Raw genomic sequence first — 116,981 nt, forward strand, 5'->3', positions numbered from 1 at the left:
TCCAATGTATCAATATACCACATTTTGTTTATCCATTTGTCCCTTGAGGACATTTGGATTGTTTCTACCTTTTGGCTATTGTAAAAAGTGCTCTTATGAACACTGATGTACAAGCATTTGTTTGAATGCCAGTCTTCAATTCTTTTGAGTGTATATATAAAGAGTGTGGATCAAACCGTTTTCCAACAGCTCGATAAAGTTTTTCTGAGGGAAAAAGAAACGATAGGTGGGAGCCTGGGAGGCATGGATGAGGGCTTTTTCTATCCTCCCCAAGAAGCACTGGACTTTGCCATTTATAAACTGTGTGATCTGGATCAAATGCCTTAAATTCTCTGGGCTGATTCCTAATCTTTAAAATAGGAGGAAAGAACACCCCCCACCCCCCCATACTAATTGCTTCCCGTAAGTCCTTCCTTTTTCGCATTCACTTCAAGCTACTACCTGGCTCCGGAAAGTCCACTCGCCTGAATGCTCTGAGAGGTCGCAAACTACACGTCCCAGCAAGCCCTTCTCCCGGCCACCCCTCCCAGCCTGGTGCGCATGCTTTGGCAGACGTGGCACCGGGAACTGGGAGGCGGGGAGTGGTTGGGAAGTGGCGGTGGCTCTTGGCTCTTGGCGGCGGCGGAGCTAGCGGGCGGGCGTGGAAGCCAGAGTGGAGACAGGAGGCGGCGGCAGGTAGCGGCGGGGATGGCACGGGCCAGGCCGGCGTGGGGGCTGCTGCTGGCGATCTGGGTAAGGCTGCGGGGCGAGGGTGCGAGCGGGGGGCCGGGCCGACACGTGCGCCGGGCTAGCCGGGCTTGCCAGTCCGTGTTCTCAGCTCCCGGCCCTTCCCGGGGCGCGCGGGAGCTGCCTCCGGGCACCCGGGTCGGGGCGTGCGTGGCAGGCAGGCGGGCACCCAGTGGCCGCGCCGGAGAGAGCGAGTTGTCCGGGTTCCGTCCCCTCCGAGCGCTCGCTGGCACCGGGGCCAGCGGCAGCCCTGGAGCGCTAGGCTGTAGCGAGGTGCCTGCTACACGGCATAACTTTGCTAGGGCGCAGGTCAGGGGTCGCCCCCAGCTAGGGCGGGACTCTGGTGGGCCGGGGGATGCCCCTCGCCCCAGACTCCGGCTCTGCACCTGTGTGAGTGCAGCGTGGGTTGAGGGTGCTTTCCACTTGCACACAGGAAACCTTGTTTTAGAGCCACCCTTGTTCTTGGTTTCGACCCCAAAGGGCTAGGAAACTGCGGCTAGCCACCAGGTTCTGCCCCACCGGTCTGGGTGGAGTCGCCACCCGCGGGGAGTTCTCCGACATCTCTCCGATGTTGGCTCCAGCAGTACTTTCTAGCTGTAGCGTGGAGTGGCAGGTCACTTAAAGTATCTTAGTTTCTAACCCATGAGACGGGGACAGTCAAGACACCGCCCCCCCCCGCCCCCGCACATATATATACAAGGTTGTTGGGAGGGTGGGATGAGAAATCAGAGAAGGAAACTGCAAAAATCACACAGGAATAGAGGATGGGTGGGTCAGGGTGCTGGGAAGGGCGAGAGGAATCTGCTCTAATAAGGGGTCCTCTGGGCGTCCCTGGGAGAGGTTGGAATGGGTGTGCCGGGCCAGCTGAGGACCTGGGTTTGGCTCTTGGTGTTGCTGTGGGTGTGTGATGGGATGAGTGGCCTTCCACAACTTTTCCAGAACTTCTTATCTCTCTCATGTTAGTACCATCCTGGCTCCCTTTTGTCCTGAAGTTCCAGGGAATCTCCAGCTCCTGGAACCCAGATTTTGCAGTTTTTTTTTTTCTTTTTGGGTGTGGCAAGGATAGTGGGAAATGGGAGAAGAAAAACTGTTGGCTTAAACATTTCCATCTTCCAATAACTTGTCTGTCTGGGATCACCAGTGACGAGTGGTCCAGCATTTTCTGATTGTCCGAAGACGGTGGGGAAGAAAACTCTGCTGTGAGGTCTCCATTCTCCTTTCAGAATAGAACCAGGCTGGAGTGAGGCTCTTCACTGTCTCTTCACTGCATCTGGGTGTGTTGCATATCTCTGCCATCAGTTCCCTGGAGGTCTCCAAGCCAGGCAGGACTGAGCAGAGGATGGGGCCATCTCCTCCCTGACATCCATCAGGTCTTTGCCCTAAGATTCTTTCAGGGGGTTCTGCCATCTTCCCTTTTTCTCTTCTTGTGAAAATGGAGAGCTTGGGAATCCGAAGTTTCATTCAGCAAACATTTATTTTTATTTGTCAACCACATTGCTTGGCATAGGGTTGGATTTTGGGTAGGGAACAAAATATACATGGTGCCTGCCCTCTGGTGTTGTCCTAGGCTGGGCTGGGTGTTAGTCCTGTGAGTAAAAAAGAGAAGAGCAGGTACTAATACCCTAACTAACTGCTGGCTACCATTGAATGGGAGGCATATATTAATTTAGAGGGAGGTCAGTCTGTCATGATGGTGGGCTAAGCAGCATCTGTAGGGAGTGGGTGCTGTAGTTAGCTAGACAGTGGAGGCCTGCGATGTCCTCCTCTGGGCCATGTGGAAGAGTAGGAAGGTTTGTGAGAGCACTAGAAGCTGGGAGTCCTGAGCAAACAATGTATATCTTTTCTTTTCCCTAAAACAAGAGTTGGCTTAGCAGGTACAAGTTGGAGGGAATCTATAGGGACAGTGGTGAGTGACTACTGGACACTGGGCTGGGCCTCTGTAAATTTGAATGCTAGTGGATCAGATAAGGGTTTCCTGAGTCCCTGGGAGCAGATTGGGTTTCTTTGTTCATTCGGTATTTGCTGAGGACTGATATGTGCACAACACTGGGCTGAGACCCAAGGAATATAAAGAAGAACAGTGGTCTCCTCCCATCCTTGGATTCACTTCCTGCAGTTTCAGTTACCTGCAGTCAACAAGAAGGGAGAGTACAGTACATTATTTTGAGTGAGAGACTAGATTCACATAACTTTTATCACAGTATAGTTGTAAATGTTATATTATAATTAGTTAATGCTGTTACTCTCTTACTGTGCTTAATTTGTAAATTAAATTTTATTATAGGTATGTGCTCAAAGGAAAAACAGAATAGGTAAGTAAGGTTTGGTACTATCTGTGGTTTCAGACATCCATGGGGGTCATGGGACTATCCCCCTTGGACAAGGGGGACTACTGTATAAAGGAGTCTGCAGGGATTTGTGTTCAGGGATGTACACCCACCATATTATAGCAAAAATATGGAAGTGACTTAAATGCTCAACAACAGCTAGTACAGGTATGTACTTCTGACCCTGTTCATACTATGGAAAGTGGCATTTGTCTTTGTCATTTTGGGCCACCATAACAAATATACCATAGCCTGAGTGGTTTATAAATAGTAGAAATCTATTTCTCACGATTCTAGAGGCTGGGAGTCTGAGACCAGGGTGCCAGCATGGTTGGGTTCAGGGTTAGGGGTGGTCTTCCTGGCTGCAGACTGCTGACTTTTGTTTGCATCTTTACGCGACACAAAGAAGACTGGTGAGCTCTCTTGGGTCCCTTTTCCAAGAGCACTGATCTCCCTGATGAGGGCTCTACCCTCACAGCCTAATCACCTTCCCAAGGCCCCACCTCCTAATACTGTCACAGTAGGGGTCAGGATTTCAGTGTGAATTTTGAGGGGCTACAAACATTCAGCCCATTGCAGTGCTTATAAATAAATGTATTGATTATTGTTAAAATGTGTTAAGCTGTTGATGAAGAGTATCTAAACTTGTGGAAAAGTGCCCAAGTGTAATTACCAGAAAAGCAGGATATAAAACCGGATCCCAAGGTGGCTGATGTTCCGTGTGTGAAGAATTAGCTGTGCTCCAAATGTTAGCAGTTATTATTCTGGAAGGTGGAGTGGTGGATGACTTTCACTTACTTCTTTGCTTCTACTTTTCATATATTTTCCCTGTGAATATGTATTAGTTTATAATCAGATAAGTTAAAGATTTTATAAAAAGCTCTCCTTGGAGATCTTCCTTTAACCTCCCAGAAACATACTGGAGTTGAGAGTGGCACTGTCAACACCTGAGACAAGTTAGCCCCAGAGCTCCCAGGTCATGTATCTCTGCCCTTGGGAGCTCCTGTGGTGGAGGCTGTGCTGTCCCATGGAGCCCTGTGAGTGACATCAGCCCTGTTCCTCCCTGCAGTGCTCCCTTTCCTGGAAGCGTGCCTGTGGATTGCAGTCCAGTCTCTGTCCAGTCCACAGGATGGAGAGGTGTCCTGTCAGGGCTGGAGCACCCTCCGTAATTCAGTGGTTCTCGGACATCAAGCCAATGACAGCAGCTGTGCTATGATCAAGTTTTCACTGATCCACAGACAAATTGGACAAATAACTAGAGTGAATGTTCTTGCTGGTATTTTTTTTTCTCCGAATCCAAATATTTTAAGTTAAAAAACTTGTCTGCTATTTTTTTCTGACTTGATGTCCCTATTTTGGTGGGGTGTTTCTAGTGTTGTTTTTTTTTTTTTTTTTTTTGAAAAATGAAACTGCTGATAGCATATTGTGATTTCCTTTTAAAAAGTCCTTAGTAACATTTATTTTCAGGTGTGTATGATGCATATTTTAATTTAAAAATATATTTTAAGCTAGGCTTGGTGATGCATACCTGTAATCCCAGTTACTTAGAAGGCTGAAACAGGAGGATTGCAAGTTTGAGGCCAGTCTTAGCAACCTACTGAGACTTTGTCTCAAAACTAAACAGCTGGGGATGTGGTACCCCTGCGTTCTATCCCTAGTACTGAGGATATGTATATATATATATATATATATATATATATATATATATATATATATATATATATATATATATATGTATATATATATATATAGCCTGAGATTCAAAAGTCTGAGAACTGCTCTCATTCAACCCTTTTATTTTATTTTGTTTTATTTTCCAGTGCTGGGGATGGAAACCAGGGCCTTGCCAATGCTGGGCAAGTGCTCCACCACTGAGCTATACCCACCCCAGCCCTCATATTTTATGAGGGAATGATGAGGCTCCCAGAGGGATGAGATTCACAGCCACCCACTTAGCAAGGGCAGAGCTGGAGTAGAGCCAGACCTGCTACATTGTAAATTGGCTTCTTCCCACTCCTGTCCTCTCAGTTCCCCATCTTCCGCCTGCTCCCCTGCTTTGCCCCTGATGGTGACTCGAAGCTCAGACCCTAGGGGACAGTGGGTGGAGGTAGGGGAGACAGATGTTTGCCCCGTTCTCTCCTGCAGAGCTTTTAAGGTACACTCACTCAGGTTCTGTACTTCTCTGGGACCATTATATATTTAATAGGCTTTTGTGGGCTGGCCTGGGGACCTTATTGCCATTTATAATGCTGTTTCGAACCTGGAGTGCACTTTTCCCACAGAAATAAACACATTAAGGAGGAAGTCTTAAAACAGAGCCTGTGCATCAGGTGGAGCTGTGGCTGAGTGCCATCCGCGTGACAAGTACCGACTGCTGGGGATTTGGTACAGGGCCAGGCAGTGGGCACTGAGTGACCAGAGAAGGCTGCATGAAATAATGAGTTGGGAGCTGGCCTCATGAGAAAGGCAGACTCCCAGCCCTGTGACCAGAGTGTGGATCCTCCTGTCTGGCTGACATGTTCCTAGCACCTAGCCTAGCCCTGGTGCGCAGGGGTGTGTGTGTGTGTGTGTGTGTGTGAGTGAAAGAATGAATGAGGCAGGCAGGGAAGGAAGCCTCCAAGACTGAGACCCAAGGAGGGAGAGGCCAGGCTTTGAATCTGGCGATGGGTCATAAAGAAGCTTAAATGCCCGGCAAAGCCCGGGGGACTGGATTCTGTAGGTGATGAAGAGATGTGATCAAAGCCGCCCTTTTAATAACAACATCAATCAGGCCTCGTGCTGGGTTGGGTTGGGTTGGAGGGGAGAGGCTGGGTTACTTTTCCAGAATACACTTTCATCCTCTTGCTTTTCTCCCTGTTATCCACAAGATAGAGTCAAGTGTGACGTGGTGGAAAGAACGGGCTTTTAGCCAGCTAGACCTAGCTCGGGAGCTCTGTGGCCTTGGGCCCTGCCTCACTTTTCTTGTTGGTAAGTGGTGATAATAATATCCATCTTGCAGAGTTGAAAGGATCAGAAATAACACAGGTTCGCAGCACAGTGCTTGGTGTGGGAAATTGCCTGGCCAGTGGAGCCTCAGCAGCCATTGCAGGCTGTTAAATACAAAGTGATGGAAAGTCAGTGAAGAGGGGTTGGTGGGCAATGGCAGGCCAGGGTGGGGGTGTGACATTGATGCCATATAGGGGGTCCTGTGGTGCTGGGTTGCTCTACTGAGGCCCTTGGGCCTGCTCTTGACTTGCCTTGCTCCCTCTCCCCTGGCCCCTGTAGAGACACTTGGTGTCATATGCAGAGGGGCTAAGGATTTAAGTGCACTGTGTTTTTTCTCTGCTTCCTCCTGAAAGTGGATGCTCTCTTGAGAACAGAGATGCTAACCTCCTCAGTCCCTGGAGGGTTTCACCCTGGCTTTGTGGTCTGCTCTGTGGGCTTTCTTGTCTTGCTTAGTGCTTGTGGTAGGTTTTGAAGCTAAGTGACAACAGGCCGGAAACAGACGCATTACGTATAATGAAGGCTTAAGTTCTTTCACACTGTCTGAGTCTCCCCACTTGATGTGCTACCCACCCTCCCTGCATCTCAGGCCCCAGTGAGAGAGGGAAGGAGCAGCAGCGCTCACCGCTGGTGGGCCGATCCATTCTGCAGCATGTGCTGGAGCCTCTGGCTGCCTGTTTGCTGTGCTGTCCAGAATTTTGTAAAACCTGTTACATTTGTAGAGGGCCTTACCTTAGAGTTTACAAGGCATTTCTACATATTTCTCGTCAATGTAGTGTTGTGTCCTCTGTTAACTTGGTGCGGTGAGCTGGTTAAGTCCTCTGACCCCAGAGAGGGTTGAACAGAGGTCGGAAGTAAGACATCATTTGACAAGATTGGAGGTGTGTGTGGCCTTGAAGGTGAAGGCGTAGAGGAATAGGCTGGGACACACAGTGGCTCACTTGAATGTTTAAGTAGCCTTGCTGGCAGCTGTTTTCCTGGAGTGTCCCTGCAATTTGTTGGTTAGCTCCTGACGGCTGCAGTGCAGGAGGGGCAGCCAGATAGACATGGACTGGCTTCATCCTCCCCAGTAGCTCTAGTTGCTGTCCCCTCTGACCTCCCTATGCTACATACCAGTCTGTGAGCGCTTCTCACTGTTAGCTTTGCAATCATGCAGTGGGGGGTTAATGACACTCAGATGGCATGATGTTAGAATAGCCTTTTTGTGTCTTTTTATTCCTCAAAGTCACACTGAGGTCCCAGTTGTATGTGCAGTTTCTAACTCATTATAGCTTGCCAGGGCAGTGGGGGGAGTATCCATTCCCACCAAAGAATCCTGCAATTCCTCCAGCTCCTTGGTGTCATGAATGAGTGAGCAGATCCTTTAGTCCCTGTTGGAAGGTGCTATGGAAGATCCAGATGGAGAGTTACAAGTGGGGTTCAAGCACCCAGGTGACCCAGCATCTGAGCCCATTTGTGGGCGGGGCTAGAGCCAAGTAGGTGAGAGTGCCCAGGGGCCAGTGGGTTTGCTGTTGTCAGGGGCCTCATTTTGCTATATTCTGGCCAGAGTATTATGTGTGCCCCACATCAGAGTCCTGTGGACCAGCCTTGACATCCAGTGTGTGTCTCAGGTGTGCCCATTCAACAGATACTTCTTTTCCAAATGCATGTTTCCTGTGAATCTGTGAGCCAGTCCCCACACTAAGGTATTGGGGAAATAATGATAAATAAGATCGATACTGTTCCTCTTCCCAGTGGCTTAGTGGGAGAGCCACTGATTAATGATTTCATTCACACAGTAGGTGCTGGAAAGAAAGTGTAAGGTAGTAAGAAAATGTGTATCAGGGATCCCTTGCCTGATGCAGGGCTTCAGGACAGCCTTCTCTGAGAACTTATGGGCCCTCTCTTAGAATAGCTTTTAAATGTATAAATCAGAACATATAGACTTACAAAGGAAACAGTTCTGTTGAAATAGAATACATATTGAATAATATGATAGCAACTTTGTGATCAAATAATACTTGCTTTTTGGGGGGAGACCAGTACCAGCAATTGAACTCAGGGGCACTTAACCACTGAGCCACATCCCCAGCCCTATTTTGTATTTTATTTAGAGACAGGGTCTCACTGAGTCGCTTAGAAACTCGCTTTTTGCTGAGGCTGGCTGGCTTTGAACTCGCCATCCTCCTGCCTCTGACTCCTAGGTCACTGGGATTACTGGTATGCACCACTGTGCCTGGCAATATTTGCTTTTTTTAATTGATGAATCAGACAAGAGATCTAATTTCAGTGTAGGTATCTTCTGTAATTTTAAGCACCGATGTACATGAACAGTATTTCAGGATATCTGCACCAATTGGGACGTGATTAGAAAAGGTGATTTCTGTTGGTGGCAAAGTCAGACACTGCTGGTAATTGCCACTGTAATGTGCCACCTACTTCAAACATGCAGAAAGCATTCAAACATTCATAAATACATTCATAATAAAAGCTGGATTTTAGTCAGAGGTTGGTGAAAATTAAGATGTAACTTCTTTCCACCCAACTTCATAGACTCCACTGCAAAGAAAAAGGATTAAAACTTGAAAATAAGAGATGACTTTGTAACCTTTTAATGCAATACTGGGGCAGTATGTAAGAAGCCCACCTGAGGCCCATCTGGTGCCCTGGGTGATGTTTGTTTTTCTTTTGAACCCACACACTGTAGGGTTAAGTAGGATATGAATGGTTCCTGTTTGATAGAGAAGAGAAACCCAACAGTTATTGCCCTGAAGGACAGAGCCAGTTTGGTTTCTATATTAACTCAGTATTCTTTCCCGCCTCCCCTCATTGGCTATATGTGTATTACTTCCTTATATCCTCTTTTTAAAAGTATTTTTAAATACTTTTTTTTTCCCCTTATATCTTCTTTTGACCAAGCTTTGTCATTTTAGTGGGTCTTTTTTTGTTTGTTTTTGTACCAGGGATTGAACCTTGGGGCACTTAACCTCTGAGTCACATCCCCAGCCATATATATATATAATCAACTTAGTGAGACTCTGTCATTCATATATATATATATGAAATAAATAAACAGCAATTTTGTGATAAAATAATATTTGCTTTTTAAAAAATATATTTCTAATTGTAGATGGACACAATACCTTTATTTTATTTTTTTGTGGTGCTAGGGATTGAGCCCATGGCCTTGTGCATGCAAGGCAGGCGCTTTACCAACTGAGCTAAATCCCCAGCCATATTTTCTTTTTTTTACTATACATATGAGACAGGGTCTCACTAAGTTGATTAGGGCCTTGCTAAGTTGCTGAGGCTGGCTTTGAACTCGCAATCCTGCCACTGGGATTACACCCATGCCCACGCCTGGCATTGGGTCCCTTATTAATGAGTTAAATATTAACTTTGATATGTGCTCAGTGTCTGTTTTTTATGGGAATTAGAGTGTAGGGCAGGAAGAGGAGGTGGCTGAGGGAGGGCGGAGGAATAGCAGCATGCAAAGGGCTAAGGGAGAGGAGGGTGTGTGAAGAAAACAGAAAGGATGACCAGAGAGGTAGAGAGAGACCAAGAATGTCTTGCCTGGTCTAAGAGGTCAAGCACAAGAGCTGATCTGGTGTGGTGAGAGGATGCAGGTTTCAGAGGGATGAGCAATGGATGCAGGTGAGGTGGTAGAAAATTCTGCCTGTGAATGGAGTGGGGAGTGATGTGGGGTCCAGAGAGGTTATTAAAGGGCGGATAAGTGATAGAATTTCTCCAGCCTGGCGTGGATAAAAACCACTTTAAGAATATGTATGACCCTCCAGACATGTGGGTTGATATTCTCAAGAAGGTGGCCTAGGAATCTGTATTACCAAAAGGCCTATATCTAGAGCTGCGCTTTGGCTACAGAAATTTATAATGTCATGTTTTAGTCAGGTTTCCATGGCTATAACAAAATACCTGTGATAGTCAACTTAAAAGGAGGAAAGGTTTGTTTTGGCTCTCAGTTTCATGGGTTTCGGTCCATGCTTGCTTTGCCCCATTGCTTCGGTCCTGTGGTGGCCCAGGACGTCATGGCAGGAGCATGTGGTGGAGGAAACCTGTTCACCTCAGGGCAATCAGGTAGCTAAGTCAGATAAGAGGGGGCTGGGGTTGCAATATCCCCTTCAAGGGCATGCCCCAGGGATCTAACTTCCTTCCAGTAGATCCTGCCTCCTGAAGGTTCCACCCCCTGCCCAAAGCACCACCGGCTGGCGACCATGCCTATAACACACGAGTCTCTGGGGTACTTCCAGATCCAAGCTGTAGCCGGTAACAACATTAGCTTTGCATGGTGGAGAATGTTTAGCCGGGCACGGTGCTGCTCTGCCCCAAGTGGTGTGCCACATGTTCCCCTTCACAACACCTGCTCTGGTGTCATGTGGCCTGAGCACACGCTGTTTTTGCTGAAGGGACTTGGGGGACTGCAGGTAGCAGAGGAAGGAGGATCAGGTCATCCCCATGGCTCTTTGCCATTGGTCACACTCAGTCACGGGTTGGAAGGGAAAGCAGACTTGGCCTCTCGGCTTTGTCCTGGATGGAGCCCTAGGGGAGGGAGAGAGCTTGAGCAATATCTGTGACTCTTCACGTGGGGGTGCATAGAGAAGAGCATCGCATCTGTGCTCTCAGGCGTCTGTCGGGGCCCTGGCCATACGGCCTTGGCTTGACCCGTGGCGAGTCTCTTAACTGCCTTGAGCCTCAGTTTTCACATATCTACAGTGGGAGTAGTACCACCTCCCACGCTGGTTGTTTATAGCAGTTTTGCAAACATTTTTACTGTGACTCCTGCAAGAACAGTTGTACATTTTAAAATATAGTCCAGTATATATAAATAAATACAACAGATATAAAGCTTCCCCTAAATGCTTAGTCTTGCTACCTATGCTACACACTGTGATTGCTGTTTAATGTCATTTTAGAAAGATGCTGGTGTCACCCAATGGATTGGTTTCATGACTGCTCTTGGGTTGTGACCTGAAGGGTGAAATCATGGTAAACCCTCTCCTTTAGAGGACCGATGGTGATAATGTGTGTCAAAGCGCGGCTGTGCACTGTGGGTCATGAGGGGGAGGGAGTTGTTATTTTCTTATCAATTAGCAGAGATTTGAGGCACAGTTGGATTTCCGGAGTGGGAATTCACCTGCTCTTCCTCCTCCCAGCTGCCTAATTCAATGTTCCCTCTACCAGTTCTTCCTCGTTAACAGGCCTGGCACACCGGGTTGGCAGCCACCCAAAGCCCTCTTGGCTCTAAAAGAGGTTTTCCAAAACATTAAAAGCTTCAGGGACTTAAGTCTTGGTTAAATGCACTGCAGTTGCAATTTCAGGATAAGAACCCTGTTTTTATAAGCTCTCAGATCAATTGTACTGCCCCTGACTTGTCCCTGTTGACAGCCACATTTGTGCTGTGGGGGACATGGGGGGAGAGGGAGATTGCACTGTGGAGCCCTAAATATAAAGTGTGCTTTCTTCTTGTTGTTCTTATCTTTTAGTACTGGGGATTAAACCCCGGGCACTCTACCTCTCAGCTTCATCTCCAGCTCTTTTTATTTATTTTTTTTTTATTTTGAGACAGAGTCTTGATAAATTGCCCCGCCTAACCTCTAACTTGCTATCTTCCTGCCTCGGCCTCCCCAATAGCTGGGATTACAGGCACATACCATCGCATCCAGCTAAGTGTTATTTATTTTTTTTTAATTTATTTTTTTAGGTGTAGATGGATACAACACAATGCCTTTATTTTTATGTGGTGCTGAGGATCGAACCCGGATCCCCTGTGCTAGGCGAGCGCTCTACCGCTGAGCCACAATCCCAGCCCCTAAGGTGTTATTTTTTTAAAGAAAGCAAAATGTAGGTTGCTATTCCTAATCCAAAATGCTTGCAACTGGAAGTGTTGGATTTCAGATTTTTTTGAATTTTGGAATATTTGCATAGACACATAATGTGATATCCTGGTGATGGGACCTAAGTCTAAACATAGAATCCATTTATCTTTTGTAAACCTTTCATTACACGTGGCCTGAAGGTAACTTCATACCTTATTTTTGGCATACTTGCATTTTGACTCTGATGTGGAATTTTCCACTTGAGCTCATGTCAACACTCAAAAAGTTTTGGATTTTGGAGCTTTTAGGATTTTGGATTTTTAGATTAGGGATACTTCACGTGTGTAAGAAACGCAGTCAGCCTTATTTATGGGAACAAATAGTGAGGTGTGTGTGGCTATAGGAATCTATCTTCTTTATGCTTCAGCTTGGGCACTGGGGTCTGTCCGATTTGGTTCTGAATCACAGCTCACTTACTCCCTCTGTGACCTTGACCAAGGGCTGTAGTTTTGACCTTGGGTGGAAGATTTGGTTGCCACCTTGTGGCACTCTTGGCAGGGGGTGAACCCTTTAGGAGCTCGGCTCTAGTGGAAGGAAGTAGGTCACTGGGGCCCTGCCCATGAGAGGGCTCTTGTGTGGCTCCTCCTTCATTCTCTTTTGATTCCTGTCCATAAAATCTGCCATCCACTTCCTTCTCTGGTCATCAGGCTCCCTTACCCGAGGTGGTGGGTCTACCTGATCATAGACTAGAACCTTCAAAAAACCGTGAGCTAAAAGAAACCTTTTCTCTTGGAGTTAATTATCTCAAGTATTTTGTAATATTGACAAAAAGCTTAATAATACAGCAAAATCCTTAACTCAGTCTCTTTATAAAATGGGTATAATAAAGTACTTCTTATGCTTGTTAAGGTAATTAAATTAGAAAATCATGTGAACTGCTTAGCTCATTGTGGGTCACACTGTTGTTCTGGTCATAATGGGCTAATGCATAGGCCCTGAATTTTGGAATGAAAGAATCTTCTCTTGGATTCTTCTATTCCAATGCTTTCCCCCCTGCACGTTCCCCTTTCTGGGGGTGGTGCTGAGGATTGAACCCAAGGGCTGCTTTTACCACTGAGCTACATCCCAGACCTTTTGATTTTTTTATTTTGAGATGACATCTTACTAAGTTGCTGAAGCTGGCCTTGACTTTGTGCTCCCTCTGCTTTATCTTCCCGAGTTACTGAGATTACAGGCATGCGCCACCACGCCTAGCCATTTCCCCCTTTAATAAGCATAGTTAACTTTCCCAAGTGCAGCTAGCCAGGAGTCCACCACCCCCCCCCACACACACACGGAGTGTCACAATTTGGGGACTCGTGGTGCTCGTGGTTATTTTGAAGGCTGCCAGGTAGACACTTGAGCATTTGGAAGTGTGGTTGATGAAGTCCCCAATCTTGACTTGCTCTGAGGCCTTCACTTCTGGTGAAGAGAGGTGCTTAACCGTGAAGTTGATGACTTGCTTAAAATTTGACTTTTAAGGAGCATAATTTACTCATATTTTAAAATTAATGTTCTTTTGTGGATCTTTATTGTCAAAGCCATTCTACAAGTATTTGCGGGGTGTATGTTGCATATAAAGCATTTTGCAGATTCTATGTAATAGTTTCTGTAAAAAAGCTCTAAGCTCATGTGGGAAAGTGCCACTGAGCACTTATTGGACAGAGACATATCAGAAGGCTTAGGAATAGGCAGGGACAGCGTTGGGTTCTGAGCATCTCTTTTTTTCTTACTTTTGTTGGACAAGTTTTTTGTTTTCATCTGCTGCAGTCTGTCTGGGCACAAAATAACCGAGCCGCCACAAAACCTTGTAGGTTCAAACAGCAACTCTTTATTCCCCAACTCTCACCGGCACTCTACACACACTTCCTGGGAATACACTCCCTCCACCGGCTCCAAGCGCCAATTCTCCCCACTAGAAGTGCACGGGAACTCCAAAGTCCCGGGCGCCCGAGGCAGCAGAATCCGCCCTAATTGGCCCCCAAATTTGGTCTTGGTACCAGTGGTGGGGTGAGGTTCTTTGCCTCACCTCTGTCCCAGCAGGATCCGCCCTAATCCTGGAGCCGCCCTAATCCCAGAGCAGGGTCACCTTTCAACCATTCCCTCTAGCAAAATGCCAGGCGTCATTCTCACTAAATTGTGGCTCTCAACATTCATCCCCTCTTGTTTGGAAATAGTGCCAGACTTATAGAAGAGGTGCAAGAAAAATACAAAGGATTCTCAAATCTCCTTTGTTTGGTTTCCATGAATATTAGTATTTTATCACATCTGTTTGATTGTGTTCTTCCTCTACATATGTAAAGTTTACATATAATATCCTTTGCCCCATGAATACTTCAGTACAGTCTTGTGCACATGTTTTGTTCAGTGATGGTTTGCACTTCCTAGAACTGATTCCTGTAGGTTAAATGATGCATGACTGTATTTCCTAAAGTGCAGGGACATGCTTTCATAACCACACTGTAGCGGTTAAAATCAGGAAGATAGGACAATGGCCCCTCGGTATCTTTGGGGGATTGGTTCCAGGAACTGCTACAGATAACAAAATTCATGGATGCCCAGGTTCCTTAAATAAGATGGTGTAGTACTTGCCTAAAAGCTACACATACACTTTATGACATCATCATCTCTAGCTCACTGGTAATGCTTGGTTCAGTTGAAAATGCTTTGAAAATAGTTGTTAACTTATACTGTTTAGGAATCATAAAAAGAAAAATAAGTATTCCTGTTCAATATAGATGAAAATCAAAATTTGTTTTTCCATCCAAAGTTGGTTGAATATATAGATGAGGAATCCACAGATACAGAGGGACTCACAGATTCATTACTCAGTTCAAATCACACATTGCATTTAGTTGTTGTTCTTTAGTTGCGTTTAACTTGGAACAGTGCTTAGTCTTTTGTGGCCATGACATTTTTGAAGAATTTTTCTCAGTTTGGTTTTTGATGTTTTTTTCCATTCGGTGCATTATAGCAGGAGTCACGTGATGTCAATTTGACCCATCACTGGTGGTGGTAACGTTGGCCCTTTAGTAGAGGGGGTTTCTGCCCTGTTTATCCACTGTAAAGTTGTATTTTCTGTGGGGAGATACTTTGAGACTGTTATTTCCATAACAGTAGCCAAGTGGCTACTGTTTATATATTTAAATTGGATACTTATTATGGCAAGTTGGAAGATTAGAGAAAGGGAAAGACTATATAGTATCCAGGGACAAAACCTTGCATTTTTTTCCCTTACCAGTTTTTTTCCAAGTGTAATTTTGTTTGCTTATGGTTGTGGTCATACCATGTGTATTTTGAATTCTGCTTTTCAAAAATTTAACATTAAGGCAAATATCTTTTGCATTGCACCATCTTTGAAAGCATGTCTGTATTATTTTCCACTTTGTATAACCATTCCTCTGCTGATGGACATTTGAGTTGTTTACAGGTCTTGGATCTTCCAAATAGGGTTGTATGAGTCATTTCTGTGTCAGAACTTCTGCTAATTTCCTCAAGGCAGATTCCCAGAAGTGGAATTATAAAATCAAAGAGTACAAATATTTTCAAGATACCTGATGCATTATGTCAATTAGCTTTCCAAAAGAATTGTGTAGTTTATGTGTTTGTCACAGTATATGGCAGTTGGACCCAATATTTTAAGAGATAAACTAATGGTGCTTCTTAATCTTTTTTTTTTTTTTTTTAAATTTTGAAACTGTAGCCCACCAGTGAAGATATGTGTTGAGATTAATTTCCTGGATTTTGAATTATGAGAGCATTGGTATTTATTTCCAAAGATAAATTATAGTACAATGTAGCCCATTACTCTTTTCAAGTGGTAACGTTGTTCCCCAGCAGTGGAATGAGCTCTGATGACTTGGAGATGGCAGTATCTAGGGAAGATCCTTCAGGCTGGAGAGGGATTTGAGATCTCATGTGTGAGGGCTTGGGGTATTTCACCTGGAGGGTCCTACAAGGGGATGTATTTGCCATCTTTAGAGTGTGATTGCCTGATAGTTGGTGTGGGAAGTGGAGGAATTTAAACATTTTAGTGATTGGAGCTGTCCAAGATGAAATGGGTAGGACAGAGGATGTGGATTTATAAGTATTAACATATCAAGATCCCACAGCCTTCTGGGTCCAACTGAGTCTAGCCATCTCAGGTGATTTTGAGTCCTTGGCTCATCTGAAGATGACATGTGAGAGGATTTCTATATAGGGAAACCAATCAGCCCAACTCAAAAGCATTCACTTGCAAGAGACATCCTGGCCTGAGTCTCCTGGAGGGTCCCTTTAATAGAAAAAGGCTGAGGTAAGGAGACTGGAGAGTTAATTGTCTTGACATTTGTGGGTAGCTGTTATGAGATGGCCAAGATACCTGATAATAATAGGGTCAGGGAAAACTTGGAGACTTGGGAGGAACACAGGGCAGATCAATCCCTTGTCAGTCTCTCTGTCTCCTTCCTTATAAACAATTTATCTAAAGTATAATGCAAGATTTGATGCCTTAGGCACTTTAAAGTATCCCCACTGAAACAGATGTTAATATTTCTTTCTAGTTAAGGCTTTTGTTTGAGTAGGTATTCTAATCTATCTGTATATGGGCCAGAAGATCCAGAATAATAGTGCCTTAAAAAGACTATTTATTTTACTCCTATAGAAGGGATGTTGCTGGGCCAGTGTGTCCCTGTGTGGTGTTGGGGAGACAGTCTTTCTCTGTTGTTAACTCCACATCTTTAGTAAGTCCTTCTCATGGTCTCAAGGTGGCTTCTTGAGTTTTGGCTGTCTTGTCTAAATTCCAGCAGGAGGAAGAAGGAAGGGACTAAGAAGACTCATATCAGATGTCTTTTAGGGAGAGTTCCTAAAAGTGACCATGAACACCTGGGCCTACATTCCAGGGACTGGAATTTTGCCATATGGCCACACTTGCTCCAAGGGAGACTGAGAAGTGAGGCTTTTATTGTGGGTAGCCACATGCCCAGGGAATCAGTAGCTTCTTCACAAGATGCGATCACCTCTGGTAGCCTTCAAGTCAAGTGTCCCAGAAGTCACAGTAGGAAAGAAACTTTGGAAGTCACTTTGAGCACCCCCATTTTCCAGAGGAGGAAACCAAGATTTCAAGGAGAGATGACTGGTCCAAAGTTGGAGCCAGTAACTATCAAGGTCAGAATTAAACTTGGGTTTGACTCCAAGTACATTGCTCTGTCTCCAAATCCTGAGCTCTAAGTTCTCATCTAGCTCAAGTCCTCTGACTTCGGGTTCAGACCTCATCTGTTTTTAACCTTTTCCTTGAGTCCCTTCACCACTAGCTTCTTCAGCTTCTAGACTTTTAGAGTCTGACATTTCAAAGCTATTTTGAGCAAAATGTGGGTTAAACTAAATTAAACCAGTTTCTTCACAGCTCCCAGCATGAGAAGGGTATCTTTTTTTCAGGTGACAGAGCACTAAAAAGGTCGAGTTGCTGCCCACCTCCACCCCTTCTCCTAAATGTTAAATTTCTGTCCCTAAATCTTCCTTTGTTAGCAAGCCACTTTTACGTATTTAACTGTCTCTGGCTTCAGGATCTGCAGCAGAAAGTAAATCTATAATGACAGACGGCTTTGCTGGTTACAGCGAATATGAGGGCGCTGGCACACGCCCCGGAGACTGAGCTTTTTAAAGCGGAGGGTGTAACGTGCATGGGCTGTTCTCCCTGATTATTCTCCACAATTGTACGACTCTTTAAGTCTGGTGGTGATGGTGGGTGGGTAGCCGGCTCATTCGGCTGATGGAAGAGTGTGTGCTGAGTGCACAATTTGGGAGTGGGCATGAGGCCAGGGCGAGGTGGAAAGGAAAGAGTGCCCATTCCTGGACGTGGTCTCTGGGTTCAGATCTGGAGAAATTTCCACATGTAGGATCTTAATGCTTTGTCCCTGAGGCCCCTGGCAGACCCCAGGATCCTCTGGGCTTGCCCCAAAAAGGTTTAGTATAAATTCCCCTGGGGACCTCCTTGCCATGGTTGTGGGAGATCTGGGCTTCTCCTGGTTATGAGGACAGGACCTACCTAGGCAGGAGCTGGTGGTCTCTTCTGCTCGCCTACTGTGAGACCCTGGTACTGTAACCTCAGAGCCTCTGTCTCCTTATCTGTAGAGAGGTGAGCACCCACTCCCTGGGCTATGATGAGGGGTCAAAGAGCCAATGCACGTGATTCCTGGAAAGCACACTCCAAATGTGCTGGGCGACCTCTCCATCTGGGTCGCTGTGCAGTTGGCTGACGCCACCAGGCTCTTTGGTGCTAAATGTGCGTACGTGTGTGCTCCTTCCTGCCTGGACTTGCTGTTTTGCCTGATTGCAGGCAGGGCCCTAGAGAGGAAGAGGTGGTCCTGCTTTTCTGTTGTCCTTGCTTATTAATAGTACTCATAAAGGTATTTAATTATTATGTTCTTCCATGTGCTGAGCATTATGTTAGGGTCGTCGTATCCTTTTCCCTCCTCATTGTAGGCATTGGTGGTATCCTCTCTATCCTCCGGCCATAGATGACACTCAGAGGTCTATCACAAGCCTGAGGTCATCATACTATAAATGGTGACACCTAAGTTCACCCAGGTCTGTCCAACTTCAAAGTCAGTGCACTTTCCACAGTGTCTGGGAGCCAGCAAAGGGAGAGGAGGAAGGCAGAGCTTAGAGACATGCGAGCTGGGTGGCTGGAGACGGACAGATACCTGGTACAGGAGGAAGGAATGCTACCATTGGACCAGCATGTAGGCATGCGGGGTGCTTCCTGGGCTCTGAAGAGAGCCTTGTACTTTGATGGAGGCAGGAAGATGGTGGAAGGGGCCTAGTGTGGGGGAGGGTAGGGTGCTAGTGCTGTGCTGTGACAGATTGGGGATCTGATACTGTAACTGGGTAGAGGGCTGGTTTTCTGATACAAGCAGGATCTGGCCTGCGGGCCTCTGTTCCCCTGGCAGCTGAAAAGGGGGACAGGGTCCTTTGCAGTGTTTGACCTGCACTGTGGAGATGTTGTATGAGTGTCAGCTCAGCCCCAAGGTAAATTGGAGGGCTGATAAGCAGGAAGCAGGCAGTGACTGGTGTAGTCAGACAAGTTTGCATGGTGAACAAAGGGGAGCCTTTTTCTCCACCTCTAGAGCCTCTGACTTCGAATGTGAAGAGCCTGCCAAACACAGGCAAGCAGGCTGGCTGGGAGCACCTGTCTAATACCACTCTTTCCCCAGAGGGTGCGACAAAAGAACAGTCTTTGCATCATTAATGTCGTTATTGTAGCTCTAGTTATTGTTGTTACTGAGGTTTGTGGGTTGTGACTTATGGAGTCTGCAGGAAGGCCCTGGGCTGGCCATCCAGGCTCACTGGAGCTGCATCTCCTGGAAAGGAAGGAGCGTGCACACTGAAAGGTTAAGCAGGCAGGAGTGGAGAACCTGGAATGTTAAGTGGCCTGAGGAAGTCCCCTTGGGCTTATAGGGAGGGAGGAAGTGCCTCCCTCTTGCCCACCTCTGAGGTTGCTGGCTAGGGTGAGGTCTGTCTGAGGGGACAGAGGGCCTGTCATCCCTCCCTACCTCAGAACCTGAGGCCTCACATCTGAGCTCTTTGGACCACGTCTTCCTGGATTCTGTCTGGATCTTGCTATCCCCATTGTTTTCCCCTCTCCCTTTCAGACCTTCAAATCCTGCTTCTCTAGGCAAATCCTCCTTCTTTTGTGCCCAGGAATGCCTGCGGGCTCAGTCTTGGAGGAGACAGCCCCTCCTCCTGACCCTGCTGGGCCTTCTCACCCCTCCTTTGTCACTAGCTCTTGCACTGGATGTGACTGCTCAGCAGCCTGCTACCAAACCCTCCCCATCTGAAATTCTCCCGATGTCCTGGGGACCTTGCTAAGCCTTGGGCCCCTTCCCAGCCCCTCACCACTCAGCCTGGCCTGCCTTTCCTGTGTCTCTTGTCAGGTGGGGTCTGAGAGCTGCCTTCCCACCTCCCTCTTGGTTGTCTGCTCCTCTGGCCCACCCACAGAGACTTCAGACATTCTGTGGCTCACCCTCTTTGGGTGCCTTCTTGCTCACACGTCTCCACCTTGAGCCTTACCCCAAGAGAAAAGCCTCCTCAGCTACTGTTCCCACTCTCCCACCTTTAGCTATGGGTTCCGGTCTCCTAGCCCAGATTCCTCAGAGACATTTGGGCTTTTCATCTTTCTTCCTCGCTTACCTGTGAGCAGTCATTGAATCTGTAGTTTGTCCCTCCATGGCATTTGGATTGACCCTTTTTTCTCCACTGGGGTAGCTGCCCAGCTGGTCTTTATACCACCAGCCCAGTGGCTTGATGAGTCTATACAGTCCCACACTCATTCCTGCACCCCTTTGTTAACTGGCCAGCCATCCTCCCACCTGCTTCCTGCCCAGACCATGGACTCCCAGGCCAGCCCCCTGCTCTTTCACTGGCTCCAACCCCGACCCTCACTGTGTGTTGGTCTTTCCAGGTTCTGTGGTCCCTTCCAGGGCTCCTGAGACCTGCCATGTACTAGCCTTCTTCCTGACCTACTCTTGGTAGGAGACCTCTGCAGGTCAGTGTGTTAATGGATGTGATTTGTCATGTTTATTAAGCTGGACAAACATTTCCTGAGGGCTTTCCGTGGACCCTGCCCTCTAGAGTTCTTAATCATGGCGGTGGAGGTGAGGGTGGGGAGACAGACCCTTCATGGAGACCAGCAGGCAGACTGCAGGGAGTGCTCCCTGTTAGCCCAGCTTCATGACTGGTAATAGGTTTCAGGCAAAGTCAATTTGCTCAGTGTATTTCCTGTGGAGCTTAAATTCTCTACTGTGTCATGGTAAACATTGGGTTAGAGGCTTTGGTGGCTGGCTGGAAAGTGGCTTGTTTAATCTCAGGTGGCCTTTGGTCAGATGACCTGAGGGATTGACTGGTTTTATAGGAAGGAAGCTAAGCTGTGCCGGAGACAGGCTCCTGTGGTTTCTTGTGTGGACATGGTTGTCCCTGAGGCCCAGCTGCATGCCTCTGCCTGGGCAGCTCTTCCCTTTTCCTTCTCCAAGGTTCCAAAAGTAGGTGCCTGCCAGGCTCAGGAAGGGCTGGCCTAGAGGTCAGAGTCCTGGGCCAGGGCAGTTGTTTTTCTTGACTGGTCAGATTATCTGAGGATTAAAAACAGCAGCAAGGCAATCTGTTTTTTAAACAGATTTTTTTTTTTTTCCTTCTCTCTCATCACCATGTGCATTGAGCTATGGACATTTTAGACTGAAGTTCATTAGCTCCCTGGGAGCAGTTGGATAACACATACTAATCAAGTTGGAGGAGCTTTTTGGTACACTTTTAAGGTTGCACAAGGGCAGTGGGTCCTCAAGCATTGCGTCCAGGTTGGGCAGGATGGGCAGGGCAGACTGAAGGAGAAATAATTCCTCGACTTTTTTTTTTTAATATCCTTTTAGTTGTCAATAGACGTTTATTTAATTAATTTTTTTATATGCAGTGCTGAGAATTGAACTTAGTGCCTTACTAGGCAAGCCACAACCCAGCCCAATTCCTTGTCTTCCTCTTGGAAGGTTGTACTCTGGGGAGAAGGACCTCTGGATCCCAATGGTAGATGGTTTAGAAGCACTGGAGTATGGTCATGTTTTCTGTCTTCCACTCTGCTGAGATGGAAATTTGTGTTATATATTATGGTAACTGATATTGACAGCTTATATGAATTATAAAGCATGTTCACTAAGTCCTCCCATCTCATCCACACAGCAGTCTCACGAAGGAGGTATTATCCCCAGGTCAGATGTGAGTCATGAGGCCCCTGGAAGTTGAGTGATGTTGCCTGGAATCTTGGTTGTAGAGTGGTAGAGCCCAGACTCAACTCTAGACCTCTGTCTACCAAGAAGCCGTAGACTGAGAGGCATGGGGGCGAGCAGAGAGACTGGGATTCAGATGTCCTGGCTGGCCTTATTAGCTGTGTCATTTTGATCAGATTCTTTGTTTTTAAAATTTTCTGACAGAAATCAAAACTCTTCTCAGTATTGTGGAATACATCAAATAGTCTCGAGTTGCCCCTTTTTACTGATCACATCCCTCTATGATTTCTGACCTTGTTCTAGTCCAGACTGGTCGCTCTGTAGCCTCTGTTGTCCCAGGACATCTCTTCACCATCATTATGGTAATTCTTCTTGTCTCTGATCTGCTAGATCCTAGGTTCCATGTTGGTTTCATTTTTCCTTTCTTATTTTGCCACAGCATGAATCCCAGTGGCTTCCTGAGAAAGAGTGTGTTGGTGGTAAATTTTGCAAATCTGATATCTTTGGTCTGCATGAGTAAATCTATGCTCACGACAGTTTGGCTGGTTATAGAATTCCATTTGGTTATCATGCTCCTTTAGAATTGTGAAGGCATCATTTCATTGTCTTTTGGGGTGCATTTTCCCTTTTGAAGCTTATATGATATCCTCTTTGTCCACAGTACTGTACCTTGGTGAGGGTCTTTTTTTGTTCATGATGCTGGGCTCTCTCAGCTGAAGACACACCCTTCCTATTACAACATTTTCTTTTTCTTTTTTTTTTTGGATACTTTCTTTTCCTTAGTTTTCTCCCTTTGTGTGTATGTGTGTTTTTTTTTTAATTTGGCTCTTGTACCTAATGGATTCATTCACTTATTTTTCTTATTGTGTGTCCTTTTTAATTTTTTTTTTCCCTAGGAATATTTTTCAGTGCTGAGATCTGTTAGCTGAGTGATAAAAACTAACACCTTTCGTCCATTCCCATCCCAAACACAAAGGGGAGATCTTGATTCTCTGTGGTTTTCTGCTTAGTGCTTCTAAGTGGATGGAGTTTTCATATGGCACCAGTGTGTGGCGTTTGGGAAATGTATACAGTTACAGACATTGACCTCCCAGGAGCTTTCTATTGGGGTGATAACATTGTATGCCTGTGTACCCACACCATCCATCTAGCCTCATAAAGTGTGTGGAGCGGGAGGGCAAGGTGGAGACTGGGAGTGGGCTGGGAGGTGCCTCTGGAGGTGAAGAGGCGGGTGTGGTGGTGCCCTGAGAAGGTTTGGTAACCTCATTCCTTAGAAGGAAAATGTGCTCTTGGTGCCACGTACCTAGGCACTGATTCTCCCCTGAGCCAGGCTGGGAACTGGGACTCATGGTCCATGGCTTCTTGATCCACAGGTAGTCCTTCCTACGTGGCTATCCTCCACAAAGGTCTCCTCGCTCATTGAGAGGATCTCTGACCCCAAGGACTTGAAAAAAATTCTCAGGACCCGGAATAACGTACTGGTGCTTTACTCCAAATCTGGTGAGTGTCTCTCCTGATCTTGTCATCATCCATAAACTGTAAACTGGTTGCCATCAGATAGAGTGCACAAGAGCAATCTGTTGCTCTGTAAGATGGGTGGGGGTACAGGTGGTAAGGGAGACCTTAGGATTAAGGCCACTGAGGGAGGGTCCTGGGATGTTAGAGTGTCAGTGAAGATTGAGGCAGAGTTACATACAGGCATTTATTCAGCTGTTTTTGCATCCCGAGGGTCATTTCAATTCTTGATTATGAATACTCCTTGGGAAAGTGCTCTGGAGCCCCTCACTACCTTGGGAGGACAGTAAACCACAGTGGTATGGACACTGGCTTCCTGCACGGGCAGCGCTGAGCCTCACCCGGGTATGTTTTGCTGGAGCTATTGATGAGCTGCCTGAGTTTGCCTGTTGCCAGCTGAATCAGTCCCAAGTGTGGAGGCACTCACCCGGGCCAGCAGCCCTGGCCCTGCCTGGTCCCCATCTGTCTCCCTCTGGGGTCAGACACAAGACATGCAAGACTGGCTTTGGAGTGGGCCCTAAGCTCGGCATGGCAGCTTCACTGGGGCAGGAGCAACAGCCTGCCTGTCTTCTGACCTTGAGGCTGGCAAGGGCACTGTGGACACAGAGAGAGGTTGGCCTGGCTCTTGGCAGCAACTTTGGGAAGGGCAAATGGCTGACGGTTGATCTTGTTCCAGCAGAGTGAAGGGTTTTTTTGCAGCTCCCGAGGATGTCAAGTTTTCTGTGCTCCCGGAGAAGCAGCAGCCAATAGCTGGCCAGCTCTGGGCACAGCTCTCCCTGGCAGTTCATCCTCGACATCATTGGCACTTGCGGCTGATGGATGTTTTGGACGCGTGACCCTCCTGAATCCTGTGCTCCCCAAGTGTCCGTGGCACATGGCCATTCTTGTGGCCACTTGCTGCTCCTTCCTTTTACAAGGGCCTGGCACACACACTCCCTGAGTTTGCTTTTGGAAGCCTAGAATGTGAGGAGCCTTCCTCTGCTATCAGGAATAGCAGGGAAACTGAGGCAAGGGGGAAACTGAGGCAGGGAGGAAGCAGTGTTTCTCTGGAGGTCCAGGTACGGGCCTCTGAATAAACCTGGCTCCCTCCCTTAGACATTCCTGGAGCTGGGTTGGTTGTCAGTGAAGAAGGATGCTCGGCTCCTTCTCAGGATACAAGGTGCTTTTATGACACACACAGTACTTTTATGAGACAATTTCATTCGCTTCCTTGCCACAGGGGAGGTTGTGCACTCTGTCTGATAGCAACCAGTTTACAGTTGAGGTCCTTGGAGCTAACAGGGAGTAACTGACTTGCCTGAGGTCTCCTTTCTAGGGGTGGCAGAGCTGGACCCTTAAGTTGCCTCTGCTTCTGGTGTCCTCTGATGGAGGATAGGAAGAAATTGGTTAATGCTGCAGTGACAGAGGACTTTGAGATCAGTGTAAGGCACAGACAGGGCCTTTTACAGCAAGCGTGAGAGTGGGGTATGTCGGGCCTGAGCTCTCGTCTCTGCCCCTGGCCTAGCCTTGCCTCAGTTTCCTGACGGTAGAGCTCCCAGTGCTGCTGACTTTCCAGTCTCCTTCCTGCTTTGGAGTGCTGGGGGTGAAGCCTGGGCAGTTATCTCAGCCCCCTGCCCCCTTGCCCACACCTGTCACACAAGTCTTGTGACCCCAGTGGGTTTTCTGAGCATCAGAGAAGCTGAATTTTTTCTTCCCTCCCTTTCTGTGACTGAAAGGCAGGGTTGGGACAGGTGGTGGGGTACTTCTGTATTGCTGTCCTTTATTGCCTCACCCCTGCCTGCACTTTAGGAGTGGCTTGCCCTCCTCCTGCCTGGCCATGGCTTCCTGGGAGGGCCTCCTCTGAAGGCTCAGGAGTATTTCTTGCATGATGCTTTTTATTGGTGTCTGAAAGGATCAGCTTTTTTTTTTTTTGTATCTACAAACAGCTACCATTATCCACACTGGAAGAGAAGATCCGCGGAGGCTTATAATTCAGACATCATTTCTGCTTGGCTTTGGGACATATCGGTTGGGTTTTGGTGTAAGAGGCAACAGATTGCTCTCCCTGCCTGCATCTGCCTGGCGGGCCTTTTGAGTGAGCTTGCTGACTAGGGATACACGTGGGAAGGTGATCAGAAGTCTGTAGGGTGTCGGTATCAAACACTGGCCACAGAGGCTGGTCCCCAAGACCCTGCATCCTGTAATAGTAGCCAGGTGCTTTGCCCAGATCCACAGGGACTGTCACTGGACCAATGAGAGGCCTTTCCCTTCTGCTGTTCTTCCAGAACCCCTAGATACAAATGTTTAATGTTTTGTTTTTTTACAGAGGCAGCAGCTGAAAATCATCTCAGGTTATTGTCCACTGTGGCCCAGGCAGTGAAAGGACAAGGCACCATCTGCTGGGTGGACTGTGGGTACGTCCTGGAAGCAGAGGGCACAATGACTGGGGGGGCATGTGGGAGCGTGAGAGCTTTGGTGGTTGGGACAGAATTGTCCTTTGGTTAATACTCTGGGAGAGAAGATGGCAGGTTCTATGGAGATTAACCCTGCCCTGGAGAGGGGAGGTCTGGCGGTCCTTCCCTTTCTTCCCAGTCCCCTCCTTTCCTTCTCATTTCCCAGAGCTTTCACTTTCTATTACGTTTTCTTTTTCTTTTTTTTTTTTTTTAAATTATTCTTATTTTTTATTGGTTCTTTCTAGTTATATATGACAGTAGAATCTATTTTGGAACACAATTACAAAAACACGGAATATATTTTGTTCTAATTCAGTCCCCAGTTCTTCCCCTTCCCTTCCTCTGCCCCCGGCCCCTTTCTTCTACTCTACTGATCTTTCTACATTTACCTATAGTTATTTTTTTAAATTAATTTCTGGAGGATGTACATGATGGTAAGATTCACTATGGTATATTTATTTATGTACATAGGAATATTATATCTGATTTGTTCCATTAATTTTCTTTATTCCATTCCCCCATTCCTTCCCTTTATTCCCCTTTGTCTACCCCACCTATCTTCTATTTGTTTTTTTATTCCTCCCCGCCTTATTGTGGATTAGCTTCTGCATAGCAGAGAAGATGTTCACCCTTAGATTTTTCAGGACTGGCTTATTTCTTTTAGCATGATAGTCTCTAGTTCCATCCCTTTACTGGCAAATATAATAAAGTTATTATTCTTTTGGGGTAATAATTTATATATATATATATATATATATATATATATATATATCTCAAATTCTCTTTATCCATTCATTCTTCTGTTGCTTTATTTTGTATTCCTAGAGGGAGATGGGTGCAGAGGGGTCCTTGTTTTATAGAGGGGGCTGCAGAGAGGCTTTTTTAAGCAAGAACCACACACTTTACCTCCAGCCCAGGCCTTCCCACTAAACGTCTCTGCTGCCCACAGCAAAGGTGGTGAGGTGGGCTGCTCTATATAACTGGGCCTGGGCTTGGACTCCTGCAATGGGTCTGGCCTGGAAAGGTTTTTTTTAGCCCTTAATATAGCCATTCTTGCCTGAGAAACAAGCCTGCCACTACCCTGCAGTTTAAGTGAGCTTTTATGGGACCCACTTCAGTATAATCCTTTTCTGATTTCGATCTGAGTTCTAAATGACTGTTTTGCAAGTGAAGTTTTATAAGTTGATGGCCTCGGGCTTATTCCACCCACAATTAGAGAGAATTGAAGGATATTCATATTTTAACAAAGCACTGAACAAGCCCAGGAGAATACATCTTAGCCAAGTAGTGTGTGAGTGTGAGTTTGAGTACGTGTGCATGCACCTGACCTCACAACCCCACATTTGATCCCACACTAGCTGAACAGAACAGACTGCTCTCTATGTGGCTGGTGAGATCTTAGCTGCTAGTCGATTCTAGTTCATAGCTGGTCTGAAAGTGGTACTGTCTTCCAGGTGTCTGTCTCCCACATTTTACCAGCAGTGTTCTGCATGACTGGCAAAGTAACAAAGCCTATTGAAGGGGCAAGCCACTTTAGAATTTCCCTATCATCTGAAGATGACAATAGTTCTGCTAAGCTGACAGAGCTCTATTGTGCAGAGTTCCTAAGAGGCTTATCAGTGGCAGGAATGGGCAGAAGAGCTTTGATTTTGCCGCTCTTTTCACCTGGACCTGTTTGTAAGCTGTTACTGAGCACCTACTATGTGCTTTGAGAATGCACAGATGAGCAGCAGCGCCCTCGGGGAGCCTGCTGTGCAGGGAGGAGGCTGATACACTGCCAGGTGGAGGACCTGTAAACAGAGGCTCTATATGCAGAGGGGTGGTCACTTAATGCTTCCTGGGAAGGCCAAGGAAAGCTGCCCAGAAGAGATGAAGTTCCAATGGGGGCTGAAGCCCTTATGGCTTTCAGGCACTCCCTTTGGGGCAAAAGGCCTGCTGTGGTCCCTAAATGGGCTGAAGAACATCCAACTAAATGATGGGGTCAGGGCCAGAACGTGAAGATGATGTGGAGGATCAGAGCTCAGGACTAAAGTTTGGAGTCCTGATGTCTAGGGCCAGTAAAAATGCCAGTGAGAAAATCCTGCGAATCTGATGTGAGAGCTTAAAAGAGGCACCGTATAGAAAAGGATAGAATGTTCCACATAGTTGCTTCTCAGTTTATTCAATTTGTCTCCATGAGAGGAAGTACACACCGAAATGTTAAATAGCATTAAACTAGTGTAGATAAGTAGGTGGATTATGGCACTTACATGGATCATGTTGGGAGCCGGAATATCTGGATCTGACTTTGAAATTAGAGTCAAAGTACACCTGAATATACCCAAGCAACTCAAGGGACAGCTCTGGTTCCTGCGGGTCACTTTGGGTGGCAGGTCTCAGGGACTGTTGTGAGACAAGGAGATCCCAAAGGCCTGAGTTGGCTTCTGCCCTTCTGTTTAGCCACTCCTGCTCCAGACTTCTAAACTTGCCCTATAAATCCTCAGGGGAGCCTCCCATGTTAACTTGGCGGGGCTCTAGGTTGCCAGTTACCACTGTGGTCCCACGTGCATTCCGTCTGTGTCTGTGAGTGTGTGAATGAGACGTTCCCAGGATGGGCAGACGTGGTGTTGGGAGTGCTTTCTGCTGCTGTCTGCAGAGGAGGGAGGGATGGCGCAGAGCCAGCGCTGCTCTCTTTAGCCCGTTTCCTTTAAGCAACAGATGGTCAGCCAGAGTGCGCCTCCTCTCCAGTGGGCCCTGCTGAGGTTCCCATGTCATCCTCTCCAACTCTGCCACCTCCTGCCCTGCCAGCAAAGGCTTGGTAGCTAGATTGGGGATGCCAGGGCTTGGGATAGGGGTGACCAGGAATATCAGGAATGAGCAGGTGAAGGGCAGGTGAGAGGATCAGGGAACCTCTGGGTAAAAGAAGAGGCTGCTGTGGTGTTGAGGTGTCTTTGCAGGTGTATGGGATAAAAGGCACAGCCTTCGAATAGGAGGAAGCCTGGTTGCGGGGCCAGCCCCTCTTCTTACTAGTCTTGTGACTTTGAGTGAGTCAGTTAACCCGAGTCTGTCCTCGGATGTGACAATGCTACATATCTGTCTTCTTTCCAGGTCTGTGGTAAGGAACAGGTAAGTAAATGTTCTAGACTAGGAAGCAGTTTAAATGGGAAATGCCATTCTGCTATTGTTAGTTTTCATCCGGGCAAAATCGATCAGAAAGAAGCTGGATGGGACAGCACATTTTATTTGTTGAGCAACTTCTTGTTGAGTGAAGTTGCTTGGTTCTGTGGAGTGTGCCCAAGAAGGTATTGGGCATGGGAGTCAGCCACAGCCTGTGGGGTGTTTGCTGTGCCGCTTATGAAGTATGGGGTATAGCAGAATTTGTAGGACAGGAATCCTGGCTCTAAGTCTAGGTTGTTCACAAATAGCTGCAGGACCTTTGGCAAATCACCACCTTTCTCTGGGCTTCAGCTTAATCTTCCGTGAAATGTGGAGTAGATTCTTCCAAGTTGCTCTCCTCCCTAAATTAGCCTGGTTCAGGAAATGCCAGAAGCTGCCAGGCTTGATGTGCATGTGCAAGTATGCAGGGGCATGTGCTTCCAGTGTCTGCCTGGGGGTCTTTTTTTGTGTCTCTCCCTGTTGTGCGTGACCCCTCTCCTTCTCCCTGAGGTGCTATCTTCTGTCCCCACCCCTGTTTTCCTCTCCTCTTACTAAGTTTCTGATGTTTCTTCCCAGAGAGGGGCTGGGTCCCTACTTCTCCCATTCTTTTGGCCTCTTTTCTCCTCAGTGGGGAGCTCTCTTTTCCCCCTTTTTCTGGTTCTTCTGGCTCTTTCCTTGCTCTTCCGCTTATGCACCTGCAGTCACACGCGTGCCCTTCTGTTTGGTTTCTCCCTGATCCCAGGCGTTGTCACTTGTGCTGTGAGATGTCAGCAGAGAGCATGGCTTCTGTCCAAGGGTGTGACAGCTCTCCTTCCCCCTCCCTCTACCTCCCAGCCCTGACCTCCGCAGCCAGGCTTGGTTGGACTGGTGGTAGTTGTGCAGCTACGTGGGTTGTGCGTGAGGGAGTTGGTCATCCCTTGTGCCTTGCCAGCCTGGGGCTGGGCCTTGGTGTGTGGTGCTGCTCTCAGGAAGTTGAGCTGAAGCCAGCTGCTGTCGCTGAGCCTGGTGCGCTGGTTCCTGAGGCTGCCCTGCTGGGTGAGACTGTCCCGTCGGGTGCATGCCGCTTTCTTTCCCTAGGAGTTTAAGATCATAGCCTAACCACATTTTCGTTCTACCTTGCTCTCCTCCCATCTGCTTGGTTTCCCTGAAAGAGTGTTGACTCCCCCGATGCAAGATGAGAGGCCTGCCAAGGCAGGTGTAACATTATTTTGAAGTCTTACATTTTCTTCTGAAAATTATTTGTGTTTAGCCTTTGTCCCTTTATATACAAGCATGACAAACATCATTTACCCTGGGAAAAAACCATAAAATAGACTCCCAGAAGTGCCAGATTGTGACTTCAAATTCCTTCTGGCACTTGGACATGCACTTAGGGTGACATGTCCCTTCTAAGAAGCAGAGCGTCAGAATCACTGGCCTGAGCAGGCAGGTGGGGAGGGGCGTCTGTGGAGTTGAAGCCTCGCCCTTCTCTTTCCTCGCCATCACTTACTGACTGCAGGGCCTCCCTCATGCTGTATTACCTACCTGGCCGAGGTAGGTACCAAGGAGAACAGCCAGTCGGAGAGGGTTGCTGTTATTGAGCCCCTTCAAAGAGTGCTGTGTGGCACTGCAGTCTGTCCAAGTTCAAGGTCCAGCTGTTCCAGGACTGTTCTCTCACTGTCCCTGCCTCCTACTCCCCAGCCACATTCCTTCCTATTGTCCTGGCTGCTTGGCTCCAAGCAGTCACTCTCAGTATCTGCTGCTCTCTGCTTTAACCCTGTGCCCTTCCTGTCTCTGAAGTGAGGTGCTACCCACATTTTATCTTCTCCTCATCTCAAGGGGATCACAGGTCCATCTGCTTGGAATCCTGCCATGGCAGATGGAAGGAAAAGATTTACCCTTCTTTGACTGATGGGGAAATGGAACTCAGGGAAGCCGAGGTAGCTAAAAGCAGAGTTCATGCCAGACAACTGCAGGCCTTGCCCACTGGTTTTCAACCTTGCTTTTCTTTTCTTTTTTTTTTAATTCTAGTTCTTTTTTTTAGAGGAGAAGAGAGAGAGAGAGAGAGACAGACAGACAGACAGACAGACAGACATTACCGCTTGAGCCACATCCCCAGCCCTTCAACCTTGCTTTTCTATCCCATCAGGAGACTGAACGTGGTATGCTATGCTGTGGACGTAAAAATGCAGACCACAGTGGAGGGAGGATCCAGTGGGGCGAGGAGAGAGATAACAGGAGTTCTGATTTTTTTTTTTTTTTTTTTTTTTTGAGTCTCTATATTCTGTCCTGGGTCCTGGCTCCTCGTTCATGTGTCAGAATGTAAGGCAGCTTGTCTTGATCCTGTAGTGTTAGTTGACCTGGTAGAGGGATCAGAAGCTCCATTCAGCTCACATGGACAATGCCTGGGTTTTGCAATTCAAGAAATCAAGAGCCTCCTCCAAGGTGACAGAGTCAGATCTAGAAGCCACCATTACAGCTGGCTTCCCTTCAGGGAAGTTTTTGGGACTTAGGCTGCAACTCAGAGGAGACCTAATACCTCCTCTTCTTAGCCTCCAGCACCTTGTTCTCTTTCTTCTTCCTCTCACCCCCACCTGTCATCTCCGGGTCTGACTCCTAGAAGTGTATGTCACCAGGCTCTTGGATAATTATCATCACACGTGAAGATCAAATCAGCACAGCATCACACACCTGCAGCAGCCACCCAGACTATCAGCCAGCCACCTGCAGCAGCTCCATATGACAATGCTGTGCTAATGTACCGAGCGGGAGAGGTGTGGACAGAGCTCTCATCTTTCCTTCCTCATTTTCCTCAGAGAAGATCCAAGTGAGTGGGGGAGGGATGGGTTATAGCAGATCAGTGACCTTGATGTCTTGCTCCCTGGAACAGTAGGTGAGTGAGTGGGCAGACTGATGGCTGGTTCCTGCAGGACAGGGGCCAAGGACCAGGGTCACTCCATGACTCGGGCAAAGCAGCTCATTTCCCTGCTGTCTGCCTTTGTCTCCTTTTCCCCCTAGAGTCTCAGCCACAGGCTGGCGGAGGCAGGGAAGAAGGGAGGCAGTAGATCAATTAATTGTACTTAATCTATCAACCCAGATCCTTTTAAGTCCCGGAGCTTGGGTAATTTTCTCCCCTTCTTGAACTCTTACGAATTTTATTGTCTGTGCTGCACAATTAGTACATGTTCACGTGCACACTTAGACACTCTAAGAGACAGGATTAGGCGGAGGGGAGCAGGGCTGAGAGTACCCCATTAGGAATTGTCACCTGGCAGGATTCCTGGGGCCCAGCACACAGCCCAGAAAGCCTGATGTGCAGGACCTCAGCCCAGCAGCTCCAAGACATCATTGATTCTGCTCCACCACCCCTTCCCCCACAGTGAGCTTATTTATAGTGCCTATTGTGTGCCAGGTGCCAGAGTGACCTTGGGGAAGGAGGTGTGAACAAAACCCATCCTTTGCCTTCAGGGAGCTAACGTGTGGAATGGGGACAGTCAGTGGACAGGCAATCAGATGTTGAAAATGCAGTGCAGGGGAAGGGAAGGTGGGCATGCTGGATCCAGTGGGTGGCTGAAGCTCTCAGGTCTGTGTCAGATGTGTACTGTCAGGACAGGAGGCCACCTCCTTACCTACCCCTCTGACAGAAGGAGTGTGTGTTCAGAGGGTAGAGAAGGGGAGAGAATTCTTGGGAGTGTCACATAGCCTAAGGAAGAGGGTGTATAGAGTCTGCCACAAGGAATCCTGGGGCACAGATGGGTGATTAACTTAACTGTAATGAAGGCCTGTTGCTGCAGTCTGGGCCAGACCTCGGGCCATACTGACCAGGGTGCCTCTGTGCCCCCAGCTCCACCAGCCACATGGTTAATTTGGAGCCTTGTTCTTAAGCATGTTCTGGGCCTGCAGGGGATCTGAGGTTGCAGCATCAGGACTTTTCCGTGGTACAGGTTTTGGCAGATGGGCAGAGATTTGGGGTAGGAATGACCTGAGCCCTGTCATCCTTCCCTCTGCCTTGTGAGGGTCACAGGCCCCTGCTGTGCTCCTGCTGGCTGCCAGGCTGGGGCTGGGGCTGGGGCTTGGTTCTTGCCCCAGGTGCTGTCTGTTGTTGCAACTGAGTGTATGGTTGGTGGTCACAGGAACAGTTGAGCACAGGACAACAAAGCCTGAGAAGGAGGGTGCAGGCCAGTGGTTATGAGTATCCCAAATAGAGTTAACTCAGGCAGGGGAAGGGCACCAGATTTGCTTTGGGTTGCTCTCAAACAAACCTGCCACTTATTAGCGTAGCTTTACAACAGAGTCTGGAGCCCTGGAGGACAGACAAACCCAAACCAAAATAGCTCGTGTTGGAAGAGGCATGTGTGGAGTCCTCATAGGGCTTTAGGATGAGAAAGTATTCATCGACCTGATGCTGGGGCCTTCCTTCTACTGTGTACCATCCCCACCCCATCCCCCACTCTCCTCCTCACCTGCAGCTTATCTCTTCTTGCTGACTCTCATAAGATCTTCGCTACATTAGGGAGGAGCCATTGCGATGTCATTACCCTTTCTTCCCTTCAATGCATTATGCATTTCTTGAGTTCCCACTGTTTGCATGTCCGCAGCTGGAAGCCATCATGGCCGCAGAGGTGGCTAGACAGCTGGGCTAGTGGGGAGGGAAGCCCGGGCCCTGGGTGGGTAGGGGCACATCTCCCCTGACCCACACGTTCTGTCTATGGAGATACTCTTCTTGACTTGCAAATTACATCTTTACACTTACATTGATGTCCTGCAATTTTGCTTGTCCATCGATGAGTGTTGCTGTTACAATTGAGCTGAGTGATTTAATGAGTCCATCTGTTCTGAGGCTCGTGCACAGCTGCGCGAAGCTGATGGCTATAGAGGGAGAAAGGTATGTAAACAGGTGAGGAAAGAAGGGACTTCCTGCAGGTGGCTGTGTACTTGGTAGAAGAGAGTGGTCATTGGTATCTAGTGGGTATTAAATGACCTAGATGCTCTCACCATGTCCGTCCAGATCTGGAGAAATGGCCTGACATAGCAAGCAGGTCTCTGCACATGCACCCTGATGGGCTGTCTTAGGCGGGCTGATGGGGAGCTTGGCTGAATGCAGAGAGGATGGTGAGAGCAGGTCCGGCTCTGAGGGGCTGATGTAGGGAGGTGGGGACGAGGAGAAAGAGCCACTGCCAGACAGTAGTCTCACACAGTGGTTCCCAAACTTGAGCATGCATCATGATTGCCTGGAAGGCTTATTAAAACAGTTGCTCGAATACCCCGAGAGTTTTTGATTCAGTGGTTTGGGATGGGGCTGAGATTTTGCATTTCTAATGAGTGATGCTGGTCCAGGGACCATACTTGGAGGTCCGTTTGTCTAGCAGAAAGGACCAAGATTAAATGAGGTCATGCATGAGCACTCTGTAAACCATGAGCAACCACTGATAGACATTTCTGGTTAGAAGAATTGGAAGTGTAATGTCTCAGAGGCCAAGGAAGGGGCTCCTTTCACCAATGCTCCCCTTCCTCCTCTGGCTTTTGTCAGTATCTGATCAAATTCATCAGTTCTTCAATAAAGTAGGGAATTTTCCTCTTTTATGGGTCAGATAGTCTGTAACAGATGACACACGTTAGAACTTTGAAAACAAAATCTTGCTTGGGCCTCAACCCCACCAATCCTGAAGTAACGGTCTGGGAGGATCAGGAATTAGTATGGTTTAAAGTTTCCCAGGTGAATCTTTTTTTTTTTTGGTTGTGTGTTTTTGTTTTTATTTCTTATATACATCACAATAGAGGAGTGCTTTACATTCATGATTTTTTTGCATTACAATTCTTAATACACCTTTATACCACAATTTATCAAATCTCTGTTTGCATATAAGGTATGTCGACACCAAATTTACATCTTCATACATGAATTTTGTATAACGATGATCGTCTCCTTCCACCATCCTAGCTATTCCCATTCTTCCAGGTGAATCTTATAAGCAACCCGGAATGGGGTTTTCTTTCTGTTTTTTCTTCCCTCCTCTTCTGCCTGCTGCTGCTGCTCTTGATGCTGCTCCTCTTCTTCTCCTTCTCCTTCTCTCTTTCTCTCTCCTTTTCTTGAGGCAGGGTCTTACTATGTTCCCCAGTATGACTTAAGGGATCCTTCTGCCTCAAGTAGCTGGCACTACACGTGCCTGCCACCAGAGCTGGCTTAGGAATGGATTACTTTTCTTACCACAGTGTGCCATCTACCTGCTCAGCTTCCAGACACTTTCTCTGTCTGGACCCATTCGTGTGGCCACTTAGGAGAAGTGATACTCCTGTCTGCTTGTCCCCGTCTCTCTTGATCAGACTGCATCCTGATGGGTGTTCTTTCCCTAACTCTCTAAGAACCCACTTTTGACTTCTCATCTACTACTGAGAATTCCAGGTTACCAGGCTTATTTCTAAGGCCACCAGCAGATTTTGCTGTCAGCACCTAAGTGAAGACTTCAGGTAACAAATGGTTCCCGACATTTGTGTCTTTCAGTGACACAGAGAGCAGAAAATTGTGCAAGAAGATGAAAGTTGACCTCAGCCCGAAGGACAAAAAGGTTGAATTATTCCATTACCAGTAAGTACATGGGAGACAATTCCAATTTCCAAGTAACTGCTGAAAGCTTTCATTGGTATTCACAGAGAACAGCAATTTTTAGTTAGATTAATTTTATTGCAGAATGATTTTTTCCCTGTGTTTATATTTATTTCTTAAAAGAAAAAAATCCTGAACTGTGTTCCGTAGCTGAGTCTTATTAAGATGCTTTAGAAAACCAAAGGTATGCATCTTTACAACCATCCTTAAAGTTAACACCTTTTTCTCATTTGACAGGGATGGTGCATTTCATACTGAATATAACCGAGCTGTGACATTTAAGGTAAATTCACTTGCCTCGCTCTCAGCAGGGGTAGAGCCTGAATGGATGCCCAGAGTCTGGCGGTTTCCCTGTGAGAGAAGGAAGGGCAGATTGCACAATGGCTCTTCCGAAAGACCTGAGGATCCTCATCTCTAGATCCCGTGTGAACAGAATTTCTGGAAAAGTTTGTAATTGTTAACACAAGGGGAAAACCCAGCCTCGCAGAGAGGTTGACAAACTTCTAGGAGTTTTCGGGTGAGGCAGGTGTGATGTCATGCCTCTCCGCTCCTCAGGACTTTGTGACTTCAAAGCCATCTCCCCGTCTCTGTGGTGGTGCCCATAGTGGACACCCATTGCCAAAGGGGTCGTGTGGTGTGCCCAGGTTAGCATGGATAACTTGGCATTAGGTAACTTGAGCTGATGGTAACTTTGGGCTGATATGGCTTGTTCCAGATGAGATTTGGATGTCACTGAAGTGTTCTCTGCTACCAGTCCAATCTAAATGTAGATGGAAAAGCATAGATGAAAATAAATGAGATCCTTAATGTACAGGTGCCGTCCCCTTAATGTAGAGTGGCTGCCCAGCCCTCAGCCCTTCTCCTTCAGCTCCGGCATCTTCTTCCTCAGTCCTGTCTCCTTTCATTTCTGATCCGGATGCTGCTCCCCTGCCTTGCCTGGGCCTTGCGTTTCCTCTGGCACCAGCCTGGGCTAAGCTCAGTTTCTCTAACTCTCCTGAATCTCAGACTGGGTTGGACCCTGTCAGGCTGTCATCTCCCTTTCTCCATCTGCCTCCTTCCATCCTTTCCTGTCTGTCTGTCTGTCTGTGTAGCTGTCCTTCCCTCTCTCCCTCTGTCTCCCACCCCTGACCCTTCAAGTTGCTTCTTGTTTATCTGCTCACAATTTGTCCTTTTGGTTAGGTTACTGTGTGGCTTTCACCCTCTGTAGGGGCTGATTGCTATCAGTCCTTGGAGAGAAGTCATGCTCCCCCGGGGTGGGAGGGGGAATTGCTTATGCATTGAAAAGAGAAGCTGGCTTGTTGTTTTGTAATCAGGTGGGCCTCTGAGGAATCTGCCCTGGGATCATAGATCAGGGAGTAGTGGCCATTCAGAACTATATATCATGAATGTAGCAAGAAGCCTAAGGGGTCCCAATTTGCCACTGAGTGATGGAGGGGACAGAGTCTTGGCCTTTGTTCCATTCCTGTGGGGGGAGTAGCTTCCTCACCCATCCTCTTGATTTCTGCATCAGTGAGCTGGAACAGTGGGCTGAGCCTTGTACAGGGTCAAAGTCTTTGATTTCTGACATAGTGGGCACCCATAGTCCCAGGATCCTAAAGTCCATATGGCTGAGAGGGACTGGGACAGAGTCCCTAGAGTTCTCCAGGGTGTAGGGACAGTGACATAAAGTTCTCTGTGACTACCTGACCACTTCTGCCTCTTCTGCTTGAGCAGCTGAGATCAAAGCCTGCCTTGGTCACTGATTAGCTTTCCTTTCAGGGTATTCCTGGGACCCTGATCTAGAAAGATGGAGGACCTCTGGAGAGGGTGGCACACAGCCTGCAGGCTTATGCTCTGGCTGTTATTGTTGTCATCCGCATGGTTGGGCCCGGGCCTGTCAGAGGAACTGTGCTGTGACCCCTAAGGAAGTCAGAGGCCATATAAATGAGGGCATATTACATCTTCCCACTTGCAAATAGCAAGAAACTCAAAAAAGGAACTTCTGCTTGTCGGCTTGTATCGACCGAGGTCCTTATATGTAAGTGGTAAGGACCTGAGATGCCTGGGAGCCTAGATTCAGATGACCCTCTGATGACCTTCTCCAAAGGTGTTATAGTTCTGAACTATGCCCTCAGCCATGAATATGTCCTGAAGGCCAAGTGCAGCTTTTGGACAATTTCCCAGAGATTCTGAGCACCTAGGGTGGACTCCCTGGTGCTGCTCCTTGCAGATCTTTCCACCAGGATCTCATTCAGGTAAACCAGCGGGAGAGAACCTGTGGATGGGATTGTTCACTTCTGTTAAATGGAAATAATCTCCCCTGAAAACCAGAAGGTCACAAATGTGACTATTGCAGTTGTTATATTAAAAGAGGCCATTTCTTTTTCCATTGACATTGTCTCTGTTTCTTCATGAGGAAGGGGTGGGGTGAGGAAGTTGTGCTAACATAAGCTTAGCTCATGCAGGGTGTGGGGACAGGAGTCCCCCAGAGCAGCTCCCAACCCATTATAGGTTCCTGATCCCACTGACAGTCATTGCACACTGACAATCATTGCTCTATATGCACAGAAATTCTGTGCATATAGTGCATAGCTGAGCTTGGTGAGTTGGGGCTTTCCACACTCCTGACGTCCATAGTGCACCCTAGATTGAGGACACCTACACCAGGTATTTCTGGAACAGCAGGCTGGTGGGCACCCACTAGCATCTTCCTCACATGCCACGTGGGCAGGCACCTATGCAGCTGTGGGTGAGTGTGGGCTTCAGGAAGGTGCTGCCAGTTCCACTTTGGCTCATTTTGTCACGGTGAAGCATTGACAAGGGACTGTGAAAGGACAGATCTGCCTTTTACTGTGGCAGAAATGGCTGTTCTTCCCTTGCCAGGAAGTACTTCACAGTTTTCATTTGAACAGCACTTCATTCAGAAGTGCTACCTGAATGAGACCCTACAGAGGCTTGGCAGTCTCCCATTCTCCCCTAGTAGTTCTTTCCGCATCGGAGGTTGCAGAAATGGTAAGCCTTGCCGAGGTCCTCTTTATGTGTGACCAGCAGATGGGCTGAATGCATCTCATTAAAGGGGTGTTTTCTCACCTCAGACCCCTCCCTCCCAAAACACATGTGCATGTGCACACAGACCCTAGCACCCCACCCCCTCCACACACACACCCTGGTTTAACATCTATCTGCTCATTGGAGCTTGTTCAAAGTTGACTGAAGTAACAGGGTTTTCCTTTATCAAACTGTGGACTCGGAGAGCCTGGGGTGTTGACACAAGCCAGCAACTCTCTCCAGGGTGGGAAGGGTGGAGGTGTGACTGGTCTCTGGCAGATCTTTCCTGGTTCTCATAGACTGAGAGTCATTTCCCAGAGTGACCGTCTGAAGGGAAAGAGAATGCCACATCTGTCCACACCAGCAAAGCGCTGCAGGTGGGGCGGGGAGGGCAGCAGGAGGACAGTGCTCCTCTTCTCTGCCCCTCAGATACCTTCCCCAGAAGGAGGGGAGATCGGGGTCAGTGGTCCACATGTCAAAGGCCAGCTAAGCTATTTAGCCTTATTCCCATTGGTCTAGAAGGAGGGTCTGCAGGGAGAGAAATATAGCAGGGCTTCTGGCCATATTGTTAAGCACCCTGCCCTGAGGGCTTCCCAGGCTGGGACCATTGATCGACTCAGCAGAGGATAGTCAGGATCCAACCTATTCCACAACCAATTTAGAAATAGCAAGCAGGTAATAAGTAAATGTGTTTATTTGCTTATGGGATTGATGGTTTAAGTGACTGCAGAAATGCAGAAGTATCTACTTGGGACAAGGCTAGAGACCTTTATTCAGTTAATTGGAAAGGCTTCTTGAAGGAGGTAAGATTTAGTAGAAACACTAGTGTGTCTCTGGTTTGAATAAGTTGGCTCATTGTCTGAAATTTCTATTTTTTTTCCATGAAAATGCATAATTAAGTATGGATCAGCTGAACAGGAAGGTGTCATGTGCTTGACAATGCCTGGTGGGAGTGATGGAGGTGCTTAGGGGCACTTAGCATTTGGGGGTACTTAGCAATGATGTCAGCAGACAAAGGAAATAGCTCACCCTTCATGCATATGCCACATACAGTCCCAAGCTCTGCACTGCATGTACCTGGGACTCCAGGCAGGGAAACAGGGCAGTTCCCTATTTCCCCACCTCCCTCTTTTCCTGGCTAAAACACATTTTTTTCTCTTTGTTCTCCTCAGTCCATAGTGGCCTTTCTGAAGGATCCAAAAGGGCCTCCACTGTGGGAGGAAGATCCTGGAGCCAAAGATGTTGTTCACATTGATAGTGAAAAGGTAATCTATTCTGCTTCAGTTCTGATTTGGTGCAGTTTCCCCGGTACCTGGCCTCCAAAGGAGCTGAGCCGAGGAGCTGAGAAAGGGGAACTGGACCAGGACCCTAATGTTCGATTCCCCTTCTCAGCTTTGTGATATAATCAACAAGTTACAGGTTGACTGCCTGAGCACTTTCTCCATCTTTCAACACCTTATTTAATTTATTTTAACATGTTTTATTTTCTTTTCAAGAATATTATTTCAAATATCCCCCTAATGGGTGTGTAGCTGAGTGATAGAGTGCTTGCCTAGCCTGGGAGGCTCAGGGTCTGATTGTTAACAGCTCATAAAAATAATTAAATGAATGAATACATATCCTCTTGTTATATCATCTAGATGTTGCTGGGCTTGGTTTTGCATTTTTTTGACTTGTTTTTTAAAGTGGATTGTTTTTCTCTTTTAAAGAATAATATGAGAATAAATAATCTGATTTAGGTTGAATTACCAAAGACATGGGTCAGGTCTCTACAGTTCTGAGTCATCATGTAACTTTGAACACGTTATTTATCCTCTTAAACTTCAGTTTCCAGAACTGATTCTTTGAGGGCTAGAAGGGCAGGCCTAGCTTACAGTCTGCCTCCTTTCCTAGCTGAGGTCCAGCTGCCCTAGCTCCAGGCTGCCCCTCCCCTGGCCTGAGTGTGCATCCTATCCACACTCACCTTTTTGTATCAGTGCCCTGTTGGCTTAGCTGTGCCTTCCCATGGGGCTGGGCAAGGACCTCTCTGTTAAGTTTCACGTGGTCTGTGCGGCATCATGTAGATGGAGAGAGAATGCTTGTTCTTATTGTGGTAAAATAAAACATAACTTTAATCTTATTCTGCCTTATCTCCCTTTTCACTTAAAATTATTGAGTTTTGTTTTTTTTTTTTTTTAAGAAGGAAATATTTATTTTGGCCCAAAGTTTTGGAGGTGAATTATACCAACTATCCAATGTCATATAACATGGAGATTTAGAACTCACAGTCTTTATTTATTCATTTTTTTGAGAACGGGGTCTTGCTGTGCTACTCAGGCTGCCTTCAAACTTGTGGGCTCCAGCGATCCTTCTGCCTTAGCCTCCTGAGGAGCTGGGAGTAAGGTCCACTCTACTCTCTCTCTTTTTCTTTTTTCAAATATTTATTTTTTAGAAGTAGTTGGACACAATACCTTCATTTTGTTTATTTATTTTTATGTGGTGTTGAGGATCGAACCCAAAGCCTCACACTAGCTGGACAAGCACTCTACCACTGAGCCACAACCCCGACTCTGCTCTTAACACTCCCTACCACAAAAGGAAATGGTACCTTACTTTCCAGAGGAGGGTCACATGATCTTGTGGGCAACCCAAAGAGGTCAGTTTGTGGTGATTTGGTTTAAGGGGCTGGGCATCAACATTCCCTGGGATAGAAGGGCCAGTATAGGCCAGCTAGAAAGTAGTCTTTTTAAGACATGGCATATGTGAGAGGGGAGTGGGGCAAGTGTCAGAAGAGGGTGGCATGGTACCCAGAATAGGAAAAAACAAAGTGCCCAAACTGATTGTTGCTCCTGAGATGATAAATATTTTTAGCTTCTCTGGAAAGCAATTGCTTGGCACCTTCCTATCACAAATGTCATGTCCTGAACTTCCTAAGATTGTTCTTCCATAGCTGCAGGAATATTAAGCAGAAGTATTTTCTTCACCCCTGTCAGTAATCTTGTTGATATTCTTTGTGCTCTTTTCTCTCATGCAGAAATGCAAGGTGTAGCTGTTTTTCTGCTTCTAGAATCCCCACATAAAATAACTATAAGTTCAATTTCAGGTTTGAATTACTGATTGAATTTGTAGGCTTAGAATTCTATACTTGGTGAAAGCAATTAAGCATCCTTTGCATGTAATATTTATTACTTCTCAATATATGAAACCAAATTGCTGCAGGCTCAATAAAACCTTTTCTTCTCACATCTTTTACCGGGTTTTCTCTCCAGAGATCCCAGAGGTAATTTTTAAAGTGTTTGTATCTGTCATCCCTAGTTAGGGTCAAATATATCGTGTGAAATTTGTCAGAATCAAAATGGAGTCATACATGTGAAGCCCTAACAACAACAAAATAATAATAAAATAAATAAAGCCGTGAAGTTAGGAAGGAGAGGTTCTTATATGCATTTATGCCTGACAACAGGAACTGGTGCAAAAGATTCCATCAGAACCACATCCTTGCACAAGGTCCTGCAGCTTTATACCTGTAATACTTCTGCATAGACATCTACCCAGTGACTGGTCAACCCTTGGACTGATGGCACCCTTGTTATTGATCTTTGTGGCCAAGGATATTATTTCAAAATAACTTATGTCATCCTCTTCATTTTACCCTTAAAAATTCCCCTTTATCCCATCCCCTTTTCACTTGCCCCTGGCCACCATGCTGGCCTGTTCAATCTTCCCGTGCTCCCTGTATACTTCCAAATAAACAGCATGATCATTTAGAGACCCTTTCTGGTTGTTTTGGTAGTCACTTGGTCACTAATCCTGCTTGAGAACCAGTCTAAATCCTCTAGTTATGTAAATAAGAATAAGCTTTTTCAGGATTTATTGAGAACCTCACCAAAAAATTGCAATCTTTTTTTTTTTTTAATCTATCAGCAAATTTTTAAGTAACACACATTTGTTGTTGAAAATAGGGAAATATAACGTAACCCTTAAAAACCCACAAATCATCCCATACCTTTTCATTGAGAGATTTCCACTGCTGATATGTTTTGTAAGCCTTCCAGGCTTTTAATGTAATGCATACATAAATATTTTTACTCACAAAAGTGTCGGTACATTTTAGTGCCGTTTTGTAACTGGCTCCCCCTCCCTGCTTAATGTAACATGCACATCTTATCATGGCTTTAAGTGTTTCTCATCGCCCTTCGTAATGCTGTGGTGGTGTTCCATTGTGTGGAGTGTGCCATCATTTATTTACCTAATGCCTTGTTGCTGCCAGAAGCTGCATTTTGAGTTTTTCTCTTATTTTTCTTATTATTCAGAAGAAGAAAACCTCTAATTTTCTTTAGTGAAAACTGGTTAGAGGAGCTCATTTTCATCAAAATAATGCCATGTCTCCTTGCTTCTCCGCCCTTGATGGACCCGCTTTTTCTCATCCATCTTTGGCTCTTGTTGGAAGAACAGCCTCTATCCTGCTGACACTTATGTCTTCCCATTAGCATTGTTGTGACCATTTGTCTTTTTACATTTATTGTGTTTATTTAACAAATCATTATATATTGCTTAATAATGTGCCAAGCTCTGATCTAAGGATTTTGCAAATAAGAATGAAGCCTTTAGGCTGTAACCTCATGGAGGGTGGGGCAGGCCTCATCCTTACGTCCCCCCCCCCCCCCACACACACACACACTGTGAGTTCAGTGGAACACAGGTGGAGCTGGGGAAGAGATTGGGTTGACCCTGTGACCACAGCCAGCAGATCCTCATCTGGCCAAGTGGGACAAACAAGAAAACAGCTACCTTCGCTACCACAAAAACCACTCCCAAAGTCACATGAAGGGGCCACCTTTTCAACAGACTTGGGACAAAAATAACTCCTTACCATCTTTTATTGTTCAGATGGAGCCAAAAGTAAAGCCAGTAGCCTGCTTCTGCACCAGTGGCCCTCGAGTCTCCTTAGGGACTCAGTTTCCCCCTCTATGATATGTAAGAATGGTCTAGAATAGATCCACTCTGAGATTCTTCCAGCTCCTGATGTGCTAAGGCTGTGTTGGTGTGACTTCTGATGTTGACCTCCTGCTGGGCAGGGGCAGGGGGAGGTGGCATCCTGTTGGGCATTGTATGTGACCTGCCAGTGTTGTCTCTCTTTGTGCCTCAGGACTTCAGACGACTCCTGAAGAAGGAAGAGAAGCCTCTGCTCATGATGTTTTATGCCCCCTGTGAGTGAACTGTTCTTTGGACCAGAGTCTGTCTCTCAGTCTCTGAGTGTGGCGGGTGGCTGGGGTTCCTGGGGGCAACTGGGAGCCAGCCCTGGTCTCTCTTGTCTGTTGGTCCACCTGCACCTCTGCCTTTCTCTTGGCCTTTCACTGTCTCTTTCTCCTGCTGTCCACGTTGGTGCTGTCTGCACTAGAATTGGCAGCCTTCTGTCCTCTTCACCTAGAGCTCCGCCCGGCATAACAGGGGAGTTGGCTTCACCTTCCTGCGCTCCTCTGCCCCCCACAGACCCACAGACCCATGTGCCCTCAGTCTTCCTCTCGGTGATGCTGCTGTCCCTCAGGGACACTGCTTCTTACCATCTGGAGCCTGGCCTGTCTCTGAGGCTGTAACTCCTTCAGCTCTGCCTCCTGCATCCTTTTGGGAGAGGTGGGGGAACCAAAAGCAGAGAGAAAATTGGCCCCAGAATTGGGCTTCATCTTTACATGAGCCCATAAGCCGTGTGGAATGGCAGAAGGTTCATTGAAATGACAACCAGAAGACCCAAGATCTAATTCCAGCTATGCTAACAGCCAGATGGATGAGCTTGGCCAAGTTCTTCATCTCTCTGGGTCTCAGTTTCCACATCTATAAGAGAAGGGGTTGAGTTAGAGCAGTGTCTTTCAAACTTTTTGACTGCATTTCACAGAATTAAAACTATTTTATATTGCAACCCAGTACTGTTAAATATAATGTTATATGTAAATAAGTTTCACCAAACCATTAGGATTACTACCTGCACTACCACTGCTTACCCTTAACACTTGCCAGCTGCTCTACCAGATGTAGTATACACTCTTTTCTGTTTTATTACAAAATTATTGGGTATACCTACTGCATCATGAGTCTATAATAAAGGATCAGCAAACTGTGGCCGATGGCTGGCCACAATGTTTGTAAGTAAGTTTATTGAACACAGCCCTTCTTATACATTGTCACTTTTTTTTTTGTGTGTGGTGTGTGTGTGTGGCTGCTTTTGAGCAATAACAGCAGATTGAGTGGTTGTGACAGACGCTCTCAACTGCAGGGCCATTCCTGCAGTCCCAGGGGTCCCAACCCAGAGTGAAATCTGAATAAAAGCCTGGTAAGGCCCTTTGGACTTAGACTCTGGGGACTTCACATGCCCTTCAGGAAGCCAGAGGTGTCACTGTCTGCCTGAAGGCTGGAGAGAGAGGAGGGTGTCTGGTGGAGGGAGGTGGGTATACCTGCGTGTGTATGGCACAGGCTATGGTACCAGGCTTCTGTTTACCACCACCACTCCCTTTTTATTTTATTTTATTTTTTCATTTTCTGTCTTTTTTTGTGATGCTGCAGCTCAAATCCATACATACATACAAGCCTCACATACAAACACCCTGTCACTGAGCTGCATCCCCAGCCCTTCAGTTGACTCTCAGAAGCTCATCTCGGTTCCTCCTGCCTGACTTCTTCCCTGAGTTTTCCCCTCTGTGCCAGTGATGGTGGTGAGAACCCTGTCTAGATGCTCCACCATGGGGTTTACGGTGACACTGCCTGGCTTGTCGTGACAACAGCCCCTCCCCAGCCCAGACCTCCTCTCCAGACTTTCCCAGGCCCAAGGGGGTTCCTGCCCGTGTGACGGGGCCTTGGCATTCACCTGCAGACCCTGTTCTGCCCAGAAAGCCTTTAACCTTGGCTCATTCTCCTTATTAATGTTCACTAGTTGGTTTTACTTTGTTTTCTCCTCAGAGGGATTTTTTTTTTGGTACCAGGGATTGAACCCCAGGGGGTGCTTAACCACCAGGCCATATCCTTCATCCCCTTTTTATATTTTATTAGAGACAGGGTCTCACTGAGTTGCTTAGGGCCTCACTAAATCACTGAGGCTGGATTTGAATCCATAATCCTCCTGCCTCAGCCTCCCAAGTTTCTTGGATTACAGGCATGCACCACCATGCCCGGCTTGGAGAGATCTTATTAACTGCCCAGCTGTGAATTACTTCAAGGGTCACCCTGCCTCCACAGACCCTGGAGGGGTGGGGCCTCCTTTGGTTTACCTTAGAACCCTTCAGGACTCAACATGTTGGTGAAATAAATCAGGGTGTGTGTCCATAGGCAGTGGATGTCACAAGGCAGGATTATGGCATAACCATGCAGGTTTTTGTGGAGTGACATTAATCATTTTGAAGTAACGGTTCACTAGCAGTTTGCATCTGATGCTTGTCTGGCCCCACCCCCTCTCCAGGCTGCCTTGCAGTGTGCCTCTCCTATTCATCATGGCAGAGATGTGAGCACAGTGATTATCTTTATATAATAGAAAGTTGGAGCGGGGGAAGTTAGGAACTTCTAAGTGTCACAGAGCATATTAGTGGTGGGGGAGGGAGAGAAAACTGAGTTGCTAAGTTAACTTTTGGTTGAGGATCAGATTGCATGGCCTCCAAGGTCCCAGGGACCCTGGGACTTCTTTTGTTATATGTGTTTTTAATGAAATAAACTTGTGCTTTTATTACACTAGTCCAATCCAGCCTTCACAGCCTAGCCTCATAATTTAGCTTACTCCTGGATACAAAGCAATTCCCAGCCTGGGATGTCTGTTAGGATTCAGAGCCTCTGATCGCATGTGGAGTGAATGAACCCAGAGGCAGCAGGAGTCTTTCATTGTGACAAGGAATCTGGGTCCCCAGGACCTGCTTATTCAGTAAATGTTTGTTCACTGAATTAATGAGAAAATAAAAGGGCTGTCTGCTCTGACTTTTGGGCTTTGAGAATGATAATTAGTCTTACCTTTTCCCCTGTCTCCCAGTTGAATCCACTGAAAGATAAACTCAGATAGGAATCATACTACCAGCTCTATTTTTGGTAAAGTTAAATTGGAAACTGGCTTGGCCTGCAGCTTCCTATATTATTCTTTCCTCTCCTCTTCCTTCCAATAACTTCACCCAGAATTGCTGGCCTCTGCCCTTGGGGACAGCTGGATGGCATATCACCTGTTTGGGGAACAGAAAAGGTAATGTTGCTATAGGCTGCAACTGGGTAGAGCTGGAAGAGAGACCACAGTGTAGAGACAGGTGAGCAGTTAACTCCTGATGGATGATTGGCCCAGCGGGTGTCACACTCAAGTCACTGAGCACAGAGGCCGAGAATGAGAGGAAGGCAGCTTGTGCACCCTTTGTTTCCCTCCTGGGAGTGGAGTGGCATCCTTTTTCTCCTATTGAAGGGTTTTTCCACCATGAAGTAGGAGGCCGACGTGTCTCCTCTCAGGGGCCTCAGTGACTCATGCCAAGGGCCAGGCTCTAGCCACTTCCTGTGTGCGTGGGGTGTGTGTGTGTATGTGTGTACCTACAAACCTGTCAGGCAGGAATGTGGGGAGGGGCTGTGGGGCATTTTGATGTTTCGTGTCAGAATCTCCTGTACCTGCATCTTGCCCAGGAGACTTGGTGCTGGGAAGGTTCAGGTGGTACAGGAGGAACTGCACCTCCTCCTGGTTCTGTAGTGTCTGTGCCTGGCCCCGAAGGCAGGAGACCCCTCTGATCTGGATTACTGTGTTCACGGCCTGCCAGGGTGCTAGCTGGACATAGATTAGAGTTTTTCAGGCTGCTGCCACGTGGGCCCTGGCCCAGCCCTGCCGAGTGGAGGTGAGAACCAGCCTGATTGGTGGTCCCAGGCAGCTTTGGTTTCTGTGGCCTACAGATGCGTCTGAGAGCCTGTTTTGCAGCACAGCAGCTGTCAGAAAGGATGACAGCCTGGCATGTCAGAATTCCTGGTGGCTGAGAAAACTGCTTTTCATGTCCATTGCGGTCAGTGCAGAAATGTAGTGTCCCATGTTTGGGCTTAAATCAAGATCTTTCTGAGGTCGTAGCAGATCTTGGGGATCTGGCCAGCCTGACCTGGAGTCCCCCAAGACTGGGGACATTACCACCTCACGGAGAGGAAGGTATCCATGTGGACCACAGAAACCCCAGAGAGGGCTGAGCCAAAGTGTCACATGATCCTCTGGTGTCAGAACCGGGAGGGGCTTGAGGTCATCTGGCCTAATATCTTTTGCCACAAGAAGAAACAGCCCAGAGAGAGGAGATGACTTGGTTACGGCTTTAGCAAGTCGAGGGAAGATTAGCTCCATGTCCCGAGTCAGCCTGGAGCTCTTCCTGCAGGCCGGAGCCAGTGCTGTTCACGCTTGGCCTGCCCTGGTCATTGCTTAATTATCCCTGTTAATGGAAGGGAAAAGAGCCATGAAAATCCCAAAAGTCATTTTATGGTCACAAGATTTTTCCTTCTTAGTGGCTTCTGCCTCCAGTATGTTTATAGTCCCTTGCTGCGTGGTGAGGGGCCGCTTTTCACTGTGCAGGAGGAGATTGCTTTCGGGACACCTCTCCTGGTTCCCTGAATTCCTCTTGTGCTCACCAGCCACCAGGAGCTGTGCTCCCGGCTGTGCTCCCCTCCACTCATGGCAGATTTGCTTATTCAGTCTGACATCGTGGAGGGCGTTCTGGGCACTGCCCGTTTTGTGCCACTGAGACTGTAAGCTCTCTGAGGGCCTGAGGCCTCTTTCCCCTGTTCCTTTTGCGTTCCCAGGGCCCAGGACAGTGCTGTACTTCATGGGGTAGAGGACAGCCTGAGGGGAGGAGGGCAGAGTTCAGAGTCCCCGCAATAACCAGGGTTGCTTTTTCTCCCATCTGTGACCAGGGTGCAGCATGTGCAAGAGGATAATGCCACATTTCCAGAAGGCTGCGACCCAGCTGCGAGGCCACTTCGTAAGTGAGGCGCCATGGGCCAGCAGAGCTGGGTGGCTCTCAGGCTTCACAGGGGCAGGGTGCGGAGGGAGGGCAGGTGTTGAAATGATGAGGGGGTACTGACCCTGCCACCCAGGTGGCTTCTAAAACAAAGCTTTGCGTGTGTCTCAGAGATCTGTTCTCTATGAAGGTTGAGAGATAGCTCAACAGAATTGCTGGGACCTGGAGTTTGGCACCCGTCAAAGGCGGGTGATGAAATAGGAAAGAAACCAGCAAGCCACACCTGTGGTAATGCCGAGAGGCCAGATGTCAAGGGCAGAACAGCAGGGGACCAGAATTGTTGGGGTGGGCTCTAAAGAGGTCTGAGGAACCCAGTGGCCAAGAAGGAGGTCAGGGACATGCGGGGTGGAATAGAAGCACAGAGCAGGCTCAGAGTGGCCGTGCCTTGGCCCACTCCCCTCCACCATCCCTGCCTGGCTTTGTGTTCCAGTGTGATGAGAAGAACCTCAGAAAGCAGAGCAGAAAGAGGCAAGCCCGGAAGGGGAGCTAGGAACCCAGCACGCAGGCGATTCCTGAAGGAGGGAGGGCGGGACGTGGTTGAAGATAGGTGTGCACTGGAGATGCCCATCTTTAGGGGACAGGAAGAGGAGCCATTGAGGCCGTCAGAGAAGTCAGAGCAACCAGGATGGTACAGAGAAGGCCAGGTGTTCATGAGACAGAAGGAAGTTTAGGCCTCACCCAGGAGGGCTGAGGATCAATCACTGGGTGCTCCCTGCCGTCCTGTCTCTGCCAGGCTTTTCCTTCTGTGCTATGTGTCCAATTATTTATTTATTTATTTTACTGTGACGAGCACTATTTCACTGACAACTAAGCCATTTTTAAGTATAGAGTTCAGTAATGTTAAGTATATTTACATCATTGTGAAGCAGATATCCAGAAGTTTTTCATCTTGCAAAACTGAACTCTCTGTCCATGGATCATGAATTCCCCTTCCCTCCCCACCTCCAGCCTTATAAAAACCTTTCTATTTTTTTTTTTTTAATTTTCAACGACTTTGACTATTTTACATCCCTCATATGAATGGTCATAAAATATTTGTCCTTTTGTGACTAGCTTATTTTGCATAGCATAATATCACCAAGGTTCATCCAGGTTGTAGCAGGTGACGGGATTTCCTTTTTTAAGGCTAAAGAATATTCCACTGTTTATATGTACCACACTTTCTTGATTCATTCGTCTTTATCCATTCACGTTAATGGACATTTGGGTTGCTTCCAGCTCTGGGCTGTTGTGAATAATGATTGCAGTGGACTTGGATATGAAGTCTTGCCTCTAATTATTTTTGATAGATGTCTATTTATTTTTATACTTACCCTGAGTAGCGTGCTTTCTTTTGGTGGCAACAGACTGGCTCCTCTTGGAGCATGAAAAGATCCATACACCTTTCGTGGAAGGGGGTCAGAGGCCATCTCAGTGGGGCTGGCCCAAGTCCCATTTAGAGAGATCTGAGGTCTTGAAATTGCATCATGATCCTTAGGGATCAAATGAAGTGGTGATTAACTCCAAGGGAACTTGTGAAATCTAAGTGACAGCATCTGGATGTGGGGATGGCCACTAGCCAACTGCAAAACTGGCTTGCAGAGAACCAGTGCTTTCTCTTTTGACCTCATTTTTGGGGCAACACCAGGGTCCTGCTTGCTTCTCACTAATGAATTTTTAGAAGCTTGCCTGGAGATGTTTGGCCTTGGGGCAGGCACATCACTCTGGGGAAATTCCACTGCACATTTTTGGTGTCTCAATAGATACCATATTTTAAGATTATTTAGCCTGGAGAAAAGACTTAATTACCCACTGTGTTCTCCCTGCCTGTGCAGAAAACTGCTCGGCTTGACTTCCAAACTCTGTGGGGCTGTTGGATAAATAGCTCCAGCCCCAAATCAGATCGTGAATTATCCCAGCCAGCCCCGTCAAAGCAGAAGAGGACTTGATGCCAATCACGTGCCACTTACGGACCATCCTTAGCTGGTGCTGCATCTGCTGCCAAACTCAGTCTTCCTCTGGGCCCCCTCCCCTGCCACCACAGAACTTATCTAATGTGCTCGGCCAGGTGCATCCATCCTAGCTTTTGTTCCATGTCACACTCTTCACTTTGGGATACTAATTATGACATGTGACCTTCCTGGGTGTAGGAGCTGGGTTTGAGTCACGTCTCCTTCTTCAGTACATAGCACAGGGCCATGTTCACGGGAGGTACCCAGGACATCTGATGGAGGAACAGAGATGTGGTTTATCACTCACGGGTATTTTTATTTTAAGCTCTTTGTGTACAGCGATGTCTGGCTTCCAGCATTTTGTTTTGTATTGTGGGCTAAAGCTTGAACCTGGATCCTGGTGCATGCCAGGCTAGCATTCTACCACCAAGCTGTACTCCAGCCCCGTTCTCCTCTCTTAAGGGAATCCAGATCTTTAGTATTTTATGACAGGGACATGGGGGAAGGAAGTTCTTGGGACTGGGACCCGGGTTCACACCAACCTCTTTTGCAAGGTTGGTTCTGAAGAGCACTTGTGCTCAGAGGAGCTGCTGTCATGCCTGGGCCTCAGTCTAGAGGTGTAAAGGTGCCCCTTCAAGGTCGCTGGATGATGTTGCAGGAGTCAGGAGGCTTGTTTGAAGCCAGCATTGGCCAGGGCTTGGTTGCCTGTGCTCAAGGCATCTGTGTTGTGAACTCAGGTTACCTTGTTTGTGTATTATTGCTTGAGGTTTATTTTGTTCCATTTTTCCTTTAGATTTTTAGGAAAATTTTTTCTAACCCTTCCCAGATACATAAAAGGGGAAGGCCCCTGGCCACCATGGGTACCACTTGCTTTAGGAGGCTTCTGGGGGCCAGGACTCATGGTAAAGCGGCAGCTCCCCAGGGCTGGAGGCACTGGCGACCAGAGGTGTTGATTGCTTTCTGTCTTCACACGTGCAGCACAGCCTGGCTCGCAGATGGGCTGCTATTCCCCAGGAATCAAACACTCGCCCCTTCGCACCACTGAAACCCAGCCAGCTTCGAGCTTCCTGTCTTCTCTTCGTCTCCATCATCTTTGAGCCCTTTTTGGCTGGCTGCGTTTGTGGCAAAGGTCAGAATTCTTCCTCCGTTACAGGTTTCTTGGGAGGTATCCAATGTGGTGATGTCATAAGAAGGAAGCCAGGCCAGGTCAGGGATGAGCGGCCTTTGCCATTTCCAGATTCAGATCTGCCTCTTTTTGGCTGTCACTGATGTCTGGTGAGTCATTGCATCTGTCCTCCCCACTGCTTGCTAATTGACATCCTCGTCCCCGGCTGAGCTGCTCCCTGTCTCGGCAGCCATCAGAACGAGCCCCATTCCTGTCTGCCTCCTCTCCCCAGCCTTACCATTATCCATGTCCACGCTGAGCCTCAGAGCTTTGCCTGGTCTCTTGTTCACCTTGGCCACAGTGGACCAGCCTGGGTGCAAACACTGGGAAAGGGAGCAGTCCTGGTGACAGATTCGTGTAGATCAGACGCTTGTGCTGGCTTTTGCCAACCAGCTGGGAGGTCTTGGGCAAGCTCCTCTGCCTTGGAGCCTCCATTGCCCCATCTGTGAAATGGGGCTGATAAATGCCAACCCTGCCCTTTCGCTAGGTTGTTGTGAGGTCCACATGTGTAGGAACAGCTCTGTGGCCTATGGAGCATGTGGTAGATAAAGAGGACTGACCCTCCACCCACTGGCCTGAACCTGTTCCTCCCACTCACTGGGTGGGGGTGCTCGAAGACTCTGCTTTCTCTTTTTGGCATATGGAACATGGGCCTTTGGCACCATGCTTTCCTTGTCACTATGGTCTGTTCCTCAGTAATTATCTCTGTCCATAGCTTCAGCAAAATGTAGCTCTGGTGAGCCCAAGTCCTTCCCCTAAGCTCCAGTACCACATGTGACAGCTTGCTTGACATCAGTTCAGATTTTTTCCTCCTAGGTCCCAAATGCAGGATATCTAAAATACACCTCAGCATCTATTGCCAGCTTTCCTTCAGGTCCCCTTCTGAGTCTCCCAGGCTTCTGCACGAGCTTGTCCTGTGTTGTAGCCTCATCAAACATCTCTTCTCTCACGTCCCTCTTCTTGCCCCTGCCCACCATCCTGGCTGAGGCTCTCTTCAGGCACACTGGTTGTCAAAAGCTCTGACTTGTCTCCCTACCCCACAACTTCCCCCTACACAGTGGTGTCAGACCAATGTGTGTTTCTGCATCCATAGATTCAATCAACTGTGGGTTGAAATATGGAAAGAGATTGCCTCTCTACTGAACACGTACACACTTTTTTTCCTTGTCATTATTCCCTAAACAATACAGCATCACAACTGTTTATATGGCATTTACCTTGTATTGCTTATTAACGTAGAGATGATTTAAAGCATGTGGCAGAATCTGCTTAGGCTCCATGCAAATGCTGCTCCCTTTTTAGTAAGAGACTTGAGCATCCGAGGATTTGAGTATCTTGAGGTGTCTCAAGGAGGCCAGCACCTCGCCAGGGTAATGTTTCCTGCTCAAGGGGGAATAAGCCACCTGATAAAATAAATTCTGGAGTAATTAGTGAAGAAATAAGAGGCAGAGAATAGATTTTCAAAGCAGAGCGCCTGATAGGATCTTTCAGTCCACACAGGAGCTGGAAGAGAACAGCTAAAAAAATGGCTCTGGTTGTTTATTTAAGGGGGTATGTGAAAGGCAGGGATAAGGTTTTAGGGGTGGAGTCTTGCTTCATGATGTCTCCTAGTCAACAGGTTGATTGGCATCTTGGCAGGCCACACCCATCTCAGGTGCTATGCCAGACCTTTGGCAGAGCTGGGTGGGAGTTCACATGTATTTGGGCCATCCTACAGCAGGCTTGCCACTGTACAAGTTCTCAGACACCAGACTCTCCTACTCAGTGGGCTTCCATGCTGATCTCGGCTGTTCACATTTTTTTTTTTTTTTACAAGTAATGAATTTATTTGTATCTTAATTTGCACGTTTCACAGGTGGCTCGTGACATTTGGGGAAGGGGTGGAACCGTGCCCCACCCATATACAGAAGGACAATGACTTAAATAAAAGCAGCCAGGTTAATAAAAGCTGCACTACTTAGACCTTAGTAGCACTCCATCACCTCCTGAATAGAATCCCAATTTCATAGGCAGCTAAAGCCTTTTCCAGAATAATGCCCCCTGCCCCCAGCTAACTTGCTCAGCCTTCTGTCCTTCTCCTTTCTGTGTATCCCACAGTTCAGTTAGGTGGAAATGTTCTCCATGTTTTGGGCCACGCTGTCTTGCCTCCGTTTTCCCTTGGGAAAAGCTCACATGCTCCCTGCATCATGTAGCTTCCATGATTCATCCTGGCTGAGGGCTGAAAGTAAAAAAGAACACGTCAGGTGTGCCAGCTGTACAACCCCACACACGTGTGTTGGCATGTGTCACAACCGTGACCTTAAATTTGCCTTAGACCAAAGACCAGGTATTTTGCTTCACATGGCTTCAAAAACTCCAACTCCAAAAAGTATGCATAATTGTTCAAAAAATGTGTATCTCATTAACTAACCAGTGCCTCCAAAGTCACCCAGAAGTCCTACAGAAACTCAAGAGAATTAAGAGTCACCCCAGGGCTGGGGATGTGGCTCAAGCGGTAGCACGCTCGCCTGGCATGCGTGCGGCCCGGGTTCGATCCTCAGCACCACATACAAACAAAGATGCTGTGTCGGCCGAAAACTAAAACATAAATATTTAAAAAAAAAAAAAAAAAAGAGTCACCCCAAGCAATGGCTTCCCGGGGAGGTGAGATTTGATTTGCTGTAAGGGATGGATGAGTCTTGAGTGGCATCCAAGTGCTAGGAATAGGCATCCTTAGGAATGGGACCAGAAAGCACAGAATGGGGGCCAGGCAAGAACCGTGTGTGTTCTGGAACTAGGAGAAGAACCACAGAGGCTCTTAGTAGTAGTAATAAAAATCACTAATTCATCTGGAGTGTTAAAGATGCTTTGCTTGTGGGCCAGGGTGTTACTCAGCAGTGGCCTGGCATATACAAGGCCCTGGGTTCAGTCTTTAATTACACACACACACACACGTACACACACACACACACACGTACACACACAAGCAAAAAAAAAAAAAGATGCTTTATTTGTTTATTCACATTATCTCAGTTAATCTTCTCCACAAGCACATGGTGGCTGCAGATGGGGCAAAGAGGCACTGTGACTTGTCCAAGGAGGAGATGAGTCTGCCAAGTGGGGAGTCAGGACTCCAGCCCAGGAGACCTGAGCACTAAGCCCCTGCTCTCAGCTGCTGCTGAGCTCCACAGGGCCTGAAAAGGCAGAGGTCCAATTTCCTTTCTGTGCAGAAATCTCGAGCTGTCTTCTACCCAGGTAAATAAAAAATTGAGACCCTAGCAGGTATACAAAGAAGAGTTTTGTAAAAAAGGATTCAAAAATGAGATTGGGACCATATGGGCTGAGTATGGAGTTGGATTTTAGCCTATATTCAATGGGATTGGGAGGTTTTTGTGCAGGGAACTGATGTAATGAAAGAGGAGGATGTGTACGATTAATCTTATAGTGAATGTGCACTGACGCAAGGGAGATCAATTAGACAGAAAAAAAGAACTTTAAAGTAGACGAATATTACTGGAACAGGCTGAATCAATCGGGAAATGAGCAGGATGGCTTTTAGAGGGCTCCAGGGCTTCTAGTAAGTTCTGTTTTAGGTTTGTTCTCTATTCTTTGCAGCATCCCAAAACGGCCTGGGGAAAAAACAAATCAGTGATTTAGCAAGCATTTATTATGTGCCTGCTGTATGCCAGGCATTGTGTTAGGTACTTGAAACAGATGGAAAGACACATCAATATGCCTCTGGGGATAGAGAGACCAGAGGCACATGTAGTCTCCGTCACCAGGAAAATTTATAGGAAGTAAGAACCTTGATGGTCACTGAACACTAGTTCTGTGCTAAAGCTGTTGACACGGGTTATCTCATTCCATTCTCTTACAAGCCCTGTGACTATATCATTACCCACATATTCCAGACAAGGAAACTTGCCCAGGGTGATTTGCCCAGGTCTTGTCTTCTGGTGCATTGTCCACTGAAACCAGTTGTTCCTTTCTCTTCCTGTGTGTCCTTATGTATTAGAAATGGTGAGATTGAGCTTCATGGGCTGCTTCTCTTATGCCGTAACTGCTGTTGGCCCTGAGGAACTTCCTTTCCCCTTGCCTCTCTGCCACCCTGCTCTGTGGACAGTTCTCCCCTGTCTGTCCATGCTAGGGATGTTCCCTTATAAGAAGAGATTCCCAAGTCCTGCTGCCTCACCCAGCCCTAGAGAAGAAGGTACCTGTTGCAGGAAGGGAAGAATCTCAGGGGATGTTGTATTCTGGGTTGTTCTTAGTACTTAGCCCCATGTCAGTAGCATAGCTACTAAAAGCTACTCTTTCCAATTCTGGGGTGTTGGCCAGGTGGATCCCTGGAACCAGAACTTGTTGGCTTCTGTGGTTATGGTCAGCCAAGATGAGGGTGACCGTCACAAACAGGAAGAGGGAATTAGGGAGACATGGCAAAGTCTGAAGGAAGGAGAGGTAGACACAGATACCTTGTTTCTCATGTTGTACCTGAGAACCACCCAGTCTCCTTGACCACATCTGAGCCATGAGTTCTGAGAACGTCATGTGTCAAGTGTAGATGGAAAGACTGAGGACCGCCTTGAGGTATGCAAGAAGTATCTGAGGGCCTTGTACTGAGCTCAGTGGTGTCTGAAAGCCACTTAATCCATAACCTAGGAGAAGGGCACAGCCTGAGTTGACAAGGGCAGACAGAAAGACATACAATGCATTTGGGTGGCATAGCCCCACTCCAGGTCCTGCTTGAACTCGGTAGCAAGGCCAGGTTTCTTCCTCGGCTCTCAGGACTATGCTTTTTCCTCAAGCATGGCCACCCTACAGGGCAGGCATGAAGGAGCAGCTGTATGGAGTGCAGCACTTGGACACAGAAGTCTGACTCTTCCAGAGCTCTCCATTGTTAGTCCCAGATGGCTAGCCAGCCTGGCTCTCTAGTGGCCCTGGTTGTTCTTCAGTCTGAGAGACTTTGTCCCATCTCTCTTATGGAATGGACACATACACACACAGTGTGTTTAGGCACAGACAGGACGAGCATGCAGAGGGTGGGCTAGTTCCTCTGCCTTCCCTCCAGGTGCTGGCCGGGATGAACGTCTACCCCTCTGAGTTTGAAAACATCAAGGAGGAGTACAACGTGCGTGGCTACCCCACCATCTGCTATTTTGAGTAAGTCCCCTGCTTCCCTTCTGAAGCTTGCCCCCTCCCTGATGGCGTTGACGTCCCTGGCTGAGCCATGCTGTTTCTCCATGTTTCTCAGGAAAGGCCGTTTTCTGTTCCAGTATGACAACTACGGGTCCACAGCCGAGGACATCGTGCAGTGGCTGAAGAAGTAAGTCAGGCATTCGTGTCAGAGGGTGTGCAGCCAGAGGGAGGGGGCCTGAGGGTGGCTTCTCAGTCACAGGGCTCTGTGGGAAGAGAGTGAGGAAGGGAAGGAGATTCATTGTGCTGCCTGTGCAGGTGGCCACAGCTCCAGTCTCTCAGGGGTGGATCAGAAGGGTTTGGACTGCAGGAGTTGTGAGGATTTGGAATGCCTTGGGCCTGTGATGATCAGATGCTGGTCAGAATATGTCTCCCCTCTCCCTCTTCTGTATGACCAGGAGTTGGGATGGGGCCATCTAAACCTGTCAGTGCTCTTAGATTAGTCAAGGGCTTTCTGAAGTCTTATCACTTTTTTGTTTGTTTGTTTGTTTTTGTACTGGAGATTGAACCACTGAGCCACATCTCCAGCCTTTTTTATTTTATTTATTTTTTAAATTTCAAGACAGGGTCTTGCTAAGATGCTTAGGGCAACAAACAGGAGGAGGGAGTTAAGGCTTCACTAAGTTGCTGAACTTTGGGCTTTGAACTTTTGCTTCTCCTGCCTCAGCCTCCTGAGCTGCTGGGATTGCAAGTGTGTGCCATTATGCCCGGCTCCACATTTCAAATTGAATCTGTTCCCTGCCACACACTATCTGATGGATAGAGGCATTTCTCCCCCAGGATATCAGATTTGAGAAAAGTTCCACTAATGGTCTCTCTGAAAATAGAATTCTCACTTGAACATTTATTTCAAACACAACAGTGTATTAAATACTATGATGCTATTAAGAAATATTCTCAGGGCCTCAGACTTTACCTTTTGCCTTCGGCCCCCCACCCCTCCAGACCCTGCTTTGCTTCGGTGTGCCCTCCCTGGTTTAGAATGTAACCACTGAATACCAGATCCCACCACTCATTGGCACCAGCCCTCACCTGGAGCCCCATCGTCCTGCGTCCTGATCACCCCTTTGATTGTTTTCACCTATCATAACAGCTAATGTTTTGAGTGCTCCAGTTTGTGGCTGACACTATTCTAAGCACTTGTTTAAACCTCACAGCCAGGTGCTGAGGCAGGTCTTAGAGACCTCTGTACTTCAGTTTGCACTGAGGTCCCTGAGGCACTGAGGAACTGTGGGAGAGCAGCTTGCCTGAGGTCCTAGAGCTGATCCCACTCCCCATGGAGGTGGCTCTCCACCATTCAGCTCAGCCTCCACTGAGTTCTGTCCCGAGTCCCCTGCCTTCCCCAGTTGCTAGTACGTGGGTGCTTATTGACACCCTTACTTTGGGGACCTACTGTGCAAATCCCAGAGTCAAATAATTAGTTAGCGAAAGATAGGGAGTTCAACGTATGTATTTTCACAATGGTAAAAAGGTTGGATTTTGTATTAAAAAAATTTTCTAAAAGCCCCATTGGAAACAGCTGTTGGATACCTAAAGGTTGAAAACCTCTGTCTGCTGCTCTCCCCATTCCCCAGGGCCTGGAGGATGACGCATCCTTGCAGTCCCACGTTTGCATAGCATTTTTTATTTCTCCAAAGGATTTTCACATCTCTGTCCCCATCGGCTACCTTATTTTCAGCCTCTGCCTGAGAAGGCTGCTCCCCATTATCATGTATTCATTGTCTCAATCTGGCCTTCGCTTTCCTATTTTCCTTTTTCATTTGATAATAAGCATGTCCTCTCCTCCAGCCAGACATATCTCACTCTGCTTTGGGAGAAGGTTTCAACAAATAGCAATCTCATTTGTCACCAGAGCATAAAAATCTGTCTGCTTCCCTCCCCCTTCTCTAACCTTTCCTGGTTTCAAAACACCCTCATATCTTTGGAAGGATAAGGTCTGGTTTTCTGTTTCTTTTTTTTAAAGTGTTCAGAATCGCCTGCTAGCCTCAGACAAGGGGAGCACATCAGTGGAGTTTCTGAGACAGGTTATGACCTCCCAACTGGAGCATGCCACCCTGTCCTCCCACTCTCTCCTCGCTGTACCCCCACCCGGCTCCCCACAGACCTTGCTCTGGCCTTCCTGAACCCAGGGCCACCTGCCTGGACCGGCCCCTCTCCACCTCCTACCTCCCACTTCCCTCCTCCCTTTCCTCTCTAGTGGGAAGGAGCCCCTGTTCCTTACCTCAGGTTCATCCATAGTCTGAGGGGGAGAGATGTGGATACCTTCAGGGAAGGAGGGGATACGGTATGTGGGGTCCCTATAGCCCCTCCTGGCCACCCACAAATACTGTGTTGAGGCACACATGTAGGTCAGCCATGCTGAAGGTCAACTGCAGCCTGCCGCCTAATGGGGCATCCTGAGAGCTGCCTGCCCTCGTGCCCCAGCAGGAGTTGGTGATGTCACTGTGCTACTCACAGGCTTGATTTTATTTTTTTATTTTTATTTTATTTTTTTTTTCCACAGGCTTGATTTTAAAGTCTTTTCTAATTTTAAGGATATTTCAAGTTTATTATAGAAAATCTCTAAAGTAGAGTGTAACCAAGAGAAAAAAAAATATCTCCTGCCCCATTACCCAAAGCAATGTAATATCTTGGTGAATTTCCTTCTGGGTTTTTCCTCCACGTATACCCAGCTGTATGTGTGGGTTTTCCCTGTCCCATTCATTTTAAGTCTTTATCAGATTCCCCTCACAGTCCTGGCAGGTGGTAATGATCTCACCTTCCCTGGGCCTCTCTGTTGGCCTTTAGCCACTCAGGGCGTATGAGGCCACGCACAGAAGGCCAAAGGTGAATCCAGCCTGGCTCACTTTCCAAATGACTTAATAAAAGCCCAGGAGAGAAGAACCTACATTCTTCTCTCTACCAGGTAATGTGGTGGGTGGCATGGAGAGATGCAGGTCAGGAGTCAGTCCTGATGCCCCAGTACGTGAGGTCCTGGAGCAAACACCCTGACCGTGGCAGTTGTCCCTGTTTTGGGTTGGACTAGGAAGGCAGGTAGGGGACACAGGAGCGGCTACGTGCTTTGGCCTAGCCACGTTTCTGCTGTGTATTCTTAAGCCAACCAGAGCTTAATGGACATGAAGTATTCTTGCCTTACAGTGTTCCTAGTCAAATCTTCCCATCTATGTACGTGTACCTCCCTGAGATGAGGAACTGGTGTGTGGTCCTCAGTGCTAGAGAGCCTGAGACAGCTGCCCTCCCCAAACCACACAGCAGTCAGAGGCCTGGAAGGGCTTGGAGAAGACATGAAATGCCCAAGCAGTGCCCTCTGAATGCTTTCCTCTCCTCCGTCCCCTTTGCCTTGTGTTAAGGTTGCATCCATATTGGACGATTCTTATGGATAAGGTCATGTATGACATCTAGGAACACTTGGGTAGCATTTTACAGATTTACAAACAGCTTGCATGCATTCTCTGCCTTACCTGAGAGGCAAATGAAGGAAGGATCTCACACACACACACACACACACACACACACACACCGTCCTACAGACATTTTAAGTCCAGTTTGCTTGCCTGAGCTCCTGGAGCTAGTGAGCAGAGGAAGTCAGACCCAACCAGGTCTTGTCACTCCCACTCTGCTCTCTGTCCCTCTCTCCTCTGATGTCCTGCTGAGTGGATCTTAGCTTATGCTGAGCTGATGTTTCCTTCTCTGGTGCATCCGCTTGTTGGTGTTGATGCTCCAATTTGGGGCCATAGAAAACCAGAATTTCTCTTGAAGGCAGTGTGAAATGGTTGAAGATAGCCAATGTGTTCTCTCATGTTTTCCAAATTAAACATCCCCCATTCCTTTAACCACTTTTCTCTCAAGTATTTATTGGGCATCTACTGTGTGTTGGATTCAAAAAGTAAAGGGCCTCTGGGGAGGCCCACGGTGAAGGGCAGACTCAGTGTTCTGGGCTCAGATCTTTGTTCACTTGCTCTTTCCAGCACATTTTCTTACCTCCACCCACCCTGCAGGCTCCATGGACAGCAAACTTCTGGTCATCTGTTGGGTGGGAGTGAGGTGCTTCCCAGGACCTGGGGGTCCGGCTGCTCCAAGTTTAGTGACATCTGTTTTCAGAGGGGGCTGCAGCTCTGCTTTGAGCCTGGTGCCTCTGGGTCCTTGGGGGCCCTCATCTTTGTGCATCACTGTGGTCCTCAGGCCCTGCCTTGGGCCCTGTCCTCGCTCTCCCCACCCAGTACCTCACTTTTCTGCCTCCCGTTTGTGAAGTTGATTTCCTAGCTTCTAATATTGTGCTGGTATCTTTTGCCCTTTTCTGCTTTGTATTTTGTACTCCAGAGGATTCATATTTTTAAAAAACAACAACTATACTGTCACTTTGTTGGTTTGGGGGTACATTCTCCTCCGTGTTTAACCACATATATCTTAGGCTCTTTCATACATGTGTGACCCGACCAAGTCACAGCTTCTCCATCTTGTATTTATTCTCTTGCTGGATTTTTAAAAAAATTTATTTTGATTTTTGGATAGATTACATTAACATCATAAAAAAGCTTTTTAAAGATACTTACAAAGTATACATCAAAAAGCCTCTCTTCCACCCATTTTCTCTGTTGTATTCTCCTCCCACCCCCTAGAGGTAACAACTTCAACTCATTTCTTGTCTGTTCTGAAAGTCCTTATGCAGAAGCAAGCAAATATGAGTGAGTTTATTTTGTCTTCCCGTTTTTATGTGAGTTAATAAATCATAGACCATTCTGTCCATGTCCAGCAGTCTGTCCATGTCATTATACAGAGTGAGTCCTGGTTCTTCCTTCAGTACTCAGCCCTCCACTGTTTGGTGGGACCTCAGTTTACCCTACCTGTCCCCTCCCTACCTGTGAATAATGGATTGTATCCAGTCTCTGCCATGTCATATAATCTGTGGTAAATACCTTCCAATTCACGTAAGTTTGTGTGTGTGCAGGTGTTCTTGAAGATGAGTTCCCTAGTGGAATTGGTGGTTGGGGGGTTCGTGGTTTGAATCCAGGAGTAAGAAGCTGGATTCCATGGTGTGGTCTGGGACCATTGTCTGGCTGGTGACTCATTCTGAAGCTTGATTTTTGCCACCAGTTCCATCTGACATTGGATATGTGTGGCCTGAGATGGTTTGCCATCTTCCTGCCACTTTCCATCTCTTGGGACCGGGGAGGCTGGGGCTGCCGGTAGGACCCAGTCAGAAGCACCAGTGTGGGCTTCCGAAGGTAACATCCAAACCCAGGCTTTGCTGTGGGGGCGTGGGTTGTTGACAGGCTGTGTGAGCCCTGCTGCTCTCTTTGATGAATTCTCCAGCCCTGAGCGCTGGAACTTTAAAATGTTTCCTACCATCAGCCCTCATGGGCAGGAAACAGTGGTTGTCTTTTCACATTTGTCATACTAAAGGGTTTTTTCAAAACTGCACTTAAGGTGCTTTTTTGGCAAAGGTTCTTGTGGCAGTAAAGCAGCAGGGATCCCAAGCAAGGGAGGGCACTGGGAGCCTTTTCCCTTGCAGATATCAGCGTGTAGTTACATACTATGGGGATGGGCACCTGACAGGTCAGGCAGCGGCCCAAGGTTTTGCAGCTAATGAGTGGTGGCATTGATTTGGGCTCTGGGAGAACTGCATAAGTTTGTTCTTGGCCTCTGGAAGGATTAGGGAGGTGGTGTGGACACTGTCACAGTTAGGATACCCCAACCTTCTCTCCCTCAGGCTGGTCAGTGGTCACCCCTGCACCCCCATAGCAGCTTCTTCTCCCAACCTGGATTTAGTCTTTCTCATACACCTGGCCACTTTCCTTCCTCCTCAACCACTGCACACAGCCACCTCCCTCCATCTCCCCTGTCCACCCTCCACCCCCACCCTGCGGGGAGTACTGAGCACAACAGGGAGCTTTTCCAAAGGTCACACTCTCCACTGTTGATGTTTATTTTGGCCAGTTTGCTGATATTTTGCAATAGCTTGAGAAAGCTAACAAGCCCCCCACTTCCTGGGAGGAAGTGAGATTTCCTGAACTGCCTACAGAGCGATAGCTGAAAGCCACTATTTGTACCAGGGTATGAGCTAAGTACCTCTCTGGGACTCTCAAGGGAAGTTGGAGGTGGGCAGGCCATGCCACTCATTCCATGACTCCTCCACCAGGCCAGTTTCTGGCATATTGAAGCCCAAGCCCCTGGCATGGGACATGCCAACCCAGTGGGAGCTTTGTGTCCAGAGGGCTGGATTTTGTAAGGGCTTCTCAGGCCCCGGGCTTGCTCTGAGCTCTGCCTGTTTTTGGTCTTCCAGTCCGCACCCGCCACAGCCCCAGGTCCCCGAGACTCCCTGGGCAGATGAGGGCGGCTCCGTTTATCACCTGACCGATGAAGACTTTGACCAGTTTGTGAAGGAACACTCCTCTGTCCTCGTCATGTTCCACGCCCCATGTGAGTGGAACTCTGCTCTCCCCTCTGCCCCCTCCACCCTGCAGAGTAGCATGGGCGTGCTGCTTTGGGACCCAGGTCCAGCGGGCACTTACTGTTGGATGCCAGGAGCAGTGCTAAGCTGGGGATGCAATGGGGACAGGCGGGATCCCCGCCCTGCATTATCGTCAGAACCGTACAGAAGTCCTGATCAGGCCACAGGTGTCCCTGAGCTAGTGCTCAGTGAGGCTCCACCACCTGCAGGCCTGGGCTTCCTCTACACCAGCATAAAATGGAGGAGTCAGGATGGGAAGTGGTCTTAAGAGTCTACCTAGAGCAGTAGCCGACCCTCCTCATACCTGGGCTGGGGAACCAAGGCACAGAGAGGGCCTGTGCTTGCCGGGTAGCTGAGCAGGCATCACGAGGCCAGCTAGAGCCTCCGATCGCCCAACTCTAGACTGCCTTCTTTTTGCTTCACCTGGTTTCCGTCTCAGCCTGTTAGTAGGTATGTCGGCACTGTTAGCAGGTACTTGCAATAATGGCTGGAAGTCCTACAGCTCAGGATCTTTCTGGGCCAGTGTCCTCCCCACACCTATGGAGAATGGAAAACTGATTTCCAAGAGGAGGAAGGCCACTCCTGGAAGGGTGAGCAAGGATCATATGAGCGCAAGGGGATGGCACCCCAGGGATGGAGCTGGCCCCTCATGGGTGAGAAGCTGGGCTGCCCTATCAGCACAGCCTGGGACAGGGCCTGCATGTGGGGTGTGTTCTCTTGTAGCCTCCAGCCAGCTTTTTGGCCCAGTGATGGTGAGTAAGAGATTATGGAGGAGAACAAAACAAACAAAAATGAATTACAAGTTTCATGGATCAGTGTCATAGTTGTAATGTCATTGGATCCTCATGCTAATACTTGTGTGTTGTCACACTGATGATGACAGAGTGGCTTCCAGAAAGGTCATGTTTCACCTTACCCACGGTGCTACAGAGTGAGTATGATTAGTCCCATTTTGTAGATAGGGAGACTGTCACACAGAGAAATATCAGCTTGTCCACTGCTCCTGAGTACTGTACTTCAGACTTCAGGGGCCACAGAGACCTGGGAGGAGCAGGGTCAAGTCCTGACCCCAGGCTCCTGCTCACTGTCCCCTTCCCCGTAGCATCACATGCGTTTGGTTCATCCGGGAATTGTCCATAAACATACTATTACTCTCGACTTCCCTAGTTCCTCATTAAGAAGTGCTCACTTCTTAAGAGAATCTAAAGGAAAAGTGTTTCCTATGGTTCTTCTGAGTTTCTAGAAAAGAGATGAAAAAAGCTCAAAAAAGTAAGTGTCAAAGATATCTCCAGTTTGGGACCCTCCTGATTAAAGGCAATAACAGGCTTTGGAATGTGTCACTCCCAGATCTGCTGTGGCCTTGTGAGGTCGTCCCCAAGGTTAGAGGTGCCTGGAAGACTGCCACTGTTGGACAGCTGGGCTGCGCTGCTGTGGCCTCCCTGGCTCACTTGTGCTCTGCTGGCCACTCTCAGAGCTGCTGCTGAGGAAAGAAGGCCTTGCAGGAAGCTATGATGTTGATGTTGAATCCACAGTCACTCTACTTGTCTCCCTGTCCCTGCTATAAAGGCAGATACTGGCTGGCTGTTTTCACTTGTCCCCTGGGACAAGTTCACCCCCATCCTCTCTCTGTCTGAAGCAAGTGAGTCTACTGTCCCCTGGCCATTCATGGCTCTGTGTGTGTGAGTTTACTTCTGCTTCACCTGGAGTGAAGAGGGATCTGGCCAAGGCTGAGGTTGATGTCCTGATGACATTGCATCAGATGGCAGTGGCTGTGCACTGAACGCTCTTCTCTCTGTGCTCACCTCCTTATCTGGAAGCATGTTCTTTGACCTGGTTTAAAGGGGATTCAGAGCTCAGGATGGAGAGCTGAGAGCAGAGCTCTCTGTTGCTGGACTTTACACCTGGTGCAGAAATGTTCCAAAAAGCCCACAGTGATCAGGAAACCAGGGCAAGTGTCAGGAGGCCAGAAACCCACGATGCCATCCCAGGCTTCCCAAGTCCAGAAAAGATGACTTCTGCAAATCACAGTATTATAGTTGTCAGTCCATCCCAGGTCAAATAGGGAATAGTTTGGGAACAGACTGTTGCGGAGATTTAGGAAAATAGGCTGGGATCTGTTACGGAGCAGACCATTACATTCTACTTAGGACTGTTGGGTGTGCGGAACAGGGTGATTGGAATAAGCTGGCATACCTTGCTTAAGACATTTGCCAGAGTGAGTTGCTGTTTTTCTGAGCAAAGAAGAGAATCAGGCAGGATGGTGCCACTATGGGGGAGCATCCCTCTGTGCCCTTGAATCTGGCCTGGACCTGGCTAGAGAGAGTGCTTTTTGTTTTCAGATAGCAGCTTTGTTGAAGCTGTAAGAAACATGGCATACTTTCAGATTTGCAAGGGTTGGAGTTGGAAAAAGGATAGCCAGGTAAAATACCAAACAGTTGCAGAAAGAAACACCCCAACAGACTGAAATCGTGGGGCTCAATATAAACAGCGGAATTTATTTTTATGACAGTTAGCTAATTCTAAATGTAACGGATGTACATTTGTGAAGGGGTAACAGGAAAGTATGAGGAAAATTACAGTGATTCCTGGTACTTCCAGAGAGAACCCACAGACCGTCTTTGCAGTGTTGTCTCTGTGTTTGTGTAGTAAGTGCTCAGTCGCTTAGTTTCTTTACGGGTCCTAATTTGCAAAGCCTGGAGAGAGAGGGTCTTCCGCTTTTCTCCTGACCCAGGTGGGCCTGCCCAAGGTGGGTGCTCCCCTGGCGACTGAAGGTTACAGAGGCAAATCACTTGCTTCTCTGCCTAGAACTTTCACGGGACGCCTGTGGAGCACATTCCTGGGTCCCTGGCAGAAGCACGTAGGACCTGGCTGTATATCCTCACTATGCTGAAGCTGGACCCATCTTGAGACTTATACTGGCCCCCAGCTCCTTTACCCTCTCCCCAGCTTTCTTGCCATTCACTCCCCTGCTCAGCTTCTCTGTGGCCTCCTCATCTTCCTTCCCTCTCCCTCTCAGTGAATCTGTTGAAAGCCCATGTGCATTCTTCAGTGCACCGGACTCCTGGGTCATCAGTGAATAATAAGCATAGGTTAGCACTAGGCTAGACCCTCCACATGGGCTAGCTCCAGCCTGCCCCGGCTCACATTAAGATACTAGGTTTGTCCCAGGGGCCCTCCAGGAGCCAGGCTGGAGGGGTGTGTCCACATACACAGTGCTGTGTGTGACAGAGCCCTCTCCTGCAGCCCTAGAGCAGCCTCCCTCTGGCTCAGCCCGCCTCCTTTGTCTGGGAGGCTTCATACCTGGCCACCCTCTGGCCCTTGGTGCACATGGGACACGGGAGTCTGCAGCTCCAGGCTCAGTTCTCCCATCACACAGAGAACAAAGATGGGGTCTACAAAGGGCAGCAATGGTTGCTGCCATTCCCTGGGACCTTTTTTCTTTGTGTAGTATTTTGTTTGAGAAGTCAGATTGTCCACTGTTACTCCTCTTCTCTTGCTGTTTGTTTTCTGTCCTTTTCCATGTCCCTTCTGGGGAAGGACGTGGTGCAGTGGTTGTGGCAACTTGGTCAGCATCACTGGAATGGGTTGAAAGGAGCCAAGGGCATCCCTGAGAAGCAGCTTCGTCCCTCCACCAGGCCCACCAACACCCACGCAGGTGTGGAGGCCTAAGAAGAATCTGCTAGGGAGCCAGAGTCACCTGCCTGTCCTCCGCCCTGTGCTGCAGGAGATAACTGGAGGCATGCAGTCTGCCCCCACCCGCCTCCTGCTCCATCTGCCCCTTGTCCTGGGCAACAGGCCTGAGAAGAGATGCTTTCTTTGGCCCAGCTCACCTCCAGCAGGTGTGTGCAAGAAGCCTCTGTGCCTGCCTGCCTTCCTGGAGCTGGGCTGTGTCTGGTGGCAGGTCCCTGTCAGGCTCCAGATTTCTTTCTCTTACGGTATTTTTTTAATCTTTATTTTTATCTAATTCTCAAAGTGATATATGATCTTTGTAGAAATTCAAAAAGGCACAGAGTAATATAAATGATGAAGGAAATAAAACTACCTGTAATTCCATTATCCAGAGATAGCCACTTCATTTTTAAGCCATCATTCTTACAAGTCTTTTTTTCTTATATTTTCCCCTGTTTTTAACTTTTAAAAATTAATGTCCAATAAAATTGACCTTTTTGTGAACATGTGTATACGTTTGTGTAACTGTCACATTATAAACACCTTCATGCTATCACTTTTGCTTTTCTAATTGTCCAAATAATTTAAGAATAATATTAACAGTTTCCTTGTTGCTGGCAGGGCCAGGTTCAGGAGGTACATGAGAATCCAGTGCAATCAGTGGAAAACCACCCCCTGTTTTCCTGGGATTAGGCATTACTAAAATTGGCATGGCCTTCTTTCACCTTCCACAGTACTTCTACCTGAAACACAGGATTTTTATCCTAACAAAAAAAAGGAATATAATTATTCTCTGTTTATTTTTCTGTGATTCTGATTTTTTTTTTCACTTATCACTAGGCCTTAAAGATGTTTTCATGTGAGTGTAGTCTTTTACTCATGCATCTTTTTTCTTTACACTTTCCCTATATTGTTCTCTTATATTTCCTTATGTAATTAAAAACACCTTTTTGTATATGCTTTTGGTGGCCATATAATATTCCATCACATAATGATGCCATAAATTGCTCAGCCAGCACCATGATGTCAGGGGTTTGAGTAGTTCACTGAATTTCACATTATAAATCATGTTGCAGAGAACATTTTCATGCATAAGTGTTTGTCCATATGTCAGATTATTTCTTTAGGATGGGAGCCTGGAAATAAGAATTTAAATACTTTCCACGTTTTGCACTCCATAAGGGCAGGGGGATCCACTGTGCAAGAAGAAGGGCTGGTTTGCACCGAGGTGTTCATCAGTATGTGAATCTGCCCAGGATGTCTGTGTCAGTGAGTCAGCTTTAGTGCCTAGACAGCAAGAAAGAACCTTGGAAGAACCCCCAGGGTCTCTGTGAGGCCCCTCATAGTGGTCAAGCATCAGTGAGTCTAACAGTATTTGTAGGAAACCTGTTCTTTCTGGTCCATCCAAGACAAGGTCCAGTAAGGCAGGAGCCAGGCTCACCTAAAACCCAGGTACTTCCCAGGGAACTGGCTACTAGGGATCTTTACAGATTAATGTGGTCCCCTGGAAAATTGTAATTCTAGTTCTGAGGGAAGTGCCATAGCTGATCTGTAATAAAATCATAAATGCAATTGCATTTAATGAAATGAAGAGGAATCTGAGGGCTTAGGATTGACAGGAGACCAACATTTCCACAGCCCAAAGAGAGTGTGATCGAGGAGTTGATATGCAGACCTCCATGCCAGATCACGAAACTGCGAACAAGTGCACTCATACAGATGGTAAAAACCCAACGAGGAAGTTTGGCAGTAAAACTTAATGGCCTGTCAAATCACAATGAGAACACTAAATGCAGCAGGCCAGAGCTCTGCTTCCCACGTCTCACCCTCCTCCGCTGGTTACCCTGCAGCCCACACAGCCAGGAACATGCCGAAGGCCAGGCCCAGGAGGCTGGGGCTCAGGTCAAGGCAGACATCATTTGTCACCCCTGCTCTCCAGGACAGGCAGGTGTCAGGGAGGGAGACCTTTGCTCAGCCAGGCCTTTCTCCTCCTCTGGGCCTGGCCAGTCTCATTGTAAGCTCTGTTTTCAGAAGTTAATTGCTTATCCTTAGTGTCTTGTTCGGGGCAGAAGGAATTGATGCTAGAACTGAAAATCAAACAATATCAAGAGAGCTCTAGGGTATGTATGGGAAATGCTAGAACAACACCAACAGATGTTGATTTCTGAAGACATTTCTAGTGAGGAGTGAGGGAAGCACACAGACGGTAGTGGGGAGGAGGGCGGGCATGTGCGGTGACTAACTGGATCGCCAGCTATGCCAATAAGAGGTGCTTAGTCAAATCAGCAATCATCTGAGTGCAAGTCCTGACCCTTGCCCAGAAAACAGTAAGTTAAGCCTTTTGTGTTTGTTTTTAATCACTGTGACAAAATACCTGAGATAACCCCAAAGCAGGAGGTTTATTTTGGTTCACAGTTTCAGAGGGATTTTTCCCACGGTCCATGGGCGCCATTGCTTTGGGGCCTGTGGTTTCAGTACATCGAGGCTGGAGCACGTGGTGGAGGAGGTTACTCACCTCACGGCACTGGGAAGTGAAGAAAAGGAGGAGCTGGGGTCTCATGATCCCCTTCAAGGGCACGCTCCCAGGGACCTAGCTTCCTCCTGTTGGGCCCCACCTCTTAAAGGTTCTCCCACCTCCCAACAGCACATGGACTGGAAACCAAGCCTTTAACACTTGGGCCTTTAGAGGATGCTTTCCCTAACCATAGCAGTTGTGTGCATAGGTGTAAACCTGAACCGTACCATCCTGAGGTTAATTCAGAAAGTGTGCAGAGCACCGTCATCTGTCACTATCAGCTAGACATTGCAGCTGAGGGACAGACCGGACACAAGTCTGGCTGCTCCAGCTATTTTGAGTACTGTTAAGGAAATAAAGCTGGGTAGTGGAAGAGAGCAGAAGAGTGAGGCTCCTTCTGGTCAGGTGGTCAGGGAGGGTCTCTGTGGAAATAAAAAGTGAGCAAAAGCCTCAGTGATATGGAGTGATCCTAACATAGACTGGGGGAAGACCACGTTCCAGGCAGAGGCAAAGCATATTCAAGGGTTTTGAGGTAGAACTGAGATGGGTGTGATAGGGGAGGAGAAGGGGGCCCGAGGCTGCAGCGTGGAGTATGGCATGGACCTGGGTATGCAGGAGCCAGAACATGCAAGGCTGTGGCTACAATAAGGAGTTTGAATTTTAATCTCTCTGTGATGGGAAGCCCTTGGAAAGTTTTAAGCAAGGGCATTTGAAGTGATTTCTGTTTTGAAAAGGTACCCTGGGTGCTCTTAAATATCAGAGCACAGCAATGTAACAGTCTCAAGGCAACATAAAATTAAATGCCATAGAAATACTTGAAGAAATAAGAAGTATTTTGTAATGCTGGGAGACATGGTGCATGTCTGTAATCTCTTAACTTGGGAGGCTGAGGTAGGAGGATTGCAAGTTCAAGGCCAGCTTTCAGCCATTTAACAAAGCGCTGAGCAACTTAGCGAGACCCTGTCTCAAAATTTTAAAAAAGCGGTGGTGGTGGTGGTGTGGGGGGGTGTCTAGGAATGTGGCTCAGTGGTAAATTGCCCCTTGGTTAAATCCTCAGTTTAAAAGAGAGAGGGTAGGGGGACTATTTTGTGATTAGACGAAAAATAACTCATTCATTGGGACTGGAGTGGACCCGGAAGAGTGCAGAGAGACCTCATCTGTCAGGGAAAGCGTTGTGATAAAGAGGTAGAAGCCCTGGTGGACTTATCACTTCGTGTCCCGGAACCATGATTTCTGGCTCTGTAAAACAGACATATTGAACTCTGCCATGAATCTCTTGGGGCTCCACAGATAGACTGTGTAGAAGTCTCCAGAAGATAGCTTTTTCTTACTTGGGTAAGTCTTAGGAGTTTCCTGGCACATACTCCAGCCATCTTTCCCTCCACGTGTGTGGCAGACCCCACGGGTTGATGGCCACCCCTCTCTGGCTGTCGCTGATGGAAACAGGCAGGGCAGTGGCACCAAAGGACAGGACCCTGGTTCAGAGGTAGCACTCTCTACCCCCAGTGCAAGGTGGATTCTCTAATCTTCAGGGGTCCTGCCACATGCACTGGGTCGTTTGGAAGCAGTCATTTTCCATTAGTGGCAATGGCTGCCTTTGTCTTTCCTCCCGTGATCCTTACTCCAGACCTACTGTCCACCTTGATCATGGGCCCTGCCAACAACTGGCCTGACTGTAGCGCCACCACATCATATTTAGGAGAGAGTGTGGTTGGGGGACATCTCCCGAAGCCTGCTGGGCATCTTTCCCTGGGCCAGCCTATCTCGGGGTGGTGCTGGGAGGACTCTGCGGGATCACCTTCTTCTTCTCCAGGGCAGCCTGGGCTCTTGGATGATGGACGTGCAGCAGCAGCAGTGCCTCTGAGCTTTCTTTTCTCAAGGTCTCTGTGCAGTACAAACCTCCTAACTCCACCCCAGTCAGCTTGGGAGCAGGAGAATGGTGGTCCCCTCCTGTAGGGTGCAGGGAGCTGTCAGCCTGGAGGTAGACCTGGGGCTGAGGGGGTAAGATTTGTAGAACATTTCAACCTGACCATAAACCCCCCAAAATGATCTCTTCCTTTCTTCTTATCCTAATTAGAATCAAATACTTTTTTAATCTTAGTTTTTTTTTTTTGGTGGTAAGTCAGTAGAACCTTCCACAGAATGTTCCATTTGCTGCTGACCTATGGAGTGGCATGGAAGGACACCAGTGGAATGGCTCTCCAGGTCCTTCCATGGACCTCCCCTAGGGAAAGGATTGGCTCAGCTTTGGGCAGTCTTCTGCCCTGGCCTCTTGACCTGGGATCTGAGTTCTATGAGCCAGTGAGGGGATTTGAGATCCCTTGGAAGTCATTCATGAAATTGGAGGTGTAGCTGCGTCTTTGTGGGGGATGCCGGGAGGAAATTCTGTTAGAGGCGGTGGCCCCAAGGCCTGCCACCGCCCTCTGCCCTGATGGAGCTCTCTCTTGTCTTGTTGCCTGGCAGGAGGGGCGGCTCTGGGTCTCCAGCTGGGTTGCAGGCTGTGCCTTCCCATCTGGGGGCAGGTTCAGTGAGATGGAAACACTCTGTGTGCTTCAGGTACATCCTGTTACACGGGCATTTGCCGTCACTCTGGGCAATCTGCTTGTAATCTGAGTATAAAATGGTTTCTGTGGGGAAAACAACCAACCAACTTGCCTTATCGACCCTTTTGTAAACTGATTGTTTAGAAAATGACACATGGATTATGATATCACTAGAAGTTCACTTATGGGAAATAATGTTCTTATTATTCAAAATAGCGATGACCTTGATCCCTCTACAAGTCCTGGGACAGGGCGTCTGAGCCTTAGGACAGTGGCCCCTCCTTGGTCTCAAAGGCAGAATTCCCACTGCTGAGTGGGGCCTGGGGCGTCCCTGTTCCTCTGGGCTGCTCTTGCTCTGCCTAATGGGGTCTGGGTGCTGCCCCTCCTACTCCCCTCCGCGGGTCCTGTCATCTGCCTCCTCCAGAAGTCTTCCCAAACCCTCTACTAATTACTTAATTCAGTATGTTCTTTTCTTGCCAACCAATAAATACTTATGTTTCTATTAAACGGTGACCCTTTTTGCTGTGGAGGTACAAGGTAGAAAACCCCCAGGCCCTGCCTTTTAGGTATCACAGTCTGGTAGGTGGAACCCTGCATGATGACAGTGTAATGCGTGTACAGCATGTGGCAGGGTCCAAGGAAGAAGTCTCCAGCTCCCCAGGGTGTAGGGGATGGGGACAGGAAGTGCGTTTTCTGGTTCATCTCTTGAAAGCGCTATTTCCCTCTCTACTAAAGACCATGTTCCTCTCTATCTTTAAACGGGAAGAGCCCAAGGAAGAGCCTCCCCTCTCCTCCACATTGCGGCCCAGCTGGAGTAAGGAGCTCCCTATGCAAGGGGCCTGTGTTTGGTGCTCTCTCTCCTTCCTGCCCACTGGGCCCTGTGGACTTCCAAGCTGAGGAGTTTGTGGTGTCACTCTGCCACATACCCCCTTGGGAAGAACCAACATATTGGTGTAGCTAAGAACTGCAGCTGCTGCCCAGGCTGGATTCCGTCCAGGTCAGTTTTCTTGACTGTGTCCAGTCCCCAGTGCTTTTTCCAGAGGAGGGGCTTGACGGCACTGTCTGGGAATTTGATGATCTGTTAGGTTTTATGTTACCAGTAAGTGGGAGTAGCTACTCTGAGGCCCCTTGTCCCTGGGAGGGGCCGGACAAGGATGGACTGAAGAATAGAATGGAAGGAGTAAGGGGGAAACTGACTCTCGTCGCAGTGACCTTGGAGGAGAAACAAGAACCTTCATCCCCGCTCAGGGCTCAATGGAGGCTGATTCTGTGGCTCAGGTGGCTCTTGGAAGGACGTGGGAGGTCTCTGATCATACAAGTCTGTCTTCCGTGCCTCTTGACTCTCTTTGTCCTAACAGTCAGAATTTCTGTGCTGTCAGCTCCCACATAGTAGCACACCCCAAGAAGGCTGAGTTACGTCTTGGCATCTGCTGAGCCTGGTGTATGCGGGGTGCCCATGCAGTTAGTTCCCCTCCAGAGCAGCCTGCGGCCTTGAGTCAGTCCCGATCGTCTCACCTCGTCACCCCTCCAGCACCGAAAGCCAGAGAGCACTCTTTCTATGAAAATGAAGAGTTTACCCCAACCCTGATGTCATCTGCACATAGTGCCTGTTTCCTTCCTATGTTATTCTTTATGACATCCGACTGCATTCATGTGGTTGTGAGAAAAGGGCACAGCTGTCTTTGTCCCAAGAAAATGCTATTCATTTGGAAACAGGAAGTCAAATCTTTTTGTCTGTTGCATCATAATCCCTCTCCTGTGGGGACAACTAGAACTTAATTTTCCCTGGGAAAAATTCACTTTTGCTTCTATGAGTTCTTATTCTTAACTCAGACCCAGACAGGATGATGGGAACAGGAGGCATGTGTTTCCCATGCCGTAGCCTCCAGCTGGGTTACTTGGATTTTCAGCCTGGCTCTATTACCTGTGGTTGTGTGTGCAGCTAAGGGCAGTCCCCACGCTCTTGGTGCCTCAGTTTTTCCATCTGTAAAATGGAGATCCTGTCAGTTCCTACCTGTAGGGCCAGTGTGAGGATATAAAACACTAGATCAGTGCCAGGCACACCGGGGCTGTATTCGTGTTGCAAGTGTTGTTATATAGTTGTCTCATTTTTGTCTCTTGGGCACCCTGCCATCCCAGCCCACCCCAATGGATTAGGCTGAAGAGCTCTTTTCTCTGAGCTGGCATCTGTCTTCTTTTCTCTCACGTACTCCAGATTCTGGGAACGGGGTCAGGCTGTTTTGGGGAGGCAGCACAGGGGACATCACCAGGGTCTTCGCGCCATGGAAATGGTTTCTCTTGCTCTCCCCCCGCAGGGTGTGGACACTGTAAGAAGATGAAGCCAGAGTTTGAGAGTGCAGCGGAAGTCCTCCATGGAGAAGCAGAAGTAAGCTTCTTCCCCTGACCCCTCCCCTTTCCCTTTGAAGAGTCACTGACACATAGAATCATTACAGCGACATCCCCTGCGTGCCCTGAAAGCAGCTCTCCCAGTCCCTGGAGGCCTGCAGTGCTTCTGTGTCCCTCGGTAGACACATCTTGGTTGGGACATGTGGGGTCCCCACCAGGGATGGAGGGGGACAGAAAGCCTATGGGGCCATGTTCCCATTACCTGTCCAGGTGACCTCTGCCTACTCCATCTTTTCTCTGGGACTTTGATATTGGGAGCTGGCCCTAGTCTGCCCAGCATGGTTAGTGGGGCAGTTTCAAAAACCTCCTCTCAGCCCCTGCCAGTGTTCAGCTGTTCCCTGGGATCTGTGGCTCCTGGGGACCAGGCACCCCAGTTAGACTTTGGCAGGACCAGGAGGGGTGTGGGGCCAGCATCTGGGCTCCTCTCTCCAGCAGCACCACGTCTGAGGCTGTAATGCATGGTTGGCCTTTCCCCCATCCCAGAGCTCTGGTGTCCTTGCAGCTGTCGATGCCACTGTCAACAAGGCCCTGGCAGAGAGATTCCACATCTCAGAGTTTCCCACGTTGAAGTATTTTAAGAATGGAGAGAAATATGCAGTGCCTGCGCTCAGAACAAAGAAGAAGTTTATTGAGTGGATGCAGAAGTGAGTTTTATGATCTTAATGGCACATCCTAACTGCTGGCTATCGGCCACTGGAGACTCCCTTGAAAAGATGAAGTAAACTCTGTGGCTCACAGTCCTTGGCCCAGGGCTCACAGGAGCCAAGACAGAGTTGACATCCTTGGTCCTAAGGCCACCTCTCTCACACTGACCTCATGGCAAGCCAGCAGGTTCCCAGCAGCCCCAGTGGATGCAGTTTCACCAGATCCACTGTTTCCTGTCCCCCTTGAGTCTCCCTAGCCCCACAGTTCATCATCTCTGTTGAGCTCCTCCCCTTTGAGTGAACGAAGGGAACACACGGCTCCTCACATCCAGAGCCGCCTTCATTCCACCCCAGGTTTGCTGGTGGTTGCTGGGCCTCCTACAGTGTCCACGGAGTATACTGCTGTAGTTTGGGGTTTAGTGTAAGCTTATGAAGAGCCCCCTTAGCCTGTGTGTTAGTTTACTAAGGTCACCAAAACAAAAAACATGAATTTGGAGGGGACACAGTTCAACTCACACAGCCTGCAAGTCCAGAAACCTACATAGCTTTGTGATTATTGACCCAAGACCCAGGGAGTTTAGAGCCCATGATGGTTGGAATTTCCTCCTCTGTGAGGGGACTAATTGGGCCCAGTGCATAGGTGCACCGAGACAGGGAGGAAGCCTCTAGCCATGCTTGAGTACAGGGCACAGTTGAGCGACCCTCTTCTGCCTGCCCCACCACACCCCTGCTGGATTCGAAGGTTCACACAGAGCTTGGGTATTTCAGGAGGTTTCCCCACTTCAGCATTTGGGGAAGATAAAGTTAATAGAAAACATTCTAGCCTTGGCCGAGGTCCCTAGTACACAGGGTAGTGATGCTCGTGTGCAAAGCACGATGAAAAGTCACAAAGCAATACTAGAACTGTGCGAAATAACAGCGCTTCAATTGAGGTACTTGGTCAGGACATTAGTCCTCCAACTTGATGTAAATTATTAGCATTCCGTGGTGAGAACTGCTTTTTTAAGGCTGAATTCTGGGACTCCCATTCCTGAAGCTTTGGTTCAAGAGGTGTGAATGGAACTCTCCACCACCATGGTGTCTGGGGGAAAGCAGCACACAGAACAGGAGCAGAGTTGGCATGAGCAGAAGACAACAGGCTAAGGGCCTGGGTCTGCCCCTCTCACTTTGTCCTGCTCGTCTACTTGGGCTGGATCCTAAGGGAAGGCAGGCCTGTGTTCAAGGGACCAGAGGGAGTGACTTGCCTCCAGAAGAGCTGGTGCTTGCTCCTCCTGAGCCTTCTGGTGCCTGGTATCTACGATTCATTCACACCCGCCATTCCAGCCATGCTCTGGGTGGCACTGAGGCATGGAAGATCAGGTCACAGGTCCTGGTGATGCTGAGGGATTCAGAGCGTTAATCATTGCTCATCAGTGCTCCAGAGTCCTGCACACAAGTGGTAAGCACAGGTGCCTCTGTCCTTCCTGTGCATAGTCCCCACCACTGAGAACATGAAAAGCATGGTCTTCATGGACTGTGAGACCTGCTCTCTGAATATGACCCTCAGCCATGTACTTGACCCCTCGAAGTCCGTTTCTCCGCTGTAAAGTGGAGACAGCACTTCACCCGTAGACATCTCTAGGGAATTAAGTGTGAAAAGTGCTTAGCATGATGCCTCTCGTGGAAATACTCAAAGGAGGTTGTTTTTATGACTGACTGGAGCTGTCAGGGCGGCTTTGACTGACAGTGACAAGCGATGATACCACTGAGCCTTTGTAGAAAGCTTTCCCATCTCTTTTTCTTTTGCCTTTTCACAGTGCTGGGGATCAAACCCAGGGTGCCACACTTGTAAGGCACGTACTGTGCCACATCTCCTGTCCCTTGCTTTTCTAACTCACACCTGTGTCATCACAAATCCTACTGAGGAATTTCTTTTTTTAATAAAGAGTTTTTATTCCTGTTTCATTAAAGAAGAGAAACTTGGGTGCAGAACCATGAAGGACCCTGTCCAGGGACGAATTGTAGTTCTTTCAGGCACATGGAAGGGAGCCTCCAGGTGGTACATGGTCAGCAGATGGCTCTCGGGTAGAGGATTGAGGCTTCTTACCCAGACGCAGGGAGAGCAGACGGTGCCAGGTGAGGTGCAAGGTGTCTGCCAGTGTCTGCACAGGTGGCCAAGCTGCAGGTGACTGAGACGTGCCTGTAGGCCGGCAGCCAAAAAAACCAATATTCAGGATAAGGGAAGAGCAGAAAGTTCAGGTTGGTGGTGTCATCCATGGAGCCAGGGAGCCTGAAGGACAAAGGGAGGAAGACAGGAAAGGGGGGAGGGACCAATCTTGGTCTCAAGCTCAGGAGTGCTGTGCCAACATGAGAAAGTTGGGGGAGGAAGACCAACTTGGAGATACAAAGGAGGAGCAGGGAAGAGTGAGATGTTCTAAGTCTTGGTGGGTTGGAAGTAATAGCGGGGCCTCTAACTGAAGTGGGTGAAAACCACCTGGAGCCAGGCATTAGGGCTTCAGTTACCCTCAACTGTGGGTGTCACTAAAGCCATGCAGAGGGATGACATCTTTTTTGAGAATTGCAAAGGCTTGGAATAGAATTGGAAGAAAGGGCTTTGTGCCAGGTGGGGGACACGGTTGCTTTTGGTGCAGAGAGGGCCTCAAAAAAAGTGAGTATGGTCAGAGTAGCTCCGTGCCTGGCTGGCTGTGCACCAAGCCTGGCAGTAGCTATGACGAGAGTGCAGGGGGAGGAGGAAGGGAAAGAGGGCTGTAGAGGAGGGGGAGCAAGAGCAGTAAAAGCTTTTAAATGACCCTGCAGCTCCCTGATAGTTGGCTTTACTGTAACAAATATCTGAGATCATCAACTTAGAAAGAGCAAAGGTTTATTTTGGCTCACAGTTTTGGAGGTTTCAGTTCGTGAACTTCAAACCCAGCAGTGACCTAAAACCTCCCACTAAGCCCCACCTATTAAAAGTTTCTGCCACTTCCAAATAATGTCATTCTTGGGAACTGTTACTTCCAACCCACCAAGACTTACTTACGTTACTCTTCCCTCCTCCTCCTTTGCACCTCCGAGTTGGTCTTCCTCCCCCAGCTTCTTTAACACATGGGCCTTTGGGGAACATTCCACAGCCAAATCACAGCAAAATTTCTGTATCCTCGTGTGAGGCAGAGTGGAGGGAACCAGCGGACAGGCATTTATTTACTGCCTATCACTTATTAGAGCTTCCAGGTTCTTAGTAAATGCCCATTGCTGCATCAAATAGGTGCTTTACATGAACTGTCTCTGCTCTTCATTGATAACTGCAGATGTAGGTGCCACTGCGTTCATTTAACAGAAAAGAAAATAGAGGCTCAGAGGGATTTAGTGACTTACCCAAGATCACACAGCAGGCTAGTAATAAATACAGTTTTGAACCTAGGCCCACCATACTTCTTGGCCTGTGCTAAGAACAAAAGCTTTGGAGAAGAAGATGGTTTAGGAGCCCCTAAGAAGTAGGAAGGAGGGCTGAGAAGAGGTTCTATACCCTTGGGGAGGGCTCATGGCCCATTTCCAAAGATGTGCCTGACCTAAAAGAGGAACAGATCTCCCACGGCTCCACAAATGGCTTCCCTCAGAAGGAATCTTTTTATGTGGACCTGAGAGAGTTTAAACGGAGGTTTTACAGTGAAATTTCAGAAGTAATGCAAAGGGAATTCATGTGTGTTCCTGTGGGGGTGGGAACACCTGTCAATCCCCAACTCCCTCCTCATAACTGCTCCCCCACCCCCGCTTCCTGCAGCCCCGAGGCCCCTCCACCCCCAGAGCCTACTTGGGAAGAGCAGCAGACAAGCGTGTTGCATCTGGTGGGGGACAACTTCCGGGACACCCTGAAGAGGAAGAAACACACCTTGGTCATGTTCTATGCTCCGTGTAAGTAGCTCATTCTCCTGAGGGGTGAGGTGAGAGGGGCCACTCCCCAAACCAAGAAGACATCTCCCACTACACCCCAGGGACCAGAACAACCACTTGTCAACTCTAGAAGCATCTCTACTAGGAGCCAGCCTCCTTGGTTTCAACCCCAGCTGAGAAGGCCTTAAATATTCAGGCTTTCCTGTTGTCAGCCCTGGGGGGGTCTCACCCTCATTTGGGGGGCACCTTTTTCAGTGTAAAGCCCTCTGCCTCTGTCTGGGCTGGGGCCCAGTCTCCTCCCATCCTGGGTTCTTTGTGCTGCCTGTCCTGGGCCCGCCACTTCCTTGCCGCCCCTCTTCTTCCTCCTCCTCCTCCTCCTCCTCCAGGCACTGTCTTTGCCTTTGGGACTTTGGAATCCCCTTCCCGTGACCTTCCCAGTGGGTCTGAGCCATTTGGGTTTGATTCTGTGGTGCAGGAACAGGCACAGTCCCATCCCCAGTCCCATGTGATTCTCATTTTAATCACAGCATAAGCTGAGGATGTGACAGGTCTGCTGCCGTGGGTGTCTGTGACCTCGGGTTTTTGTGTATTCCCATTTTGAAGTTGTTAATTGACACTTAGAAGGAAAGGTTCTTAGAATTTCCCACTGTTCTGTTGCCCTTCTCTCCCTCCCCCAGGTTACAGCTCAGCTTAATGGAGTGAGGATAATAAAAGCTGCTGTCTACGGAGAAGCCAGGCAGCTCAATCTAGTCATAAACCTGCTCAGTTGTAGCCGGCCCTCCTGTTTGCTCCCCTCCTGCCCCCGCTGTTCTAGTGGCAGTAATCTGTAATGTCTTCTCACTCTCGCTGGCTGGGAAGGGCCACTGCCTGGACCTGGCAGACCCCGGCCTCCGACCCCATCTCTCTGGTGGCCAATGTGTGTATGCTGGTGGCCTCCCTGCCCCTCAGCTTCTGCCTCTTGTCAGAGCTGGACTTGTTCCCCGAGTTCCTTATAGAACTTCTCACTGTCCTTAGAGTGGGCTTAGAAGCCTGACTGGATTTTGAGAACATCTTCCTTCAGGGCAAAAGAAGGCAGAGATGAGACCCAGGAGAGGTGTGCCCTGCTCAGGGTCTTGTGTCAAGTTAGTGGCAGGCCTTCCTCAGCCTGGGTGGCTCTCTGTCACAGGCACAATTCAGAAAGAGTTTTCTTAGCAAGTGAGCACTTGGCTACAGGAGTCCTTGACCCGCTACCGGGTGGACATCACAAAGTGCAGATTAAATGCTTTCTCCAGAGCGTTCAGGCCTCTGAGCTAGAGCCCTCTGACTAGAGGGCCCTCGTGACTGACACAAAGGCCCCACCAGATAAGGGAGCAAACAGGCTCTTAAATCTCCAGGAATTCTGAGGTAGTGACTCCTACCCTCCTGGACTGTAAAACTCACCGTCCTTTCTTCTTTGATCAAATAGTGGCTATGTTGGACAGTGTCCTGGCCCATGGTACAGGAAGCACCATGCATGTCCCTGCCATGCCTCAGGGGCTCCCGTCTACTCTGACAGTCCTTTTGGGGCCTTGTCGCTCAGTGACTCATTTTCTGGCAAAGGTTTAGCCCTTAGAGTTTTCTCATCTCTCTCTTTTGTTCTTTTCTATTTCCAAATATTTTTTAATTTTTTCAATTTGTATATGGACACAATGCCTTTATTTATATGGTGCTAGAATGGAACCCAGTGCCTCACAGGTACTAGGCAAGTGCTCTACCACTGAGCTACAAGTCCAGCCCCCCTATTTCCAAATCTTACCCCAGTATACCTGGGGGATACAATTTCATCAGTGTGGGGGTGGGGGTGGGGACAAGGGAAGACCACCCATGGACAAAGAAATATATTTTTTGATAATAAAAGATAATATGTACTTATGTACACTATGTACACTATAGTATACTTAAACTCATTTATATACAGAAGCTACCCGGCGTTGTGATGCACACGTGTAATCCCACTACTCCAAAGGCTGAGGCAGGGAAATTGAAAGTTCAGCCAGCTTGGGTAACTTAGCAAGACCCTGTCTCAAAATAAAATTTTGAAAAGGCTAGAGATGTAGCTCAGTGGTGGAGCACTTGCCTGGCATGTTTGAGGCCCTGGGCTCAGTCCCCAGAAGGGAGGGTCAGGGCAGACACAAAGAGAATTTAAACACTGCAGCATTGCAGAAAGGTCACGCAGTGCAGTCAAACACCTGATGAAAGTCAGAAGCAAAAGCTGGCCCTCACGTCCTGCTACCCCCCTCTCCTGCTCCCCCGTGTCTGCCTTCCCCACATCCCTCTCATCGCTTCACCCCCACCTCTTTAGGCCCCCCATTCCTGCTTCCCCATCTCCTCACACCCCCACTTCATTCCTACATTCCTGTGCCTCCCATGTCACCCCACTCCTCCTCCTCCTGCTGTGTCATTGCCCTGTACCATGTGTGGCCCAGTCATGGGGACAGCCCTTCTTAGGACAGTGTGGCCAGTCTCTGTGGGACTTTCCACCCCACTCTGACTCTTGACTCCTCTATCCCAACTCTGGAGGAGGCTTTTCCTGCTCCACAGGGTGGGGTGCCTTTTTTTAAAAGCCCCAATTTTTAAAAAGCATGCCTTCCTGATCCACCTGCCACCTCTTGGAAATGTCTCCGTGTGCTTTCCGAGAAAGACCTCTTGTTATTAACCAGCCATGGTCTTCCTTCTGGATAATGAGAAAATGAGATGCAACTGAGGCCATTAATCTGAGGCCCAGGTATTTTAAATTGATGGTACAGAAATGTGCACTAGTCTGACAGTTAACATTTATACTTTCAACAGCAAAGAGGTTAAAAAGTGAAAATAAAAAAAAAATTAAAAAAAAATAAAATTAAAAAAAAAAAATAGTGAAACCAGATTTTGAGGATGGGGTAGATTATTTTCAGCCAGCCTAATACGGTTAGTGGATGCGCAGGGGCCTGTAGTTGCCTTCAAGTTTGATAGATATTGTTAACCAATAGTTTGTGTTGTTTAAATGTTTAGAAAATCATATAATATCACTCCTTTATAGTGTGACATCTTCTTGCGTTTGAGCTCTTTATCCGTCTTTTAGGACAAATTAGTTAAGTGTTACTTGTAATTGTCATTTTAGGCAATTAAAACTCATCCATCTGGTATCCGCCATGTAGGCTGCACTAGGCACTTTTTCTCATTTAGTTCTGATATAACTCATAACCAGCCCAGGTCTCTTCTGCTCCTTCTGTGTCAGATGTTGGGGAAATCCCTCTGAGCCCCCTCCCCACCACCCCCAATGTTGTTCTGGCCCAGCCGGCCACTCCACCAGCCAGACCATATGGCCCACCCACCCACCTCAGAACACAGCTCAAGTGCTGATTAAATTCAGATTAAATTTGTAGCCTAGCCTTAATTTGGTTTCACAAAACCCTTTGAAATGCCAGTCATTATTATCTTAACTCTAAAAAGGAGAAAGCAGAAGAGCAAAGCTATTTCTGTTCCCCACCACGTCATTCTCTTCCCCAGGGCGGGGGACGTGCAGGCTGTTTGGCAGGAAGTTATGGCTACAGCCAGGTCTCCCCCTGGAGCATGTGGCCTCTCACACCTGTTTTGATCAGAATTAATTACCACAGTCAGGGTCAAAGCCATTCTGTCCTCTTGGCAGTTCTGTTCATCAGTATCTTGGGAATGGAAAGAGAGGAGGTGGGTTTGGGTTCTGATCTGTTCACACTGAGGGGAAGGCCAAAGCAGCCTGAAGCTTCTAGAGAAATGGCCACAAACAGGTCCTGCCCTGCACCCCGGGTGGAGGGCTCAGGATGATGCACAGACCAAGAGACAAGATCACCAGGGAAGGGCACGCACTAGCGGAACATCGAAGGCCCTCATCCATTTTGACAGGCCTTTTCCTGGAGACAGGAAGTGTCCAGGAGCTTGAGGACTACTGTCGACCCCCTGTAGTTCGTCTTCCATCCTAGCCTGTCTTGAGTCTGTCCTGGTTTCTAGGTCAAGGTGTAGGGCAAAGGGTGGGGCTTGCCAGGAGTCTAGAAGTTAGCAGTGGATCTTGAACCTTGGGAGCTCAGACTGGTTCAGACTGGTTCCCCTGTCTTTCCCAGTGCCACTTCATAATCATGAAGTGTAGATATTTTCTGTCATCCTGGGGCAGGAGAAGAATGTAACAGGCTCGGGAATCCTGAGCACACGTGCTTCTTCCTGAACCCAAAGCTCCCTCTGCTCCCTGGATCAGGTTCTTCCTAGTCCTGAGGGCAGCCTCTGTGGAAGAATCCTGGAGAATAAGGATTGAGGGGACGGTAGATGGGAGGTCCTGGGGCAGGAGCGCACTGATGCTTGTATCAGGGACTCCTGGAAAGCCCCCTGATCAAGCATGGGATGGTTTAGGTAGCAGGGTTGACACATGGACCCTGACGGTGGGGTGGGAGGATGTGGGACTCCTGGAAAAGCCTCTCTGGAGACTTTTGGAAGTGGCCCTGGCTCTGCAGTCTCAGTGTGTGACGATCTGTTCCCTCTCACACAGGGTGCCCACACTGTAAGAAGGTCATCCCATACTTTACTGCCACTGCTGATGCCTTCAAAGATGACCGAAAGGTAAGGATACCCCCTTCATCTCTTGTCCTATCTATCTTGTCTTTGCCCTACCACTGATCCCTACACCTTCTTCCCTACCCAGCCAGGTCGCTGTTTCTAAATAGGTGCAGTTTTGCCAGTTCCTTCGGGAACCAGGACATATTTATTTTCCTTCATAAGGCAGGACAGAGCAGGCTGGATTTGTGCTGCAGCATCCACCAAAAGGGATACACTGAAGCGTTACAGCGCTGACTTGGAGGAGGGGTGGTACAAAGGGTCATCTGTCTATTTTTTTAACGTTCAAACCTTTTTACAGTAGGGTTGTAGTCATGCATCACTTATATAATTAAAAACACAAATAAAAAAAACCCACAAAAGTCAAATGGAGGAGAGCCAGGCCATGCCAGTGGATCCTCATCCTTCCTGAGCGAGAGGCTCCTGCAGCCGCCAGCTGATGAAGCATAAAATTAACAAGCTGGACCTGCAGATTGGATTAGGATGCAGGCACCAGGCACAGCCCCCAGGCAACTCCAGCAACAAGACTGCCACTGGGAGAGGGCAGTTTGGGGCCCTTAGGGCAAGACAAGTCCCCAGAACTCGGGGAAGTTCCATGAGCCCCCATGTCTCTGCGTTCCCTCCTTTTTTGTGGTGATGGGATAGAGCCCATGGACTTGCTAGGCATGGGCTATGTCTCTGAACCGCCCCCCAACCCCCGGCCCAAGTTCTTGAGTTTCTTTCTCATCTTCCCAGTGAGCGGGCTGGCAGAGATGATTCTGAAGATTCTTCCCAGCCCTTGAACTCAGTCACAGCAACCTTACAACAAACAGATCTCAGAAGCACAAGGTTGTGGGGGAACCCATGCTCCCACACTCATACCCCAAATTGCTATTGCCTTATTTTCCCAGGCAGAATCTTTAGGCTGGGCCAGGACAGGGCGATGTCAGGAGTCACAAACAGCATACAGACCAAGCAGCCAGATTAGGGTTCAACTGAGGTGGGGAGAGGCACATGTGAAGCAGAGGTAGATTACTGTCCTAGGGCTGGTAGAGAGAGGTTTTGATCAAGGGCCAAAGACTGGCAGGCCTGCAAGTGCTCTCCAGGCCCATGGAGGCAAAAATGCAGTCCTGGAGAGAGTGGCCGAGATGAGTGTTGAGGACTTTCAGGGATAAAAAGCCAGAGAAAGACAGGCTGGGGAACATGGAGAGTGGGAACAAATTAGGGACCAGATTCCCACTTAGCCTCAGACCTTCAGGCTCTTCCCTGGAGTCAGGGAGTTCTACTGTCCCCCCATAAGTCCTGGCTGTGCCCTTGAGGCATCCCTCGTCCCACCAGGAGGGAGTATAAAGACCTGCTGTTTGTCCTGGATTGACAGAGGTATGGCAAGAAGGGGCGTCCCTTACCCTGCCTACTTCACCATCCCCACCCACTTGTGACACCCAGGCTCTGTGCATACCATGGGGGCTCCAGAGATGTCCAGCCAGCACAGCTGCCCCCTCCAGGACTGACGTAGCTGTCAACCCAGATCAGCTCTCATCACCCTTACTTGAACACTGCTCTGGGGCAGACAGAAGAACGGCTGGGTTGGTAATCCCCCTGCCCCACTTGCTGCTTAGGTCTCTACAGCCTCTAGGAGATCCGGGAAGGGATCCTGAGGCATCACTGATGAATGATCCTGGGCTGGCGTCCTCCAGGGGAGCATGGTGTCAGGGAGTAGGGTGCAGCTGAAGTGCCGGGAGGGTCAGGGAAACCCTAGAGGATGGCCTATATTGACATGACCCTCTCTACCCACTGGACCACTGCTGGGATCATCTGGGACCAACCTGTCCTGTGGCCTGACTCATGTCAGTATAGGTGGGTTTACCAAAACCACAGTGGGCAACCTAGAGCCAGCCTCCCTCTTCCTCATTACCCCTCTGCTGATACACAGGGTCCCCATTTTCCTTCATGCCTTCCTTCTCTTGGACACTGATAAACCTTTGCTTGACTGTCTTCAGATGGGCCAGTAATGTTACTGAACTTTTCTTGGGTTCATTCCTTCTGTCTGTCCTCTTCCCTCTGTCTCTCCTTCCATCTTCCTGTATTCCAAGCCAGGGATCACCGTCACTCACAGCAGCTGGCCCACCTGAGGTTCCTGGAGGCAGCACACAGTTACAGCAGTAACAGCAGCCCTCAGGGTCAGCATCTGGCCTGAGGGCTAAGGTGATGGTGCCCGCTCCAGGCGTGGTGTATGATTGTGCGATGCCATCCTGCAAATGTCAGATTGGAGGCTCTAGGGGAGGTTCTGGAAATTGGTGATTTTGGAAAACTGGTATCTGGGAACCACTGACCTGTCCACTCTCTCCTTTTAATCATGAGATAGCAAAGTTCAGAGAGGAGCTGTATCCCTTGCCTAAGGGTATCCAGGAAGTTTACTGACAGCCAGAATTGGGTCTCCAAGTCCCCATTCTTCCTGCCACCAGCTTGCTGCCTCTTCTTAGCTGGAATTGTATTTTTCCCCCCTACCCTGCAGCCAGTCCCAGTTCCTTCCCCAATCAATATGCAGTTGGTTCTTCACTTCCATTTTCATAGCCAAAGTCAATATTAGCTCCTGCAGAGATTTATTTTACTGAATCAATAAAGCTGTGTGAGGCAGCTCATATTTTAGCTGGGGAGCCTCTACCCGCTCCCAGGAGCTTACTTGGGGACTTTATCAGTTGACACGCTGTTGGAGAAAGGGCTGCAGACTGTTAGCCTTGGAACACATGGTGTTATTGAAGGTGCTTGGAGGACAAGGATCCATGGTGGGAGCTGGTGGGCCAGGGCAGGAGCCTGGGCTGGTTAGGAGGGGCTTGCCTTTCAGTACACTTAAAGGTGTACCCAGCCCAGGTGTGGGATGAGGCCAGCAAGAGTGTGAAAGTCACCTCGGGAGGAGGCCATAGGCAGCAGGCACCCCCTCTGTGAACGCCATCTCACTGCTGTAATCTTGCCGCATGGCATGGGCCCTCTTATCATAAGGCTGGCCCTCTGGCCATCAGGAGTAAAGAAAGCCTCCTGAGGGCAGGGACCTCAGTGGCCCTTGAATTCCCCACAGCCTTGACACCTTAGATCCCTGTAAACATTGACCAAATGAAGGAGCGGTTGCATGTCTGCTGGCACCTGAGTGCCGTTCTTCCACTAACAGCAGTGTGTCATGTAGTCCTCACAGTAGCTTAATGGACCAGGGATTATTACAGTCCTCAATTTATAGAGAAGATTGAAGCTCAAAGAGGTTAAATGACCAGCCCTCAGTTCCTCTGTAGGAAAGGAGCAGAGTCAGAATGGAATACACAGGCACATGGAATTTGAGCCTCCAGAAGTAGATCCCTACCTGCGACCCATGTATGTGCAGGGAATTTACTTGGGAGATGATCTCAGGAAGCCCCACAGGGGATGGAGGAAGAGCAGTGAAAGGAAAGAAGCCAAAGCAGGTGTGTAATAGGTAGATAACATGGAAGACCTCACCAGGAGACATGCCACTCAAAGGTTCAGAAAATCAGAGTACTTGTCCTTAACCGCCATCTTTCATTGGCCTCACATCCAGCTCCTTGGGGGCTGAGAAGGAGCTCCCAGCATGTGCTAGGCTGAGGGGACCTATCAAGACACTTGACACTGTACCCAGAAATTCACACCAACTACTAGAACAAACCCAGAAGTCACAGGTGTACACCGTGTTAGGTGATTGTCCAGATCCTGAATGGGTCCAGTGGAGCAGGCATTAGGTTAGTGAGCCAGGGAGCATGGAGAAGAGGTTTATTTGCTGCCTTCTTCCCAAAGAGTAAGCTGTCTGTCTTCTATAGAAAGCAAGTATGGATTCCCCGTTACAACTAGAAGTTATGTTCTGGGTATGCGGCTGGCAGCAAGTGTAAGGATTCAGAAGAGGTACACATTTTTAATTTAGTAGATTTATAAAATCATACAGTATGTTTCCAACAGCTCCGGGGCATGTATACAAATTAAATTCATAATTTAAAGCGGATGCAGGGAGAGCAGCAGCCTGGGGCCATGTTCATCAAACACTCTCACAGCCTAGCAGAGGACCTGCCACCCATGGCCAAGGGATGGACACTGAGGTCCCTTCGCTGCTGACTGTGTGGAGGCAGAGTCATGGACACACCTGTCCTGAGAAATGAAATCTGCAATTGGACAACCCAAAGAACATCTGCTTCACCTTTCTAAATAATTCAGAGAACACTTTAGAGGGTGAGCCGGGGTTCTTTGAAGGCTGTCAGGGCCAGCGGCCAGCCTGAGTGAAGCTGGCTCCACGCTGACTCTGGTGAAGGGTACAAGCGTCGCCAGAGGAGACAGTAGTGTCTCCACCCCAGCCTGTAGGAAGGCAGGGCAGGTGCCACTGAATCTTCTGATGCTTAAAGAAAAGTTGGGGGACTGAGGTTATGGCTCAGCAGTAAAGCGCTCGCCTCGCACATGCAAAGCCCTGGGTCAGATCCTCAGCACCACATATAAATAAATAAAATAAAGTTAAAAAAAAGAGAGAGAGAAGCTGGAAAGCCACATTTTTATATTAAATCTTCTGGCTTCTTTTTCTTTTGGCAGTTAATTCAAATTTATTTTCTTTTTAAATTCTATGTGGGCCAAATAGAACAGGACTGAGAGCCAGCTATGGATTGTGTGCAGAGAGTTTGCAAACTCCCTTCTAAAAAGTCTCACTGCGTGGGACGTTCCGTGGCTGAAGAGGCAGTAGGAAACGTGAGGTGAGGGAGGCAGGTGTGGCTTTCTGGTGGCTGGGGGGAAGGTCGCACCTCATTCCCCTCTCTGTCTGTCAGTCCTGTAGTTGACAGAAGCCTGCTCACCTGGACACAAAGTAAGTGACCAGAAGACGTGGCCATTGATGGCCTGCAGAGCTCTCCTACCTAAAAAGGGGGCCCCATCCTCATGTGAGTAATCAGCAGCCAAAGCACTATGAATCATGGTTAGTCAGCAATCTTAAGTAGACTCACTGAATCACGGACATCCTCAGAGTATTCTCTGGGCTCCAGAATGATCTCATTTGTTATGTGGCAGATGCTTAATGACTGGCCTTTGTTAAGGTCACCCTTGTACTTGTTTCTTTGCATTGCTATGACCAAAATACCAAAAAAGAACAACCTTAGAGAAGGAAAAGTTTATCTGGGGTTCATGGTTTCAATGGTTTCGGTTCATTGGTGGGTGATTCCATTGCTCTGAGCCCAAGGTGAGGTAGAACTTCGTGGCAGAAGGGTGTGGTAGAGGAATATTGGTCAATTATGGCTACCAGTGAAGCAGAGGGTTTCACCTCTGAATATTAACACCAGAGCTTGGGGGGACACCTCATGTCCAAACCATAACTCCTTGAAAAGTCTTGGCACATACAGGTCTTTAATACAAGTGGGCTGGTTAGAGGACCCCTCCCTTTGTCCTCATTGAATTTGCCTTTCCCACAATACTTCTGTATTGCATATTATCATTAATTGGCCCTTTTTCTTTCTTTTCCCATTTGTTACCTTCAACAGAAAAAAAAAAAAAAATCCTCCATTTCTGCTTTATACTCTCTTATTTTGAAAGATCAACAAAAAAAAAAGAGAAAGCTATCAGTGTGGAATTTGTTAGATAGGCAAGAAGAAGTCAGTGGCCAGTTTGAGAGCCTCTTTCTGAATAAAGACTCGATTGCCTTAGTCACCCTAAACTCCTTCCCAGCTTCTAGAATACGCCCTCCTGGCTTTCTCCACCTCCATCCTTCAGGCCTTGGCTCTCATGGTGAATGATACAGAGTGCCTTTGGTCCACTGGCACCTGGGCCACCTGCATATCATAGTTCAGAGTCACACCCTGTTGGGATTGTCTGTTCATCCGACTCCCTCTCCAGGTGCTGAGCCTCTGGGGACAGCCTCGGTATGGGTCTGGAGGACTGATTGCCGTGGCAACTGACACTCACCATTGTGCTGGGCCAGTTCCCGTGCGCGTCGACCTCCTTTGAACTCTCTTACTTAGTCTTCTGGTATCCCAATAACTTAGGTTTTATTACCCCATTTTACAACTGAGGAAACTGAGGCCCCAAAGCTAGGTCATTTTTTCTAAGTCTCTTTTTCCCCCAGTACTTGGAATATAGCACAGGGGTGCTGTACCACTCAGCTATAGCCTTAGCCTTTCTTTTTTTTTTCTTTTTCTTTTTTTTAAAATAGCACATTAAAGTTATACATAGTATCTAAAGTTCATTCCAACAGAATCATACATGCATAGAATCTGACCCACTCCGTTTCAGTCACTATTCTTGCCCCCACCCTGCCCCATCCCCCCATCCATTCCACTGATCTTTCCCTTGCTCATCCATTATCCTTCCTTGATTGGTGCTTTCCATACACACAGATAGGCATATTTGTATATGCACCTAACATGATTTTGTTAAATTCATTCCACCTTTCCTCTCCTTGCCTATCCCTCCTCCCTCCCTCTCAATCTTCATGTACTCTATGAGTCTTTCCTATACCTTCATGACACAGTCTTGCTGAGTTACTGAGGCTAGACTCAAACTTGGATCCTCCTGCCTCAGCCTCTTTGTTGGTTGGGATTATAAGTGTGCGCCATAACACCGGGCTTTCTAAATCTTAATGTTCAAGCAACCCAAGATTTGCACTTGGGAAATGACTTCCAAGCTCTTGCTCTTCATCTCTGTCCAGCACGCCGCATGCTGATCATCATTACTTCACCCCCTAGATTGCCTGTGCTGCTGTGGACTGCGTCAAAGACAAGAACCAGGACCTGTGTCAGCAGGAGGCCGTGAAGGCCTACCCCACTTTCCACTACTACCACTATGGGAAGTTTGCAGAAAAGTATGACAGCGATCGCACGGTGAGTTGGGGCAGGCTTCTGCCCAGAACTCTGCTGCTGAATCAGCCACTAAGAAGGCAGCAAAGCACAGCTTCTCAGGAACATCACAGCTGTAAGGCCCGGCACTGACAAGACGCAGGGCCTGGGACCAGACAGAGCTACACATTGCTGGAAGAGATCCAAGAGGCTGGCCTCAGAGGCCAAGCAGAGCCTCTCTGCCTATCCTGCCCACCCCTCTGTGAGCTGGTGGAACGATAGGGGAGGGAAGGGAACAGGCACTTTGGCCCAGGGTTTTAAGTCCCTTTCTCTCTCTTCTCCTTCCCTTCCCGACAGGAATTGGGATTTACCAATTACATCCGAAGCCTCCGGGAGGGAGACCTCGAAAAACTAGGGAAAAAGAAGGAGGAGTTGTGATTTCTGCCTCAGAGGAAGCTTTTCCACTACACTGTGAATGATACCCGTTTTGTCGTTCTTTCTGAATTTCAAAGTGTTCTGAAGACAAAGTTTTTTATAGCCACTTATGGCCTTTTGTACAATTTTGAAATAAAATTGAACCATTTATTTGATGGTGTGGTTTATTTTCACAGAGCCCTTACTAATAGGCTCACATGGAGATGGAGACTCACATTCTGCTTTCCTCCTGGGGAGGGAGAGTCGCTCTCCAGTGTCCTGTCTGCAGGGAGGGGGTTCCTGGAGACATGAGGCACTGGCGCCTGTCCGTCATTTGACAGTGGAACAGGAAGTGGACCACCAAATACCCTGCTGGGAAGAGACTAGTTGATGAGGTTAACACATGATGGTGACCAGGGGCTGAGGTGCTGAAGTAGCCAAAAACAGCCTTAGCTGCTTCTGGATCGTTGTGGTTTCAGTTTGGGCAACTTTTCTGGGGACTTATTTACATATGTCTTTCTCCAACTATTTCCGTCTTCCATCTCCTTTCCCTCCCTGCTCTTCTGCCAAAGAATATTAAGTTACCATTCAGAGGTGCATGCAGTGGCATATGGCATGGTGTGGGGACCTTCTTGATGGCTGATGGCTGTGCCCACTGTCTGAAAGGGAAGGCAAATTCTCCACGGGCAGATGTGTGGCCTGTGAGCCGGCGCCCACCCCGCACCACAGCTGCAGACCTCCACACCACGTCTTCCTCCACCACACCTCACTGCCTCCTGCCTGTGGGTATCTCTTTCCTGACCTATCTGTACCACTAGTCCTCTCATGTTCTGCAGCCATGTATGACACATCCAGCTCTGTGCCCCATGGTGCAGCCAGAGCCCCAAGCCCCTGTGACACCGTTTGCCCCTCAGTGCCATTTCTCCAGGGTTAGTAGGACAGTCTCTCACATGGGTTATTTTGACTTTGGTTTTGGTAGCCCTAGACTTGGATTCCTCAGTAGTTCAGAGAGAGCTGAACTGAGCGAGTTCATCCCAGCTCTGGGCAGCTACTACTACATACAGTGTTTGGTGGCCTTGTTGGAGTGCTGACCTTCAGGAACAGCCCTCCTTTCCTGGCCTGGCACCTTGCCCCTAGCCTTAGTCCTTCCTTCTCAGTAAAGGCCAGAGCCTCAGGATCTGCTCAGTAAAGTCCAGAGCCTCAGTTCCTCATGTCTGTGTTGGCTGTGGGGCCACTATGTTCAGCTTCATACAGTGACATCGAGGGCAGCCTTTCTTTTCCCCTAAGCACTCACTTATTTGGTAGTGGCTCCTGGACATCCTCAGGGTAAATGGTTATAAAAGAAAGAAGGGCCAGGGCTGTGGTGCATGTCTGTAATCCCAACAGGAAACTTAGGAGGCTGAGGCAGGAGGATCACAAGTTCAAAACCAGCCTCAGCCACTTAGTGAGGCCCTAAGCAACTTAGTAAGACCCTGTCTCAGAAAAATAAAAAGGGCTAAGGATGTGGCTCAGTGGTTAAATGCACCTGGCTTCAATCCCTGGTACCAAAAAATAAAAGGCAGCATACATTTAAACACATTCCTACTGAGAACATCCATAATGTCATACAAGGGGTCATTTAATCTTGACACAAGGAGCTATGGATCCATTCCTGCAAATCCCTCTTGAGAGCATGAATGTGGACATGAGTTTCCTTAATTAGAGGAACATGTTTGCTTATGTGTTAAATAAAAAAAGAAAAAATGGATTTTTGTTGTCATCATTTTTTTACAGCACCATGAAAATCACCTAACAAAGGTCACTTCCTTACTGAAGACCCCTGGTGCCCACCATCAAGGTGCAAGGCTTTCTGTTCATTCCGCATCTTTAAGACCAAGTTTCTGTGTGAGGACCCAAAAACACCACAAAATGGCCTCTTCACACCCCATCACTCGATTTGTTCACTATAAGGCCTTCATCCAAGTGTCATGTGTTTGCCTTGACATTGGGCATGACCTGAGCGAGTTCATCCCAGCTCTGCGCAGCTGCTACTGCAGACAGTGCTCCTTCCCTCACCCCATCTAATACACCCCAACACACACACACACACACACACACACACACACACCAGGCCCCTGTTGCCAGAGCTGAGTGCAGATTGAACCAACATCATAACATCTGGATTAATTCTGTTCCCAGTCACCATGCTTGACTTCTTTGGGATTCATTGATTTTCAGTGCATAGCCTCTCCCCAACTCCCCCTCGAGAACCTGTCATCACCCATCTGTCCCCTGGACCCTGCGAGTGTAGGCTGATTCTCTGTGGGAAGCTCGTGCCTTAGGGGAGAACTGATCTCCGTCTTCATTCTGGTGGGTTTGGTGTCATCTTGGTCTCTATTTCTCTCTTTGCGTTACTGTTTCTCTTTCAGGTCCCCGCTGTCTGCCTTCAAGTGCCAACTTGACTCTGCAACCCCTCACCTATAGCCCCCAGATTCCCTGTCACTCCCTAACTGGACCCTTCAGCAGGCCCTTCCCTTTCTGGAGGTGTTTGGCTTCCAGAAACTGCTCTGTGACAGGCACGGAAGGTGATGCTTCTGGGTTCAGAAACTGGTCAGCTCCACTTTGCCGAAGAAGATGTGGGATCTCCAAGGGCACTGAGGAAGATGGAGCCTGTGGTTCAGAGGAGCTGCATGACCTGCCCAGATGGCACAGAATGGAACAGGGTCAGCCCTGCTGTCTGGCAGCTCCTGGTTTGAGAGTGACTGGGCATCACTGGTCAGAACTAAGTTGTGGGCACGTGTGCTCTGTTAACCATTATTTGATTTGTTAAGATTTGATAATGAAATCCTTATTGATATTATGATATTAATTGATATTAATGATAGTCCTTAAGCTATGTGTGAAAACCAGATTACCCTATGGCCCAACAAATATATGCCATTCCCCAAATCCTTTAAATTTTCACACTGTGTTGCTCAGAACAGCAGTCATTAGCCACATAAGGCCAGCAGATACTTAAAAGGGCATGAGTGTATCTATGCCCTTTTTATTATAAAATACATATAATGTAAAATTTACCATTTTAACAGTTTTTAAGTTTATGATTCAGTGACACAAGGTATATTCCCATTGTTGTTCAACTATCATCACCAGAACTTGTCCATCAACCCAAACTGAAACCCTGTACCCACTAAACAATAACTCCTACTGTCCCCTCATCCCAGCCCTTGGTGACCACCATTCTACTTTCTGCTTATACAAAGTATTCCATTCTAGGAAACTCACCTAAGCAAAATCATACAACATTTATTCTTTTGTTTCTGGCTTATTTCACATAACACAGTGTTTTCAAGGATCATCCACATTGTAGTATGTGTTAGAATTTTGTTCCTTTTTAAGGCTGAGTAATATTACATTCTGTTGAATACCACATTTTGTTCACCCATTTATCTTCCAGTGGACATTGGGTTTATTTTTCACCATTTGGTTATTGTGAATAATGCTGCTATGAACTTAGGTATACAAATACATCTTTGATATCCTGCTTTCAATTGTTTTGAAAGTGGAATTACTGGATCATAGCAATTCTGTTGAATTTTTGAAGAACCACCATAGATAGCGTTTTCCACAGTGGCTGTACATTCTGCATTCCCACGAGCAGAGCACAAAGGTTCCAATAGCCCTACGTTCTCACCAACAGTTATTTTCTGGTTTGGTTTGGTTTGCTTTATAATTATAGCCATCCCAATCAGGGTGCCCTGGCACCTCACTGCTGTCTTGATTCGTACATCCTTAATGACAAGTGATGTTGAGCGTCTTTTTATGGGCTTATGGCCACTTGTATATCTTATTTGGAGAAATAAAATGTCTATTCAAGTCTTTTGCCCGTTTTTAATTGGATTTTTTTTTGTTTCCTTGTAGGAGTTCTTTGTATATTGTAGGTGTTAATCTTTTATTTAATATGTGATTTGTAAACACTTCCTCCCAATCTGTAGGTTGCCTTTTCAACCCCTTAATACCGTCCTTTAATGCTAAAAGTTTTCAATTTTGATAAGGCCTACTGTATTTTTCTTTTATTGCTAATGTTTTTGGTATTATATCCAAGAAATCATTGTAAACTTAACATCCTAAAGCTTCTCGCCTGTGTTTTCATCTAAGAGTTTTATAGTTTTAGTTCTTAAGTTTAGGTTTTTGATCCATTTTGATTTAATTTCTGTATAATAAAGTAAGGTAAAGGTTGAATTCCGTTATTATGCATGTGGATATAGAGTTTTCCCAGGATCATTTTTGAAAATTCTGTCTTTTCCTCATTGGATGGTCTTGGCATCCTCGTCAAAAACCACTTGATTGTATATGTAGGGGGTTATTTCTGGGTTTTCTATTTCTATTCCATTGTTCCATGTGTCTTATCTTTATACCAGTACCACCCAATTTTATTACCACAGTTTTGAAAGTTTTGAAATCAAGAAGTGTGAGTCCCTACTTTATCACTTGTAAGATCATTTTTGTTGTGCCAATTATCAAATGTAGATTTCCATTCAATCACTGTAATCAAGGTACAGAACTTTTCCATCACCAAAGGTCTCTCTTTTGCCACCTCTTTACAGTCAAACTCACCATCCCCTCCCCACACCATGGCAGCCATAACCTATTTCCTGTCTCTGTAATCATGTTATTTGGGGTCTACATACACACACGTATAGGTGTATGTATATATATATGCATTTTGTATTTATCTACATACACACATATGTGCCAACACAGAGAGAAATAAAGACAAAATGTAAACAACCAGTGAATCTGAGCAGAGCATGTGCAACTTTTCATAAATTTGAAATTACACCAAAATAAAAAGTGGACTTGCCCCTCCAAGCTCAGTGGTAGAGCGCTTGCCTAGCATGCGTGAGGCACTGGGTTCGATCCTTAGCACCACATAAAATTAAACAAATAAAATAAAGGCATTCTGTCCATCTAAACTACAAAAAAATTTAAAAAATATTTAATTTTTAGGGTTTTTTTAGGTGGACACAATATCTTTTTTTAAATTTTTATGTGGTCCTGAGGACCGAACCCAGTGCCTCACACATGCCAGGCGAGTGCGCTACCACTTGAGCCACATCCCCAACCCCCCCCCCAAATTTTTTTAAATAAAAAATAAATAAATAAAAAGTGCCCCAGACCTCCCCCCCCCAAAAAAAAATCACACATGGAAAAAAAAAAGAGTATGCCATAAATGAGTAAGTAACTTAGCCATTCAGCAGAGGATGGACCTGAATTTGACTCTCTAGGTGTCCTTGCTTCTATGTGGCCAACACCAAGGATTCCCTGGGAACCCCACAGAAGGATGCCCAAGTTGGCAGAGAGTCTAGCTTGAGTAGTTTGCTAGAGGTTGTCGCCCAGAGACATCACAGGCCTAATTCAAGGATTCACAGACCAAGGTGGAATGAGGTGGTGCCCTGTCAGGAAGACAAAGGGTCCCGGCAAGGACTAGAGAAGGAATAGCAGACAGTAACAATTCCCTGGAACAAGACCAGTACCCCTCAGCCCCACGGCACCAAGTGCAGCATTGACCAGCAGAGGGAGCAAGATCTGCCCCCACCTGGCACTGATCTATATGCTGCTCCTTGGCCATCCAAGGAGGGTGGGGGAATGTATTCAATTCCTTCATTTCTGATCAGATGGGAGAGCACAAGGAACTCCTCATGCAGACCTTATATCTCAGTTAATCTCATCCAAAACTCTAGGCTCACTATCAACAAAATCCATCAAAACTGTTTGCAGGAAAAGGCCAATCCTTGATAGTTCATTTCCATGGAATATTGTTCTTCACTGATTTTCAAGGTAATAAATGTATTATAAGAAACCTTGGAAAGTACAGAGAAGCATGCTGAGGAAAGTTTAAATCACACATAGCCCTGCTACTCATCAATAACTATTGAATATTTTTTCATACATGCAAATGAAAAGCCTTTAAAAAATTTACAAAATACTTTGAGCATTTTTCTACATCATTGGATATTCTTCTTCAACATAATTTTTAAAGACTGTACAGCAGAGTTTCCTAACCCAGATACGATTTACACTTTGGGTCAGATAGTTCTTCCTTGTTGGGGACTTTCCTCTACATTACAGGATGTTTAGCAACATCTCTGGGTACCGGTAGCACCTTCCTGCTCTGCTGTGGGTTTTGACAACCTAAAGATGTCTCCAGATTGTGTCAAATGTCCTTTGGGAGACAAAATTACCCCTAATTGAGAATCATTTGTGTGTGTGTGTGTGTGAGAGAGAGATACTTGGGCTTGAGCCCAGAAAATGCTTTACCACTGAGCTATATCCCCACCCATTTTTAGTTTTTGAGACAGGGTCTCACTCAGTTGCTTCAGGGCCTTACTAAAGTTGCTGAGGCTGGCCCTGAACTTGTGATCCTCCTGCCTCAGCCACTTGAGTTGCTGGAATCATAGGCATGCACTACTGTTCCCAGCAAGAATATGTTCATGTTTAAGGCCTATGATACTTTCATTTATTTCCTTCAGAAATGCACCTATATTCTTACTAAAAGTATGTAAAGTCACCTGTTTTCCTAAGCTCTTGTTAACTCTGGGAATTATAATTTTTAAAGATCTTAGAAATTTTTATTTTTATATAAGTCACAATCATTCCAGTGACATTTTATCTTGAAAATTTATCTTTGTTTTAGCCTGACAGGATGTTTTAGATTCTGTTCTGTCTCTGACAAGTTTTCTATCTTTAACTTCATGTCATTTGCAAATTTGATAAGAATGAAAACATTGTAGAAGACAGAGCTTAGCCTAGAATCCTGTAGCAAGCCAATAGGAATTTTCCACCAACCCCTAGTTCAGCACCCAGACAATCATTCAGCAAATCCCTCACCCAGTTAACTATTCCAACATCCAGCTCATTTTCCAACCTCTCCTCAGGGACACAATGAAAGATGATGTTAAAGGTTTCGCTGAGGTCTGGATGTATTTATCTACCACAGTTCCTGGTGAATCAATCCAATCACCTTGTGAAAAGAAAAATCATTCTACCTCTGCAGTGCCCCTTACAGTTTGCCTGCATTTTTAACCCACTTCATTTAATTATTTATGCAACCCCATGGTGCTGAGATGAGGAGGCTGAGGCTCAGGGAGGTTAGGCAACTTGTCCAATGTCACAAAGGTGATAAGTGGCAGAGCACAGATACACCAGGCTCCTCTTTCCTATGGCCAGTGAGACACTGAATAGGCGATGCTCCCACTAATCACTATTTTAATATTCCAAATAGTGCCTGCTCAATAAAGTCTTCCTATCCTTGGTTGTGGGTTAGTCCCATCTCATTTTTTCTTCAAGACCCTGTGTAAAATTTGTCTGAGCCAAAAAACTTGAAGTTACTTAGAGCAAGACTGTGCTTTCCTTTAAACTCGCATTAATCTTGACACATTTTTGCACTTTTAAAATTTTTTATTTGTTCTTTTTATCTTGATTCTTAAAAAAAATATTTGTATTCTACAAATCATCTCTGAAAAAAATCAATTGAAATCTAACACACACATGTATAACAGACGTGCAGAGAAAGAGAGGGAAGAAACTTTTCATTTTATTGTCTTCCAATTTTTTCACCCCCAAAATGAATACTGTTAAGTTGATGTGTGTTCTAAACTTTTTAAGGGGTGTGTGTGTGTGTGTGTGTGTGGTGTGCTGGGGATAGAACACAGGGCACATGCTAGGCAAGCAATCTACCACTGAGCTACACCCCGACCCCATCGTATGTTCCGTGTGTGTGTGTGTGTTATGTGTGGACATGTATATGCATGTGTGTAGATAGATATATAGATTCAGACAACTTTTCCATTCCAAGATCATGTATAAACTTGTTTGTTTTTCCTGGGATTTTAAAATCTCTCTCAATTGTATTTTGATTTAAGAAAAGAAGTTAGAATTCAACTTTTTCCCCTCCAAAATGGCTAGCCACTTTCTCCAACACCATTTTGTATCATTTGTCTTTTTCCTGTTAAAATGTTACTTTTGCCACACAATAAATTTTAAAATATGTTTTGGCGTTATGTTTTCTGCCCTGTTCGCTAATTCATTTATTCTCATTTTAATTACTTTTTTGTTGTTGTTTTTAGAATTTTTCTGTTTTTGCAAATCTTTTTAAAATTAAGTTTTCTATCTTGGATTTCAGCTCATTCTAACTAACCAAAATTCATGGCCCATACGGTCAGCCCTCCATATCTACAGGTTCCAGATCCTCAGATTCAACCAACGCTAGATTAACATGTAGTTAGGCTAAGAGGGTTGCAGCTGTACTGTACATATACAGACTTTTATTTTCTTTTCATTATTCCCTAAAGAGTACAGTAGAACTATGACATAGCATTTGCTTTGTATTAGGTATTACAAATAAGCTGGAAATTATTTGAAGTACATGGGAGGATATGCATAGGTTATAGGCAAATACTGTCCTCTAAATACAATGATCATTCTCTTGGCATAGGAAAAAGAAATAAAAGCTGGGAAGTTTCACTTTCTTTTTTTCCATCAACATTATGTCGGTGGCTCCAAGAAGACAGCCCACATTTCTGTCCTTGAACCTTTTATTCTGGACAGAATTAAAACTGCCCTTTTGGGCTGGGGTTGTAGCTCATTGGTAGAGTGCTTGGCTCACATATGTGAGGCCCTGGGTTCGATCCTCAGCACCACATAAAAATAAATAAATAAAAATAAAGATTGTGTGTGTGTGTGTGTGTGTGTGTGTGTGTGTACGCTGCCCTTTTATTTATCCTAGCTTTTTTCTGGACGCCTCAGTGAGTTGGGCTTTCTAAGAACTCTCCTGTGAGGTCTCTAATATGTCCTCTCCTTGTTCCCCATACTATATGATCTGAGCTCATCTCCCACTGTAAACCCTGCTGCATCTTCTATGTGCATCTTCCTTTTCCTTCATTGACACCACTTCCCACTGCAAAGTTAGATAAATAAACAAACAACATATTTTTTGAGAATGTCCACATCCTTTTGGGCCATGTCTCCTTCTCCTGTTACTGGACCCAAGTCTAGTTGCTCGTTGTACAATAATCCAATTAGGTAGAGAGCAAAAGAACTGAGGCAAGGAAGTGACTTTATTCGAAAAGTCAGCTCAACAAGAAGATGAACTCTTGCCCAAAGTTCATCTTGCTGGTAAGCTGATTTAGGAGTGGGATATATAGGTGGTGAATGGGTGTTCCCAGACTGGTGGGGAGCTTCTCACAGTGGGTGGCCATGATGCATGTGTGAACTTAATTGCTTAGTCATGAAATGCATTTCTGTTCTGCAAATCTCAAGAACAAAGATTATTATTTCCTGAGGCTATTCTCATGACTGATTAGTTTGCCCATGCAAAGTTCCTGACATTACACAAGAGGCAGGGTAGAGAGGGAAGTTGCCCTGACATCCTCTTGTGGGTCTCCAAACTCACTGTTAATGAAAGAAAAATGTCCTTAGAGCTCAGCTTTGTTCTGAGTATTATAGCTTAGAGGCCATTCCTTCTAAGCCAGACATCTTCACACTCTGAGCCAAAAGCAATGACCCACAGATCTGCATGCCCTCCTGTCTCAAGCCTCAAGTCCCTGACATTGGGGAAAATGAAGGAAGAGATGTCATCAGTATCCATCATTAGAAACTAGAAACTTCCAGGGTTGGGTTTCCTGCAATCACAGGTGTATTTTCTGCCATTCACTTATTAGAAAAAGAAATCAAAATCTTTACTGATCTTTTCTTGAGTGCAACAATCCTTAAGCCTGGCTGCAGGTTTAACCACCTGAGGAGCTTTAAAAACTATCAGGAGCAGGGCTCTGCACCAAAATAATTGAACTGGAATCTGGAAATGGAATCCTGGCATTGGATTCATTTCAAAAGAACTTGAGGTTCCTCTAACACACTCTGAGAACGTGTGGGTGGATTCCAGGCTTGCATATGCCATCAGCCCTCCCTATCCATGGTTTCTGGATCCTCAGATTCAACCTACTGCAGATCAAAACATAGTTAAACTATGAGGGTTGCATCTGTACTGTTCATATACAGGCTTTTTTCTTGTCACTATTCACTAAACAGTACACTACAACTGTCACACAGCATTTGCTTTATATTAGGTATTACAAGTAATCTGAAAATGATTTAAAATATACAGAAGGATATGCATAGGTTATAGGCAAATACTATGCCATTTTATATAAGGATCTTGAATATCTGCAAATCTTGATGTCAGCAGGAGTTTCCTGGAATCATTCCCAGAAGGATCCCAGGAATGCCTGCATATATGTGTGAAAGTACAGATAGAAAATATTGGGAAAATCAAGAGGGAAATTTTTTCCAACAACATTATTCTCTAAAATCTTGGAAATATTCTGTTATGGTTAAGTAATTAAGTTATTTTTGATCTATTGCTACCCAAAAAATCATTTCTAAAAAAATCAATAGAAAGCTATTTATATATGTGTGTTCATATTATCAATGCTGCACAGGATCCTTATGCAGCTGCCAAGATCTTGGCTGTGAGACTCCAAGGTAGCAAAATAAGTGAGGCAACTTCATCACTGTAGTTTTTTGGAATGTAGCATGAGCCACGCATGGAATCACATTTCAGATGCTGCCACATTACAAGGGGTTTAGCCCGGCATCTAGGCTGGTAGTCTTCCAAGCAAATGTCTCCTTAAACAGGATGTTACGGCCTCAGCAGGACCCAGACATTAGTTCCTGTCATCTCCTGACTGCCTTCCAATCATCCACTTTCTGCAGAAAATTGGTCTGGATTTCAAACTTCTTTAAATCAAGAAATGAACTAACATGAGAAAGCATAGCAGGGCTTCTCTGAATGCAAGCAGACATTTCATTTTTCAGAAGTCTCTGACTTAGGACTCCAAGATGGCCGCGAATAGAGTGCATCACACCCCGTGTACCGCGCCACTGCGCAAGTGACTAACGAGTTAGAACGACAAAAAACTATCTTGTTAGGAACTTACAGCAAAATGGGGGTGCACTGAAACCTAGAGGAAGGATTTCCAGCACCGAGGTCTGGTAATTGAGTCTCAAACACGAGCCAACTGTGCGACCGGAGATCTGGGCTGACTGATTCGTGCGCCCACCCCGCGGCTACAGACGGCGGGGCGCTGCCGAGAAGCGACCAGCAAGCAGGGAGAAACGTTGCTGGGGATTCTGTGGAATCCTGCCAGCTGAGCCCTCACTGAGCCCCGGGCTGAGTTCGGGATTTCAGACGGGAAAGGAAGCGGTACAGTTCTATCCCCCACAACAGAAACTCCACCAAGGAAACCAGCGGCCACCATCTTGGAGAGCTGAAGTAACCACCGCCACTCTCCGACAGATTGCAACAATAAAACAGGTGTGTGTTACTCAGCTCATCTCCCATACAGCGGGGAATTCGCATAAAATCTCTCCTAGGCTTTCCGGGGGAGGGATTATCAAAGGGAGCCTGCATAAAGACGCAGGGAAAACTAGAGACACCTGACCTTCAACTCCCCCTCCCATCAGCAGCAAAACGAAAACTGTCTTGCCAGCACTGGGGGAGGGGCAAGCGGAAAAAATCAAAACAATAGAGTGTCGGGGTTCCCAATAGCCACCCTCCACACCCAACAAACGGCAGGCCCAGAGTACAATTTGAACTGCCGAGAGGCATCACTCAGGGGAAATCTGGTATAGCAGGAGAAATCAGGAATAGCAGGAGAAACCAGGGGACTAGAGGCCAGGCCCTCGCGACTGGGCAGCTGGAGACCACACGCCCGCCGGCGACAGTCCACCCACTGCCCGCATGACTGGGCGGCTGGAGAACGCCCACCCGCCAGTGACCGGGAGCTGAAACCAACCAGAGACAGTCCAGTCCCACCCCCCATTCGGACACCCCGGCAAGGAGCCTGGGGCCCACCATAGCAGAGAGGTGATGTCACTGGAGCTCAGCCGTCGGAATTCCTTCCCAGCGGAATCCACTTTAGCAGGCATAGTCTACCAACACAAAGGAGAGACAACAGAGATATACAAAACCAAAACAAATCTATAGAAGACAGCAGAAACACAGCAATCAAATAGAGCTGGAAAGTAACGTGAACATCATGAAAAAACAAGGGAAAAAAGGAGTACAAACAATGCAGGACAACTTAAATCTACAGGAGGACCTAGAAGCATCAGAAACATGGATAGGGAAAGAACTCAAGGCATACCTAACTCAGATGGAAAGGAATATTAGAGAAGACATGAGACAGCAAGTCCAAGCAATGAAAGTATATTTTGAAAATGAATTAAAAAAACAAATTCAAATGGCAAAGAACGAGCTTTACCAGGAGATAGAGATCTTAAAAAAAAATCAAACAGTAATCCTAGAAATGCAGGAAACTATAAACCAAATTAAAAACTCAAACGAGAATATTACAAATAGACTAGATCAAATAGAAGTCAGAACATCAGATAATGAAGACAAAGTTTATCAACTTGAAAAGAATATAGTCAACACAGAAAAGATGCTTAAATCCCACGAGCAATCAATTCAAGAGATATGGGATGTCATAGAAAAACCAAATTTGAGAGTCATCGGGATAGAAGAAGGCATAGAGATTCAAACCAAAAGAATGGACAACATATTAAATGAAATAATTCTAGAAAACTTCCCAGAGATGAAAGATGGAATGGATTGCCAAATCCTGGAAGCCTACAGGACCCCAAACATTCAAAACCGTAATAGACCAACTCTAAGACATATAATTATGAAGATAGCCAACATACAGAACAAGGAGAGAATATTAAAAGCTATGAGAGAAAGGAGGCAGATTACATTCAGGGGTAAACCAATTAGGTTAACGACTGATTTTTCATCACAGACTTTGAAAGCGAGAAGATCCTGGAACAATGTATTTCAAACGCTGAAAAATAATGGATTCCAACCAAGAACACTGTATCCAGCAAAATTAAGCTTCAGACTTGACAATGAAATTAAAATCTTTCACAATAAACAAAAGCTAAAAGAATTCGCAGCCAGAAAACCAGCACTGCAAAGCATTTTGAGCAAAATACCACAAGAAGAGGAATTGAAAAATAGCGCCCAAAACTAACAGTGGGAGGTATCTCAGTAAAGGGGGAGGAAAATAACCAAAAAGTAAAAACTAGCCAAACTAAAATAAATAAATAAATAAACATGACTGGAAGTACAAATCATATTTCAATTGTAACCTTAAATGTTAATGGCCTAAACTCACCAATCAAGAGACATAGGCTAGTAACCTGGATCAAAAAAACAAATCCAACAATATGCTGCCTTCAGGAGACTCATATGATAGGAAAAGACATACACAGGCTGAAGTAAAAGGTTGGGAAAAATCATACCACTCACATGGCCCTCGGAAGCAACCAGGAGTGGCCATACTCATATTGAATAAAATCAACTTCAAACCTAAGTTAATCAAAAGGGATAAAGAAGGACACTATATACTGTTAAAAGGAACCATCCACCAACAAGACATAACAATTATCAATTTGTATGCACCAAACAATGGAGCTGCGACGTTCATAAAACAAACTCTCCTCAAGTTCAAGAGTCAAATAGACTATAACACAATAATTATGGGTGACTTCAACACACCGCTCTTGCCATTAGACAGATCCTCTAGACAAAAGCTGAATAAAGAAACTATAGAACTCAATAGCACAATCAATAACCTAGACTTAACCGACATATATAGAATATATCAACCATCATCAAGTGGATACACGTTCTTCTCAGCAGCACATGGATCCTACTCAAAGATAGACCATACATTATGCCATAGGGCAACTCTTAGTAAATATAAAGGCGTGGAGATAATACCATGCACCATATCTGATCATAATGAAATGAAACTGGAAATCAGTGATAAAAGAAGGAAGGAAAAATCCTACATCACATGGAAAATGAACAATATGTTACTAAATGATCAATGGGTTACAGAAGACATAAAGGAGGAGATAAAAAAAATTCTTAGAGACAAATGACAATACAGACACAACATACCGGAATCTATGGGACACAATGAAAGCAGTTTTAAGAGGGAAATTCATTTCTTGGAGTTCTTTCCTCAAAAAAAAGAAAAGAAAAAAAGAAAAAAACCAACAAATAAATGAACTCACACTACACCTCAAAAACCTAGAAAAGGAAGAACAAAACAACAGCAAATGTAGTAGAAGACAAGAAATAATTAAAATTAGAGCAGAAATCAACGAAATTGAAACAAAAAAAACCATTGAAAAAAATTGATAAAACTAAAAGTTGGTTCTTTGAAAAAATAAATAAGATCGACAGGCCCTTAGCCATGCTAACGAAGAGAAGAAGAGAGAGAACTCAAATTACTAACATACGGGATGAAAAAGGCAATATCACAACAGACACTACAGAAATACAGAAGATAATTAGAAAGTATTTTGAAACCCTATATTCCAATAAAATAGAAGATAGTGAAGATATCGATAAATTTCTTAAGTCATATGATCTGCCCAGATTGAGTCAGGAAGACACACACAATTTAAACAGACCAATAACAAAGGAAGAAATATAAGAAGCCATCAAAAGACTACCAACCAAAAAAAGCCCTGGAACGGATGGGTATACAGTGGAGTTTTACAAAACCTTCAAAGAAGAATTAATACCAATACTTTTCAAGCTATTTCAAGAAATAGAAAAAGAAGGAGCTCTTCCAAATTCATTCTATGAGGCCAACATCACCCTGATCCCGAAACCAGACAAAGACACTTCAAAGAAAGAAAACTACAGACCAATATCTCTAATGAACCTAGATGCAAAAATCCTCAATAAAATTCTGGCGAATCGGATACAAAAACATATCAAAAAAATTGTGCACCATGATCAAGTAGGATTCATCCCAGGGATGCAAGGCTGGTTCAATATACGGAAATCAATAAATGTTATTCACCACATCAATAGACTTAAAAATAAGAACCATATGATCATCTCGATAGATGCGGAAAAAGCATTCGACAAAGTACAGCATCCCTTTATGTTCAAAACTCTAGAAAAACTAGGGATAACAGGAACATACCTCAATATTGTAAAAGCAATCTATGCTAAGCCTCAGGCTAGCATCATTCTGAATGGAGAAAAACTGAAGGCATTCCCTCTAAAATCTGGAACAAGACAGGGATGCCCTCTCTCTCCACTTCTCTTCAACATAGTTCTCGAAACACTGGCCAGAACAATTAGACAGACGAAAGAAATTAAAGGCATAAAAATAGGAAAAGAAGAACTTAAATTATCACTATTTGCAGATGATATGATTCTATACCTAGCAGACCCAAAAGGCTCTACAAAGAAACTATTAGAGCTAATAAATGAATTCAGCAAAGTGGCAGGATATAAAATCAACACGCATAAATCAAAGGCATTCCTGTATATCAGCGACAAATCCTCTGAAATGGAAGTGAGGACAACCACTCCATTCAAAATATCTTCAAAAAAAATAAAATACTTGGGAATCAACCTAACAAAAGAGGTGAAAGACTTATACAATGAAAACTACAGAACCCTAAAGAGAGAAATAGAAGAAGATCTTAGAAGATGGAAAAATATACCCTGTTCATGGATAGGCAGAACTAACATCATCAAAATGGCGATATTACCAAAAGTTCTCTATAGGTTTAATGCAATGCCAATCAAAATCCCAACGGCATTTCTTGTAGAAATAGAGAAAGCAATCATGAAATTCATATGGAAAAATAAACGACCCAGAATAGCAAAAACAATGCTAAGCAGGAAGTGTGAATCAGGCAGTATAGTGATACCAGACTTCAAACTATACTACAGAGCAATAGTAACAAAAACAGCATGGTACTGGTACCAAAACAGGCGGGTGGACAAATGATACAGAATAGAGGACACAGAAACCAATCCACAAAACTACAACTACCTTATATTTGATAAAGGGGCTAAAAGCATGCAATGGAGGAAGGATAGCATCTTCAACAAATGGTGCTGGGAAAACTGGATATCCATATGCAACAAAATGAAACTGAATCCCTTTCTCTCGCCATGCACAAAAGTTAATTCAAAATGGATCAAGGAGCTTGATATCAAATCAGAGACACTGCGTCTGATAGAAGAAAAAGTTGGCTACGATCTACATACTGTGGGGTCGGGCTCCAAATTCCTCAATAGGACACCCATAGCACAAAAGTTAATAACTAGAATCAACAAATGGGACTTACTCAAACTAAAAAGTTTTTTCTCAGCAAAAGAAACAATAAGAGAGGTAAATAGAGAGCCTACATCCTGGGAACAAATCTTTACTCCTCACACTTCAGATAGAGCCCTAATATCCAGAGTATACAAAGAACTCAAAAAATTAGACAATAAGAGAACAAACAACCCAATCAACAAATGGGCCAAGGACCTGAACAGACACTTCACAGAGGAGGACATACAATCAATCAACAAGTACATGAAAAAATGCTCACCATCTCTAGCTGTCAGAGAAATGCAAATCAAAACCACCCTAAGATACCATCTCACTCCAGTTAGATTGGCAGCCATTATGAAGTTAAACAACAACAAATGCTGGCGAGGATGTGGGGAAAAGGGTACACTTGTTCATTGCTGGTGGGACTGCAAATTGGTGCAGCCAATTTGGAAAGCAGTATGGAGATTTCTTGGAAAGCTGGGAATAGAGCCACCATTTGACCCAGCTATTCCCCTTCTCGGTCTATTCCCTAAAGACCTAAAAAGAGCATGCTACAGGGACACTGCTACATCGATGTTCATAGCAGCACAGTTCACAATAGCAAGACTGTGGAACCAACCTAGATGCCCTTCAATAGATGAATGCATAAAAAAAAAAGTGGCATCTATACACAATGGAGTATTACGCAGCACTAAAAAATGACAAAATCATAGAATTTACAGGGAAATGGATGGCATTAGAGCAGATTATGCTAAGTGAAGCTAGCCAATCCCTAAAAAACAAATGCCAAATGTCTTCTTTGATATAAGGAGAGTAACTAAGAACAGAGTAGGGTCGAAGAGCATGAGAAGAAGATTAACATTAAACAGGGATGAGAGGTGGGAGGGAAAGGGAGAGAGAAGGGAAATTGCATGGAAATGGAAGGAGACCCTCAGAGTTATACAAAAGTACATACAAGAGGAAGTGAGGGGAAAGGGAAAAATAATACAAGGGGGACAAATGAATGTCAGTAGAGGGGGCAGAGAGAGAAGAGGGGAGGGGAGGGGAGGGGAGGGGGGATAGTAGAGGATAGGAAAGGCAGCAGAACACAACAGACACTAGTATGGCAATATGTAAATCAATGGATGTGTAACTGATGTGATTCTGCAATCTGTATATGGGGTAAAAATGGGAGCTCATAACCCACTTGAATCAAAGTGTGAAATATGATATATCAAGAACTATGTAATGTTTTGAACAGCCAACAATAAAAAATTTTAAAAAAAAGAAAATAAGTGTATGCTATGACTTAGCCATTTTGACTCCTAGTGTATACCTAATGGTATGTAAGTGCAAAAAAATGCAAAAATTGTTTGTTACAACATTATTTAATATTTCCCCAAGCTTAAATTAAAGTGTTCATCAATGGTAAAATGAATAATATAAAATCTAATGTGATCATATAGTGGGATATTGTGCAACAATGAAAATGAACCAATAGAGTTCTCAGGTAGTAATGTGGATAAATCTCACAAACAGAATATTTAGTGAAGGATATCTGCCACAAAACACAAATACTTTGTCATTCCAAGCAAAATCTAATCTATGGTGTTAAATTGCCTATGGGGAAGAAAAAGAGGGTATAGTGCTTATAGAGAGGCATGTGATGGGGGGAAAACGTGGGTTTGTGGATAATATTTTATAACTTCACCTGGATGATGGTTACAGGAGTGTGTTTGCTTCCTGACAAATTAAACTGAGCTGTTCACATGCTAAAAAAAAAAAAAAAGAAAAGAAAAGAAAACTACAGACCAATATCTCTAATGAACTTGGATGCAAAAATTCTCAATAAAATCCTGGTGAATCGAATACAAAAGCATATCAAAAAATTTGTGCACCATGATCAAGTGGGATTCATCCCTGGGATGCAAGGCTGGCTCAATATACGGAAATCAATAAATACTATTCACCACATCAATAGACTTAAAGACAAGAACCATATGATCATCTCAATAGATGCAGAAAAAGCATTCGACAAAGTACAGCATCCCTTTATGTTCAAAACACTAAAAAACTAGGGATAACAGGAACTTACCTCAACATTTTAAAAGCTATATATGCTAAACCTCAGGCTAGCATCATCGTAAATTGAGAAAAACTGAAGGCATTCCCTCTAAAATCTGGAACAAGACAGGGATGCCCTCTATCACCACTTCTATTCAATTTAGTTTTTGAAATACTAGCCAGAGCAATTAGACAGACAAAAGAAATTAAAGGCATAAAAATAGGAAAAGAAGAACTTAAATTATCGCTATTTGCGGATGACATGATAATATATTTAACAGACCCAAAAGGGTCTACAAAGAAACTGCTAGAGTTAATAAATGAATTCAGCAAAGTGGCAGGATATAAAGTCAACACACATAAATCAAAGGCATTCCTGTATATCAGCAACAAAACTTCTGAAATGGAAATGAGGAAAACCACTCCATTCACAATATCCTCAAAGAAAATAAGATACTTGGGAATCAACCTAACAAAAGAGGTGAAAGATTTATACAATGAAAACTACAGAACCCTAAAGAGAGAGATAGAAGAAGATCTTAGAAGATGGAAAAATGTACCCTGTTCATGGATAGGCAGAACTAACATCATCAAAATGGCAATATTATCCAAAGTTCTCTATAGGTTTAATGTGATGCCAATCAAAATCCCAATGGGATTTCTTATAGAAATAGAGAAAGCAATCATGAAATTCATATGGAAAAACAAAAGACCCAGAATAGCAAAAGCAATTCTAAGCAGGAAGTGTGAATCTGGAGGTATAGCAATACCAGAGTTAAAACTGTACTACAAAGCAATAGTAACAAAAACAGCGTGGTACTGGTACCAAAACAGGCAGATGGACAAATGGTACAGAATAGAGGACACAGAAACCAATCCACAAAATTACAACTTTCTTATATTTGATAAAGGGGCTAAAAGCATGCAATGGAGGAAGGATAGCATCTTCAACAAATGGTGCTGGGAAAATTAGAAATCCATATGCAACAAAATGAAACTGAATCCCTTTCTCTCGCCATGCACAAAAGTTAACTCAAAATGGATCAAGGAGCTACATATCAAATCAGAGACACTGCGTCTGATAGAAGAAAAAGTTGGCTACGATCTACATACTGTGGGGTCGGGCTCCAAATTCCTTAATAGGATGCCTATAGCCCAAGAGTTAATAACAAGAATCAACAAATGGGACTTACTTAAACTAAAAAGTTTTTTCTCAGCAAGAGAAACAATAAGACAGGTAAATAGAGAGCCTACATCCTGGGAACAAAATTTTACCCCTCACACTTCAGATAGAGCCCTAATATCCAGAATATACAAAGAACTCAAAAAATTAAACAATAAGATAACAAATAACCCAATCAACAAATGGGCCAAGGACCTGAACAGACACTTCACAGAGGAGGACATACAATCAATCAACAAGTACATGAAAAAATTCTCACCATCTCTAGCAGTCAGAGAAATGCAAATCAAAACCACCCTAAGATACCATCTCACTCCAGTAAGATTGGCAGCCATTATGAAGTCAAACAACAATAAGTGTTGGTGAGGATGTGGGGAAAAGGGTACACTTGTACATTGCTGGTGGGACTGCAAATTGGTGAGGCCAATTTGGAAAGCAGTATGGAGATTCCTGGGAAAGCTGGGAATGGATCCACCATTTGACCCAGCTATCACCCTTCTCGGACTATTCCCTGAGGATCTTAAAAGAGCATACTATAGGGATACTGCCACATCAATGATCATAGTGGCACAATTCTCAATAGCTAGACTGTGGAACCAACCTAGATGCCCTTCAATAGATGAATGCATAAAAAAAAAGTGGCATCTATACACAATGGAGTATTACGCAGCACTAAAAAATGACAAAATCATAGAATTTGCAGGGAAATGGATGGCATTAGAGCAGATTATACTAAGCGAAGCTAGCCAATCCTTAAAAAACAAATGCCAAATGTCTTCTTTGATATAAAGAGAGCAACTAAGAACAGAACAGGGAGGAAGAGCATGAGGAAAATATTAACATTAAACAGAGACGAGTGGGGGGAGAGAAAGGGAGAGAGAAGGGAAAGCATATGGAAATGGTAGGAGACCCTCAATGTTACACAAAATTACATATAAAAGGTTGTGAGGGGAAAGGGGGGGGGAAACAAGGGAGAGAACTGAACAACAGCAGATGAGGTAGAGAGGGAAGATGGGAGGGGAGGGGAGGGGGGATAGTAGGGGATAGGAAAGGTAGCAGAATACAACAGTCACTAATATGCCAGTATGTAAAAATGTGAGTGTGTAACCGATGTGATTCTGCAATTTGTATTTGGGGTAAAAATGGGAGTTCATAACCCAGTTGAGTCAAATGTATGAAAGATGATATATCATGAGCTTTGTAATGTTTTGAACAACCAATAAAAAAACAGAAAGAAAAAAAAAGTCTCTGACTTATTGGAAAATAAAATGGGTGTCTGAAGAAGGGAAATTGCTGATAACAATAGTTCCTAGAACAAGTTTGTAAAACAAGCTTCATCAGTGGGGGAGGGATGTTTCACTGCATGGGTGGCAGCCAGAATCTGGGCTATGACATTTTGTTATACACATATTCAAACCATACTCCTATTTTCAGCCTCACTTTCAAATGTTCCTGGGGCCTCCATATCCTAAATCTGCCCAGAGTTCTTGTATAGTCTGAATCTGCTTCTCCAATGCAAATGTTGGCGTCTAGTCTGCCAAGACAGTGACCACTAGAGGACCCCCACCTGACACCATTCTTCCCTTAAGAGTTACATATTCTACCGGACTGCATAAGACCCAAGCTCACAGCAAGCCTAGGTCCATCCCGCCACCAGTGGACACCTGCAGGAGCTCAGGCTCTGACACAGGACCGCATCTTCTGACCAGCAGACCACCCCAGGAGCTCAGGCCTGGCCCAGATCCACCCACACTGACATATAGCAAGACCAAGGTCCAGGGTATGTCTGAGTTCACCACCCCCAGCCCAAGCCTAACCCACTTCCTTCTTGGGACACTGCAGACATCGCCTTAGCCTTCCCCACGCATTAGCCCCTAACTTTTTGATGACAGGGCCTAGAAGCAGCTGCATCTCAGAGAAGGCAACCCAAAGGGAATGTAAGGCCCACCCGTTCAGCCCCATCTCTGTAAGACATTGTATCCATCTTGGGGCACCTCCACTATTATCTCGAGTTACCTCAGCTATTGTCGCCACCACCTTTAGTTGCAGTAGCATACATTGAGGGACACCAGCAGGGTCTGGAAGCCCAACATCAAGGTGAGGTACAGACAATCTGCACAGTACTATAAGAATATAGAGTAGAAACTGTAATATCTCAGATCCACACTTCAAGAAAGGAAGACACACAGACAACATGAAAAAACAAGGGAGGAAAGTTCCCCAAACAAACCAGGACACTATAATAACAGACCCATGGACAGCAAAGCTGATGAAATGTCAGAGAAGGAGTTCAGAAGGTTGATAATTAAAATGATCTCCGAATTAAAGAATGACCTAAATAAGCAAATACAGGCAAAAATTGATCACTCCAATAAAGAGATAAGAAAGCAAATACAGGTAGCAAAAGATTACTTCAAGAAAGAGAGAGACTCTGAAAAAAAATCATAAATCCTTGAAATTAAGGAAACAATAAACCAAATTTAAAAAAAACTCAATAGAAAGCATAATCAACAGACTAGATCACTCGGAAGAAAGAATGTCAGATAATGAAGTCAAAGTATACAATCTGGAAAATAAATGAAGATAGTAAGAAACCATGAACAGAAATCCAAGAATTATGGGACAGCATCAAAAGACGAAATATAAGAGTTATTGGGATAGAGGAAGGCACAGAGTTTCAAACCAAAGGAATGCACAATCTCTTCAATGAGATAATATCAGAAAATTTCCCAAGCATGAAGATGAGTTGGAAAATCAACTACAAGGGGCTTATAGGACACCAAATGTACAAAATTACAACAGATCTACACCAAGGCACATTATAATGAAAATGCCTAGCATACAGAATAAGGATAGAATCTTAAAAGCCATTTGAGAGAGGAATCAGATCATATATAGGGGGAGACCAATTCATATCTCAGCTGATTTTTCCACTCAAAGCTGGGAGATCATGGAACAACATATCCCAAGCTCTTAAAGAAAATGGATGCCAACCAAGAATCATATCCAGCAAAATTAAGCTTTAGAGTTGATAATGAAATAAAAACCTTCCAGGATAAACAAAAGTTAGAAGAATTTACAACTAGCAAGTCTGCACTATCAGAACATTTTTGGCAAAATATTCCACAAAGAGAAAATGAAAAACAATGATGAAAATCAGCAAAGAGAGGTATTACACTAAAGGGAAAACTAATCAGAGGAGAAACCAATTCAAGTTAAATACCAAAAATAAACAAAAATGTCTCAATAATAACAACCCTGAATGTTAATGGCCTCACCAATCAAAAGACATAGACTAGCTAATTGAATAATAATAATAACAACAACAACAACAATATGCTGCCTCCAAGAGACTCGTCTCATAGGAAAAGACATCCACAGACTGAAGGTAAAAGGTTGGGAAAAATCATACTACTCACATGGACTGCAGAAGCAAGCAGGGGTTTCCATCCTCACATCAAATAAAGTAGACTTCAAGCAAAAGTTAATCAAAAGGGATAAAAAAGGACACTACATACTGCTCAAGTGAACCATACACCAACAAGACTTAACAATTATAAATATATATACCCCAAACAATGGAGCATCTATGTTCAAACAAAGTCTTCTCAAGTTCAAGAGTCAAATATACCACAACACAATAATTCTTGGTGACTTTAACACACCTCTTTCACCACTGGATAGATCATCCAAACAAAAGCTGAACAAAGAAACTATAGAACTCATTAATACAATCAATAACTTAGACTTAACTGACATATATAGAACATTTCATCCTTCAAGGAGCGTATACACTTTCTTCTCAGCAGCACATGGATCCTTCTCTAAAATAGACCATATACTATGCCACAAAGCAATCTTAGCAAATATAAAAAAGTAGAGACACTACCTGCATTCTATAAGATCATGGAATGAAATTAGAAATCAATGATAAAATAAGAAATAAAAGCTACTCCAACACCTGGAGACTAAATAATATGCTACTGAATGACCAATGGGTTGCAAAAGACATCAAGGAGGAGATTTTAAAAAGTTAGAGGTGAATAAGAACACAGATACAACATATTGAAATCTTTGGAACACTATGAAAGCAGTTCTAAGAGGAAAATTCATTGCATGAAGTCCATTCCTTAAACAAAGAAAGTCAACAAATAAAAGATTTAACATTACACCTCAAAAGCCCTAGAAAAAGAACAAATCTATACCAAAAGCAGTAGAAGATAGAAAATAATTAAAATAAAAGCTGAAATCAATGAAATTGAAATAAAAGAAACAGTTGAAAAAATTGACAAAACAAAAAATTTGTTCTTTGAAAAAATAAATAAAATTGAGAGACCCTTAGCCATGCTAATGAAGAGAAGGAGAGAGAAAACTCAAATTACTAAGATACGTGATGAAAAAGGAAATATCACAACAGACACTATAGAAATAGAGAAGATAATTAGAAATTATTTTGAAAACTTGTATTCCAATAAAATAGAAAATATCGAAGACATCAATAATTTTCTAGAGTCATATTATTTGCCCAAAATGAAACAGGATGATATACACAATTTAAACAGATTAATTTCAAGAGACGAAATAGAAGACAACATCAGAAGCCTACCAACCAAGAAAAGCCCAGGACCATATGGATAAACAGCTGAGTTCTACAAGACTTTAAAGAAGAACTAATATCAATACTCTTCAATTTATTTCAGGAATAGAAAAAGAAGGAGCACTTCCAAACTCATTTTATGAAGCCAATATAATCCTGATTTCAAAACCAGGCAAAGACACATCAAAAAAAGAAAACTTCAGACCAATATCTCTAATGAACATAGATGCAAAAATTCCCAATAAAATTCTGGCAAATTGAATATAAAAACATATCAAAAAGATAGTACACCACAATCTAGTGGGGTTCATTCCAGGGATACAAGTTTGGTTCAACATAGGGAAATCAATAAATGTAGTTCATCTCATCAATAGGCTTAAGGAAAAGAACCATCTGATCATCTCAAAAGATGCAGAAAAAGCACTCAACAAAATACAGCACCCTTCAAGTTCAAAACACTAGAAAAATTAGGCATAACAGGAACATATCTCAACATCATAAAAGCTATCTATGTGAAGTCCCAGGCCAATATCATTCTAAATGGAGAAAAAATTCAAAGCATTCCCTCTAAAAACTGGAACAAGACAGAGATGCCCTCTTTCACCACTTCTATTTAACATAATTCTTGAAACACTGGCCAGAGCAATTAGACAGACAAAAGAAATTAAATGGATATGGATAGGTAAAGAAGAACTCAAATTAGCACTGTTTGCCAACGATATGATTCTATACCTAGAAGACCCAAAAAATTCCACCAGAAAGCTTCTAGAACTAGTAAATGAATTTAGCAAAGTAGCAGGATATAAAAATCAACACCCACAAATCATTTCTGTATATCAGTGACAAGGCATTTCTGTATATCAGTGACAAATCCTCTGAAAGGGAAATGAGGAAAACTATCCCATTTACAATATCCTCAAAAAAATAAAAATAAAAAAAACTTGAGAATCAACAAGAAAAGAGGTGAAAGATCTCTACAGAAAGAAATTAAAGAAGACATTAGAAGATGGAAAATCTACCTTGTTCTTGGATAGGCAGAGTTCATATTGTCAAAATGACCATACTACCAAAAGCACTATACAGATTTAATGCAATTACAATCAAAATCAAAATCTCAATGACATTCCTCATAGAAATAGAAAAGGCAGTCATGAAATTTATCAGAAAAGTAAGAGATCCAGAATAGCTAAAGCAATCCTTGGCAAGAAGAGTGAAGCAGGTGGCATCACTATACCAGACCTTAAACTATACTACAGAGCAATAGTAACAAAAACAGCATCGTATTGTCACCAAAATAGACTTGTAGACCAGTGGTACAGAATAGAGGACACAGAGACTAACCCATATAATTACAGTTATCTTAAGGCACCAAAACCCAGCACTGGAGAAAAGATAGCCTCTTCAACAAATGGTGCTGGGAAAATCAGAAATCCATATGTAACAAAATGAAATTAAACCCCTATCACTGTGCACAAAACTCAACTCAAAATGGATCAAGGACCTCGGAATTAAACCAGAGACACTGAATCTATTAGAAGAAAAAGTAGACCCAAATCTCCATCATGTCAGATTAGGCCCCAACTTCATTAATAAGACTCCTATAGTGTAAGAATTAATATTATGAATCAATAAATGGGATAGATTCAAACTAAAAAGCTTCTCAGCAAAAGAAACAATCAGTGAGATGAATAGAGAGCCTACTAATTGGGGACAAATTCTTGCCACATGCATGTCAGATAGAGCACTAATCTCTAGAGTATATAAAGAACTCAAAAATCTTAACACCAAAAGTAAAAAAAAAACCAAAAAACAAATAACCCAATCAATAAACGGCAAGGAACTGAACAGACACTGCTCAGAAAAAGATATACAATCAATCAACAAATATATGAAAAAATGTTCAACATCTCTAGCAATTAGAGAAATGCAAATCAAAACTACTCTAAGATTTCATCTCACTCCAGTCAGAATGGCAGCTATTAAGAATACAAATAAGTGTTGGTGAGGATGTGGGGGAAAAGGTACACTCATACTTTCCTGGTGGGACTGCAAATTGGTGCAGCCAATATGGAAAGCAGTATGGAGAATCCTTATAAAACTGGGAATGAATCCACCATTTGACCCAGCTATCTCTCTTCTTGGTCTGTCTATACCCAAAGAACTTAAAAATAGCATAGTACAGGGACACAGCCACATCAATGTTTATAGAAGCACAATTCAAATAGCTAAACTGTGGAACCAACTCAAAATCCATAAAAATAATAGAGTATTTTTATTTATATTTATTTCTTTAGGGGGCTGCTCAAGTCTCTCCTCAGGCATCTCTCTTCCCCAACATTCTGTAGGAAGGAGTGGGCACCTTTTACATCAGCCTCCATTCCTTCTTCCTGCTTCCTTTTATTCCATAGCAATTATCTCAATGTCTATTTTATTTATTTGCTTGTCATCTTTCTTCCCTCACTAGAATATAAGATCTAGAGGCAAAAACATTTTGTCTAGTTTACCATTTTGCCCCCAAATCCAGAATGTGGTAAACCCATTCTT

At 46.1% G+C, this 116,981-nt stretch overlaps 1 protein-coding gene across 2 annotated transcripts; it reads left to right on the forward strand.

Moving 5' to 3' along the window:
• Positions 1-525: 525 nt before the first annotated feature.
• Pdia5 (protein disulfide isomerase family A member 5) lies at positions 526-90,604 on the forward strand. 2 transcript variants are annotated; one of them, XM_046457879.1, is made up of 17 exons: positions 526-732; positions 23,010-23,136; positions 25,457-25,544; positions 35,200-35,283; positions 35,539-35,584; positions 39,501-39,593; positions 43,457-43,517; positions 48,193-48,260; positions 56,440-56,531; positions 56,623-56,694; positions 62,848-62,984; positions 74,058-74,128; positions 74,632-74,792; positions 78,553-78,683; positions 83,176-83,246; positions 89,930-90,064; positions 90,377-90,604. In XM_046457879.1, the coding sequence occupies exons 1-17, from the start codon at positions 541-543 to the stop codon at positions 90,455-90,457; spliced, it is 1,710 nt and encodes a 569-aa protein (XP_046313835.1). In that variant the 5' UTR covers positions 526-540; the 3' UTR covers positions 90,458-90,604. The 2 variants fall into 2 exon arrangements, with proteins under 2 accessions (XP_046313835.1, XP_046313836.1); XM_046457880.1 differs by lacking the exons at positions 89,930-90,064; positions 90,377-90,604 and adding an exon at positions 87,841-89,923.
• The last annotated feature ends 26,377 nt before the right edge of the window (positions 90,605-116,981 follow it).

This window comes from Marmota monax, unplaced genomic scaffold (genome assembly GCF_021218885.2).
Source record: "Marmota monax isolate L192 unplaced genomic scaffold, Marmota_monax_Labrador192_F-V1.1 WCK01_AAM20220418_F8-fsc00052, whole genome shotgun sequence".
NCBI lineage: Eukaryota > Metazoa > Chordata > Mammalia > Rodentia > Sciuridae > Marmota > Marmota monax.

Coding starts and splice junctions, on each gene's coding strand:
- Pdia5 (XM_046457879.1), top strand. CDS start 541: ATGCTTTGGCAGACGTGGCACCGGGAACTGGGAGGCGGGGAGTGGTTG. Junction 56,532..56,622: donor CCCACCATCTGCTATTTTGA/GTAAGTCCCCTG, acceptor CATGTTTCTCAG/GAAAGGCCGTTTTCTGTTCC. Junction 56,695..62,847: donor ATCGTGCAGTGGCTGAAGAA/GTAAGTCAGGCA, acceptor TTGGTCTTCCAG/TCCGCACCCGCCACAGCCCC.